Source organism: Catharus ustulatus, chromosome 25 (genome assembly GCF_009819885.2).
Source record: "Catharus ustulatus isolate bCatUst1 chromosome 25, bCatUst1.pri.v2, whole genome shotgun sequence".
Lineage (NCBI taxonomy): Eukaryota > Metazoa > Chordata > Aves > Passeriformes > Turdidae > Catharus > Catharus ustulatus.
Window position 1 is genome coordinate 759,697 of NC_046245.1, and position 133,342 is coordinate 893,038.

At 56.7% G+C, this 133,342-nt stretch overlaps 11 protein-coding genes across 14 annotated transcripts in view; 4 read left to right on the plus strand and 7 right to left on the minus strand.

The window, feature by feature from the left end:
* Positions 1-1,386: 1,386 nt before the first annotated feature.
* Positions 1,387-12,284, minus strand: C25H6orf132 (chromosome 25 C6orf132 homolog). Its single transcript, XM_033080385.1, has 5 exons — positions 12,134-12,284; positions 8,752-8,867; positions 4,999-5,074; positions 1,792-4,684; positions 1,387-1,489 (listed from the first exon to the last, which is right to left on the minus strand). The coding sequence occupies exons 1-5, from the start codon at positions 12,282-12,284 to the stop codon at positions 1,387-1,389; spliced, it is 3,339 nt and encodes a 1,112-aa protein (XP_032936276.1).
* A 12,308-nt stretch (positions 12,285-24,592) lies between these two features.
* LOC117007172 (guanylyl cyclase-activating protein 1) lies at positions 24,593-29,364 on the plus strand. Its single transcript, XM_033080122.1, has 4 exons — positions 24,593-24,790; positions 27,343-27,492; positions 27,960-28,050; positions 29,201-29,364. The coding sequence occupies exons 1-4, from the start codon at positions 24,593-24,595 to the stop codon at positions 29,359-29,361; spliced, it is 600 nt and encodes a 199-aa protein (XP_032936013.1). The 3' UTR covers positions 29,362-29,364.
* A 4,667-nt stretch (positions 29,365-34,031) lies between these two features.
* Positions 34,032-40,523, minus strand: GUCA1B (guanylate cyclase activator 1B). Its single transcript, XM_033080124.1, has 4 exons — positions 40,144-40,523; positions 38,866-39,015; positions 36,131-36,245; positions 34,032-34,706 (listed from the first exon to the last, which is right to left on the minus strand). Exons 1-4 carry the CDS (start codon positions 40,345-40,347, stop codon positions 34,579-34,581), a joined length of 597 nt encoding a protein of 198 aa, XP_032936015.1. The 5' UTR covers positions 40,348-40,523; the 3' UTR covers positions 34,032-34,578.
* A 3,821-nt stretch (positions 40,524-44,344) lies between these two features.
* Positions 44,345-54,068, plus strand: IRF6 (interferon regulatory factor 6). 2 transcript variants are annotated; one of them, XM_033080117.2, is made up of 8 exons: positions 44,345-44,366; positions 50,390-50,566; positions 51,393-51,597; positions 52,013-52,135; positions 52,238-52,384; positions 52,607-52,999; positions 53,334-53,452; positions 53,739-54,068. In XM_033080117.2, exons 2-8 carry the CDS (start codon positions 50,393-50,395, stop codon positions 53,958-53,960), a joined length of 1,383 nt encoding a protein of 460 aa, XP_032936008.1. In that variant the 5' UTR covers positions 44,345-44,366; positions 50,390-50,392; the 3' UTR covers positions 53,961-54,068. The 2 variants fall into 2 exon arrangements, with proteins under 2 accessions (XP_032936008.1, XP_032936007.1); XM_033080116.1 differs by lacking the exon at positions 44,345-44,366 and adding an exon at positions 45,579-45,609.
* An 898-nt stretch (positions 54,069-54,966) lies between these two features.
* C25H1orf74 (chromosome 25 C1orf74 homolog) lies at positions 54,967-56,079 on the plus strand. The gene has a single exon (XM_033080121.1). The coding sequence runs from the start codon at positions 54,967-54,969 to the stop codon at positions 55,783-55,785; it is 819 nt and encodes a 272-aa protein (XP_032936012.1). The 3' UTR covers positions 55,786-56,079.
* Positions 56,080-56,524: 445 nt separating this feature from the next.
* On the minus strand, positions 56,525-69,654 carry TRAF3IP3 (TRAF3 interacting protein 3). Its single transcript, XM_033080114.1, has 16 exons — positions 69,236-69,654; positions 67,558-67,900; positions 66,428-66,563; positions 65,579-65,636; positions 65,399-65,423; positions 65,135-65,164; positions 64,916-65,011; positions 61,823-61,894; positions 61,432-61,572; positions 60,649-60,786; positions 59,765-59,900; positions 59,097-59,159; positions 58,961-59,020; positions 58,282-58,436; positions 57,011-57,271; positions 56,525-56,872 (listed from the first exon to the last, which is right to left on the minus strand). The coding sequence occupies exons 1-16, from the start codon at positions 69,310-69,312 to the stop codon at positions 56,789-56,791; spliced, it is 1,875 nt and encodes a 624-aa protein (XP_032936005.1). The 5' UTR covers positions 69,313-69,654; the 3' UTR covers positions 56,525-56,788.
* A 454-nt stretch (positions 69,655-70,108) lies between these two features.
* Positions 70,109-72,645, minus strand: LOC117007170 (corticosteroid 11-beta-dehydrogenase isozyme 1-like). The gene is made up of 6 exons (XM_033080120.2): positions 72,558-72,645; positions 71,994-72,124; positions 71,713-71,824; positions 71,429-71,614; positions 70,834-70,977; positions 70,109-70,518 (listed from the first exon to the last, which is right to left on the minus strand). Exons 1-6 carry the CDS (start codon positions 72,643-72,645, stop codon positions 70,298-70,300), a joined length of 882 nt encoding a protein of 293 aa, XP_032936011.1. The 3' UTR covers positions 70,109-70,297.
* LOC117007169 (corticosteroid 11-beta-dehydrogenase isozyme 1-like) lies at positions 72,516-79,005 on the minus strand. Of its 2 annotated transcripts, none has more exons than XM_033080119.2 (6): positions 78,660-79,004; positions 77,941-78,071; positions 76,476-76,587; positions 75,715-75,900; positions 75,051-75,194; positions 72,516-72,788 (listed from the first exon to the last, which is right to left on the minus strand). In XM_033080119.2, the coding sequence occupies exons 1-6, from the start codon at positions 78,745-78,747 to the stop codon at positions 72,649-72,651; spliced, it is 801 nt and encodes a 266-aa protein (XP_032936010.1). In that variant the 5' UTR covers positions 78,748-79,004; the 3' UTR covers positions 72,516-72,648. The 2 variants fall into 2 exon arrangements, with proteins under 2 accessions (XP_032936010.1, XP_032936009.1); XM_033080118.2 differs by lacking the exon at positions 72,516-72,788 and adding an exon at positions 73,580-74,063 and having other exon boundaries at positions 78,660-79,005.
* Positions 79,006-86,156: 7,151 nt separating this feature from the next.
* On the minus strand, positions 86,157-87,718 carry G0S2 (G0/G1 switch 2). Its single transcript, XM_033080125.1, has 2 exons — positions 87,618-87,718; positions 86,157-86,696 (listed from the first exon to the last, which is right to left on the minus strand). The coding sequence occupies exon 2, from the start codon at positions 86,660-86,662 to the stop codon at positions 86,360-86,362; it is 303 nt and encodes a 100-aa protein (XP_032936016.1). The 5' UTR covers positions 86,663-86,696; positions 87,618-87,718; the 3' UTR covers positions 86,157-86,359.
* Positions 87,719-96,597: 8,879 nt separating this feature from the next.
* LAMB3 (laminin subunit beta 3) lies at positions 96,598-124,377 on the plus strand. Its single transcript, XM_033080126.1, has 22 exons — positions 96,598-96,663; positions 97,965-98,119; positions 108,112-108,226; positions 108,388-108,461; positions 108,581-108,760; positions 109,190-109,253; positions 109,498-109,673; positions 110,249-110,369; positions 110,603-110,791; positions 110,869-111,024; positions 111,424-111,623; positions 112,932-113,043; positions 113,492-113,864; positions 115,108-115,268; positions 115,793-116,001; positions 117,492-117,695; positions 119,252-119,396; positions 120,153-120,360; positions 121,323-121,464; positions 121,599-121,775; positions 123,364-123,517; positions 123,884-124,377. Exons 1-22 carry the CDS (start codon positions 96,624-96,626, stop codon positions 124,018-124,020), a joined length of 3,492 nt encoding a protein of 1,163 aa, XP_032936017.1. The 5' UTR covers positions 96,598-96,623; the 3' UTR covers positions 124,021-124,377.
* A 333-nt stretch (positions 124,378-124,710) lies between these two features.
* CAMK1G (calcium/calmodulin dependent protein kinase IG) overlaps positions 124,711-133,342 on the minus strand; it is a 16,515-nt gene continuing 7,883 nt past the window's right edge. Inside the window, exons 8-13 of one of the 2 annotated variants that reach the window (XM_033080417.2) lie at positions 132,887-132,999; positions 130,816-130,894; positions 128,373-128,460; positions 126,581-127,410; positions 126,087-126,206; positions 124,711-125,199 (exon numbers count right to left, since the gene is read on the minus strand). In XM_033080417.2, coding sequence (XP_032936308.1) covers positions 126,110-126,206; positions 126,581-127,410; positions 128,373-128,460; positions 130,816-130,894; positions 132,887-132,999 — 1,207 coding nt within the window. In that variant the 3' untranslated portion in view covers positions 124,711-125,199; positions 126,087-126,109. The remainder of the gene's footprint in view (positions 125,200-126,086; positions 126,207-126,580; positions 127,411-128,372; positions 128,461-130,815; positions 130,895-132,886; positions 133,000-133,342) is intronic. The other variant, XM_033080419.2, reaches the window with a different exon arrangement.

Genomic DNA, 133,342 nt, shown 5'->3' on the forward strand with positions numbered 1-133,342 from the left:
AGCACTGGGGGAACAGCAGGGGCAGCTCTGCACATCCCACAGCTGGAAAAGCACTGAGGGGAACAGCAGGGGCAGCTCTGCACATCCAGCACCTGGAAAAGCTGTGGGGGGAACAGCAGGGGCAGCTCTGCACATCCAGCACCTGGAAAAACTCTGAGTGGAACAGCAGGGGCAGCTCTGCACATCCAGCACCTGGAAAAACTCTGAGGGGAACAGCAGGGGCAGCTCTGCACATCCAGCAGCTGGAAAAACTCTGAGGGGAACAGCAGGGACAGGTACCAGCACCTGGAAAAGCTCTGGGGGGAACAGCAGGGGCAGCTCTGCACATCCAGCACCTGGAAAAGCTCTGGGGGGAACAGCAGGGACAGCTCTGCACATCCAGCACCTGGAAAAGCTCTGGGGGGAACAGCAGGAGCAGCTCCCTTCGGGGTGTCCCTGCAGACAGCCCACACCCAGCAGGGTCAGTACAGTCCCACTGAAATTCAGCTCCTCGGTCCCCAAATCGGACAGGTGGAAGCTGAGTGTCAGCAGCACAGCTAACCAGGACACTTTGGGGGTGACAGGGATGTGAAGGGGCAAGAGAGCCCTTGGGGAGCACCAGCAGCACAGCACCTGGGCCAGTGCTGGCCAAGGAAAAGGAAAAGGATTGCCCCATGTCCTCCAAAGTGCTTCACAGCCATCCAGGCAGGGCTCACAGCCTCCTCCCACGAGGAATAGCCACCAACAGAAACATTTACAGAGACCAAAGGCACAGCAAAGCAAGGCCCCTGCTCCCAAAGCTGCTCCTGGAGAAGGGTCAGAGCCCGGCTCAGCAGGACAGGCACTGACTGCCCAGAGCTGGGCTTAAGGCAGAATTCATTTGCTCCAAACTCTTGAAGGACAGAAAGGGCCAGGATCTAGGCATCCTAAACTCTCCTCCTATCCCACTGGCCTCACACTCTTGTTTTAACCCCTGACATTTAGTTATACACTGCTTTGCTTCCATTGTGCACATCTCTCAGTTGATTTCTCCCTGCTACCAAATGTGCTGGAGTTAAACCAAACTGAAATCAATCTTTCCAGTGGAGATGCTCTTTAAAGAGAGCTGAGGATGCTTTTTGGCTTTCCTAGACAGCCTATCAGGCTGCAATTCTGAAAACAATCCAGGAGGGAAATGGGAAGAAGGGTTTGCTCAGGTAACAAGGCAGCAGCCTGCCCTCCACAGTAACTACTCTCCATGACAGTCCTGTGAGAAAAGTCCAAGTCTGGGCTCATTCCCCACCTTCTCCGTCAGCAGTTTCAAGCAAGTGCGTTTTCAGGCTGGGTCGGGCCCATCCTGGAGAAGGGAAGGACCAAGCTGGCACCGTGTGGCCGTGCCCAGCCGGACACAGGCGGGGCAGCCCAGCCCTACCGGTGGCTCTGGTAGGTGTAGGAGATGGGCTGGCGCGTCCCGGGCCGCACCGTGAAGGTGTTGGAGGGGGCTCCGTAGTGCGAGGTGCCGTGGGCAGGCCTGCAGAGAGAACACAGGGCAGGTCACCGAGAGCACAGGCACACCTTGGCACACCAGGCACACTCAGTCAGTGCAGGGATGTGTTTTACTGCTCCTGGCCCTGCTCAGACAGGTGGGGAGGGGAGGGAGGGGGACACTGGGTCACAGCTGGCACCAGGGAGCAGCCACAGAGTCACTGCCCTTGGACTGGGGCAGCAGCAGAGCCAGGAGCCAGCAGGAGCCAACTGCCCCAGAGTCCCAGTGCTGCTCTGGGCCAGTTCTGAGGGACACAGAGGGCAGGGAGGGCTCAGGAGGACACATACCTGCTGGCTGCCAGCACGCTGGCGGGCGAGAAGTCCCCGTTCTGCCCCTTGTACTTGGTGTCAGCCCCGGTGCCGCCGTAGGCCGCGGCTTTCCCAGCGGCGTCCGAGGTCGCCCACCTGCCCTGGGCGCTCGAGGGGCCGTTCCTGTGGGCAGAGCCCAGGCGGCGAGCCCCGTCCCCGGCCGTGGAGCCGAACCCCCCGGCGCCGTACGAGGAGAGGGTGCCCGAGGCCCGGGGGGCTGCGGCTGCCCGGGGGTACGAGCTGTCGGGCTCGGACATGTACAGGCGCTTCTTGATCAGCGGCCGTGGGGTGGGGCCGTGGCTGGGGAAACTCGTGGAGCTGCTGTAATCCGGGTACTGGGGGGTGAAGTCGCCGTTCCTCCAGCTCTTCTCCGAGGACAGTGGAGCTGCTGGCTCCTGCTTGCCCCCGTAGCTGCGGCTGTAGCCAGACCACCTGAAATAGCGCGGCTCGCCCGAGGCCCGGCCGCTGTCAGGGACGCTGGGGCACTTGCGGCTCTCCTCCCGGCTCGGGACGGGACCCTCGTCCGCCTCGTTGCTGAACTCGGGGGGTGGGGGGATGATCCCGAAGTCCAGCGCCGTGTCCCCGTTCTCCTCCTCCCTGGACGCTCCGTGCCGGGCCGTGCCGGGCTGGGCTGGCTGCCCCGAGTCCAGCAGGCCCCGCAGCAGGCTGGAGGCCGCGGCTCGCCGGGGCCCGGGGGGCTGCGCCTCACCCACCGCCCGCACATCCCGGCCCTGCTCCGAGGAGCTGGAGAAGGACGGGGGTTTGCTCCAGCTGGACCCCGCTGCACCGAAGGCCGATGGCCGAGGCACCACCGTGAAGGAGAAGGGCTTGGACTCGTGGCGGAAGAAGCTGCTGGAGGTGGTGTCGGACGAGGCACTGCTGAGTCCCAGGGGTGGCCTGGCCCTCGGGCCGTCCCCGGCCTGGCGGCCGCGCTGGGCACGCTGCCGGGCCGCCAGCAGCAGGGCCATGGGTGAGCCCCGCTCCACGCGCTCCCCCGTCACCGGGTGGATCAGCACCTCCTCCTCCTCCTGCCCCACTCCCGAGCTGGCCGGGGGGCTCCTGGCCGAGCTGCCGGGGCAGGGGGGCTCAGCTGAGCCCAGGGCACAGGGTGGCTCAGCAGGGCTGGCCCCGGCCCGGTGCACTTTGTACTGGAACACGGCCGAGCTGGGCTGTGCTGCCGGGCTCGGTGCAGGGGACACCGGGGCTGAGGAGGGGCTGGGAGCAGGGGGCTCCTCTGCCGGTCCCTGGGGTGGCACTGGGGCACTCACGGTGCTGTTGAGGGATCTGGGAGCAGGGTTCAGGTCCTCTGTGACCTTGCCAGCAGCAGGAGCAGGGTGGCCCTCGGGATCTGTCTCATCCTTCTCCACAGCAGGGGCTGGGAGTGGTTTTGGCACCACTGAGCCACTCGTGTCAGGGGGGCTCTTCCTCAGGACAGGGGGGCTCTTCCTCACCTGTGGGGTGCCGATGCCATTCTCCACACCCTGCTTCTGGTTGCTGAGCCCTGGGGCAGGTTTCCCCTCTTTCTTCAGGGACAGCACAGCCTCCAGCTCGTTCCTGATCGTCCTCACACTGCGGGGCTGTGTGTCAGGGTTGCTCTCCAGGGCGGTGACTGCAGTGCTGGGAGAGCCCCCATTGCTGCTGGGGGTGCTGCTGGGCACCTCTTTCTTCTCACTCTCCCCTCCCTTGGATAACCCCGTGTCCTTCCTGGCAAGCTGGGGCTCACTGAGCTCTGGTTCACGGCTGCCAGCACGGCTGGGAGCGCTGTCCACGGGCTGGGGAGCCCCCGGCCTGTCCAGCGGCCTCTCCTCCCGGCGCGGGGAGCGCAGCAGCGCCGACAGCTCGTCCCGCAGCTTGTTCAGGTTGCTGGCATCCTTCCAGTCATCCTCACAGGTCGGGTAGTCCGGAGGAGGGAGATCCAGGTCGTTGGCAGTGAGAGGTTCGGATTTTGGAGGGGAGTCTGTCCCGGCTGTTTTCGGCTGGGCAATCTTCTCCCCCTGGGAGCCCGGCAGCGGGGAGCGGCGGCCGGAGGGATTCGCCCCTTGGCTGAGCCCTGGGCCTGGCTTGGGGCTCAGTGGAGGGGGCACAGCCGACTTCCCAACGCCCTGTCTGAGCCCAGAATTCCTCTGCTCGGCTTCTCCCAGGCGCGCCTTGGCCGCGGGTCTGATGGTGAAGCAGGGTGGGAGCGGTGGCCGGGCGTGAGGCTGCCGGGGGAGCGGCTCCTGCCGGCCGGGCTGGCCATCCTGCACCGGGATGGACGAGGAGCGTGCCGGGGCTGGTGGGGGCACCTTGAAGGACCTGGGGAAGGTGAGGTGGGGCTCGGGTTTGGGCTGCAGGCTCTCCTTGGGGCTGGGGGCTGCGGGCAGCCCGGCCTCGGCAGGGCAGAGCGGTCCCTCGGCGTCCGCCTGCCTCGTGTTCAGCACCGTCTCTGATTTCCACTTGGAGATGCCGGCGGGGAAGGCCGCGGGGTCCCGGGCGCCCGGCGGGGCCGGCGGGATGAAGTCAGGAGGAGCCGGAGTGCTGGGGGAGGGCAGGGCAGAGGCGGGGGGCAGCGGGGCTGCCATGGCAGGGGGAGGTGGCACCGGCTCGGGTGGCGCTGGTGGCACCAGCTCGGGTGGCGGCGGCGGTGGTGGCAGCATTTCGGGGGGCGGTGGCGGGGGTGGCAGCGTTTCGGGGGGTGGAGGGACCGGTGAGGCCGGAGCGGGTGGCACAGGAGCAGGTGGCACAGGCGCCGGTGCTGCCGGAGGGGGTGGAGGGGGCACCGATGGCGGTGGGGGGATGTCCTCATCCAGGTCACCCCCGTCGAGGGGCTGCGGGCGCAGGTCCCCCGCCGAGCTGTACATGCGGAAATTGCCATTGAGCTGCGAGCCAGAGCCTGCAGGAGGGAGAGCACAGCCCTGTGAGCACCTCCCCATAGTGCTGAGCCTGTGCCAGGGGGCTGCCCAGGGAGCCAGCCCCTCGCCAGGCTGGTCTAAAACATCTCAAGTGTAACAGCCACTCTGCCCCACCCCTTAGGAATTAATTAATTTTCAATTACTCCCAAAAATAATTAATAGCAGACACTATTTTAGCATGAAAATGTACGAGCAGACTGTCTGCTCCAGAGCTGGGTACACACACACACTTCCTGCCCTGAGGCCTTGGTGAGCACTTTGTGCTGGCCAGGACTCCACAGAGAACATCCCTTACCAAGAGCTGCCTTTTCCTCAAAGTCTTCTGGCACCGACGGCGTTGGCACAGCCACCCCATGGGATTCCTGGGCATTCTGCACGAGTTGAGAAAACAGAGCTGTCAGTCTTACACCCAGGGATCAGAGCAAAGGGCTGACAAGCAGCTGGTAATGTGTCCACACAAGCCCTGATGGGATCCAGGGCAGTTTCTGTGATGTGAAGGTCTCTGTGGACGAGGGGATGAGTGATCAAGGCTGCCCAGGCCATGGACACAATTCCCCGTGGTCAGGGCAGGAATTCAGCTATTTCACATCCCCTGGGGCTCCCCAGCCTGCCAGCAGCAGCACTGGCTCCTCACCATTCGTGTCCCAGCAAACTGAGCAGCTCCCCCAAGTTTGGGGGGTGTTTTTCTGCAGCCAGCACTGCCACAGACACATACACACCGCACTGAGGTCACAGACAGACCTCCAGCTTTTTGGGGAGCTGGCACCAGCATATCTGAGCACTCCTTGTGTGGTTTGTGTTTGCTCTCAATTACTCCCTCCACGCTCATGCTGGGAGCTCAGCAGTGCCTTCAGCTGGTGCAGGAGCAGCAATCCAGCAGCCCACACATCTGGGAGGACGCCTGAAGCCAGGGCACTGCAGGTAATTCCAGCCACCCAAAGTGAGACAGGCAGGCTGAGTCACCGGGAGCTGACGGGGCTCTGCCAGCAGCACAAAGCCTCTCCTGCGCCCTGACTCACGGCTGGGCTGGCTCCGAGGGGCTGGGCTGGCTCCGAGGGGCTGGGCTGGCTCCGAGGGGCTGGGCTGGCTCAGGTCACACCTGGAAACCCAGGTACCCATGTGCAGGGCACACCTGCTCTGTGGCCAGGCTGGGGACATCTTGGGGACCACAATGTCAGGAAGACACAAAGCTCTGCAGGAGCATCCAAGGAGGGATGGGCAGTGCTCAGGGACAGTGTCCTGCCCCATTCCCAAGCTCCACATCCACCCCGCTGCTTTCCTGCTCACCCCAGGCAGCGGCCAGAGCTGTTAACAGCCCTTGACAAAGGAAATGTTATCCTGCCATCAGCCTGCGCCTCTCCCCGAGCCATTTCCTGCACACAAAAGCCTGGATAATGATTGAGCCCCTGCCCTTTGCCTTTCACTGCTGTTATCACCGTTTTCACATCAGATTGTTACGGGATTCCAAAGTCTCCTGGATCAAAGGTGAGCTGGATTTGTTGATGCGGCCCCATCCAGGCACTTCACAGTTACACACTGCCCTGGAGCTGCTGGGGCAGAGCTGATCCAACAGCAGCACCTGGGCTCCTGGGGAAGAGCTGTTAAAAGAGCCCTGGAATGCCCCAGCTTTGGCCAAAATAAAAGGAAAACACACATATTTCACTGGCTACATGCATCACCCTGCAGATGAGCAAAGATCCTCCCTAACCACAAGGGAATGAGCTGGTTACTGTGACCCAGGAGTGAGGGAATTCACATCCCTGGGATTGTACCAGGACAAAACCGTGCTGATGGAGAAGCCAAGGGCTGCAAAGGCATCAGGGCAGATCCTGAACTTCAGCTGAGAGCTGGAGGGAAGACAAAGGCCAAGAGAGACACTCCAAGAGCTGATAGCTAAATTGTCCAGAGCAATGAGACACCAAAATCACAAAGAAAAAAACCCTGGCAGCTCCCATTTGCTATGGAAATCCATTGCTGCTGGCCCCCAGAGCACCCCAGGGTACCTGCTGCTACAAACAAACACAGATGTCTGAGCTCTGCATTAGCAGCAGCATATGCATCACCTGCTTGGAGAGGATGGACTGGCAGTCAGGAGAAGCTATGCAAAGCTGGAGGACACCGTCTGCAGTTCATAAATTTTGGCCGTGTCATTTCAAACTGGGCAAGCCTGTTCATCACCAAAACCCTCTGTGGCAGTTGCTCATGCTCAGCATCTCTCAAAAACCACCCATCCCCACGTCATGAGCTGGCTTCTGAAATGGAAAGCATCCCCAGCACGCTGCCAGTCTGCAGAGATGGTCGGGAAGATTGTTCCTGGTGTTTGCTCGGGGTGGGGCCAGCCCAGAAAACCTCCAGCTGATTCAGAGCAGGCTCTGGGTGCTGTGCCAGGAACCTGCATTTCCAGTTTGTGGTACCTGAATCAGATTTGTGCCTGCTGAGGATCCCGTGGGGGGAAGCTTTCACTGTAACCACCAGGAATCACTTTTCATCCCTGGAACAGTCAGAAGTCCCCAGTGAAGGGAGCCTGCCTGTCCTGATGGTGCCCAGCTCCCTGGGCTCTCAGGAGCCCACCCTGCCCACCCATTAAATGAGCAAGGTTTGAGGCTGCCCGTTACAAAATCGACCCCAAAATACAACTGCTGAGCACCCTGGGGTCTCAGAGAGGCCATGAATTTCTCTGAATATAAAGAGCTGCCCCCAGACTCCTTGATTTTGAGCTAGGGGTTTGCTGAAGGAATTTATTGTCCCGGGATGCCGAAGCTGTCCCTGCAGTGCTGGGAGCCCAGGTGGGCAGGGGGCTGTGGGGGACCCCTTCCTGCAGTCCCTGCTGGGATTCTGGGACAGCCCAGGGCAGGAAGCTGCTGCTGTGGGAAGGGCTGCCAGGTGCAGAGGCACAGGAGCTGCAGGGCAGGGCGTGTGCATCCTCCTGACTCACTGGGAGCTGCTCCCCGTGGGTGGGGAAAGGGTTAAGGCAGGAGCTGCAGAACAGCCCCGTGCAGGTGTGTACCTGGCCAGGTATGTACGTGGCAGCAGAAGAGCCTGTGCCAGATCCAGCCATGAGCACACCAAAAGAGTCAAACATCCAGCAGAGATCCTTCAAAACGCTGCCCTGTCCCACAGCTCCGCCAGTCCCAGCTGTCACCCAGCTCTGAGGGATCCTCAAGGGACACAGAGCCCAGGGCCAGCTGTGCCTCTGCGGGCAGCAGCAGCACCAGGGCTCGGTGACAGCCCTGGGGACCTGTCCCGGGGACATTCCTGCTCTTAATCCCTGCACCACACACACTTCCATTAGCAGAGATCATCTCCTTGTCAAGACCAAAGGATTTAAGCATTTTACTGTGCTCTGTGACCTCCTGACCTGCAGCTATCACTCCAGTTCAGGTACTGCCATCCCCAGAGCCTCTCTGAGCACCCTCTCCAGTCCCAGGGGCTCCAACAAGATGAGCTTTAAGGTCCCCTCCAGCCCAGCCCCTGGGATTCTGTGATTCCTGTGCCTCACTGTGTTCTTTAGGGAGCAGAACCTCTGGAAAGTGCTGCATGGGGTTCCTCAAAGCCAGCCAGGAGCTTTGGGAGTTCCAGCCACCTCCAGGCCCTCTGCTCTGGCTGCTCTGGCCCTTGCTGCTCCAGCCCCTGCTCCCAGCTCTGCAGGGAACGGTTTTTTCATACAGAGATTGAAAGGAATCATGCCCTGCACACCCACAGCATCACCTCCTTCCTCTGCTGCAGCAGGACTGGGCTCAGCACTGCTCCAGCAACACGCCTGATCCCGGGACAGATCCTGCAGCAGCAGGAGATAACTGCAGTGCAAGCCTGATCTACCATCTCTGTGCTCAGCAATTACTTTTGAACTGAAAATGCAAGTCTGACGCTGCTCACGCCTCTGCCCCCAGTGCCTGGTCCGTGCCCCACACAGCCTGAGCTCAGATCACCTCCTAATCCCTCAGCACAGAGCAGCTCTGCTTTCCTTGGTGCTCCCCCTCGGGCAGGGGCTGAGCCCAGCCCGGCTGACCTGGGCACCAGCCCCACCCAGCAGGGACTGGGCACTCACCAGGGGCAGGAAGGTCAGCAGGGGCCGGACCCTGGGCCGGGGTTTGAGCGTTGCTGTGCCAGGGTCTGTCACCGTCCCGAAGCGATTGTCCCCGTAGTACACCTCGATCACGTCACCTGCAGGGAGAGCACACTGTTACAGAGCACTGAGCTCGGGGCCTGGCACAAACAGCACTGGACATCAGGGGGTTCAGAGAGCTGTGGGGAATTTGCTGCACCCGCTCCCAGGAGTGGGCAAAGCCCAGCAGGTGCTGGGGAAAAGCTGGGTGTGGTGGAGGTGAGTGGACAGGGAGGGGAAGGTTCTGTGTGTGCAGGACAGGCACTCACAACCCTGTCACACTCCTGCAGAGCACCAGGAGCCTTCCCTGAGCTCTGGAGGATGGAACTGAACAGCTCAGAGGAGCAGGATTCCATCAACCCCGGCTGATCTGAGCAGCTGAGGGGGGAGGCAGCAGCAGAGCTGAGCAGGAGCAGGGACAGCTCCTGCCCTTCCTGCCCTGCCCAGAGCACTGGCAGCCAAGCCAGAGGGAATTCCAGGTGCTCCACAGCACTTCCCCACTCCAGCCTGCTCTGGGTGCCTTCCCACAAAACGCTGCATGGATGGAGGGAGACACCAGAGCAGGAAGTCACGGGGCCCTGGTGTGACAAGCAGGAGAAGTCATCAGGAATTCCTGGTTCCCAGCCTTGTGCTTTCACCTTGAACCACACCTCTTGGGCCGGTTTATTTCTGACAGTGAATAAAGCTCATAAAATTAATTTAATTACATTCTTTGTGTCTGATTAGCAGCATGAATTAACAAGCAGAAATACTGAAGCACGTAAACCCCACCTTGGCTGGAAGGAGATACACAAATAACTGGTAGCCAAGGAGACTGACATTAAAGAAAATCTGAGAGTTTGAGGAAGGAGAGGGAAATAAATGGCTGGGACTGAAGGGAAAGCTGCAGGAGTGCTCCCAACAACAGACTTTGATAGTGAGGAAGGGAGGAAAAGAAGAAGGGTGGGCAGAAATCAGCAGGAAGCTCCCAAGGAAACAGCTTTACACCAAGTCTAGTGAAAAAAAGAGGAGGGCAAATAACTCAGAAGGAGAGCACTTGGATGAACACCTGGAATGAAGAACCTGACCACACCAGGGGCTGGGCATGAGGCAGCACAGCCTCTGCAGATGAATTCCACACACCCTTCAAACACACCACAGAGTCCAGAAGCACGGTGTCAGCTTTTCCCTTCTCCCAGCCCGGGTTACCCCGGGTACCCCAGCAGTGCCTGCCCTGCCGGGCAATCGCAGCCTCCCCTCCCTCACCCCGAGCCTCTCCCACTGCGAGTGATGCTGAACACAAAGCACATCTCCAGCCTTCACATCACCCACCACCCTGGGCTTCAGCTCCGACCAACACTTCACCATTCCCTGCCTGGGAGGGGCCCGAGCACTCGGGAGGAGCTGATGAGTCCCAGGGAGGACAATTGCCAGCAAATTGCCTGCAAGTGTTCAAGGCCAGGCTGATGGGACTCGGAGCAGCCTGACCTAGTGGAAAGCGTCCCTGCCCACGGCAGGGAGTGGAATGAGATGAGTTTTAAGGTCTCTTTCCACCCAAACCACTCTGTGATTCTGCGATGATTAATTTTGTGGGTGACCCTGCATTCAGTGAGTAAAAGGAGCAGGAATTAAGGCCAAAGCAACAGGGGAGTTTGGACTCAGACAGCCTGAGCAGCGACAGAGTAGTTCTGAGACTTGAAACGATGAGCTTTATATTTAACAAGTCACTAGGTAAACCCAGTGAGAAACTGGATTGAAGATCACAAGGACTTTGATCCTAGATTACTAAGCATCACTACACTGAATGCTTTAATTAAAGTAAAATGAAGTGCTTGTAGTTGTGTTTTCTTTGCTAGATAAACAGGACTTGCCTGCTGGGAGCCCGTCAGCAGCAAGACCTGAGCTCTACCAGCCTTGTTTCCTGGAAGGAGGGATCAGGAAATGCATCCTTGGAAGCTGTGGGAAGCAGCTGGCTCCAAGCACTGGCCTTGCTTCGGCCACTTTCTGACATTCAGCCTGTCCTGCAGACATTTGTGTTTGCTCTGCCACGGGAAATTAAATAAACAATCTGCCAAGCATGTAATGGAACTTCTTCCTCCCCGGGGGTTGCATCACCTGGAGGAGGTGCAGCAGGTTGGAGCCGGGGTATCCACGGCTCCCAGGAGGAGGAGGAGGTGGCATCAGTCACTATATTCAGGAATCTCTGAGTCAGGGACATGCAAACCTACACCCATTCCACATTGCTTAACTTGTGTTTACTCTGCGTGAGAAACGCAGGTGGGGATCAGCAGGAGCAGGGGGCAGAGCTCTGCAGGAAACGGGGCTGGGGCTGTCCCGGGAGGGAAGGGCAGCAGAGCTGGCCCTGGGGCTGCAGACCCCTCCTCACAGGAGCCACAGAGCCGGTGTCACAGTGCCAGTGTCACCGTGCCACCCGGGCACGGCACCCCGGGTGCACAAACACCAGGAGGATGCCAAGGAGCGACTCCAGAGCTGCTCCTCAGGCTCAGCTTCAGCATTCCCGGCTTCTCCTTTGCACCCTGACCCACACCTGAGCAGAAAGCCACTGCAGAACTGCAGCCACGGAAATCAGGCTTGTAATAAGCAGACACAGCAACTTCTTTTCTCTTTTTTAATCCAAACCACATCAGAGAGAAGCTTGAGTCCTCCTCAGATTTACGACAGTTAGAAATCAGCAATTTTCCTTCTAGGTTGCAGAGTTGCATGAAACTCCCTGTCACATTTTCATTTTATCTTGGTTTCAGCAGCTTGGCCTTTGGGGTGTAACCACCTCGCAGTTGCTTCCACAGACAATACTTCACCCTGCACAGCTCAGCAGGCAGCACTTCCATCTTTTTTAATCTTGGAAGAGTTTGTTGGGCTCTTAGAGCCACCAAAACTTCATCCACAAATTGCTATCTTCTATCTACCTGGCTCCATTAGTATTAATTTGGCTCCCTCCTACATGAGCCTCCAGGGCACCGTATTGCAATTAAAACCACAAAGAAACACAAATAAATCCCGAGGGATCTGCAACCCTCAGCTCCCTCCTCGCTCGCAGCCCTGCGAGAAACAGGTTTATGAGTAAATAACTCCAACCTGGGAAGGCGCGGAGCTAACATGGCGTGGGAAAGCGCGACGGGAAGCAATAAAATACATTCACAGCCGCTCACCAAACTCTTCTAGCCAAGTTTAACATTCCCAGAGCGGCCCGGCCGAGGTCGGGGCACAGCTCCGGGACCGGCGCTGCCGCATCCCGGTGGCACCGAGCGCTCCGGGCAGCAGCGCACCCCGAGCCCAGCGCTCCCTCCACCCCGTCCCGACCCGCACGGCCCTCGGGGACACTGACCGGTGCCACCCGCGCTGTCCGAGGTCACCTCCTGCGTGAAGATCCAGGGCGGGTTGGTGGCGAACAGGGACGCGGCGCTGGGGCTGGAGTGGCGCTTGCCGAAGAGGCGGCTGAAGGTGCCCTGCACCGAGTGCGGCTGGTGCTTCTTCATGCTGGCCGAGCCGGGGCTGAGCCGCGCTCCCGGCCGGGCATCCCCGCCTGGGGACGGCACCGAGCGGCTCCGGGGCGGGACCGGCCCCTCCCCGGCCCGCCCCCGCCAGGTGCCCCTGCCCAACCCCGCCAGGTGCCCCTGCCCGTGCCCACGGCGGTGCCAGCGAGCCCCGGGCTCCGGGAGCCTCGGGAGAGACGAGCTGCAGAGACACGGTGCCGGTGCGGCTGCTGGCCCTGCACAGACAGCCCGAGATCCCACCTGGACACCCCGAAATCTCACCCAGGCACGCCGAGATCCCACCTAGACACCAGGAAATCTCACCCAGGCACCCCGAAATCTCACCCGGGCACCCCGAAATCACACCCCGAGATCCCACCCAGATACCCCGAAATCCCAGCCGGACACTCCGAAATTCCACCCAGGCACCCCAAAATTCCACTCGGACACCCCGAAATCTCACCCGGACACCACGAAATCCTACTCGGACACCCTGAAATTCCACCTGGACACCACGAAATCTCACCCGGATACCCCGAAATCCCACACGAGCACCCCAAAATCCCACTCAGGCACCCCGAAATCACACCCAGACACCACGAAATCCTACTCGGATACCCCGAAATCCCACCTAGACACCAGGAAATCTCACCCAGGCACTCCGAAATCCCACCCAGACACCCCGAAATCTCACCCGGACACCCCGAAATCGCACTCAGGCACCCTGAAATCCCACCCGGACACCCCGAAATCGCACTCAGGCACCCTGAAATCCCCCCCTGTGTCTGACACCTCTGTCCCAGCGCTCCTAACCCCTCCCTAACCCCGAAATCTCACATGGACACCCCGAGATCCCACCCGGACACCCTGAAATTCCACCCAGACACCCCGAAATCTCACCCAGGCACCCCGAAATTCCACCCGGACACCCCGAAATCCCACCCAGACACCCTGAAATTCCACCCGGACACTATGAAATCTCACCCGGACACCCCGAAATCCCACCCAGACACCCCGAAATCCCCCCGTGTCTGACACCTGTCTCCGAGCACTCTGAGCTCTGGAGAGCCTGGCTCAGTGCCCAGCCACCCCCTGGCTGAGGAACCTGTCCCTGATACCCAGCCCAAACCTCCCTGGCTCCGCTCTGGCCGTTCCCTGAGCCCCAACCCTTGAGGGATTTGCTCTTTCTGTCCCTCCCGTGTTTGTCCCTTCACCTTTCTGAGACCCCCGGGAGATCGGGGTGCTCACAGGGTCTGGCTGCTGTTGATGCAAAACTGTGAAGGGGATGGGACTTGACCCCAAACCATTTCTAGTTTCAGGTACAAAAGCAAATTTCTAGCATTGATTAGGATTTTTTGAGCCATGCAAGTAAAAATTGAGAGTTAATGAGTAACATTGGCTACTAATAAATGCAGGGGGTTCTGGAGAACTTTAAACTCCAAATAGTTGTCGAAACATTAACTCTGAAACACAGCTTCCAAATTCAGCTTAGGATCTTACACCTCCTTCTATCTCTGCCAAGTTCTGAGAGTCAAAACAATACAGATTTCTTTTTTTTTTCAGTGATAAATATCACTTATTTAATTACTTTGAAATGATGCTTTTCTTGTGAAAAGCAACATCTTTTTTATTTTTGCTTTTAAGAACAAATTAAAGCTACACATTAAATCCTGTGTGAAGAATGAAGAATGAGCACTATTACGATATTCCAAAAGGGAAGTCTAATCATGGCCCAGATTATGAGGCAGCACTTGAATAAAGTGAATTATGAATGAGAAATGGGGAAGGAAAATGAGAATTAAAATGTTAAAATTCAATCCCGTGGCTGTGGCAGAGGAGCTCTAATAATTTAAAGCATTTTCTGGGGGTTTAGCCGGGGCTGCAGCTCCGTGGCTGGAGCGGCTCTGTGCCCTGCACCAGCCCTGCAATTAGTGGGACTGTCCCGACAGTTATCTTAAGTGCTGCTTGGGAGACTGGAACGCTGCTGCAGACAGACAGACAGACAGACAGACAGACACACACCCGCCCTGGCACCCGGCAGGGACCGGCTGCAGCACTGTGGGGGTCTCTTCTGTGCAATCCATGGAAGATAAAACAGCAGAGGAACAGAATCCCCCACAAAATCAAGGGTGAACACGCTGTGTCCTCTTTATCCACAGGCAGCTGTTCACCAGTGTCTCATCACAGCTGGTTTAAATCTCTTAAATAAAAACAACTATGTATCTTACAAAGTAGAAAAGTCATATTTTACTGCCTTAGGTTGCAGTGCAAGATGAACCAGCAGTGTGTATTCTATCACCAGCTGTTAAATACAGGTGGGGCAGTGTTCCCCACCCCTCAAATCTCCAGGGATATCTCCTGTTAATGGAACAGTTGATAAATCCAGGTGGGGCAGTGTTCCTTATCTCCTCCATGACCCATCCCTCATATCTCTGGGGGATATCTCCTGCTAATGGTCCAGCAGTTAAATCCAGGTGGGGCAGTGTTCTTTATCTCTTTCAGGATCCATCCTCCTTTCTTGTGGAGAAGACAAACGAGTGAAATTCTGGGATCCTGAGTACAACAAGGTCATCAGACATTACGGCCAAATAGGGAAGGGAAAACTCTGTGGCACTGTCCTGCACCTCTGTTCCCCCTAAAACACTTGTGATTGAAAAAGAGGAGGGGGAAAGGCAATAAAAAACAAACCCTAAGCATTACACACTGTGAGGGGAAAAAATACCAAAAGACAAACGTAGAAAATGCTAGAAAGGCACAAAGGACCTGTGGCTCTCCCATTTCGGAGTCTGCTTCACATGGGAACTTTCAAACTGCTTGTTATCTGCACTGTGCAGAAATGACAGGCCAGCAGAGCCAGGCCTGATGTCATAAAGCCTTGCTTTTATAATTCTTCTACCTGTCTGCAACACAGGATCAGTTCGAAGAGCTTGGAAAAGACCTCTGAAATCACCAAGTCCAACCTGGGGCATTTAAAGAAAATTCCCAGGCACCTCTGGAAAGCAGAAATCAGGTGGAATGAAGAACCCATCCCCTGCTGGAAAGACAAAGGACTCAGTGTGTCCCTACAGGACAAAGGTGCTCGCTGATAGCCACAGTCCTTGTGTGAGCAAACAGGGCACACAGGGACACACTCCTGGAAAAGGGAAGGGGAACTATTTTAAGAAGTGAAGCCAATAAATGCTGTGGAATGAGAGCCTGGGCTGGTGCACAAAGGTGTCCCACAAAGCCTCATTACAGCAGGGAGGCTTCAAATGGGCTGTGGGGTGAGGGAGCAGGGGCTGATTCAGCTGCTGCCACTGCTGGGTGCTCCTGAGCCTGGGGCTGCCCCAGCCCAGCCCTGCCACCCCACCAGGGATGCTCCTGCCTCACCCTGGGTGGCCAGCGAGGAAAACATCACCCTCACAACATGAAGGCACGTTGAGGTGAATTTATTATCCCACTGAACACAAGTTCTGCCAGGGCTCCTGTGCGCATTCCCTTTGTTTGTGCCAGATGGAAGATGTTTGTTCTTTGCCTTCTACCTCCCAGCAGAGCACAGAGCACCCTCGGAGGGGCAGGGAAGGCTCAGGAGCAGCACAAGGAGCAGGCTGGGGCTGCAAACTCCCTGCAAACACAGGGAAGTTGCCAAGCTGGTGGCTGGGCTGTGTTTTCAAGGAAGGACAGCTGTCACTCCTGAGTGATTGAGGCCACACAGCAAAAGGGACTGGTGGGCTGGGCTGGGCACAAAGCTCAGGAAAGCGCTTGGAAGATCTCCAGCAGATTTTTATGGCATGGAAAGAGCCGTGTGAGCGCTGCTGTGATGTAACACACCGCAGTGTGAGGCTGCCTTTGATCCCAATGCGGGTAAACACCCCAGAACAATCTGCTTCTGCATCAGGGTGAGGAGCTGCGCCCTCAGATGTGGATGGTTCCTGCTGCACTCGCAGGTGTGAGAGGGGTTTGTGCAGTGGGGGCAGCTCGGGAGGAGGAGGGAGGGGAGGAGAAAGGCTCAGGTGTGCCTGCAAAGGGCTCCCAGGGACAGGGAGCCAGCTGTGCCAGTGGGGACAGAGAGCCAGCTGTGCTAGCTGTGCCAGTGGGGACAGAGAGCCAGCTGTGCCAGCTGTGCCAGCAGGGACAGAGAGTCAGCTGTGCCAGCTGTGCCAGTGGGGACAGAGAGCCAGCTGTGCCAGCTGTGCCAGTGGGGATAGAGAGTCAGCTGTGCCAGCTGTGCCAGCAGGGACAGAGAGTCAGCTGTGCCAGCTGTGCCAGTGGGGACAGAGAGCCAGCTGTGCCAGTTGTGCCAGTTGTGCCAGTGGGGACAGAGAGCCAGCTGTGCCAGTGGGGACAGAGAGACAGCTGTGCCAGCTGTGCCAGTGGGGATAGAGAGTCAGCTGTGCCAGCTGTGCCAGTGGGGACAGAGAGCCAGCTGTGCCAGCTGTGCCAGCTGTGCCAGTGGGGACAGAGAGCCAGCAGAGTGTCCTGCAGAACCTGGCTGTGCCCTGTGACCAGGCTGGACATCCTGGTCCCCCTGCACTCCTCTGCACCCCTGCCCAGCCCCACTGTGACACCCAGCACTCCGGGGACACCCCGTGGTCACAATGGCCCTGTGGTCACAATGGCCCCGTGGTCACCATGGCCCCAGAGCCCTGACAGCCAGCCCAGCCCTGCCCTGCCCTGCCCTTCCCTTCCCTGCCCTGCCCAGTGCTGTCTCCAGCCTCCACCCCAGGGCCTCCACTACCAAGAACACCTCACAGGTGGGTGTCCAGGTGAGGGACACTCCCTCCCCGTGTCCCTTCCCGTGGGCTGCAGGTCCTTGCCCCGAGGGTGGCCAGCCTGGCAGGTCCCAGTGATGTCGGTGAGATGCTCCAGCCCATCCCTGCTGTGCAAATCCTGCTGATGCTGCCAGGCAGCTCTGCCCCCGTGCTGCTGAGAGCTCCGAGCAGACTGCACCTGGTGCTCCTGGATGGCTCCTGGATGGCTCCTGGATGGCTCCTGGGATGGCTCTGAGGGACAGGACAGGACAGGATGGACAGTGCTGGTGTGGGGACAGTGCCTGAGCAGGGACAGGACACGTCCTGTGCTCCCAGCAGCACCACTCAAACCTTCCTGCTTCCCCAGTTACTGAGCCTTTCCAGCCTTTCCCTGGGAGCCACCTGGGGGACTTGCTGTGACGAACACCAGGCAGTTTGGGAGGGATTAGGGATCTCTCTACGTAGGAACGGCTGCAGCAGGATTACCTGGCAGGGCCATAAATAGCACCGGGACCTTAAGCTGGTGCTTCCCCTGCAAGGCAGGGATGATGCAGGCAGGTGCATTCACCCGGGCAGGAGGAGGTTCCTGCACAGCTCCAGGTGCCCCAGAGGCTGAGCAGGAGCCAGGGCTGAGCCCCAGGGCAGAGCAGAGCCCGAGCTCAGCACGCCCTGCTCGGGACCTGCCCCTGGCTGGGGCACTGCAGGGTCCAGCCCTGCTCATCTTGAAGGCATCTGCATGACTTAGCAATCTGCCAAGGCAGCTCCAGCCTCCCCTCCACGCCCCAAATGCAGAGATTAATGACCTTAGTGCTGCTGCTGGGTGGGTGCACAGCATCAGCACGGTCGTGTGTGTGCTTGTCCCTCCTGAAGTGAGAATGGCCAGGAGCCACCTGCACACACCTGTGTGAAACAGCTCCTGAACAACCAAAGTCCAGAGCAGGGGGGCACAAACCTCACTGAAATGGCTGTGCTGGTACAAAATCTGAATTTCAGGAGTCAAAATCCCATTATTTGATCGCCTGGGGAGAAATGGGCTGAGGTTTCCTTGTGGCAGCACCTGCTGAAATAACCCCTGAGTGCTCAGCTCCAGCCTTTCAGGCATTTGGCATCTGCCCTGGAGAAAGGAGCGACAAAAAGAGGTGGTGAACCCGTAGGGATGTGGTGATTCCCCTCAAAGGCTTTAAGGAGATTTCAAGCAATCTGCAGGCATTCCCCTTCTAATAGGTTTAGGAGCCAGGGAACAGAAATAGCGCCAAGTACGTCATGGAAAGTAGGAAACCTCTTTACATGGTTAAAAATAAGCAACCAGCTAAGGATTTATTTAGGACAGGCAGGAGTAGATGGCTAATTGCTGAGGGAAGAGGCAGCTTCCTCTGGCACAGAGGTGTCGTCAATGAAAACACGAGAACTGAGTCATGCTTAGGTAACAGCAGCAGGAATACCTGTGCAGCCAAGCACAGCCCTGGGCCACGGGTCACCCCCTGTGTCCTGGGGCTCATGTCCACCCCTCTCTAAAGGGTTCTTGCAAATGCTCAGGCCAAACCTTTCCCTGCTCCTTGTGCCCTGTGTGGAGCCTTTGTATTTTTGGGGGCAAATCTGTTTGGAGATTTGCTGAGAGCAATTCCCAGAGCAGGAGGGGGCTCAGGGGGTGTGGGGTCCCTGCAGAGGGACCCAGAGCTGCTCAAAGGACAGAGCCAGGTCCTGCCATCCCTGCTGTGTCCTCTTGGCTCAGATAGTCTCGCTTTTCAAGGCAGGTTTGCCATGGCTGTGGTTGGTGACAGCTTTACCAGGAGCGAGTCCTGCTGGATTTGTCTGCTGGGACTGGGAGTGAAGACAGAACCCAGTCCTTTGTGTCTCATTGTTTATAGTCTCTCAGCATTTGTTTGAAGTCGCTTCCATGTTTCCAGAGCACCATTTGGGTTTAAAGTCCTTTTCTCTTCAAGCAGCACCACCTCAGGTTTTTTGGCCAAGGATGTAAAGCCCTGGCTCCTCAGCACTCACACTGCCCTGGTGGGGATGGCGAGGGCTGGGGGTGATTTCCACACATTTCTCTGTCTCCTTTGCTCCACAGGTGGCTAAAACACCAGAAGCCCCTGGCAAGGACCACAGGAGAGCCAAGGAATGGAGAAGAACACAGCAATGACCAAACCACCTGCCAGGCCGAGGACGCGGCCGCCTCCAGCCGCTCCGTGGGGCTCTGACCTGGTGCCCGTGGTTGTCCACCCCGGGGGCCGCCCCCTCAGCTCCTTCCAGTTCGTCTTCTACCGCCCAGAGTGGCCCAACTCGCTGGCCCCGTTCTGCACCACGCACAAACCCTTCTGTGGTTTCCGATTCCAGGAGGGCACACGGCACGGGCGGCCCCGCAGCGACCTGCAGAGCTGCAGCCCCACGAGGTGGAGAACCTTCTACCGCCCCAAGCCCTAGCGGGGCCACCAGCGGGGCAATAAACCCTGGAGAGCACTGCAGTGTGCCCTCAGTGTCCCTCAGTGTCCCTCAGTGTGCCCTCAGTGTCCCCTCAGTGTGCCCTCAGTGTGCCCTCAGTGTGCCCTCAGAGTGCCCTCAGTGTCCCCTCAGTGTGCCCTCAGTGTGCCCTCAGTGTCCCTTAGTGTCCCTCAGTGTCCCTCAGTGTCCCCTCAGTGTCCCCTCAGTGTCCCTCAGTGTGCCCTCAGTGTCCCTCAGTGTCCCCTCAGTGTCCCCTCAGTGTGCCCTCAGTGTGCCCTCAGTGTCCCTTAGTGTCCCTCAGTGTCCCTCAGTGTCCCCTCAGTGTCCCCTCAGTGTCCCTCAGTGTGCCCTCAGTGTGCCCTCAGTGTCCCCTCAGTGTCCCTCAGTGTCCCCTCAGTGTCCCTCAGTGTCCCTTAGTGTCCCCTCAGTGTCCTTCAGTGTCCCCTCAGTGTGCCCTCAGTGTCCCCTCAGTGTCCCTCAGTGTCCCCTCAGTGTCCCCTCAGTGTGCCCTCAGTGTCCCTCAGTGTCCCCTCAGTGTCCCTCAGTGTCCCTTAGTGTCCCCTCAGTGTCCCCTCAGTGTCCCTCAGTGTCCCCTCAGTGTCCCTCAGTGTCCCCTCAGTGTGCCCTCAGTGTCCCTCAGTGTGCCCTCAGTGTCCTTCAGTGTCCCCTCAGTGTGCCCTCAGTGTCCCCTCCGTGTCCCCTCAGTGTGCCTTAGTGTCCCCTCAGTGTCCCTCAGTGTCCCTCAGTGTGCCCTCAGTGTCCCTCAGTGTGCCCTCAGTGTCCCCTCAGTGTCCCCTCAGTGTCCGCTCAGTGTCCCTCAGTGTGCCCTCAGTGTGCCCTCAGTGTGCCCTCAGTGTCCCTCAGTGTCCCCTCAGTGTCCGCTCAGTGTCCCTCAGTGTGCCCTCAGTGTCTCCTCAGTGTCTCCTCAGTGTCCCCTCGGTGTGCCCTCAGTGTGCCCTCAGTGTCCTTCAGTGTCCCCTCAGTGTGCCCTCAGTGTCCCTCAGTGTCCCCTCAGTGTCCGCTCAGTGTCCTTCAGTGTGCCCTCAGTGTCTCCTCAGTGTCCCCTCCGTGTCCCCTCAGTGTCCCCTCAGTGTCCCCTCAGTGTGCCCTCAGTGTGCCCTCCGTGTCCCCTCAGTGTCCCCTCAGTGTCCCCTCAGTGTCCCTTCAGTGTCCCCTCAGTGTCCCCTCAGTGTCCCTCAGTGTCCCCTCAGTGTCCCCTCGGTGTGCCCTCAGTGTGCCCTCAGTGTCCCCTCAGTGTCCCCTCAGTGTGCCCTCAGTGTCCTCTCAGTGTCTCCTCAGTGTCTCCTCAGTGTCCCCTCGGTGTGCCCTCAGTGTGCCCTCCGTGTCCCCTCAGTGTCCCCTCAGTGTGCCCTCAGTGTCCTCTCAGTGTCTCCTCAGTGTGCCCTCAGTGTCCCTCAGTGTGCCCTCAGTGTGCCCTCAATGTCCCCTCAGTGTGCCCTCAGTGTGCCTCAGTGTCTCCTCAGTGTCCCCTCGGTGTGCCCTCAGTGTGCCCTCCGTGTCCCCTCAGTGTCCCCTCAGTGTGCCCTCAGTGTCCCTCAGTGTGCCCTCAGTGTGCCCTCCGTGTCCCCTCAGTGTCTCCTCAGTGTCCCCTCAGTGTCCCCTCAGTGTGCCCTCAGTGTCCCTCAGTGTGCCCTCAGTGTGCCTCAGTGTGCCCTCAGTGTCCCCTCAGTGTCCCTCAGTGTCCCCTCAGTGTGCCTCAGTGTGCCCTCAGTGTGCCCTCAGTGTCCCCTCAGTGTCCCCTCAGTGTCCCTCAGTGTCCCCTCAGTGTCCCTCAGTGTCTCCTCAGTGTCCCCTCAGTGTCCCTCAGTGTCCCTCAGTGTCCCCTCAGTGTGCCCTCAGTGTGCCCTCGGTGTCCCCTCAGTGTCCCTCAGTGTGCCCTCGGTGTCCCCTCAGTGTGCCCTCGGTGTCCCCTCAGTGTCCCTCAGTATGCCCTCGGTGTCCCCTCAGTGTCCCCTCAGTGTCCCTCAGTGTCCCCTCAGTGTCCTCTCAGTGTGCCCTCAGTGTCCTCTCAGTGTCTCCTCAGTGTCTCCTCAGTGTCCCCTCAGTGTGCCCTCAGTGTCCCCTCAGTGTCCCCTCAGTGTCCCTCAGTGTCCCTCAGTGTCCCCTCAGTGTCCCTCAGTGTCCCTCAGTGTCCCCTCAGTGTCCCCTCAGTGTCCCTCAGTGTCCCCTCAGTGTCCCCTCAGTGCTGGGCAGGGCCAGGGATGGGTGAGGAGCCTGTGCTGCTGCTCCCCAGTAAAATGTGGATTTTGCTGCTGCTCCCCAGTAAAATGTGGATTTTGCTCTAAACCCCATCCAGCTCACCCTGCACAGCACCTGCTGCTCTGGGTGGGGAGCCTGTGCTGCTGCTCCCCAGTAAAATGTGGATTTTGCTGCTGCTCCCCAGTAAAATCTGCAGCGTGGATTTTGCTCTAAACCCCATCCAGCTCGCCCTGCACAGCACCCACTGCTCTGGGTGGGGAGCCCGTGCTGCTGCTCCCCAGTAAAATGTGGATTTTGCTCTAAACCCCGTCCAGCCCTGCACAGCCCCACTGCTCTGGGTGGAGAGCCTGTGCTGCTGCTCCCCAGTAAAATGTGGATTTTGCTGTGAACCCCGTCCAGCTCGCCCTGCACAGCCCCACTGCTCTGGATGGGGAGCCCGTGCTGCTGCTCCCAGTAAAATGTGGATTTTGCTGTGAACCCCATCCAGCTCACCCTGCACAGCACCCACTGCTCTGGGTGAGGAGCCCGTGCTGCTGCTCCCCAGTAAAATGTGGATTTTGCTCTAAACCCCGTCCAGCTCGCCCTGCACAGCACCCACTGCTCTGGGTGAGGAGCCCGTGCTGCTGCTCCCCAGTAAAATGTGGATTTTGCTCTAAACCCCGTCCAGCTCGCCCTGCACAGCACCCACTGCTCTGGGTGGGGAGCCTGTGCTGCTGCTCCCCAGTAAAATGTGGATTTTGCTGTGAACCCCATCCAGCTCACCCTGCACAGCACCCACTGCTCTGGGTGGAGAGCCCGTGCTGCTGCTCCCCAGTAAAATGTGGATTTTGCTCTAAACCCCATCCAGCTCACCCTGCACAGCCCCAGTGCTCTGGGTGGAGAGCCCATGCTGCTGCTCCCCAGTAAAATGTGGATTTTGCTCTAAACCCCATCCAGCTCGTCCTGCACAGCCCCAGTGCTCTGGGTGGAGAGCCCATGCTGCTGCTCCCCAGTAAAATGTGGATTTTGCTGCTGCTCCCCAGTAAAATCTGCAGCGTGGATTTTGCTCTAAACCCCATCCAGCTCACCCTGCACAGCACCTGGTGCTCTGGGTAAGGAGCCCGTGCTGCTGCTCCCCAGTAAAATGTGGATTTTGCCATAAACCCCATCCAGCTCATCCTGCACAGCCCCACTGCTCTGGGTGAGCAGCCCGTGCTGCTGCTCCCAGTAAAATGTGGATTTTGCTCTAAACCCTGTCCAGCTCACCCTGCACAGCCCCACTGCTCTGGGTGTGGAGCCCGTGCTGCTGCTCCCCAGTAAAATGTGGATTTTGCTCTAAACCCTGTCCAGCTCACCCTGCACAGCCCCAGTGCTCTGGGTGGAGAGCCCATGCTGCTGCTCCCCAGTAAAATGTGGATTTTGCTGCTGCTCCCCAGTAAAATGTGGATTTTGCTCTAAACCCCATCCAGCTCGCCCTGCACAGCCCCAGTGCTCTGGGTGGAGAGCCTGTGCTGCTACTCCCCAGTAAAATGTGGATTTTGCTGCTGCTCCCAGTAAAATGTGGATTTTGCTGTGAACCCCGTCCAGCTCGCCCTGCACAGCACCCACTGCTCTGGGTGTCTCAGAGCCAGCCCAGCTCACCTGGCTCAGCACAGGCTGGGCTGGGGCTCAGCATCTCTGCAGCCTCCCCTTGCACAACAGGGGCATGGTGTGAGGGCAGAATTAGCAGATCCAATTAGCGCTCCTCAGCTTAATTCCTTTTCCGTAAGTGTTTTAGGATTGTGTAATGCTGCTTTTTTTAGCAGAGTTATTCCTAAGTGAGGAGGAATATGGGGTTCTATCACCTGTTAGATAACTGCAATTCTGAGATACAAACTCAGTGTGTTATGTATAAAATCCCTGTGGGACAGACCCTGCAGTCACAGCCATTCACATTCACTCATTTATTCATGATGCTTTCTGAGCACAATTTGTTCCTGAGTACTTCTGTGTGTCAAAGTGAAAACAGCATTGGGTTTGGTTGTATTTACATGGAGAATTTTTAACAGTAATTCATCATTCAGTGAAAACTGAAGCTGAATTTACCTCCACTGGTGTGAGCTGAGTCTGTAACGCAGCACCCAGGACACACAGCTGGGATTTGAGCAGAGTGTGGGAGGATTTTGAGGAAAAATCACTCAATTAGCAGGACCAAGTCTGGACATGGAACCCTGGGGGGACAGAACCCTTCCCCTTCCTGCTGTCTGCAATTAAAGCACTTAAACCTTTACCTTCACAGCAATTATGTTTCTATATTTGTCTCCTCACTCCAAATTTACCCTCCTGGTCTCTTCAGGAGCTGAAGGGACACTCTCCTCTCCTCTCCCTGAATTCCAGGCTCTAGATTCCCTCTGGAATCCTCTGGCAGAGTGAGGTGAAGGCAAAGCAAAAAGCAACAACAAAGGATCCAAAGTGGTTTTCTCTCATTCTTCTTACTCTGGTTCTGATGCAAAAGTTGCTGCAGCCCCCCCAAAACGATAAATGAAGTGGATTAAGAGATTAGCTCATCACAGAGAAAATTCCACCCTCCTAATCTCCTGCTGGGCCTGTAATCTGCAAGACTTCCCCATTTTACCTCTTTTCTATTTTAACCCTGAACTCTTAATGCCTGGCAGGAGCCCACCACCCCCACGCCAGCCCCATTGGCTGGGCAGGGATTTGCTGGGTACTTAAATGTCACCTTCCCCTGCAAAGAGGGTTTTGTGCTCTTGGGTTTTCCCTGGAAGAGGAGTCTCCATCACCACTGGGATCTGTACAGCACCAGGAACTTTGGGTTTTCCTGATGACCCCTGCAGTGCCTGGACTTTGAAGGCAAGAAGCAGAATTGTGACTTTTTTTTAATTCCTAAATTTCCCAAAATCTCAGTTTTTGGCTGCAAAGGGACCAGCACTTGGAGTGGAGATGGGGAACATGGACGGGAAAACCGTGGAGGAGCTGAGCACCACCGAGTGCCACCAGTGGTACAAGAAGTTCATGACAGAGTGTCCTTCTGGCCAGCTCACCCTCTACGAGTTCAAACAGTTCTTTGGCTTGAAAAACCTGAGCCCAGCAGCGAACAAATACGTTGAGCAAATGTTTGAGACGTTTGACTTCAATAAGGTAAATATTGTCCTTCCCAGGGCCGTGCTCTGGGATCCCCTGGGCTGGGGCTGGGTGGGTGCGAGGGACAAACTGCTCTGGGTGTGCACAGCCTGATTTACTCATAGCTTGTAGAATCCGTTCTGGAAGGTGAAACAGGCCAGCAACAGCTCCTCACCCACTGCCTGCTCTGCAGGGACACACAGACTTCTCCCAGAACTGATATTTTCCTTTTACAACAGAGGGGTTTTATCTGGCAGTCTGTGATCCCTTCAAAATGAAGTGCCCTTTAATCCTCAAACTCTGGATGTTGTGACAGTCCCTGTGAGGACAAGGGCTGCATTCATGCAGGACACTGAGGGCTGCTGGCATTGTTTGGAACTGTAAATGGATTGCCCTGGGATTGATTTTATTCCACGGGATCAGGAGCTCCCTGTGGAGAGGCTCTGCAGCCCAGGCTGTGGCTGAGCCAGACCCCAGAGAGGGGCAGGACTGGAGCAGGGATTTGGGAATGCAGCCCCAGAGCAGGGATTTGGGAATGCAGCCCCAGAGCAGAGATTTGGGAATGCAGCCCAGGGATTTGGGAATGCAGCCCCAGAGCAGGGATTTGGGAACACAGCCCCAGAGCAGGGATTTGGGAACACAGCCCCAGAGCAGGGATTTGGGAACACAGCCCCAGAGCAGGGATTTGGGAATGCTGCAGCCCCAGAGCAGGGATTTGGGAATGCTGCTCCCCCAGAGCAGAAATTTGGGAACACAGCCCCAGAGCAGGGATTTGGGAATGCAGCCCCAGAGCAGGGATTTGGGAACACAGCCCCAGAGCAGAAATTTGGGAATGCTCCCCCAGCTCAGGAGCTCTGCCAGGACAGCAGATGGATGCTGTGTCCCCAACAGGAAGCTGCATCTCCTCTTCTTGCAGATGACCTGGGATTGCCCCTCCTGGGAGATGAGGAATCTATTTTATGGCGACCCAAAGGGCTTAGAGACATTAATCCCATTGACAAAAATGCAAATCAGGCCCTAAATCCCTCAGGTGTTTGGTTTGTGCCCTGGCCTTTCCCTTGCTCCCTGCCCCGTTTGAACTCATGCCTGGGGAGGGAATTGATGCACAGGAAATCCTGCTGGGGACGGGGCTTAGCAGCTCTGTGTCCCTAATCTGCTCCTGCAGCAGCGGGATAAAGCAGATGATCTCCTCTGGAACCTGCCTGTGCTCATTGACAAAACCCTGGCTTATGCTCTGGGAATCATGGAATCACTGAGGCTGGGAAGGGCTCTGAGATGACTGAGCTCACTCTGAGCCAGCCTGGCAGTGGGAATCACCGAGGCTGGGAAGGGCTCTAGGATGATTGAGCCCACTCTGAGCCAGCCTGGCAGTGGGAATCATGGAATCACTGAGGCTGGGAAGGGCCCTGAGATGATTGAGCCCACTCTGAGCCAGCCTGGCAGTGGGAATCATGGAATCACTGAGGCTGGGAAGGGCCCTGAGATGATTGAGCCCACTCTGAGCCAGCCTGGCAGTGGGAATCATGGAATCACTGAGGCTGGGAAGGGCTCTAGGATGATTGAACCCACTCTGAGCCAGCCTGGCAGTGGGAATCATGGAATCACTGAGGCTGGGAAGGGCCCTAGGATGATTGAACCCACTCTGAGCCAGCCTGGCAGTGGGAATCATGGAATCACTGAGGCTGGGAAGGGCTCTAAGATGATTGAGCCCACTCTGAGCCCACTCTGAGCCAGCCCTGCTGAGCCAGCCCTGCTGAGCCAGCCCTGCTGAGCCAGCCCTGCCTGTTCCCCACCAGCCGTCCCCAGTGCCACAAACCAGGATCCATTTCCCTTCTGAGCACCCCAGGAAGGCTCTGCTGGCCAGGAGGTGTCTCAGCCCCTTCTGTGGGCACCGTGGGCAGTGTCTGGTGCCCTGTGAGCTCCTGCAGTGCTGCCACCACCCTGGGTGCAGCTGGCACCTCAAACACCGTGGTGTGAGCTGGGGTGGGCAAACAGCCGCCAGCAAAGTCAGAGATAAAAGTGTTTGTGCTCCCAGAAATGGCACAGGGACAGAGGAACCTTCCCAGTCCGAGGTGTCAGCAGTGCTGGGTGACTCCTGAGCTGACTCCTCTCCTGGAAGTGAGACCCCCTGGCAGGAGAGAGGAGCTGGAGGTGTGGGCAGGCTGGATGAGGTTGGGTGATTTATCAGGGCTCACCTGCACAAACCTCTCTGGCCTCTGAATTGCCACTGCTTTGGGCTGGTAATTAATGCCTGGCATGTTAATTCCCTGAGCACAGGCCAGTTCTCAGTCCCCAGGCCAGACCCACTCACCCAACATGTCCCAGCCCAGGGCTGGACCTGATGATCCTGGAGGTCTTTCCCAGCCTCTATGATTTTGTCATTCTGTGATTCTACAGCATTTTTGCACAGCTCAAGGTGGAACCTTGGCTTCAACCACTGCACTCCACCAGCCCCTGGTCTCAGGGTGGGGACACCAGTTCCAGGGGGACTCCCAAAAATGACCAAGAAAATCCTTTACTGCCTGACTCTGCTTTTAATCTCACCTTAGCTTCTAACCTTCTGCTTTCAGGATGGCTACATAGATTTCATGGAGTATGTGGCAGCTCTGAGCCTGGTGCTGAAGGGGAAGGTGGACCAGAAGCTCAGGTGGTATTTCAAGCTCTACGATGTGGATGGGAACGGCTGCATCGACCGGGCTGAGCTGCTGAACATCATCAAGGTGAGTGGGCTCAGCTCTCCCACAGATGGGCAGGGAGCAGGGGCTGGCACAGGAGCTGCCAGCCCAGGGTTTGATCAGCAGACAGTGCCCAAACCTGCTGCCTGTCCTCTGCCTGTCCTCCCTCTGCTTCCCATACCCCAACAGCCCCTCCTGGCAGGTTCTTTAACCCTCTTCTCTGAAACTGGGGCCCAGATAAACACTTGAATTTAATCTAAGGGTTTTCAGAGGTGAATGGCTTCTGGCTTATCCCAGCATGCCCACTAAATCTCATAAAGCACCGCTCGCCTTTTTGGGTTATTTTAATCTCCAGTTTTCCAGACAGGACTTACTCCTTTCGAAGCTTAACTGCCTGAAAACCAGTTTTAGCCCTGAAAAAGGGTTTGGCCTCTCATATTTGGCCCCTTGTTGTGGTGCACACACAAGCCTGCAGAGCCCTCAGTGATTGCTGTGCCCCTCGCTCCCCCCAGGCCATCCGATCCATCAACCGCTGCAACGAGAAGATGACGGCAGAGGAGTTCACGGACATGGTGTTCGACAAAATCGACATCAACGGGGATGGTGAGCGCTCCCTCGGGCAGTGCCACTGCTCCTGCTCCCCCTCCCTGCCCCCCAGCTGCCAGGGCAGCTCCCAAAGCACCAGGACAGGGAGAGCTGCAGGGCTGACCCAGGCAAGGCTGAGCTCCCATCCCAGAGGGGACACTGCCCCCAGCCCCCGGGTGGGGTCTGTGCTGGGCTTTGGGCACAATTCCAGTGCTGAGAGCCCCAGTGTCAGTGCTGGGAGCCCAGTTCCAGGGCTGAGAGCCCAGTTTCAGTGCTGGGAGCCCAGTTTCAGTGCTGAGAGCCCAGTTCCAGTGCTGGGAGCCCAGTTTCAGTGCTGAGAGCCCAGTTCCAGCCCAGTGTCAGTGCTGACAGCCCAGTTTCCATGCTGAGAGCCCAGTTTCAGCCCAGTTCCAGTGCTGTGAGCCCTGTTTCAGCCCAGTTTCAGCCCAGTTCCAGTGCTGACAGCCCAGTTCCAGCCCATTTCCAATGCTGAGAGCCCAGTTTCAGCCCAGTTCCAGCCCAGTTCCAATGCTGACAGCCCAGTTCCAGCCCAGTTTCAGCCCAGTTCCAATGCTGACAGCCCAGTTTCAGCCCAGTTTCCATGCTGAGAGTCCAGTTTCAGCCCAGTTCCAGTGCTGACAGCCCAGTTCCAGCCCAGTTTCCATGCTGACAGCCCAGTTCCAGCCCAGTTCCAGCCCAGCTCCAGTGCTGAGTGCCCAGTTTCAGCCCAGTTTCCATGCTGAGAGCCCAGTTCCAGCCCAGTTTCAGCCCAGTTCCAGCCCAGTTTCAGCCCAGTTCCAATGCTGACAGCCCAGTTCCAGCCCAGTTTCCATGCTGACAGCCCAGTTCCAGCCCAGTTTCCATGCTGACAGCCCAGTTCCAGCCCAGTTCCAGCCCAGTTTCCATGCTGACAGCCCAGTTCCAGCCCAGTTCCAGCCCAGTTCCAATGCTGACAGCCCAGTCTCAGCCCAGTTTCAGCCCAGTTCCAGCCCAGTTCCAATGCTGAGAGCCCAGTTCCAGCCCAGTTCCAGCCCAGTTCCAGTGCTGACAGCCCAGTTTCAGCCCAGTTCCAGCCCAGTTTCAGCCCAGTTCCAGCCCAGTCCAGGCTCTGTGCAGCCCCAGACCAGCACGGCTGGGCTCTGACACACGCTGTGGATGTGCCCTGCAGGGGAGCTGTCCCTGGAGGAGTTCATGGAGGGCGTGCAGAAGGACGAGATGCTGCTGGAGATCCTGACCCGCAGCCTGGACCTGACCCACATCGTGCGGCTGATCCAGAACGACGGCAAGAACCCGCACGAGGCGGGCCAGGACAGCCAGGACCCCCAGTAACCCCCGGGACGCTTCCTGTGGCCTCCCCCTGGCACTGTCACCGGGCTGGCGGACAGACTGACAGACTGACAGACTGACAGACTGACAGACACCCTCTGTCTGTCACACAAGGGCCGGGCTGTGCCAGGAGAGGCCCCAGCGAGGAGGGGGTGCAGAGCTGGGCTCATCTCTCACAGAGCTGGTGTGGCCTCGCTGCTGAGCTCACACAGGGGACACCGGTGCTGCCTGGGCAGGCAGAGCCTGGGCAGGGCCAGGACACACCGAGAAACCCCCAAAATTCCCACCAAGGCCATGGCAAACCTCAGCGGGGTCCAACCCTGGGTCCTGGAAAAGCAGATCCAAATCTTCTCCTTCCACTTGTGTTTCCAGAGCCAAGGGTCAGTTCTGGTCACTCCTTCCTTCATTTGTTATAATTTGCTCAGCAGTGATTAGTGATAATTGAGTTAGAGCATCCATGAGCTAGAAAAAGGGGAGGGGTGAATGCAGTGGCTTTTCTCTGTTTAAAAGCGTTAAAAACATCGAATGGTGCCTTTTTTAACAACCCCCTGGACTGGAAGGAAATGTTCCTCCCTGGAGCATCGGGAAGGAAGGGAGTGCTTCCAGAGGAGCAGAATCAGCAGTGCAATAACCTGGGAGGGAGAAGCGCTGTGGGACTGTTCCTGCACGTTTTCCACCTGGAGAAGGAGCAGCAGGAGGTTCTGTGTGTGGGTTTGGAGGGGTGAGACTGAGCTCAGAGCACCCAGGGTACCTGAGGATGCTGAGCCCATCCCTGCAGGTGGGAGCAGGGCAGTGCCCCTGGAGCTCAGGGCTCCTCTGCAGCCCCTGGGCATGGGGGCAGCGCTGCCAGGACCCCAAAGAGCGCTCGGGGGGCTGCCAGAGCCTCACCCCAAACACTCCTGCAGGGAAGTTCCTCACCCACGGGAGCAGTCCCGGGCACGGTGAAGCAACACAGGACACCAGGAAGGATTCCTTGCCCAGCTGAGAGTTTTGTTATTTAGCACTGGGTGTTTGCAATCCACAAGCAGCTTCCTGGCTGTTTTTCCTGGGTGTCTTTTTCATTTGACAGAGTTTTATCTGGAAGATTTTGCACTTCCATTCCTAAGGTGAACTAATAAAGATGTTTTACAATATGACTTCAGGTCGTGCTTTTCTCTCTTCCAATCAATCTGTTTGCAGCAGGACAGATTGAGTGGCTCACACAGGGACAGAAACTGCTGCTCTGGGGTTTTTCTCGGGCTCACAAACCACAGCACCCTGCACAGGAGCCCTCGATGTGCACCCACAGCCCTCAGGAGGGAGCAGCTGCAACCCCTGGGCTGAGCTGTTACTCAGAGTGTAACTCTCCTTCTGGCAGCAACGCCAACTCCCCCGCAGATGACCAGCACAGAGCTCAGCCTTTGGCTCTGCCCCAGCACGAGGAGGGAGCTGAGCTCAGCGTGGCCTTTCTGAGCACCCTCCCTGGGCACAGACACGGCCAGGGCCACCCGAGCGTCCCTCGGCCTCTCTCTGCACCCGAGGAGACGCCAGAAGCAGCTTAGACCAGCCAGGTTTCTGTTTAGAAAGACAAAGTTATTCTAAAATAAAATAAATCCCAAAATCCCAAAATCCCAAAATCCCAAACTCCCAAAATCCCAAAATCCCAAAATCCCAAAATCCCATCCCATCCCATGCCATCCCATCCCATGCCATCCCATCCCATCCCATCCCATGCCATCCCATCCCATGCCATCCCATCCCATCCCATCCCATCCCATCCCATCCCATCCCATCCCATCCCATCCCATCCCATCCCATCCCATCCCGTCCGTTCCCATCCGATTCCGTTCCGGTTTTTGGGACCCCCCCGGTTCCCACCGTGTCCGCCCGTCCCGCAGCGCCCCCTGCCGGCCGCGCGGGGAGCAGCGGGAGCGCCCCGGGACCCCAAAACAGCCCCGGGACCCCAAATCTGAGCGGGACCCCAAAACAGCCCCGGGACCCCAGAACAGCCCCGGGACCCCAAAACAGCCCCGGAACCCCAAAACAGCCCCGGGACCCCAAAACAGCCCCGGGACCCCAAACCCAAACAGGACCACAAAACAGCCCCGAGACCCTAAAACAGCCCCGGGACCCCAAACCCGAAAAGGACCCCAAAACAGCCCCGGGACCCCAAACCCGAACAGGTCCCCAAAACAGCCCTGGAACCCCAAACCTGAGCAGGTCCCCAAAACAGCCCCGGGACCCCAAAACAGCGCCAGGACCCCAGACCCGAACAGGTCCCCAAAACAGGAAAGAAAGAAAGGAAAATAAAGGAGGAAAGGGAGGAAAAGAAGGAAAGGGAGCGAAGAAAGGGAAGGAATTTTGCCAGGGCAGAGGAGCTGTGAGAGAAGCCCTGGAGTACGGGCAGTGCCTGCAGTGGCTCAGGACACTCTGCCGGACCAGGGGACGGGCTCAGGACACTCTGATGGACCAGGGGACGGGCTCAGGACACTCTGCCGGACCAGGGGAAGGGCTCAGGACACTCTGCCGGACCAGGGGACGGGCTCAGGACACTCTGCCGGACCAGGGGACGGGCTCAGGTCACTCTGCCGGACCAGGGGATGGGCTCAGGTCACTCTGCCGGACCAGGGGACGGGCTCAGGACACTCTGCCGGACCAGGGGACGGGCTCAGGACACTCTGCCGGACCAGGGGACGCTCCCAATGGAACCTGCCCACAGGGAATGCCCTGGACACAAACCCTGCCCTGGGCAGCCCAGAGCTGAGCTGCACACAGAGCTCTGCAGGGATCCTCTCTCCTCCAGCCTCCCACTCCTGCTGCCCTTTCCCAGGGATGCCTCTCCCAGAGCAGTTTAGGATGTGGTGCCTCCTCCTGTTCCCTCTTCCCTCAAACAACATCCTCAGCTCTGGATTTCCAGCCCCACCATCCCACCCTGCCCGCTGCAGGGCCACCAAACCCGGAGCAGATGGTAGCCCAGAAAAGTCACAGGGCATTTGCCTCTCCCAACCACCCTGTTTCCCAGTTTAGAGCAGGCAGAAATCGGATCAGGCAAATCCAATTGGAGCTGGGCCCTAAGTCTGGAAAATGGATTATGCAGAGAGCCTGACATCAACAGCCTGCTGAGAGTGTTGGGGTTTGGGAGGAGATCAGGGTGTTTATACCCAGGGCCTTAAAATAGCGCTCAGGCCAAAGCAGCTCGCCATTTCTTGGCCAAAGATTACACAATTGATAAGAGGAACGATTTTCCACGGGTGCTGCCAGCTCTGACACAAACTCATCCCCTGCACCTCCATCCTCACCTGCCCAGGCCATGGAACCCCCTGAGCCAGCCCTGGCAGGGTCACAGTGGGGACATCTGACTGCAGCACCCAGCTCCATTTTCAGCTCCTGTTTCCAGCTCCTTTGAGAAACATTGGGTTTTTTAATGATAATTTCATTTTATCATGCTTTTTGCTGCCATCACACGGAAGTTGAACAGAAGAGGCTCCTTCCCTGCCCTGCCTCTGCCACAGCATCGTCATCCTGCCTTATCTGTGTCTTACCCAGCTGTGCCACCAGCTCCTCCCCTAAATCCAACAGATCACACTCACAGGCTGCAGCTCCAGTCAGGTCTTACACAGGTCTTCACCTAATTAGCAAACAAATACTATGAAACAATTTTTTAAAATAAATATTTCTTTATTCAATTCGTGTTTTACAAAACTTCTGCCAACATCTGTACAAGTGTTCACCAGGGGAGGGCTGCTGGCCTGGGGGTCCCCAGACAGCCCCTGCAGAGCCTGGGGGAGCAGAATTGGAGAATTTGAAGCATTTCAGTGAACCAGCAAAGTGTAATTCTATTAACTAAACAACCTCTGAATCCCTGCAAGCAGCAGGATGTGTTACTGTGGTTGAGATGCTGAAATGCAAGGAATTCTCAGAGATTTGTATCCTGCAATGAAAACATTTTCCCACAAGCTGGAAGATCGATAGAAGTGAATGTTTTCATCCAGGCTCTCGAGTCAGAAGTCAAATTTTTCTTTCAGATCTTGTGCTGATAAACTATCGACTAGAGAGAGCTTTGAGCAGCTGCCTGAGAGCAGCAGAAAGCACAGGTCTAATCAGCTCTGATAAGTCAGCACACCACAAACTGCTCAGTATTTACAGAGAACTCATAGAAAAGCTATTTCAGAGTGGAAATGTAGCACTGATTGTGTCTAATCCTGAACACTTCCCCATGGAATTTAAACACTGGGTAAACTGACAACACCACAAACCAGCAAACTAATCAGCTAATGACACTTACTACAGTCCTAATTAAAGGCCACAAAAAAGGGGTTGTAAATCTTTCCATTGGTATGACCTGGCCCACTGATCCCATGGGAAAATTGAAATGGAACAGACAAACTCATGTTATTTTCCTAGGGAGTTTTTTCTTGTAAATGAACCAGTAAATCCAATAGAGGTGAACCAAAATATTGATTCAACTCAGATTTTTTTCCCACATACATCTATGTAGAAACATGGGTTAGAACAGCAGAGCTCAGCCTGCAGCTTGTGTAAGTTTTGTGTATGTAGTCTGGGGCTAAATTAAGTCCAGTGTAAAACTGGAATTTTTGTCACCTTTTCCACTTTTCAAGGCCAGTTTGGACAGGGCTTGGAGCAGCCTGATGTGGCATCTCTGCCCAGGGCAGGGGGTTGGAAATTGAGGAGTTTTAAATTGAAATTTTAAGATCCCTCCCAACCCCAACCATCCATGATTTACCATTCTGTGGCCCTGCCCATGGAGCAGCACGAATCTCTCATTGCAGAGACACTTCCAAGCAGAACTCTGCTCTTCCCCATCTCTGCTCCCACACCAAGCTTTTCCCAGTGCAGTGGAAATCCTGGAGCTCCCAGAGCAGGAGAAGCTGTTCCAGAGTGATGTTTCTGTACGAACCAGGGGCTCAGAGGGGGCAGAGTGCCAGCCCCAGCCCCTGCTCAGGATCTGCTGCAGGAAGCCACAGAAGTTGTTCCTTGGGGTGTAACCAAAAAGCAGAGCTGGCAAACACAGCGTTGTGTACACAGCAAGGTTATTCATGGGCCAGAAATAGTCCCTGGGTACCAGCAGTGCTCAGCACGTGGGTTTTACATCCAGACCCGGCTCCTGAGAGCTCTCCAGGGCTCATCTGGATGCTGAGATCGAATTAAAAAGGAAAGTCACTACCAGGCTACACTTGGGAGTCAGCATCGGGATTTCAGCTGTGTCAAAGCCGGGTTTTCTCAGAACAAAGCACTCTTTCTCCTCTGCTCCGAGATCCATCCCCCGGGGTTCACATCCATCTGCAACATCTTCATCACCCACTTGTCCTTCCTGGCTCCATCAATGAACTCGTCAAGGGACAGCTGCCCTGTGGGGAGACAGGGACACGGTGGGCAGCAGAGCAGAGAGCAGGGGGCAGGAGGAGGCTGGGGGGATTCCATTTGTGTGTCAGATAAAACCTGAATGTGGCACAACCCCACAATTCCATTTGTGTGTCAGATAAAACCTGAATGTGGCACAACCCCACAATTCCATTTGTGTGTCAGATACAACCTGAATCTGACACAACTCCACAATTCCATCTATGTGTGACTCTAAAACAACCCCACAATTCCTTCTGTGTGTCAGATTAAACCTGAATGTGGCACAACCTCACAGTTCCATCTGTGTGTGACTCTAAAACAACCCCACCATTCCATTTGTGTGTCAGATAAAACCTGAATGCGGCACAGCCCCACAACTCCATCCCTGTGTCAGATACAACCTGAATCTGTCACAATCTCACAATTCCATCCATGTGTGGATCAGACACAACCTCACAATTCCATCCCTGTGTCAGGTAAAATGTGAATCTGACACAACCCCACAACTCCATCTCTGTGTCAGATAAAACCTGAATCTGACACAACCTCACAATTCTATCTGTGTGTGAATATGACACAACCACACAGTTCCATCCTGTGTCAGATAAAACCTGAATGTGGCACAACCCCACAATTCCTTCTGTGTGTCAGATAAAACCTGAATCTGACATAACCTCACAATTCCATCCCTGTGTGAATCTGACACAACCTCACAATTCCATCCCTGTGTCAGGTAAAATGTGAATCTGACACAACCCCACAGTTCCATCCCTGTGTCAGATACAACCTGAATCTGGCACGGCCCCACAGTTCTATCCGTGTGTGAATCTGATGGAACCTCACAATTCCATCCCTGTATCAGGTAAAACCCAAATCTGGCACGATCTCTGCCGGGCTGTCCCCACCCGGGCTGTCCCCTGGGCTGTCCCCTCCTGGGCTGTCCCCACCTGGGCTGTCCCCTCCTGGGCTGTCCCCACCTGGGCTGTCCCCACCTGGGCTGTCCCCTGGGCTGTCCCCACCTGCCCCGTCCCAGCCAGAGCTCTGGGTGCTGCAGGGGCTCTCCAGGCTCCTCCTCAGGTCCTGCAAGCCCCAGTCTGACTGGAACCAGCGTCTTTACTCAGCCCTTTGTGCTGGGACTGGCACCTGCCCTGGGGCTGTCACAGGATGGGATTGAGTGACACCAAAATCCAGCCCAGCACTGACTCCTGTATTTTACATTAAAACAACAACGAGAAAGGTTTCACCCTGCACCCAGGACACTCTTGGACAGAGCAGCACCAAACCCAGCTGTCCCTTGTGCGTGACACAGCAGAGCTCTCTGCACAGGCAGGATCAAAGCTCAGCTCAGGTGAGCTCAGCAGGCAGGATCAAAGCTCAGCTCAGGTGAGCTCAGCAGGCAGCAGCTCAGCCTGTGCCCCCCAGCACTCACCATCCCCGTTCTCATCCACCAGCTGGAAAATCCTCTCCACCACCTCCTCTGGGGTCAGCAGCGGGGGCCTCTCCTCCACCTCGGACCAGCACACCTTCTTCAGCCTGTAGATAGACTGAAAGGGGCTCACACATTAGGAGAGGGGCTGCACAATGAAAAGCAGTGAACTCTGCCATCCCAGCACTGTGAAGGTCTTTTTCAAAGGCTGGGGTTTAACTTTTCTGGAAGGATCTGCCCCTCAAGAGCCTCAGATCTGCAGTGGAACCTCTGACCTCATCCCTGCACTGGCTGCACATTAATTACCTCATTTGCTCTGGGAAGCTGCTGCCCTCCTGCTCCCCTTGCACACATTGGTCAGACCTCAGGGCTCCTTTGCAAAGAACAAAGCCAGAGTTTCACAGATGGGAAAAATCAAAGGCCTTGAGTGATTTTTTGCTCACATCCAAGGCCAGGCCCATCTGGACTAGCCCAGCCCTCTCTCTGGGCAAGTTGTGTGCAGGCTGCAGATCAAGCCTGGCTTAGCAATAATTCTGACCCACAGCTTCTGCTCCCCTCTGCCTCAGGAAAGGGTCAGGCTTTATCTGCTCCTCCCCTGGCAGCACCTTTGTTACCTTTAGTGCTTAGGCTGAAGGGTTTTGTCTGAACTCTTCCCAGAGAGAGGATTAGCAGTGGCCTCAACAGTTCTGGGCAATTCTTGGCTGACCTCAAACCGTGAGGAGCATGGCCCAGACAGGCTGCCCTGCTTCCCCACCTGCTGCTGCAGGTGTCCAGCTGCTCACCTGCCCAGCCACACCTCCCTGCTGCCCATGGGGACAATTCCTGCCCTTCCCTGGGCTGCTCAGGGGGGGATGAGCCGTGGTTCTCAGCCCCCTGAGCTCTGCTGGGCAGGGAACTTGCAGCCACCAGGATACTTCAGATCAGAGCACGGGTACTTGTGCCTGGCTGTCTGCTCAGCCCCACAGCCCTCCAGGCTGGAAAAGCCCTTCAGGATGAGCCCAGCCATTCCCCAGCACTGCCAAGGCCACCCCAAGCCCCTGGCCCCAAATGCCACATCCACACAGCTTTTATAAAGCTTTTATAAAGCTTTTATACATCCCCTGCAGGGATGGAGGTGCTGGTGTCAGGGCTGGACAGCCCTTCCAGAGAGGAATTTGTCCTAATCATCATCTAAACCTCCCCTGGTGCAACCCAAGGTGATTTCCCCTTTTCTGTCTCTCAGGAGAGCAGAGCAGCTCCCACCCTGCCAATCCAACCCCAGAACTGTAACTGGTCAGTTCACCTTTAGAACTTCTCACTTAGATTGGACGCTGTTCTTTGTATAAACTTTTACTGGTTGTAGTTTGAATCCTCCCTGAATCTATAAATGTGACTGTCTGCCCTTTGTTCTGAGAGAATCCCTGCTTGACCACCCTTGGCATGAAATAAAGACTGGGCTCTTCTCCACCTCCCCACAGCCTTGGTTAAACGCAAGTGAGGACACAGCAGAGACACAGATAGCACCAGGACCAGCGAGGGCATGGGGTGAAAGTCTGCTGCCCAGCCAGCAGAGCCCCCAGACCCCAGAGGGCACAGCAGAGCCCCCAGAGCTGTGAGCACAGCAGAGCCCCCAGAGCTGTGGGCACAGCAGAGCCCAGAGAGCACAGCAGAGCCCCCAGAGCTGTGAGCACAGCAGAGCCCCCAGACCCTTGAGAGCACAGCAGAGCCCCCAGTGAGCACAGCAGAGCCCCCAGAGCTGTGAGCACAGCAGAGCCCCCAGAGCTGTGGGCACAGCAGAGCCCCCAGACCCCAGAGGGCACAGCAGAGCCCCCAGTGAGCACAGCAGAGCCCCCAGAGCTGTGAGCACAGCAGAGCCCCCAGACCCCAGAGGGCACAGCAGAGCCCAGAGGGCACAGCAGAGCCCCCAGACCCTTGTGAGCACAGCAGAGCCCAGAGGGCACAGCAGAGCCCCCAGACCCCAGAGGGCACAGCAGAGCCCCCAGACCCTTGTGAGCACAGCAGAGCCCCCAGACCCCAGAGAGCACAGCAGAGCCCAGAGGGCACAGCAGAGCCCCCAGACCCTTGTGAGCACAGCAGAGCCCCCAGTGAGCACAGCAGAGCCCCCAGAGCTGTGAGCACAGCAGAGCCCCCAGAGCTGTGAGCACAGCAGAGCCCCCAGACCCCAGAGGGCACAGCAGAGCCCCCAGAGCTGTGAGCACATCAGAGCCCCCAGACCCCAGAGGGCACAGCAGAGCCCCCAGACCCTTGTGAGCACAGCAGAGCCCCCAGACCCCAGAGGGCACAGCAGAGCCCCCAGACCCCACAGAGCACAGCAGAGCCCCCAGAGAGCACAGCAGAGCCCCCAGACCCTTGTGAGCACAGCAGAGCCCCCAGACCCCAGAGGGCACAGCAGAGCCCCCAGACCCTTGTGAGCACAACAGAGCCCAGAGAGCACAGCAGAGCCCCCAGAGCTGTGGGCACAGCAGAGCCCCCAGACCCAGAGGGCACAGCAGAGCCCCCAGACCCCAGTGAGCACAGCAGAGCCCCCAGACCCTTGTGAGCACAGCAGAGCCCCCAGACCCTTGTGAGCACAGCAGAGCCCCCAGCAGCTCCACACCCTCCCACCAAGGCCAGGCGTTCTCACTTCATCACCATCCACAGCAGCTTTGAAACCTGATTATCACAACGCCCAAACACCTCCTAACAGTTGCCAAAGAGCAGGGATTGCTTCAAAAAGGGATTGGGCAATGCCCACTTACCTCAACGATTTCCAGCAGCTCAGGTTTATCTATGCAGCCATTCCCATCCTTGTCATACACCTTGAACGTCCACCTCAGCTTGTGTTCCAGTTTGCCTCGTAAAACAAGATTCAAGGCAGCTACATATTCCAGAAAATCGATGGTGTTATCCTGTGGCAACAGAGAAGCAGCAGCTGGATGACACTTGGCTGGGTGGGAAGTTGGTAGGAAAGTGCTTTAGAGCTTCCAGAAAACTGGGTGACACTGCCAGGAGGAGAATGCAGGGGACAGGTGCTTGTTTGGCACTTTAGGGAAGGTTTGCAGCAGCTCAGGACAGCAGCAGGCACAGCCACACCCTGGGCTGGGCTCCTCCTTCCCCATCCTGCCATGCCCCAGCATCCTGAACCACGGTCTGTCCTCTTGGGAAAATCCTATCAATAAAAACGGGACTTCATCTTCTGTGCACACTTCCCTCTGCTATCTCTTCTCCACAGCTTTTGGGACCTGAACCTTTCATTTTTCGCAGGAATTTGTGTTTTTACAATCCTGAGACAAGCCTGGCCTGCCCACATCTTCCAGGGCCTTTGTAAATCCTCTCCCACAAACTGGCTTTTGCTGCCTCTTCAATGAGATTTTGACCCTGTTTTCAAAGGCAGCTTAAGGGAGATGAGTTGATCAGAGATGAACAACCTGAGTCCCCTTTTCCTGTACTGACACAAGGAACAAACATCCCCACAGCTGGAATGTGATCAAGAGCTTCAGGAAAAGAACTGAGCTTAGCCAGGGCTGTGCAGGAGCTGGCACAAAGCACAAACCCCACTTTCCCCAGGTGTCTCATGGCAAATACAGCAGAGGGAACCAAAACCAGAATGTCTGAATTGTTCAGCATTCCTTTGCTTTGGGAAAGCAAAGCTAAAATCGATGTTTTATTACAAACCACCTGCTCGTATTTGACACAGATGCTTCCTCCAGCACAGAACAAACCTGGGCAGGATTTCCCTGCACTGTAATTTCCCCTCTATCTCAACACAGAAATTTTTTTGCCATATGGGAGCCTTGGCTACCTGAGGGTCTCAAAGTGTGACTGCCTAAATTTCAACTTTTTAATGCACCCTTAAGGGGCACACTCTGACTTTGATTTAGGCAGAGATTGGAGGAGATAAATCCAGGCCAGCCTGGGTCCTGCTGCCCTCACGGGTCCCTCAGTCCCACCAAGGGTGGGCACAGCCCCAGCACCTCCCCACCGCACAAATTCAGAAATTAGGGCACAAATAACTGTGAAACCTTCTGAGCACTCACCCCATTCTTGTCAAAAGCCCTGAACATGTTCTCCACGTACTCTTCTGCCTCCTGGTTGTCCTGGACCCCGAAGAACCGCTTGAACTCGTGTTTGAAGAGGGTCCCACTGGGACATTCCACCACAAACTTCTTGTACCACTCCTGCAGCTCTGCAACATCCATCTCCACTTGCTCCCCTTCAGCATTGGTGAACTGCTGTCCCATTTTCCTCTGGAAAGCAGGATGAAAAACAGAAGGAAAAGAAGAAAACCCTGCCCAAGTCCTTTGCTCTTTTTCTTCTCGCTGTCCCGTGCCTTTCTCTGATGCTGGTGCTGTGTCTTGCTGTGTCACCTTCCCCTCTCTGTGCTTTATTCTCTTTTCCTCCTGCCCTGCCCAGCTCCTGGCAGCTCCGTGCTCTCCCCAGGAGATCTGAGAGTGGCTCCTGTGCCCCAGAGCACTGAGCACTGGGCACGGATAAAAATAACTAAAGATCATTAGGAGATTCCCACCCATGAGCCCCAGAGACCTTCAGATGTTCTGAGCTGTGCCCTATTTAGAGTGAACTCCAGCTGCTCAGGGTCTTTCTACACATTAATACCTCTCTGTCAAAGAATTTGGGAGCAGAGGCTGCCTGTGCACACCACACACAGCCCCATTCTCTGCCCTGTGGAGTTTTCTAGGGGAGAAAAGGGATTCTAGAGGAAGGAACATTAATTAATCTTTGCTTGTTTTACCTGCCTGTGGGGTTTGCTCAGGGCTTCAGTGAGATGGGGCATAGGAAAAGCAACAACTATAGAGAGGGAACCCTGAGAAAACCAATATTTCCATTTGCTGCTGATGGATTGAATGAATTGAATGCCTGCTGTAGGCTGAGACAGAATTAGTGAAGGCACCTAGATCCACTCACATTCCTCTTATTGTCACACCTCCATCTTAAAGCTTTACTCTAAAAGAGCAGGAATTGTTTATTGTTTTTTTCCATCTTTTCTCCTTATTCCCTTCCCCCCTCAGTGTCCAGGAAAATTCTCCTCTTTACCCCTTCCCCTGATTTATTGCTTTGATTGCAGACACAAAGTGCAGCTCTTGCCTGGGCTCTTTGTGTTCAGCTCGACCTGCTCTCAGCCCTTTCCTCCTCCTGAGGAGCCACCAGCTTTTCTGGACACCAAACCTGTTGTTCTGAACCCAACCAGTATCTGTGCCAGTGGAAAGAATGACCTGAGCTATAAATGTGCCCAAGCCAGCCCAATATCTTCATTAAGAGGATTGGAGCAGCATTAATAGGAAACCACAGATTCTCTTATCCTAATGCCAAGGCCCAGGTGATTTAAGCTGCACATTTTTTGGAACTTTATTTTGGTGTTGACCATTCCTTTTTCCTGCAGCACAGCTGGGGAGTTTGGGACGTGCTGGGGTGAAGCCTCTCCACCATTTTGTGCTGCTCTCCTGCACGGAGCTGTGCTGGAATGCGAGTGCTCAGAGCTCACAGCAAGACTCCACATGCCCAGGACATTGTCTTGACTCATTGCATAATTTTGTTTTGCCTTATGGGAACTTGGTGATCTGTTCCCAGGAGAGAAAATGGTTCCTTTTTGTTTTGATGACTGCAATCTTCTCCAGCTGGGAACAAAGGGCTGCAAGAGACCTGGAGTACAAAGCCCAGCTGCTGCTGCTGCAGGTATCAGGACATACAATCGTGTTGATAAAATAGCGATATTAATTTGGCACTGAAATAAAGTAAATCCCATAGCTGCTGGCATGAGAATTCCTCTGCACGTCCTCTGTGTGCTCTGCAGACTGCTCTGAAGGAGCTGCAGGATGTCACTTCACAAGGCCCAGTTTATCAGCCAGATCTCTTAATTTCATTTTAAAAAACGATGCAGAGAGAGGTAACTATAGGCAGAGAGAAGTAAAAATAAAAAGAACAATTTCTGGAGAACACTGCAGGGCCGGGGTTGGTGCTGTTTGTCTCCTGAAGGAGCAGGATCCACGCTCTGTGTGTTGTGTCAGAGCCAACACTTTGGATGATCAGTTCCAGGTAACATCTGATTGCAGTCCTGCCTAATGAGTTATCCCTGCATTATCACCTCCCCAGCTCCAGAGCTGCAGAGTTTCCCAGCCAAGAGCATGGAAAAAGACAGCTTATTTCCGTCAGCTGCTCCCCCAACGTGCTGCCACACGCTCCAGCATAGCCTGGTAGAAACTCAAGAGGTGAAAAAAAAAAAAACACCAAACCCTGCAGAGGGCTGGGAAGACTCATTTGTTTGGCATCTGTGTCGGTGCTGGGAAGGAGCAGAGGCTGTGGCAGAGGCAGCAGGGAGCTGGCAGGCACAGCTGCCAGAGGGGAGCAGCTGCAGGGAGGCTGCAGCCAGGGCTGGACCCTTCTCCAGGCTGGACCCTTCTCCAGGGCTGGACCCTCCTCCCAGGGCTGGACCCTTCTCCCAGGGCTGGACCCTCACCCAGGGCTGGATCCTTCTCCCAGGCCTGGACCCTTCTCCCAGGGCTGGTCCCTTCTCCAGGGCTGGTCCCTTCTCCAGGCTGGACCCTTCTCCAGGGCTGGACCCTTCTCCCAGGGCTGGACCCTTCTCCAGGGCTGGTCCCTTCTCCAGGCTGGACCCTTCTCCCAGGGCTGGACCCTTCTCCAGGGCTGGTCCCTTCTCCAGGGCTGGTCCCTTCTCCAGGCTGGACCCTTCTCCCAGGGCTGGACCCTTCTCCAGGCTGGACCCTTCTCCCAGGGCTGGACCCTTCTCCCAGGGCTGGTCCCTTCTCCCAGGGCTGGACCCTTCTCCAGGGCTGGACCCTTCTCCCAGGGCTGGTCCCTTCTCCAGGGCTGGTCCCTTCTCCAGGCTGGACCCTTCTCCCAGGGCTGGACCCTTCTCCCAGGGCTGGTCCCTTCTCCAGGCTGGACCCTTCTCCAGGGCTGGACCCTTCTCCCAGGGCTGGACCCTTCTCCAGGGCTGGTCCCTTCTCCAGGCTGGACCCTTCTCCAGGCTGGACCCTTCTCCAGGCTGGTCCCTTCTCCAGGGCTGGACCCTTCTCCCAGGGCTGGTCCCTTCTCCCAGGGCTGGTCCCTTCTCCCAGGGCTGGTCCCTTCTCCCAGGGCTGGTCCCTTCTCCCAGGGCTGGACCCTTCTCCCAGGGCTGGACCCTTCTCCCAGGGCTGGACTCTTCTCCCAGGGCTGGACCCTTCTCCCAGGGCTGGACCCTTCTCCAGGCTGGACCCTTCTCCAGGCTGGTCCCTTCTCCAGGCTGGACCCTCACCCAGCTGCTTTGCCACATTGCTCCATTTGTTAAAATCCCCCAGCCCTGGCTGCCCCAGGACCCCTCCAGCATCTCGAGCATCCTTCCAGTGGGCCTGGGAAGGGCAAAGCCCAGCCTGGGCAGCTCCAGCACTGCACAGAGCCAGGGCAGCAGGAGAGGAGCAGCTCCTCCACAGCTCCCAGCATCCAGCACAAACAGCCAGCACAAACACAGCCAGCCCAAAGCATCCTCAAATTTCGCCAGGCAGGAGGGAGGTGTGGACAGCAGGAATGCAGGGAGGATGAACAGCGGCTTTTGTGCTGACCCATCAGAGGAGAGATCAAAGATCCTTCGGAGCTTGGCCTGGAGTTCAGCCCAATATCTCCCTGTGTCTCTTCCCAGTTGCTCCCAAAATTGTGCCACCACTGCATGCTTTGACAGGGCAGGAATAACGAGGGTGTTTTACTCCAGGAGCAGCTGTCCCCTGATTTACACATCAGGAATGGTCGGGTACCACTAACAAAACCCATCTCACCCAACACAGAGCACTGACACATCTTGTCTTCTGCTTATTGCCAGAAAGATTTTCTTACGTGCTGACAAACTCCTGCATGCTTCCTCTGAATGCTGAATGAAGCTTGACATATTTACCGTGCACTTGGCATCCAGCAAGGCAAACCTCCCCAGAAAAACGGTGAATTGTTTTGTCTCTGTGTGGAGATCTCCAAGATTTTGTCTAATCCAAACTCTTGGCTCGGGACTGAGCTGTAAGTCAGCCTTCCCAAAGCCAGGGTTCAGCATTTCCCAGTGCTCACGGTGAGAAAGGAAATTCCCGGGTTTTTTTCTAGTTCATTGAAACTGAATAGTGAAGTATTGTATGATCCTTGAAACCAAGATTCACCACTGAGTCACGGTTCTCCACCTACGAGGAAAATAAATAAGACGCGAGGCTGGAGGGCAGGAGACTGCAGAGGGAGCGGGGAGAAGCTGCTGAGCCCCTGCCCAGGGGTAGGTGTGAGCCCAGAGCAGGCATGGAGGCAGGGAAGAGGGACATTCTCTGCTTTTCTGAGAAAAAACTGTGTGCCTGACACATCAGAGCTGACCTCAGGGCTGGGCTTCATCCTGTGCTATCACTGACTGGACATGGATTTATATGGATGGATGGATGGATGGAGGACAAGAGCAAATGTACTTAGGTTGTGCTAGGGGAGGTTGAGATTGGATATTTGGGAGGATTTCTTCACTAAAGGATGGACAAGCATTGGAACAGGCTGCCTGAGGAAGTGGCAGAGCCACATCCCTGGAAGTTTAAAATGCTGCAGAGTGGTGCCAAGGGGCACAGGTTAGTGGTGGGCACGGCAGTGCTGGGTTAATGTTTGGACTCCATGGGCTCAGAGGTATTTTCCAGCCTTAATAATGCTGTGATTCTGTGACTCAGCTGAATATGCCTTGAACTGTGAAAAAGCCCAGGAACTTAATCTTTTCTTCCCAAAATACTCCATTTAAAAGGCAAATATATCCCGCTTAAAAGCAAACTTCCTTTCCAAAATACTCCATTTACCAAGGGGGGGAAAGAATATCCCGTTGGGAAGTTTCCTGGATATTGCATTTGACAGGAAAAGGGCCGCGGCAGAAGGGCGGAGCTGATCCCCTGTGCGGGGTTCAGGGGATGTGATTGTGATGTGATGTGATGTGATGTGATGTGATGTGATGTGATGTGCGAGGTTTGGGGGGGATGTACGGGGTTCGGGGGGATGTTCGGGGTGGATGTGATGTGATGTTCAGGATTCGGGGTGGATGTTCAGGGTTCGGAGGGATGTTCGGGGGGGATGTGATGTGCGTGTTCGGGGGGATGTGCGGGTTCGGGAGGGATGTGCGGGGTTCGGGGGGGATGTGATGTTCAGGGTTCGGGGTGGATGTTCAGAGTTCGGAGGGATGTTCGGGGGGGATGTGCGGAGCTCGGGGCGGGGCGGGGCGGGCGGCGCGGCTGCGCCGAGCGCACCTGGGCAGGTGAGGGGCCGGGACGGGCCAGGTGAGGCGGGGCAGGTGAGGAGGGACGGGCCAGGTGAGGCGGGGCAGGTGAGGCGGGACGGGCCAGGTGAGGCGGGGCGGGCGCTGGCTGAGCGCGGCCGCCGCTGCCCGAGCGCCGCTGCCCCACGCGCGGGCCCCGCGGGGCGGCCCCGAGCCCCCGCGGGACGGACCCGCCCCGGCCCCACGGACGGACGGACGGACAGACAGACAGACAGCTGGGGTGAGCTGTGCGCGGATCGGACAGCACCGGGCCCGGAGCCGCCCGGGCCGGGATCCGCCGGGCGCGGCCCCGTCCCGCCTGGGGCTCGGTGCGGGGCTCGGTGCGGGGCTCGGTGCGGGTGCGGAGCGGGGCTCGGTGCGGGGCTCGGTGCGGGGCTCGGTGCGGGGCTCGGTGCGGGTGCGGAGCGGGGCTCGGTGCGGGGCTCGGTGCGGGGCTCGGTGCGGGGCTCGGTGCGGGGCTCGGTGCGGGTGCGGAGCGGGGCTCGGTGCGGGGCTCGGTGCGGGGCTCGGTGCGGGGCTCGGTGCGGGCTCGGTGCGGGGCTCGGTGCGGGGCTCGGTGCGGGGCTCGGTGCGGGGCTCGGTGGGAGCGGGGCTCGGTGGGAGCGGGGCTCGGTGGGAGCGGGGCTCGGGGAGCTCCGTGCGGGCTCTGGGGGCTGCAGAACCCCAGCCCCGGAGCGAGGGCAGCGCTGCGGGGGCTCCGGGAGGGCAGAGCCCGCTGGAAATGCCCATTTACCGCTCCTTGCCTTGGGCTGCGCTGGGCTGGCCCCGGGCTACGCCTTTCAGGTCGGTGTAAAGCCCGGCCTAAAGTTAGGGCAAGGCTGGTGTTTTGCCCCCCACCCCCTTCAGCCGCTGCAGTTTTCGGATCGCGGCTGTTGCGCCCCAAAACGCCGCACTTTGTGGAACGAGTCGTGCCCGTTCCAGTTTCGGGCTGCCTGGCTGTGGCAGGGCCGAGGTGACCAGACTGGGGTGGGTAAACTGGAATTCAAGAAGTTAATGGTGTTCGCTGTGCCGGGGGCAGCACGGGTGGTGCCACTGATGTACCTGGAGAGCTCTGAAATGTGGGAGCCCCAGGTTCCCGGTGCAGGGAGGTGATTCAGCGTCAGGTGGAAATTCAGCCTGTTTCCTGGGGGAAGGTTTGCCTTTGAGAAAATAAATACAGGACCATGAAATGCAGGATAACGAAGTCAAACAAAGGTAACAAGGAAGGAGCAGGGTCTGTGGGTTCGCAGCAGCCAACCCCGAGAAGATCCTTCCATGTTCCGAGGCTTTAATGGATGAGGTGGAGCAGGAACACTGAATTTATTTGGGCGTGCAGGCAGGGAGTGAAAGCATCTGTGCAGCAGCGCTGAGCTGGGTTTCAGGATGGTTTTCCCGTGCTCCGTGGGCTGTCGGACCTCGGCAGGGCCCCGAGTGTCAGCACAGCTGGCCGGGCTGTCCCTGACCTTGGTCACTCCTCTGCAGCCCTCCGGGCAGTGCTGCAGGCTGGCTGCTCCTTCCCGAGTTTGTTCTCGTTGGGCTGAATGTCTCCAAGGAGAAATACTAATAATTAGGGTACTGGGAGTAATTACATCACTGACCAGGGATGCATTAGCAGCACAGGGATGTGCTAATTATCCCTTACAGAGTGCCCAAACTGAGTGGGAATGAAGGGAATGGGAGAGTCCCTGGCTTTGTGCACCCAGAGGGGCCGAGGCTGCCTTGGCAGAGCCCTGAAGTGCACAGACATTCCCCGGGTGTCTGGCATCGGTGGAACCCACCGGATCGAAGTTGAAGGTTGTAAGAGGCTGACTCACCGTCTGAGCCCAGCAATGGGATTCAAGTTGATTTGCTCTCAGTTATTGTGTCAACAAGTCATTGGTGATAAAAGGTCATAAAGCATTGTAGTGTGGAGCACTGACAGACGCTGTCTGGGGCCCAGGGACAATCCCAGGCAGCTCCCACCTTGTGACCCGACTGCTCTGCTGTCAGAGGGGCACAGATCTGTGCTGGGCACTGGAATTTACTCTGCTGTGCTCTCAGAGGGGCACAGATCTGTGCTGGGCTCTGGAATTTACTCTGCTGTCAGAGGGGCACAGATCTGTGCTGGGCTCTGGAATTTACTCTGCTCTGCTGTCAGAGGGGCACAGATCTGTGCTGGGCACTGGGATTTACTCTGCTGTCAGAGGGGCACAGATCTGTGCTGGGTGTTGGAATTTACTCTGCTCTGCTGTCAGAGGGGCACAGATCTGTGCTGGGCACTGGAATTTACTCTGCTCTGCTGTCAGAGGGGCACAGATCTGTGCTGGGCACTGGGATTTGCTCTGCTCTGCTGTCAGAGGGGCACAGATCTGTGCTGGGCACTGGAATTTGCTGTCAGAGGGGCACAGATCTGTGCTGGGTGCTGGAATTTACTCTGCTCTGCTGTCAGAGGGGCACAGATCTGTGCTGGGCTCTGGAATTTACTCTGCTGTCAGAGGGGCACAGATCTGTGCTGGGCTCTGGAATTTACTCTGCTCTGCTGTCAGAGGGGCACAGATCTGTGCTGGGTGTTGGAATTTACTCTGACTGCTGTCAGAGGGGCACAGATCTGTTCTGGGCTCTGGAATTTGCTCTGCTGTCAGAGGGGCACAGATCTGTGCTGGGCACTGGAATTTACTCTGCTCTGCTGTCAGAGGGGCACAGATCTGTGCTGGGCACTGGAATTTACTCTGCTCTGCTGTCAGAGGGCACAGATCTGTTCTGGGCTCTGGAATTTGCTGTCAGAGTGGCACAGATCTGTGCTGGGCTCTGGAATTTACTCTGCTGTCAGAGGGGCACAGATCTGTGCTGGGCACTGGAATTTACTCTGCTCTGCTGTCAGAGTGGCACAGATCTGTGCTGGGCACTGGAATTTACTCTGCTGTGCTGTCAGAGGGGCACAGATCTGTGCTGGGCACTGGAATTTGCTCTGCTGTCAGAGGGGCACAGATCTGTGCTGGGCACTGGGATTTACTCTGCTCTGCTGTCAGAGGGGCACAGATCTGTTCTGAGCTCTGGAATTTACTCTGCTGTCAGAGGGACACAGATCTGTGCTGGGCACTGGAATTTGCTCTGCTGTCAGAGGGGCACAGATCTGTGCTGGGCGCTGGAATTTGCTCCATGTCCTGTAAAGGTGTGTGCACAGCACGCGTTATTAGCAGAGACTGCATGTAAAGTGAAGTGTAAAAGAGATGGTGGAAATCAGCTGCACTAAGGATTCTTCAAAATGGCACTTTTTGTGTTTTCAAGATGAATCAGTGTCTGATTTTAGTCTCAGTTCTAAGTCCAGGACTAGCCTGGACTTTTGTCTTTGCAAGCACTCTTCTGAAGATTTAATTCTGACAGTATTTTCAGCATGGAGAACCAACACAGCAGAGTTCGAGGAGCATTAAAATAATTTTGATGATTGCTTCCTGATCCTTTGCAGCTCCTGGGAAACAGTCTGGTAATGTGCCCACACATTTTCAAACTATTATTTAAAAATGGTTTGCAGTTGAAGCTGAACATTTTCTTTGCAGAAAAGATAAACAGATAAACTGAGTTGTGTTTGGATTAATGTTGTGTGAATGCTTGCATCTGAATGGGATCTGCAGGTATTTGAACAAATAAAACCTGTTCCTAGACTAGTTCTTGGATAGGATTTTTTTAATCTTCTCCATCTCTGCTACCAGACGCATTTTGCAACTCCTCCAGCAATATTCAGGGCTTATGGCAAAGGTTTTACTTGTCCTGTAACTGCTTTATTACTGGGAATATTTGTAATTTCTCACCTCTGTTTCAGGATTTACAAATGAACATGGGAGATGCACTTTCTGAGCACACGTGCAGTACAGAAATCCCCTCCCAAAATCTAAAGATACTGACTGTTGCCTCTTCTTAGAGAGGGACACACATTAGTTTTGTTTGTTTGGCTTTGTTCTACACAAGGAGAATATTGTTGGCTGGCTGCAGTTGTGTGAGCAACACGGGGCTACTTAACAAAAACATTAAGTAAACAGCACTCAATTTTTAGCAGCAGTGCAGGCAGACCTGCAGTTCATGTCCTTCTGGATAAACATCCTGGTTATTACAGGTCACTGCTGTTTGCCAATGATTATGCTGCATTCAGGGCATTCATGGAAAAGTCATAAAATGACTTTCAGAGTCTGTGTCTGTGGTAAAGCAGCCCCTGTGCCTCAGCCCCAGTCAGGATGAGCCTTTCTCCTCCTGGCTGTGTGTGACAGGGCTGGGGGAGCAGGGATCAGAGAGCTGGGCTGGGGGAGCAGAGATCAGAGAGCTGGGCTGGGGGAGCAGGGATCACATCAGCTGGGCTGGGGGAGCAGGGATCACATCAGCTGGGCTGGGGGAGCAGAGATCAGAGAGCTGGGCTGGAGGAGCAGAGATCACATCTGCTGGGCTGGAGGAGCAGGGATCACATCAGCTGGGCTGGGGGAGCAGGGATCACATCAGCTGGGCTGGGGGAGCAGAGATCACATCAGCTGGGCTGGGGGAGCAGAGATCAGAGAGCTGGGCTGGGGAGCAGGGATCACATCAGCTGGGCTGGGGGAGCAGAGATCAGAGAGCTGGGCTGGAGGAGCAGAGATCACATCTGCTGGGCTAGGGGAGCAGGGATCACATCAACCCCCTCCCCAAGGTGTGTGTGGAGGCTTTGGGAGCTCTCTGCCTGTTCTTGCTGTGGCTTGTTCGTGGCTTTGCTTCCTGCCCAGGGTTTGTAGCCCAGCTCTGCTCAGAGCTCACTCTGTGTGCTGGCTGAGCACAGGTAACGTGCTGTGGAACACCAAATGTGAGCTCTTGTCCTGGTCACAGTTCTGGGCCCCGCTCAGGGCCGTGTGTGGGACAGAGGAGTCACCCAGCTCAATCTGAACTGGCACTTTCAGGGTGCAGTGCCATTAAATAACAGCAGGGACATGGCACAGGGCCCTTTCTCATGAAATGAATTCAGTTTCTTTGAAGCAAACGAGGCTCCAGTAACCTGCAGCCGGGCTCTGCTGTCGCCCTTGCAGAGCATGGCCCTGCACCCGCGGAGGGTGCGCCTGAAGCCGTGGCTGGTGGCCCAGGTGGACAGCGGGATGTACCCCGGGCTGATCTGGCTGAACCGCGAGGCCAAGCGCTTCCAGATCCCCTGGAAGCACGCGACTCGGCACAGCCCCCAGCACGAGGAGGAGAACACCATCTTCAAGGTGAGCCAGGGGAGAGCTGGGCATCCCACGGCTCTGGAGCGGACACAAAGGGCTGGATTGTTGGCCCAGGAGCTGGACAGGCATCCTGGGAGCTGCTTGCAGGCACGTTTCGTTTATCTGACCTCAGAAAAGCCGCTCTGTGCACCTGGATGGCAAGCTTGGCACTGCCTGGGATGGTGCTGAGTTCTTTAACCCTTTGCCACCACCAGAGGCTGGGTGTTGTGTGATCCATGGTCTCTGGAAGGTGTCTGCTGTTGGTTTAATCTGCTCGGGCTGGGATGTGGTCAGTGCCTTGCTCTTGGCAGCAAATCACGGCACGCTGTTACACAAGTGTTAAAAGGTCCACCACAAGCACTCATCGCTGCTGTCCCTAATATTCTTATCCCAAGGGATTCCCTGTAACTCCCTGCACTGCTCTGAGGAGTTTCTGACCTCTGTCTGGAGGGATCTTGGACCAATTATCAGATTTTGGGGTGAGAGAGGGAGAGGCCAGGCGGATGTCTGTGGCTGTCCTTCCACTCCACTTTAACCGAGTCCATTCCTCCTGCACAGGCTCCCTGTCAAAATTGACTTCTGGTGTTGAATCTGAGACCCACAAAATCTCTAACACAGAATTGTGAACATTTTTTTTTAAATTTGGATTTGTTTTTTTTCTCCACTTTGTTTTTATGGGAAAAACTATTAAAGAGGGAATTTCTATTTTTTTGTTATCACGAGAACTTTAATTAAGATTTCTGCAAGAGAAGGATTTGTTTGGAAGTTTGATTTCTGATAAAAGCTGCTCTGTGGGGAGGGCTGGACTGAGCTGGCTGTACTTTGTCCCCAGGCATGGGCCGTGGAAACAGGAAAGTACCAGGAAGGAGTGGATGAGCCCGACCCTGCAAAGTGGAAAGCCCAGCTCCGATGTGCGCTTAACAAGAGCCGGGAGTTTAATTTGATGTACGATGGCACCAAGGAGGTGCCCATGAACCCCATTAAAATTTATGAGGTGTGCGACATCCCGCAGTCGCAGGGATCAATCATTAATCCAGGTGAGAGCCTCGCTGCTGGGCTGGCTCCTGGGCAGGCGCTGGGCCAAGGCAGCTCCTTCCCTCTGCATTAACTCTGCAGCTGCCCCTGTGCAGCAGGAGCACTGCCAGGTGAAGCCTGGACTGGAACTGAAAGGACTTTGAACCGTGCTGTAGTACTGAAATTAATAAAGCTGCACACAGCTGTATGTTTTCCTGCTAAACAGTTTAATATCGGTAAAGCTGTGTCTTACTTAATCAATACTTCAACCTTCACTTTCTAGAATTATATATTAAACTGAAATTAGCATGTTGTGTGGATCAGATTTATCCTTTTCTACCGAAATTTGAAAAATACGCAAATTAACATCAATATGAAGATGATATTTTTCAGTGTTTCATGCTGATCATCCACCCACAAGAATGTGCTTGTTTGCAGGTTCCACTGGCTCAGCTCCGTGGGATGAAAAGGATAATGATCTTGATGATGAAGAGGAGGAAGAATTGAATCAATCTCAGCATGTCCCAATTCAAGAGACATTTCCATTTCTTAATATCAATGGTTGGTGGCACAGACTAATGTATTGGTGAAGGTATTTGTTTGTAAATTGCCGCATGCTTGAAATGAAATCTTGATTTATTGGGAGTTGTTGCCTTGTTGTAGAGTCTTCAATGGCTCCAGCCAGTGCAGAAAACTGCAGCACTGAAACCGTGTGGCCAAAGAACGAACCTCTGGATATGGAAATGCCCCCAACGGCGCTGCAGCACGACTTCTTCAGCAGCCCCGAGCTCTGGATCAGCTCCCTGCCAAGTACGTGCGTGGGCTTGTAGCACTGCTGCTGCTTTTGTGCTTTAAACCCCCCAGAGAATGGTGTTTGGCTTTTTTTTCCTGTGGCTGTTTGTGGGTGAGTGAGGAGAACTTGTGTAGTTCAAACAGAACTGTGTGTGGTTTGAACATCCCTGTGAGGGCAGTGGGGCTTGCGGGGTGTCCCTGCTGCTCCAGGAAAAGCCACACTGACGGTTTCTCTCTCAGTGACAGACCTAGAAATCAAGTTTGAGTATCGAGGGAAGGAAACCGGGCCCACGACGACCGTGAGCAACCCGCAGGGCTGCAGACTTTTCTACGGAGAGCTGGGTCCCATGCCAGACCAGGAGGAGCTCTTTGGGCCCATCAGTTTGGAGCAAGTCAAGTTCCCAGGGACGGAGCAGATCACCAATGAACGGCAGAAGATCTTCACGAGTCGGCTGCTGGATGTAATGGACAGGGGACTGATCCTGGAGGTCAGCGGCCACGCCATCTACGCCGTGCGGCTGTGCCAGTGCAAGGTGTACTGGTCTGGGCCCTGTGCCCCCTCCTCCACCACCCCCAACCTGATCGAGAGGCAAAAGAAGGTCAAGCTCTTCTGCCTGGAAACGTTCCTGAGCGGTAGGTACCTTCTGCTCTGGCACACAGCTCTGGACACTGATCGTGGCATTGTTTGGCTCTCATGTGGGTCAGGGCCACGCTGCCCAGATGTGGGAGCTTGGAGCGGGTGTGTGGCAGGAGAAAGGCACTGTACACTCATTTAATGCTCTGAGAAACATCAGAGGGCCCTGCTTTTAAAGAAAGCACTCCAAGTGCAAGGGGTGAGCTGTAATTGTGGGAGAGGTGGCGGAGGACAGTGTGCAGGTAAGACCTGGGGTGACACAGTGAGGGGGGATGTCATGGGTGTTTCCAGCCTAAAGAGGACAGCCCTGCAGCACTCTGCTTTTCCTCCTAGAGCTGATTGCCCATCAGAAGGGACAAATTGAGAAGCAGCCACCATACGAGATCTACTTCTGTTTTGGAGAAGAGTGGCCGGATGGAAAACCCAGGGAGAGGAAGCTGATCGTGGTGCAGGTGGGGCTCTGGGGTGATGTGTGCCAGCCTTGTTGGGTTTGGGACCAATTCCCCTGGATACTGAGACCTGTTCTGCTGTGGCTTCTGACTCCTGGAAAACTCCAGTGAGACTGGGGGTTTGGGAGAGCAAATACAAATGTGACATGTGCTGAAAAGAATTGGTTTGTGAGTGTGTTTTCGGGTATTGTGGAAACCATCTCTGCATTCAGGACAGGGGTTCCTGCAGAGTAACAGGGATATTTATTGTATGTTTCTTTGGGCTAAAAAAGGATTTCTTCTTTAACAGGTCATCCCCGTTGTGGCCCGGATGATCTACGAGATGTTCTCGGGGGACTTCACGCGCTCCTTCGACAGCGGCAGCGTGCGGCTGCAGATCTCCACGCCCGACATCAAGGACAACATCGTGGCACACCTGAAGCAGCTGTACCGGCTGCTGCAGAACCACCAGGAGGGCTGGCCCATGCAGGCCCCTGCCATGCACATGGCACAGCCACTGCCAGCACAGTGACCACCCTCCGCTTCCAAAGGGGCTCCTTATTGTACATATACACAAGTGTTTCTAACCAGCGCCTTGCCTTAATCTGAATAAATCTGTAAATCTCGTCATCTGATTCCACAATTTCAGCAGTCTGTGGTGCTTTTGTTTTGGAGGTGGCTCAAAACAGAGGGGGTTACAAGAATGCTTCTCACTCCTTTACACTTTTCATTTGTTTGCTTAAGCAACCCCTCTGTATAAATCAGATTTTCAATTCTGTACAATTTTTAATCTGCTATTAATAAATGTATATAAACACTTGATCATTAGAGGAGAAAGAAAATAACCTGTGCTCTATTAAACCTGCCTGGACAATATCACCTTGTCTAATTTTGTTCTCTTTAATGGGGCTGTAGCAGCAACATCGAAGGCTGATACTCCTTACAGTGTGGGTTTTTAAATATGGATGTGTATATACAGCATTGTAAATGTGTATAGAACAGAACAGGGTTGGAAGGGAGCTCTGGAGCTCCTCGATCCCATCTGTACAAGCTTGAGCACTCAGGGATGGTACAGAGCTGTCAGCGGCTGCAGCACGGCTGGCTCCTGTCCCTGTCCCTGTGCCTATGCCCTGCTTTGTGCCCAGGCTGCGGGCGCTGCCTCGGCCGGGCTCCCTTCTCCCTTTTCCAGCCCTTCTCTCGTCCATGCAGCTGCTCAGGCCCAGCTCCCAGCCCTTCTCCTGCCCCTCTCCCTTTTCCAGCCCTTCTCCCGGCCCTGCAGGTCCCCAGGACCGGCTCCCAGCCCTTCTCCTGTCCTTCTCCAGGCCCATTTCCCGGCCCTTCTCCGGGCCATGCCGCTACTCAGGCCCTTCTCCTGCCCTTCTCCCGGCCCTGCAGCTACCCACGCCCAGCTCCCAGCCCTTCTCCTTTCTCCCTCCTCCCTCCTCCCGTCCGTGTCGCGGCGCTCCCGCCCACGGGCGGTGTCTCCGCGGGGGCCGGGCCGAGCTCGGGCCCGCCCCGGATCCGCGCCGGTTCCGCCGATGGCCGCGGGCCCCGGGGCGCTGCCGGTGCCGCTGCTGGTGGCGGCGGCCCGGGAGGCGCTGGGGGCCGGGCCCGGAGCCGGGCGGAGGCGGCGGCTGCCCGCGGCCCGAGCGCTGCACGCAGCCGGGGAGGTGCTGGCGGTGGCGGCCGGGCTGAAGCCGGCGCTGCTGTGGGACTGCGGGGCCGCGGGCCCGGCCGAGCTGCGGCGCTACCTGGGCAGGCTGCGGGAGGCCGGGCTGGCCCCGGGCCGCCTGCACGTGCTGGGCATGGGCGGCTCGGCGCTGGTGCTGCGGCCGGGGCTGGCCCGGGGCCGGCTGCGGGCCGTGCTGCGCTCCCGGCCCGCGCCGCTCGTGGAGGTGTCGGCGGCGCGGCCCAGCCCTGCGCTCTGCGGCCCGGCCGAGGCCCGGCCCGTGCTCCGCCACCTCTCCTCCCTCCTGGGCCACCTGCGGGACGCCGAGGCCGCCAGCACCGAGCCCGTGACCAGCAGCGAGGTGGCCGCCGGCGATTGGAACCTGTGCACCGTGGCCGGGGTGCTGCTGGGCTACCCCGCCGTGTACACGTTCGCGCAGGGCGCTGAGAACTGCCTGGCGCTGACCCCGCTGCGGGTGTTCACGGCCCAGGCCTGCTGCCCCCGCATCAAGGACGGGCTCAGGGTCCGCATCTCCTCCTTCAGCGTCCCGGAGAGCCTCTGCACCGAGCTCCGGGGCGTGCTGGATGCCTGGTGCCAGGAGCTCAGGGACGCTTTCAGTGCTCAGACTGATTTTGTAGATCTCTGCATTTCGAGCGAGGTCGTGTCTCTTCCAGCGGTTGCCTTGTAAAACACGAACATTCTCGGACTTCTTAGCCTTCCTCGCTGCGTCAGGGACCAAGGCAGAAGATCCAGTTCCCTGTGTGTTGTGTCCTGCATCCTCGTGCTCCTGGGGCACTGACAGCTGAATTGTGACAGTCACTGCAGGCCGGTGGCAAAACCAAATACATCTTTTTTAAAAAACAGGAGTGCTCCCAGCTGCTGTGCAGCCCCAGCCCTGCCTGCCTGCACATTGCACCCTGCAAAGTCAGCGTGGGTTTATTTGCAGTGGGCAGCTGAAGATTAATAAATGATTTGAACACCACGGTGCTTTGAATTAGTGAAGTTTATTGTAGGCTCCATGTGTGTTTACTACGTGTCTATTCTGTGTGCATTTACTGCCCGTGCGGTGCTGTCATTGTGTCTGAGCCACATGAATGAGGGGCAAGTGCTGCTGTAAAACCTGCACGGTGCAGCTGCCAAAGGGACTTTAAACCCCTGTCTGGTGAATTCATGTGGGGCTGGCAGTGAAGGGGAAGCAGTGTGGCTGTGGATGCTCGGCCACAAGAGAGGCTGGAGGAGTGGGATAGAGCAGGGCCTGGGGGGTGTGAGGATTGCTCAGCACGTGGGACTGTGCTAAAGAGCCCCCCTGAGCTGGGTTTCTTTGTCAGGTAAGAGCAGGGATGGCCCAGGATTGAGTAGATCCCATTTAGGGAGGCAATAAATACAGGAGGAGAGTTTGAGGGACAGGGGACCCAGGCAGGCTGGATGCCAAGGGCACGGGATGCCCTGTCCCTCTCGCCCCGTGCCAGCCACAGCAGTAGTGGCCAGAGGGGCTTTGTCCCCCTGTACCTTGGGGCAGGAACAGAGGAACCACAGCACTGAGGGCAGGGGCGATGTCCCCGTGGTCACTGGGACTCGTCTGGAGTGAGGCCAGCTCAGGATACAAACCCACAGAAGGGCAGAAGGTGAGGTGAGGTTTTGGTGAAGCACAGGTCAGTTCCTGCAGTGAAGTCAGTCATCAAGGAGCTCCTTCACAGGCTGTAACTCGCCAGCAAGGTGGCGATGGCCACTGCTGCCACTGCCACCAGGAGAGGGATCCAGGGACCGCGCTGCCTCTGCCAGGAGAAGCTTGTGTTACTGGGAGTGAGCTGGGACAGGCACTTCTCACCCCAGCCCTGGCACACACGCCATTCCTCCCTGTGCACAGCCCAGGGGTGTCTGTGCCAGGCTGGGCTGGGGACAGGAGCTCCCACCTGTGCCTGGCTGCCCTGGGAGCGGCTGAGCTCGGCTCGGCACTGCCGCAGCCGCGTCAGGCAGGACTGGTACTCCTCGCTCAGCGCCTCCAGCTCCGAGCGCAGCTCCGAGCACTGCGGGCACAGCGAGGAGGGGTCCCCAGCAGCAGGGGTGCCCTGGGCTCCCTGCACACCCGGGGCGCCCGGGCTGCTGCAGTGGCTGCAGCGCTGCACCTGCAGCGGGGCACGGCCCAGCTCTGCTGCCCGAGTGTCCTGGGGTACCTGCAGGGACAGAGCACAGCTCAGCGTTACTGCGGCGGCTGCGGGGGCAGTGCCACCGTCCCACAGCTGCCTGCTCTGCTGCCACACTCACAGCACCGGGAAAAGGAGAAACTCTGATGTTTACAGCCAGGTCAGAAGATGTGGAATGCAGACTCAATCTGAAATTCCTTCTGCATTTCACTGATCCTGACAGCAACTCCTGACAGTCCTTTTGACCTTCTGAGAGATGGGGCACATGGGACAGGTGCCTTGGTTGTGCTGCACAACCCCAAAACTCGGGGCTGGCCCCTTTTCCTGACCCCCCAAACAGAGTGAGTTCTCCCTGGCATTCTGATGGGCAGAGCATTGGCAGTGGCTGTGAAGGAGCTGCCTGTGCCCAGAGGCTCCAGTAGCCCAAGGGGTGTCCTGAACCCCAAATGTTCCCTCTTGCTGTGGTTGTGCTTTATAAACCCCTCTTGGCAGCTGCTGGGTGATCCCTGACTGTGCTGGTGCCCTCAGCTCTGTGGGGTAGTGTGACAAGCTCTTGTCCTCTGTGGCTCTCAGTTCTGCTACAGTAAGTTATAAATTATTTTTTTGCAAGTCCTTTTTAATAAATCCTTGCTGGCTATAAGAATTGAGGGGCTGTTGGATGGCAGGGCCTGTGTAAAAGGCTGGAAGCTTTGGTTGGTTGGGTTTTTTTGCAGCCCAGCTGTACTGGCATTTTTCCTGTTAGCAGACCCTACCTGTTCTTTTTGTTGTTGTTATTATTGCAAGCATTTTCTTTTCCTCCTTCCTTTATGCTCAGGGCTCAGTTCTAAAAGTGTGGTTTTGGCTTTTCCCTGTGGGGCTGTACAGGGAGAGCTCTGCTCCTGCAGCCCTGTGCTTGTGTGCAGCTGCTTCATCAGGGCTTTGGGCAAGAGTGGGATCAGGATAAAAACCAGGGCAGGTAATCCTCACAGGAGACACCAAGCCTGGGTTACCTGCAGGAGCTTTGGTGTGGGAGCAGAACCAGCACTGAGTGACTTCCTCACCTCGTTCTCCTCTGCTGTGAGCGGGGATGTTCTTCTCTGCATCTCATCCTGCAGACTTTCTGTTCCCTCCTCCTCCTCCTCGGGGTGCTCTAACAGAGCGATTTGTTTCTCCTTGGCAGGAGTGAGAGGTGGGGTCTGTGTGGTGGAAACCTGGTCTAGAAAACAGTCAGGCTTCTGATGAGAAACAGCTCCAGGCTCTGGGCTGGCCTTAGCTCTTGTTTACTCAGCACAGTTTAAGGAAAATATTTGTGTGCTATGCACAAAGAAGACACAGGAGCTGGGTTTGTTATCGCAGGCCTGTCTGCTGTAGTTACAAGTTCATCATCTTAAGAGCAATATTTCTAAGCAATTGCCAGAAATGGAGGGGAGGGAGAGTTAAAATGGCTTTTTTATTACTTTGTCAAATACAGCTGTAATTGCAATTATAAACTGGAATGTGTTTTGTTTGGAAAAAATATGGCATAGCCACTGAAGTAGAATTTGCAGTGAAATCCGTTTATTTTTTTAAGTGTTTGCCATCATAAATACATTTATATTTTAATGTTAGCTAGCAAAACAACTCATTCTGTGTAGCTCTAAAAGAACCCTTTCTTCTAAACCACTGCAGACTTTTCCTAGAGTCAGGGCTAGTGTTCCTGTGTCCAGGGAGTGCTACGTGGGGGTTACAAAGTTTGCTGACCTTTCCTTTGCACCGTCACCTCCTGGCTCTTCCGCTGGTTGTTCTGGTTGTGGATCAAGTCTGGGAACACAAAAAGCAGCAGCATTGTCTCCAGCACTAAGGGAGATCTCTAACTTGGTGCTTTGGTGTTACTTACTCTGCAGATGGCTGATTGTTTCCTCCAGCGTTACCTTCTGCTCTTGTTCTTTTTGCAATTTATCTGAAATAAAGACAGAAGGGAATCAAGGCTGGTGTAAATCTGTGTGTCTTTATGCAAGGGTTCTCCACATGTGTGGAGCAGAGCAGATGTTGGCTGCCCTGGACTTTCTTCTCTGAAGGGATGGGAATTTTAGCTGTTTATTGCCCTTTCCTTTTTGGCAGCTTGTGCCTCGTGTTCAAGTCATTTATGCTTTATTTTAAAGCTGTTCATGCAAGACCTGCTATGAGATTAGAACTGCCACCCACTTTCTCTTCCTTAATTATGTTTTAAAATAGCCATGTGTGCATTTAAAATAACGTGTGAGCGTTTCCTTCCCTCTGAACTGGAGCTTCAGGGCAAGATGAGCTCCTGTGACCCCATCCCCACACAGCTGGCTCCAGTTCCACGGCCTGGCAAGGCTGATCCAAGTGAGGACACATCTTGGATTTTTATTTCTTTCCAGCTCTCCCATTACATCCTTTCCTCTAGCAGAGCCAGCTCTGGAACAACTTTTGGAGGACTTTAGAGTCAGAGTGGCGAGTTGTGCTGTGAGCCCTGCGTGCGTGCTGCTCTAGGAGCTTTAGGAGCACTTTCCATGTCCCTGGCTGGTTTTGTGGCCCGGGTACCTTGGATGTGGCGGATGTGGCCGGCCTGGCGGTCGTTGTCGCTGCGCAGGGCGCTGGCTCTGTGCAGCAGCTCCGAGCGCTCCTCCCGCAGCGCCTGCAGCTCCCGGCTCAGCCGCTCGTTCTGCGAGTCCGCCCGCTGCGGGGACACGGACAGGGACGGGGACAGGGGGGGTATGAGGGACACGGGGGACAAGGGGGCAGGGGGAACAGAAGGGACATGGGGGACAGAGGGGACACAGGGGACAGAGAGGACACAGGGGACATGAGACATGGGGGACAGAGGGGACAGAGGAGGCAGAGGAGACACAGAGGATACAGGGAACAGAAGGGACACAGGGGACAGAGGGGACACAGGGGACACAGAGGATACAGGGGACGGAAAGGACAAAGGGGACACAGGGGACAGAGGGGACACGGGGGACAGAGGAAAGAGAGGGGACACAGAGGATACAGGGGACAGAAGGACACAGGGTACAGAAGGGATACAGGGGATGGAAGGGACACAGGGGACACAGGGGACAGATGGGACAGAAGGGACACAGGGGATGGAAGGGACACAGGGGACACAGGGGACGGGGGGACACAGGGGACAGGAGGGACACAGGGGACACATGGAACACAGAGGACAGAAGGGACGCAGAGGACAGATGGGACAGGGGACAGAAGGGACACAGGGGACAGAAGGGACACAGGGGACAGAAGGGACAGAAGGGACAGAGGCACGGGCTGGTTTGGCTGGGCAGGCCACCAGAGCTCATCTCGTCCTGCCCCCACAGCACCTTGCACCAGCCCAGGCTGATCCCAGCCCCGTCCCAGCCTGGCCTTGGACACTTTGGGGATGGGGCACAGTGCAGAGGCAGCTGCTCCTGCAGGCCCTGCCGTACCTGCAGCTCGCTCTGCAGAGCCTGGAAGTTGTTTTTGAGCTCGCTGTGTGCTGTGGTCACCCTGCTCAGCTCGGCTTTCAGCGTGGCGTCGTGCTCTTTCCAGAAGGCCAGGTCCTCTCGTGTCTCTGCCAGGCTTCTCTGGAGAGGAGAGCAGGGAGCCAGGGGTGGTTGTGACCCAGGGGTGGGTGCCCCAGGTGCCAGCCTGCCCTGGGTGACACCAGCTGGGCAGTGCAGGCTCCCCCAGCACACAAATCCCGTGTGGGGCTGATGCCACCTGATGGACAGAGCCCTGTTCCCTCTGGAGCACATTCCTGTGCTGCCAGCAGGGTTGGAGCCTGCTGCTGCTGGGGATAAAACTCGCTGGTTTTTCTGTAAATACCAGCTATCCTGTGGGTCAAAGCAATTTGCTCCCTCGTGGGGAAAACCTTGTTTTTGTATAAATGAGCAACTCCAGAAAAAACAGCTCAGGGGACCTCGTGCCCTGGTGTCTGTTGTGTGCAGAGATGGCCTGGCCCAGAGGGATGGTGGTGGGGACGGGATTGCAATTCCCTGACAAACCCGAGTACATTCCCCCAGCTGGGAGCTGCCTGTAACTTGATGTGCAGTGAGTGAGAACAGGTTGCATTTAAGCTGCTTTGGGCTTTGCTGAGTAGCTCACACTTCATACATTTTTATCTTTGCTGCTGATGGTAAGCCTGTCATCACCTCTCCCTGACATGTGGGTTTTCTTTGTCACGCTTGGACTAAATTAAAGCCAAGCCAGGTGTAAGACACGTTGCTCACCTGAGAGTTTTGCAGCTGCTGCTCTGTCTGGAGTTTGTCCTCCAGCATCTTCTGAAGAGCCTCTTTTGCCTTCTGCTCATAGGTCTGCTTCTGGTCCTCCATCTCGATCAGGATCTTCTTCACACACTCCTTTGAGTAACTCTTTAAAGAAAGAGAGCTTGAAGTGCTTGTCTGTCAAACTCCTGACCTTGCTAAACCAGAGTATTAGGAAACCCAGAGGGTGTAAGTGCTGCTGCTAATGTGCTGTGAAGCATTGCTTCAGCAGAGCTGAAGTCCTTTTTGGATAGATATCTGATCAGATGGATGTAGAAACTGAGACCGACCCACTTACAAGGCTTGGTTTTTGTTTTCCTGCCTTTCCTCCCGTGTTTGTCAGTGAATCAGACTTTACCTGGGTGCAGGCCTGCAGCTGATTTTCCAGCACCCGTAGTTTGCACCTCAGTTTGTCTTCGTTCAGCTGACCCTGGGGAAGAAGCGATGGAAGTGAGGTGTGAAATGATCTGCACAATGTGCTCCCGATGTTTTGTTGGCTTGGGGTTTGGTTCATTTTCTCCATCTGTAATCACATCAGTGCTGGAACTCAAGTCAGCCTTCCCAACCTCAGAATAAATGGGATATGGGGGAAGCGCAACTTTGATGGATTGAAACCCTGTCCTGAGGCGGTTTCTGTGGGTACTGAGTGCAGGCGCTGGCACTGACATGACACGTTAGGAGCGAGGGGATTTGGGGCTGTTCTGGCTGCCTTTGGCAGAATGCAGCTGCTGTGTCCCCACAGACATCCCTGTTCTCTGCCTGTGCTCCTCCCTGCCTCCAGCTCCAGCTGGAACGGTCTTGTCTCTCTGCTTTCCTCAGAAAATAGGTTGGGTCTGTATTGCAACACCTGCAGTTGGGCAGGGGGATGGAGGGCACGGGTGATGATTCATTTTCCTCATTCTCATCACCTCCTCTGGGTGTTAGTCAGGCTGCTCGGGTCTGTGGAAGCAGCCTGCATGCAAATTCAGATAACATTTCTAGCAAAGAGTTCACGTAGGCTGTTTTTCCACCACCAATAGTGAGAGCACCAATATCCTCTCTGCCCACTGCTGCTTCAAGTCACGACTCTGAGAAGAAACTCCTTGATGTTACAGGAATAGCTGACAGACCCGAGCAAAACCAGACTCCCTGGTGTCTCAGCACTGCTTAAATTTGCACAGAAGCTTGTTTACAGTCCCAGAGACTCAATCTTCCCAGTTCAGTTGTTGAACTAAAAGAACTAAAAGCTCTTAGCAAGTAGGCGGAATTTTGAAAAGCAATTTTAGACGCGCAATAATTGTGCCTGGTTTTCCTCCTGCGCAGGTTCTGTGCTGTGCACAGATGTGGCTGTGCCATGTGTGAGGCAATCAGGCCCTTCCTGTGCCTTGGAGCAGAAATCAGGGAAGGGTTTGGGTTGCAAGGGGCCTTGATCACAACAGAGACTCTGAGCATCATCCTCCCTTGGCAGCATTTCTGAATCAGCTAAGCAAGTTTTACAGCTGGTGGGAGATTCAGGGCACAGCCTGGGGCAGGAAGGTCTCTCTGACCTCCAGGTGAAATTGTGGGAGGGGGAAGGAGCCAAATGCTTTGTCCCTGCAGAGCTTCACTTGCCAAGTGAGCAGCACCTCAAAAATTACTCTGGCCATTCCCAGAGTCCCTGCCACATCATTCACAGGTACTTACAGCTCATCTTGAAACGGATTAAAAAGCTGCTACAACAAACATCTGGCATTTCACCTGAGGCTGGAAAGGGGCAGGCAGCCCTCCCTTCCATGCACAGCGATATGGGGAAGCTCCATCCATCCATCCATCCCTCCCTCTGCCAGCACCCCCGGGAGAAGCCCCCAGCCCCACCTGCCTCGTGGGATCCCCTGCAAGCAGCAGCATCTGCCCTGGGCTCCAGCACCGAGGGGGCTTTGGGCTGCTGAAGAGCTGGATTTTAGTCTGCTGAAGAGCTGGATTTTAGGCTGGTGAAGAGCTGGTTTTTAGTCTGATGCAAAGCTGGATTTTAGGCTGATGCAAAGCTGGATTTTAGGCTGGTGAAGAGCTGGTTTTTAGGCTGATGCAAAGCTGGATTTTAGGCTGATGCAAAGCTGGATTTTAGGCTGATGAAGAGCTGGATTTTAGGCTGAGGAAGAGCTGGATTTTAGGCTGATGCAAAACTGGATTTTAGGCTGATGCAAAGCTGGATTTTAGGCTGGTTAAGAGCTGGATTTTAGGTTGATGCAAAGCTGGATTTTAGGCTGGTGAAGAGCTGGATTTTAGGCTGATGCAAAGCTGGGTTTTAGGCTGGTGAAGAGCTGGATTTTAGACTGGTGAAGAGCTGGTTTTTAGGCTGATGCAAAGCTTGATTTTAGGCTGGTGAAGAGCTGGATTTTAGGCTGGTGAAAAGCTGGATTTTAGACTGGTGAAAAGCTGGATTTTAGACTGGTGAAAAGCTGGATTTTAGACTGGTGAAGAGCTGGATTTTAGGCTGATGCAAAGCTAGTTTTTAGGCTGATGCAAAGCTGGATTTTAGGCTAATGCAAAGCTGGATTTTAGGCTGGTGAAGAGCTGGATTTTAGGCTGATGCAAAGCTGGATTTTAGGCTGATGCAGAGCTGGATTTTAGGCTGATGCAAAGCTTCATTTTAGGCAATGAAGAGCTGGATTTTAGGCTGATGCAAAGCTTGATTTTAGGCTGGTCAAAAGCTGGATTTTAGGCTGGTGAACAGCAGCGTGCAGGAGGCAGCAGCAAAGTCTCTCCTGCAGCAGGAGCAGCGAGGAGCACCCACCTGTTTGCCATCTGAGGTTTGGTGGCCACTTCCTGTGAGTGTGGCTGGGTGTTTTTTCCTGCTCACGTTATATGGAAGGAGCGAGCACAGGCGGAAGTTTCTGACCACAGGATGTCTAACACAAGTTTTTTGTACCCCCTCACCCAATCCCTCGCTTCTCTGCCCCAACAGAACTTTCAAACCACTTTTTAATGCCACAATGGCATGAATTATTTGGTTTAAAGATCCTGTAAGAAAACCTCATGTATTACATAAAATAGATCATCTTAATTTGTCATTCTCACTCCAGAAAAAGAAGGGCCCTGTCTCAGGGTGTCCAGAGGATTATTTTTGAGCTGTGGGGAGACAGTTTGATGCCAGGCCATGATTCAGCACCAACAGCCTTGGTGTTGGGGCCCAGAATAATCCCTGAAAGAACAGGGAGGATAACTCTGGTGTTTCTTCCCCACTCACTGCTGTTGTCTTTTATTTAACAACCAGTGGGAAAGGCAAGCTGTACAAAAAACCCTCACACCTTACAGAATAATGCAGATATTTAGACTTGCTGTTGATCTGAAAGCAAAGTGCATTTTGCAAGAATCTCTTTGGGCACAAAAGGGAAAAATCCAGGCCAAGTTCCCCCTTTTCTGCTGAGTTTGCCCCACCCTCCCCAAGCAGAGGAGCCAGGGGAGGTGATGAGGGGATCTGCAGCTCTGGTACCTGCCAGGATTTCTCTGATGCCTGGAGCAGAGTGGACAAAAGCTCCTGTAAAATCACCATCTTCTGCTTGAGCAGCAGCTCACGGTGCAAGGCTTCCTGTGGGCAAGGGGACAGTCAGAGTTTGGGGGGACAGCCCAGAGCCCAGCACCCCTTCATTCAGCAATATTAATATTAATTTAAAAGTGTTATTCTTGGTGAAAAGCACAGGTTGGTACCCACCTTCAGGTAGTTGGAGAGCTGCACCATTTCCTGAAAGGAAAAGGACGAATGTTTAAAAATAGGATTGTTCCCATTTATAAACATGCCATGAACTACAAAAATCCAAATATTTTTAAATAAAAGTGAATTAACAGCCTGTATTTGGGTGGAGAAGGAGAGCCTGCTGGGGTCCCTTGGATTAGTTTTCCCAGGGAAGTGAGAATATTTCCACAGCAGTTTAACTTTCAGGAGTTTCAGGCTGGTCATCACCTGTACTTAGCTTACCTTATTCAAAACTGCAATTCCCCAGCTGGAACGAAAAACAAAATGTGTTACTGAGGGGTCGGTCTGCAGGCTGGACACCCTCCCGGCTGGGCTGTGAGTGCTGTGAGCAAACCCTTTTTGGGGAGCGCTTTGGGAGCTCTGGGAATCCCCAGCGAGGGGCAGGAGCTGCTTTGCTCTTACTCTGTCTGCTGGCTCGAGTCCTTCAGCGCTGAGCTGGGCTTTGGGAGGGTCTGAGTTCCTGTGGGAGCAAAGTGCCAGGTGTGAATGATTCCCGAGGGGATGTTCTTCCTTGAGGGTGCTCATCTCCCAAACCATCCCACTGTTCCCAGTTTAGTGACCGGTGACAGCTCAGAGAAATGCCAGATGGACAGAGAGGCAGCATGAAGTGATCCTGAGTGAAATCACTCCCCTGGCTGTCCTGGGACAGCAGCACTGCTGGTTTCTCCTTCCCCAGGAAAAATATTCCTAATTCCTGCAGTCTGCAGGGAAAACTCAGCCTGGGCTGGCAAAACACAGGAGTGGGAGCTGGCAGCTGATCCCAAACTGCTCCGTGGAGATGGGAACTGGGAAGGGAACACTGAGCATCCCTCACGTATGGGTTTCTCTCTCTTTCGGTCCCTGATGGTATTTGCCAGGACTGGAGAGAGCTAATATGTAGCTCTCTCTCAGAAACCCATATATTTCATCAGCTGAGAAAGATCGGAGGCCACGCTTGACGATTTCCACACGAGTTTATTTCATGCGAAAGGGGATCAGGTGGGATTCTCTCAGAACAAAGGGCAGACACCTGTATTTATAGGTTCAGGAAGGATCCAACTACAACCAATAGAAGTTTATACAAAGAACAGAAACTGACCAATTGAACATCCTAATTTCTAACCAATTATCTTCCGAAGTGTTAGGAGAGTGACCAAATTCCTAAGGCATCTGGCTCAGCCTTGGTATCTAGGATACCTTATCTATTACAGCAAATTCCAAGGGCCAGAGGAAGATGGCTTTGGAGAAATTGTATCATCCACACTCACGTACCTTGGGTGGTGACAGGGTCCCCTCGTCCCTGGGGGCTGCTGGGGCTCAGCTCAGGGGGGAAGGTCCTGGGGTGCTGGAACGAGAGCTCAGCTGTGGTCAGCGTCTCCCCAGGACAGGCTGAGGGCAGGGGCTGCTCCTGCGGGAGGGACTGTGTGAGAGCAGCAAGGACATGCCAAGGAGATGCCAAGGAGATGCCAAGGAGCCCTGGCAAACCCCCAGAGCCTTGAGCAGAGCTCCAGGCTGGCTCTGTGTCATCACCTCGTGCTCAGCTCTCTCTGCTCACTCAGCTTTGCCACCCCCCTCAAGATGCACCAGGGAATTTTACACAGAAATGCATTTACAAGGAGATCTGTTTGGCTCTGCCTGGGCTGTTTTGCACCTTTCCAAAGCTGCTGTTGAAGGCAGGGAGGCTCTGGGCTCCTGTGTGGCACAGGGTGGGTGATGAGTGCCAGGGAATCTCCAGCCTCCTCCACCCTCCCTGCTCACACACAGGGATGGAGGGAAGCCAGGTGGATGGAGCTCACTTGTCAAGGGTAAAAATTATTTGTGCAAGTGCAAAACTGCAGCCTGGCAGCAAAAAGGCGCAGTTGTACTTGGAGAAATGGCAGAAAAATCCCCGTGTGGCCAAGGGCTTGGCAAACAGGGGAGGAGCAGGGAGCTGAGCGTGTCCCCACGCCTGGCTCTGCACTCTGTGGGAAATGCCCATTCTGTGTGCACAGTCTGCATTTGGGCTGTGCTCTGAGCAGGATGCTGATGCTGCAGGGGTGCTGGGGCAGGCTGAGCTCTGAGCTGTGCTGCAGGGGTGCTGGGGCAGGCTGAGCTCTGGGCTGTGCTGCAGGGGTGCTGGGGCAGGCTGAGCTCTGAGCTGTGCTGCAGGGGTGCTGGGGCAGGCTGAGCTCTGAGCTGTGCTGCAGGGCAGGTGTTACCTGGGGCAGGCTGAGCTCTGGGCTGTGCTGCAGGGGTGCTGGGGCAGGCTGAGCTCTGGGCTGTGCTGCAGGGGTGCTGGGGCAGGCTGAGCTCTGGGCTGTGCTGCAGGGCAGCCCTTACCTGGGGCAGGCTGAGCTCTGAGCTGTGCTGCAGGGGTGCTGGGGCAGGCTGAGCTCTGAGCTGTGCTGCAGGGCAGGCCTTACCTGGGGCAGGATGCTGGGTTGGGGGTCCAGAGGGGTCCGAGCCTCGGGCTCTTGTCCCAGCAGGGTCCCCAGAGCCTCTCCGGGCAGGTTCCTCCTCCTGAGGAACTCCCTTTGGCGGGGGCTGTGCGGTGACCGCGGGGCTGGCCGGGCTGGCTGGCGGCAGCAGGTGACATTGTTCCTGTGGCACATGCCCTCCCTGGCCTCCTGCCTCCGCTCGCTCCTCTCCTCGTAGCTCTCGCCCGGGCGCCGCCGTGGCCGTGTCCTGCTGGGCATGGTGGCCTCGTCCCCAGGGGGCCTGTGCCCTGCAAGCGGGGCAGACACGGGGCTGAGGGACAGCCTGGGGCTGGGGGACAAACACAGGGGTGAGGGACAGCCAGGAGCTGAGGGACAACTTGGGGCTGGGGGACAATGAGGGGCTGAGGGATAACCAGGGGCTGGGGGACAATGAGGGGCTGGGGGACAATGAGGGGCTGGGGGACAGTCAGGGGCTGGGAGACAAATACAGGGGTGAGGGACAGCCTGGGGCTGGGGGACAGTGAGGGGCTGAGGGACAATGAGGGACTGAGGGACAACCTGGGGCTGAGGGACAAACACAGGGGCCGAGGGACAACCTGGGGCTGGGGGACAAACAGGGGCTGGGGGACAATGAGGGACTGAGGGACAATCAAGAGCTGAGGGACAATCAAGGGCTGAGGGACAATCAGGGGCTGAGGGACAGCCAGGGGCTGAGGGACAGCCTGGGACTGAGGGACAATCAGGGGCTGAGGGACAATGAAGTACTGAGGGACAATCAGGGGCTGAGGGACAATGAAGGACTGAGGGACAATGAAGGACTGAGGGACAATCAAGGACTGAGGGACAGCCAGGGGCTGAGGGACAATCAAACATTTCTGCTGTTTGATGGCTGTGGGGAATCGGCAGTGCTGCTGGAGTGCCGTGCACGTGTTGAGCGCTGCCATGCTTCTCAGTTTGTGTTAAAATCTGCTCAGTAATGCCTTTTAATCTCCTTGTGGTAGCTGTGGGGTGCTCAAAGCTCATTCCTGATGCTGTGTTTTACTGTAGGGGCTCCTTTGAAGGTGAGCAGCGTTTTTGGGTGGGGAAGGTGCCCACAAGCCCAGCCAGGACAGCGCTCCAAATGCTGAGCGTTTTCCAACTCATTTTGATCCATTTTCGAAAAGGCCCCGTTGTGTGTCCTGCTCAGTCTCCGCTCATCCATCTCCTCCCAGCAGGAAAAGCTCAGCCCTCTCCCACCTGTGCTGCCTCTGGCTTGCCCCACCTGTCCCAGGGCTGTAAAAGCCTCAGTTCACCAAAAATGCACTGAAAAGCAGAATAAAGCTTAAAGAAACACAGACCATTACTCACCCCGGGCTGAGCAAACCCTTGAGGCTTTCTTGACAAGCTAATGCTCTATTTCCTCCTTCTGTTACCCCAAATTACCCTCTCTAATTAAACACGTCCTCTATCTTTGCTTTCCAAGCTGTTGCACTTCTTGCTTCAAGGGAAACCAGAAAAAAAAAAATTAAAAAAAGTAAAAATTGTGCTTCTTGCTGGTTCACATTACAAGCTGTATGGGCTGAAAGTGGGGTGAAAAAAGAGGAAAAAGGTTCCTGGTGCTGCTTCCAGCCTGTGCTCCCCTCCCGTCCCCCCAGCCTGGGGCCGTGGGCGCTGCAGCCCTTACCTGGTGCCAGGGTCCCGTCGTGCCCCTCGAGTGCCGCTCTGAGCCGGGCAGGAACACGCCCCAGCCGCCCTCCTCATGCCAGCCACCTCATCTTGTGCTGTCTTTTCTCTCTGTCAAACAGGAAACGTTGCAGCTGCGGCCGAGCCCCGGTTCCTGTGCGTGCTCCCAGCCTGGCCGGGCTTATCTTGGGAGCCCTGGGTGTCCAGCCTGGCTCCAAGCAGAGCCAGCACTGATCTTCTGGGGCATCTCCCCGTGCTGGCCGGTGGCACACAGGTTGGGTGGCTCTTGGAGCTGCTTGTGGCACTCGGGGACGGAGTTTCCCCGAGCGGCTTTGGGAAATCCAGACTTAGGGAAGTACAGTAATGCTATTATTTTAAGGCTTCTTGCAGATTTGAAAGAGGAAAAAAAAAAGTGTGTTTTTGGCGTCTGAGGAGAGGTCAGGAATGGCAGAAATTCATTAAGGTCTTTAGAGAAGTGAAAGCTTGGTTAATGCAAATCGGGAGGAGGTCGGTGCAGCCAGCTGGGCGCTGATAAGGGTGCTGGGCACTGATAAGGGTGCTGGGCACTGATAAGGGCTCCCTGCTTGTGAACGTGGGGAAGGAACACCCGGAAAAGCACAGATCTCAAAGTAACACTGGATTTATTTTTACAAAGACCAGCATGGAAGGCATGTGTGGCAGAAAAGCTCCAGATCCAGAGACTCTGGTGGCTTTGGGTGGTTTGTGCTGCTTGGCCCAAGCCCTGGTTCTGGGCCAGGGCTCAGCTCAGCTGCCTCAGTGACTTTCCAGAGGGAGCAGTTTCTGCAGGGTGAGCAGCAATCCTGCTGGTGAGCAGGGCACTGGCAGCAGATGCTGCTGCAGGACTTCTCTGGTGTGCCTCCTGGCTGGAAAAATCCCTTTCCAAGAGTCCAATACTAAAAAGGACATTTCTGTGCTGCGCCACAGACTCCTGGAGTGCCCTGTGCCAGCACAGGGATGCCCCGGGGTGCAGAGGGGCACCCGAGCAGCTGGGTGAGCCCCCAGACCCATCCTGCCAGCCCCAGCTGTCCCACCCAGGCGGGCACTACGTTCTCCTGACGTTCTCCAGGCGGTAGCTGCTGCGGACCAGCGAGTCCAGGAGCTCGGGGGCGATGCTGCGGACGAGGAGCGCGGTGCCCACGGCGCGGGCAGGGTAGTGCAGCTCCCTGCGGCGCAGGGCTCCGGCACGGATGATCTCCAGGGCACACTCCTCCTTGGGGGCTGGCGTGTCGGGGATGACGTGGGACACGGCGCGCACGGCGTTCTCTGCCAGGGGACAGGGACGTGTCGGGGGGCACAGCTCACTCAGTGTGTGTGGGCACCCTCCCACCCACACACTGGGGATCACACCTGTTTAACAGGGCTTACAGCAGTGACAAGAACAATTATAAATGTCCTTTTCCTTTTCCTTTTCCTTTCCCACTGGCCACACGACCTCCCCTGAATTCACTTCAAGGCTGGAAGAACCAAAGCCCCCAGGCCACGCTTTTTTAAGAGCTGGATTCCTGTTTCCAGGTGGGACCAGGCAGTGGGTGGTGGGCTCAGCTTGGCTGTGCCTGCAATGGGCTGGGCTGGGCTTACCTGTGTTGATGTAGCCCAGGATGCAGAGGGTGATGGAAACGTTCACCTTGTCTATGATGAGTTCCTGCCTCAAGGAGCTGAAAAATCCATCCAAGGCGAACTTGGTTGCAGAATAGGGAGCAGTAAAAGGGCCAGCAATCCTGCCTGGAGCACAGACACAACGCTGGGGTTCAGGTGCTGGGCAGGCACCAGCTCCCCCTTCCTCCTGCCCTGCCAGGAGCTACAGCGCTGGGATTTAGGGTGTTGGAATAAACTGTCATGAATGCTTGAGAGAAACAAACACAACAGGAATGTTTAAAATGGAACATATGGCACAAAGTGCCTTCCAGTGCAGCTGCTACTGCTCTTGCATCCTGCAGAGATGCCCACGTATTGCAAATGTGTGAAATCACCTGCACTGCCACGTGTGAGGGTGAGCAGAGGCTGCCAAGAGACTGACAGGGCTACATGGAAACTTCCCAGAGGATTTGAATTGTGCACTGAAGATCTAAATCCCGTGCTGACCCTCAGTCCCAGCTCTCCTGCAGTCCTGGCTCTGCCTTTGCAGGGTCTGAGCAGGGACCCCTGTCAGGCTGACAGGGCCCTGCCAGCTCACCTGCAATGGATGAAACCACCACGATGCTGCCCTCGCTCTCCTTCAGCAGGGGCAGGGCAGCCGTGGCCAAGGCCACGTAGCTCACAAAGTTGGTCTCCATGAGCTTCCGGACGTGCCCCACGTCCCCGCTGAAGTAGGAGAAGCTGCTCTGGCCGATGTGGTTCAGGATCAGCATGTCCAGGCCACCTGGGGGCAGAGCATGTTTGCCACCTTCCTCCCCGAGCCAGGCCGCCTCCGGGAGGCTGGCATGTGCTGTGGGGTGGGGAGGGAGCCTCAGCACCTACCCCAGGTGTTCTCAGCCTCCCTGAGCACCTGCTCGGGCAGGCTGGGGCTGTCCATGGAGCCGCTGATGTAGCGGGCGGAGGCAGCGCCGAGCTCCAGGCACCGCTCCACAACCTGGGGACAGAAGGGGCTCGGATGGGCTCCCCTGCATGGAGCCCCCAGCCAGGCTGGGCTGGATGGGGCTGGCGCTGGGGAAGCCCTGGGGTGCATCTGGAGGGTACCAGGCGTGCCTGGGCTGGGCAGGACATCCACACCAGCCCAGTGAGCCCTGCTCGCCATTTACTTTCTGCAGCTTGGCCTCAGTCCGTGCCGTGAGCAGCAGGTGGGCCTCCATCCGTGCCAGGTGATAAGCCATCTGCTCCCCGATGCCGCTGCTGGCTCCCGTCACGATCACCCGCTTGCCCCGGAGCATCTCTGCGAGGAGGGGCGGAGATGAGAGCGGGCACGGCCCTCGCTGTCCCTCTGAGCTGGGCACCGCTGCTCCTCTGTGCCCCTGCGGCTCCTCTGTGTCCCTGTGTCCCTCCCCTGTCCCTGTGTCCCTTCCCTGTCCCTGCCAGCCTCGCCAGACCCCGCTGATCCCTGATCCCAGTTTGGTGGGGAGGCTTGAGCTCTGTGCCCAGCCTGGCCAGGGAGCAGCGAGAGCTGACCAATAAAAGGATTAAAGTGGGAAAAGCGCTTGTTTCCCGAATAAGTCATTTACAGAGGTCAGACACTGTGTCCCAGTGTAATTCCATGAGTTTTCCCTGTGCTCTGACCCCTTGCCTGGGGCCTGTCTGCCCTTCCAGCTCCCGTGCAGAGTACACACTGCCCCTCTGTGCTTGTAAAGCCTGTTGGCCCCAGGACTTACCCTCATCGAAGTTCTCAGGGGCTGAATAAAAATAAAAGGCCAGTGCTGCTCCCAGCAAAGGGATGAAAATCTTCAGGAGCAATCCCATCCCTTAGCAGGGGTCCAGGCAGGAACCAGACGAGCCCCTCGGGGAGCTGAAGGTGGCTGGAGCTTGCAAATGGGGCTGGGAAGATCGGAGCTGGTTCTTATCGCCCACAAGTTTGCTGGTATCTGCTGGCACTTTTCTTTGCCCTGCCGGTGATTTAGCAAACATTAACCTAATGAAGCGTGTGGCTTTGGACTTTAGGCTGTCCCTTTGCACCCTTGGCCTGCCAGGAGTGTCAGCTGTGCTTTTTGAGAGTGCTGAAGGGAAGGCACCGAGCAGCTTCCAGCTCCGCAGAGCGGTGTGTGCGTGGTTTGGGGGCTGGGACAGCAGTGTCCATCTGGACATCGTGGGAGGAGTGCACATCCCTCTCTCCCCACTCCACATCTAAACCAGGAGCAGCCCTTCCTTCCTCACTGGCTGCACAAGGATTTGGTGCTCAGCACTCTGTGCTGCACGGGTTCATAGCAACACCTGGAGAGAGCAGGGCAGGCAAACCTTCTATTTTCCAGCCATTACTGATGATTCTGGTTTATCCTCTGGGATATCACCATGGCTGTAATGCTGGCACTTTGCTGGGGGGCTCTCACCCCTAAAAAATATCACCATTGAATCCATGGGTTGCACAAGGCAGTAAAAGAGCAAGAGGAGGAATAGGAAAGATCTTCAGCTTTCCCAGAGCTGTGATAGTGCTCAGTGTCTGCTGGGCAGGTGTGAACGGGTTTGAGAGATTTTCTGAACTTTTAAAGGGCAGAACCCACTCTGTGCGTGCCGGTTTGTGTAGCTGATCTCGGAGTGAGAAGAGAAATTAGGAAGGAATTGTTCCCTGGCAGGGTGGGCAGCTGTGGCTGCCCCTGGATCCCTGGCAGTGCCCAGCAGAGCAGCGCCCATGAACAGCCGAGAAACAGCTGAGAAACAGCTGAGAAAACACGCAGAGCTGTCCGCTCACTACACTTTATTTAACAATGAACAATAATTAGCGTTCCGCGGCCGGGCGGTGGCGAGCAGAGCACGGATCCGCCGCTGCTGGCCCCGCTCTGTCCCTGCGGGTGCCGCCAGCGCATCACGAACCGGGCACGGCCGGGGATCCCGGGGACCCTCCCGGCTCAGTACGGGGGCGGACCGGGGATCCCGGGGACCCTCCCGGTCAGTGCGGGGGCGGACCGGGGATCCCGGGGACCCTCCCGGTCAGTGCGGCGGGCGGGGGGCGCCGGGGGGCGCGGGCAGGCGGTAGCGGCTCCGCACCAGGTAATCCAGGAGCTCGGCGGCGCAGTCCCGCAGCAGCAGCGGCAGCCGTGTGGAGCTGTAGCGGTAGTAGAGCTCCCTCCGGCGCAGCGCTGCGCCCTTGAGGATCTCCAGAGCGCACTCGTCCCGCGGCGCCGGCCGCTCCTGCAGCACCTCCGCGGCAGCGCGCACTGCGCGCTCTGGGCGCCGGGTCAGCCCCGGGGGGACAGGGGACAGTGGGGACAGCGGGGAGAGTGGGGATAGTGGGGAGAGTGGGGATAGTGGGGATAGTGGGGACAGTGGGACAGTGGGGACAGTGGGGACAGTGGGGACAGCGGGGGCAATGGGGACAGTGGGGACAGCGGGGACAGGGGGGACAGTGGGGACAGTGGGGACAGTGGGGACTCCCGAGGTATGCGGGGACAGTGGGGACAGTGGGGACAGTGGGGACAGTGGGGATAGTGGGGACTCCCGAGGTGTGCGGGGACAGTGGGGACAGTGGGGACAGTGGGACTGCGGGGACAACGGGGACAGCGGGGACAGTGGGGACAGTGGGGGCTCCCGGGGTGTGCGGGGAGAGCGGGGACCCCCGGGAATACGGGGAGAGAGGGGATCCCCAGGAGATGCGGAGAGAGAGGGGATCCCCAGGGGGATGCGGAGAGAGAGGGGATCCCCAGGGGGATGCGGAGAGAGAGGGGATCCCCAGGAGATGCAGAGAGACCGGACACCCCCGGAGGATGCGGGGACAGTGGGGACCCTCGAGGTGTGCGGAGAGAGCGGACAACCCCGGGGAATGAGAGCAGATTGGGAGCCCCTGGGGTGTGTGGAGCCAGCGGGGACCTCCGGAGGATGCGGGGAGAGTGCGGACCTCCAGGGGGTGTGGAGAGAGAGGGGACCCCCGGGGGATGCGGGAAGACCGGACACCCCCGGGGGATGCGGGGCCAGGAGCATCCCCGGAGGATGCGGGCACAGCGGGCACCCGTGCGGTGTTGTGCCGTGCCAGCCTGTCGGCGTGCCCGGTTTCCCGTGGCGTGGGGATGTGAATGGCTTTAGGAGATGTTTTTTTGGTGGCAGGGATGCAGGATCCCCCAGGGATGCTGCAGCAGAGGTGGAAGGCGAGGGGAGCAGGGCAGGAGGAGGAGCCGGGGTGGGGATGCTCGGCAGGGGTGGAACAACGCGGCTCTTACCGGTGTCGATGAAGCCGAGGATGCAGAGCGTGATGGAAACATTAATGCTCTGAATGGCGAATTCCTGCCTCAGGGAGCTGAAAAATCCATCCAGGGCAAACTTAGTCGCAGAGTAGGGGACGGTAAAGGGAAACCCGACTTTACCTGGACACAGAGTGAGGTTCTGTGTTAGCACACGAGGCTGCTCTGCCTGAGCCTCTCCTTTGCCCTTCACCAGAGAAGTGTTTTACCCAAAGGTAAAAATACCCAGAGTATTTTACCCAAAGGGAGTTTACAGTCACTGAAGAGTCATCCTGGCACCTGAACAGCAGCCTTACAAATATTCTTGTTGGCTTCCAGCCCTTAAGGCCAAAGCCATGGTTCACATCTCTGCTCTGGGCATGGGCAGCGCACAGGAGCCACAAAACCCTCAGAGGGGAGAGAGGGAGCAAGGTTCAAACTCTTGTCCCTGGGCACTGACCAACACAGCAGCTATGGGGTTCAATGGGACTGAGCAGAAAACAGATTCCATCAAGAGAATCCCAAACCCCTCTGGATTTGGGGCTGGGGCTGGTTTTGGTGGGGTTAGAGTGTTTATGGCTCTGGAGGACCCCTGGTGTCTCTGTGTCAGCCCAGGTGCCTTTGAGTGAGCTCTGTGCCACCAGCCTGGTGCCACTGCCCTCACCTGCCATGGATGAAACCACCACAATGCTGCCCTCGCTCTCCTTCAGCATGGGCAGGGCTGACGTGGTCATGGCCACGTAGCTCAGGAAGTTGATTTCCAGGAGCTTTCGGACGTGCTCCACATCCCCATCAAAAAAGCCAAAGTAGGATGCACCAACGTGGTTAAGAATCAGCATGTCAAGGCCTCCTGCACCAAAAAAAAGGGCATTAGTGCTGGGGGGGAGAGGGATCAACCAGCAAAACAACATTTCCTGGGAGCAGAATAAGTGCAATGCAAGGAAATCAGGTTTTTGGGTCAGAGCTGTGGCCTGTTCTCTCCGGAGCAGAGATACAGCCTGGAGGGTGCTGCCAGTAAATATTTTGCTGTGATATATTTTTTTAGTTCAAAATGCAAATACCACGGCCCAAGGGAGATCAGCCCTGAATTGTCTGTGGGCCAGGGAGGGGAGGCAGTGCTGCACACGGGGCTGGGCTGTGCATTGCTGAGCCCTGACCCATGGCCGCAGTGCTGCCGGACCCTTCGGGGCTGGGCTGGTGAAACCAGGGCTGTGACACTGCAGGAGGATGTCAGGAGCCCAGAGCTGAAATGGAGAGTGCAGCTCAGTCTGAGAGGCAGCAATGCAGGCAGGGAGCAGGGCTGCAAAGGGCAGGATTAGCGGAGAATTTTTCCCGTCTGGCCCCATGTGTCCCACTTGTTTTAGCAGAGGTGAAAGGCAGGGCCAGGCTGCGATGCTGGCGCTGTGCAGGGCTGCTCAGACGTACCCAGCGAGGTGTGAGCCTCCCTCACCACGTGCTGGGCGAAGGCCGTGTCCTCCATGGTGCCGCTGACGAAGCGCGCCGAGGCCGCTCCCAGCTGCAGGCAGCGCCGCACCACCTGCACGACAGCGGGGTCAGCCCCCTCCCTGGTGAGCTCCCCGAGATGTGTCCCCACCTTAAAATAGCGCTTTGGGGCTTGGGGGAGTGTTTGTGAGTTCAGAGGGAGCCTGGGAATGGTTGTTGGGTGAGTGTTCCCCAGTCTGGCTGTGTGTGCAGCCCGAGCTGCAGCTGCTGCAGGGGAGCAGCAGCGTGAGAGAGCTGCAGGGGAGCAGCAGCGTGAGAGAGCTGCAGGGGAGCAGCAGCGTGAGAGAGCTGCAGGGGAGCAGCAGCGTGAGAGAGCTGCAGGGAGTGAGGGTGTGGGGTACGGGGAGGGCAGGGTGCTGTGTGTGCACGGGGGATTCTGTGTCTGCACGGGGGATCCTGTGTGCAGGAGCTGCCAGGGCACACAGGGGGCTGTCACCGTGTCCTGCTGGGACAGTGACTGTCACTGTGACCAGACAGGACCTGTGCCTGTCACTGTGACTGTCACTGTGCCCAGACAGGACCTGTGCCTGTCACTGTGGCCAGACAGGACCTGTGACTGTCACTGTGGCCAGACAGGACCTGTGGCTGTTCTGTGCCCAGGCAGGACCTGTGCCCAGACAGGACCTGTCACTGTCACTGTACCTAGGCAGGACCTGTGCCTGTCACTGTGCCCAGGCAGGACCTGTGGTTGTCACTGTGACCAGACAGGACCTGTGGCTGTCACTGTGCCCAGGCAGGACCTGTGACTGTCACTGTGGCCAGACAGGACCTGTGACTGTCACCATGTCCTCCTGGGACAGTGACTGTCACCGTGCCCAGGTAGGACCTGTGGCTGTCACTGTGCCCACACAGGACCTGTGACTGTCACTGTGCCCAGGCAGGACCTGTGCCTGTCACTGTGGCCAGACAGGACCTGTGCCTGTCACTGTTCCCAGGCAGGACCTGTGGCTGTCACTGTGCCCAGACAGGACCTGTGACTGTCACTGTGCCCAGACAGGACCTGTGCCTGTCACTGTGGCTGTCACTGTGCCCAGACAGGACCTGTGCCTGTCACTGTGCCCAGGCAGGACCTGTGGCTGTTGCTGTGCCCAGACAGGACCTGTGACTGTCACTGTGCCCAGACAGGACCTGTGCCTGTCACTGTGGCTGTCACTGTGCTCAGACAGGACCTGTGCCTGTCACTGTGCCCAGGCAGGACCTGTGGCTGTTGCTGTGCCCAGACAGGACCTGTGGCTGTCACTGTGACTGTCACTGTGCCCACACAAGACCTGTGCCTGTCACTGTGCTGTGGATGCTCCTTGTCTCTGCTGGGAGGTTCCCTCCCCGTGTCCGTGTGAGCCCTGCCATGGCCAGGTGAGGTGCCCAGGTTGCCCAGGTTGCCATTTACGTTCTGCAGCTTGGCCTCTGTCCGTGCTGTGACCAGGATGTGCGCGCCCATCCGTGCCAGGTGATAAGCCATCTGCTCCCCGATGCCCGTGCTGGCTCCCGTCACGATCACCCGCTTCCCCCGCAGCATCTCTGCGGCACAGGCACTGCAGTCACCCAAATGCTCTTAGAACAAATCTCAAAACTAAAAATAAACCCACTGTGTGCCCTTCAGGATCAGCAGTTAATCGGCAGGTAAACGAGCCTGCGAGTGCAAAGCATCCAGCAGCAGCAGGGCTCTCCCATCCCATGGAAAAGCTGTGGAGCTCCCTGAGGAATGCAGGGACACAGGGACAGCGCTGGGCTCCCCCAGCAGCTTTTTCCACAAGCCAGGGCACAATTTAACAACTACTCTGTAATAAAAACAACCCACTGAGGGCGTGCTCCAAACTTAAACCCAGCACTTCCAAGCCCCGTTTTTAAACCCTTCCTGCACACAGGAAAATGGAGCTCAGCCCCTCTCCCCCTCGCCCCTGCCTCACCTGCTCCCTCAGGAGGTTTCTCTGCACAGTCCTCGTTCACTTTGGGTTTAAATCTTTGTTAAAGCAACTTCCCAGCATCTGCCACCACACAAAGGCTCGGACGTGCCTTGGTCCGAGCTCTGGCTGATTTTTATGCAGAAACCCAAATGTGGCTCTTTGTAGCTTTTTCCTTAAAGTCAGATTCACGTTGGATACTCACCCGGTGTGAAAGCGTCCCTCGCAGAATAGAACCAGAAGGCCAAAACCAGTCCCAGAAAGGGAATCAGAATCTTTTGCCACCGACTCATCCCACTGTGGAGTCAGGAAATACAGCATGAGAGAGAGGAAGGAACAAAAACCCCTCTGCAGAGCTGAGGGAAGCAGCAGTGTGACCCTTTAAAAACCTGCGGCTCCTGAGCCCTGGGAAATCACGGCTGGGTGGATGGATCAGCCAAGCAAAGCCTTTGGTTTGCTCCCTGCTGCTCGGCCTGGCCAGCGGGGCTGTTTGGGTTCTGCCCGGCTCTTTTCATATTTCCTGTCCTACATTAAAATGCAGAATTTTGCACAACACCCTGGAAGAGGTGTGTCTTTGCTGAGCAGCATCAAGTTTCACTTGGAGAACATCAGAGGGAGCCCAGTGCAGGTGGTTAAACATTGTTCTTTATTCCTGCAGGCCCTGGGCATGGATGTGACCCAGCTCTGGCATGGGGGGCACCCACAGCTGCTGCTGAGCTCCCCAGGCTGCCCCAAAGCAGCTCCTGCCACTGGGGTGCAGGGACTCAGCATTGCACCCAGACAGCCCCAGGAGTGCTCTGCTGGTGCAGGGCTGAGATTTTAATCTCTTTTTTTTGTGTCTGTGAGCAGATGAGGGAGCTGCACCCATCTGTGGGGTGCAGGCACCTCACCCCAAGGGGCGCAGGGAGGTTTGCAGGGAAACACTGGGTGTGTTTTCTGCAGAGAAATCAGTGGCCTTGCTGCCAGGCTTCCTCCTTTGGGTTTTGCAAGGGCTTTGTTCTGACTTTTAAATGAATTTATTGAGGAAAACTCACAGAACACCCTGTAGCTCCCCGAGCCTCAGCAGCAGCACATTCAGTGCTGTGGATCCTGTGCCAGAGGGATAAAGCATCTCCCAGCTTTGGCCTGGGGCTGGGAGCTCCATCCTGCAGTACCAGTGATGGGGAAATGCTGTGTGATCTCCATCCTGCAGCACCAGTGATGGGGAAATGCTGGGATCTGCATCCTGGGATCTCCATCCTGCAGTACCAGTGATGGGGAAACACTGGGAGCTCCATCCTGCAGTGTCAGTGACGGGGAAATGCTGGGATCTGCATCCTTCAGCACCAGTGATGGGGAAATGCTGGAATCTGCATCCTGGGAGCTCCATCTTGCAGCACCAGTGATGGGGAAATGTTGAGAGCTCCATCCTGCAGCACCAGTGATGGGGAAATGCTGGGATCTCCATCCTGGGAGCTCCATCCTGCAGCACCAGTGATGGGGAAATGCTGGGATCTCCATTCTGCAGTACCAGTGATGGGGAAATGCTGGGAGCTCCATCCTGCAGCCCTGGCAGAGCCTCAGCCCTCTCTGCTGGGATAACAGCTGTGTTTGCAGGACAGGAGCCTCCTGCTCTGATTTCTGGGGACCCAGCGCTCTGCCTGGCTCTCTCTGACAGAACCAGACTTGTTTAATGGGTTTTTACTCTCATATTAGATCTTTGAAACCCAAGTGCTTTAATTGAGTGGTGTGCCTGGTTGGGCAGCTGCTCTCTGGCCTTGCTGCTGCTTTATGGGTGATATTTTTTTTTTCTGCCTTTCTACTCCAGTCTCAACTTGCCCTCTGATGAGAAGCACTCAGCCCACACTGGGTCAGATAACACCAGTGCAGTCACTCTGCTTTTCCTGCCTTGCTTGGAACTTGGGCTGTGATCGTGGGAAACCATTTCATTGCTTGGCTGTGGAAAGGGAAGGAAAATGAAGCAATCAACCATATCTGAGCTGGGATCTTGTCTGCAGCAGGGAGAGAGGCTCTTTTCAAGATATTTCAGTTTATTACTGCAGGGAGGCAATAATCACCAACCTTTGTGCACCCTCTGCATGTGGGGCAGGGAGGAATGGTGTTCTTTGTTCTGGGGGGCACCAGGGGATGTGGGGCTGGAGGCACTGGGGGATTCCAGAGCCAGCACTGCCCTGCCTTGCTGCTGGTGGCGACAATTGTGGGCTTGGGTTGGAGTTTTGCAGAAGCTGATAATAAAGGACTGAAAGATGGAATATTTTGGACAGAGCTGAGCCCAGTTTTCCTGCACAAGCAGTTTCAGAGCAGGGTTTGCTCCCAGCCTCCCATCCCTGCCAGGGTGCTGCTGCTCCTCACTCCCACTCGCGGCTTTTTCTGGCCTTGTTTTCCTGCTGCAGCTCCAGAACTTGTTTTTAACTTTTCCTGGGGGCGGGGAGTGCGGGCAGGGCCCGGGATGGGGGGGGCAGGAAGGGCTGAGAGGAAGGGTTTTGTGATCCCAAGGCTCGGTGGGGCAGAGCCCAGAGCTGTGCCCAGCCCTGGCAGTGCCAGGGAGCTCCAGCTGGATGGATCCCCCTGCTCCAACATCCTCCTGTGTGTCTGAGCAGCTCCCCAAGGGCTGCTCCAGCTCCCTCCTGTGTGTCTGAGCCTCCCAAGGGCTGCTCCAGCTCCCTCCTGTGTGTCTGAGCCTCCCAAGGGCTGCTCCAGCATCCTCCTGTGTGTCTGAGCTCCCCAAGAGCTGCTCCAGCATCCTCCTGTGTGTCTGAGCCTCCCAAGGGCTGCTCCAGCTCCCTCCTGTGTGTCTGAGCCTCCCAAGGGCTGCTCCAGCTCCCTCCTGTGTGTCTGAGCTCCCCAAGGGCTGCTCCAGCATCCTCCTGTGTGTCTGAGCTCCCCAAGGGCTGCTCCAGCTCCCTTCTGTGTGTCTGAGCCTCCCAAGGGCTGCTCCAGCATCCTCCTGTGTCTGAGCTTCCCAAGGGTTGCTCCATCCCCCTGCTCCATCCCCCTGCTCCATCCACCTGCTCCATCCCCCTGCTCCATCCCCTGCTCCATCCCCTGCTCCATCCCCTGCTCCAGCTCCCTCCTGTGTGTCTGAGCAGCTCCCCAAGGGCTGCTCCATCCCCCTGCTCCATCCCCCTGCTCCAGCTCCCTCCTGTGTGTTTGTGCCTCCCAAGGGCTGCTCCATCCCCTGCTCCATTCCCTGTTCCATCCCCTGCTCCATTCCCTGTTCCATCCCCTGCTCCATCCCCTGCTCCATCCCCTGCTCCATCCCCCTGCTCCATCCCCTCCTGTGTGTCTGAGCCTCCCAAGGGCTGCTCCAGCTCCCTCCTGTGTGTCTGAGCTCCCCAAGGGCTGCTCCAGCATCCTCCTGTGTGTCTGAGCTCCCCAAGGGCTGCTCCAGCATCCTCCTGTGTGTCTGAGCTCCCCAAGGGCTGCTCCAGCTCCCTCCTGTGTGTCTGAGCTCCCCAAGGGCTGCTCCAGCTCTGTCCTGTGTGTCTGAGCTCCCCAAGGGCTGCTCCAGCATCCTCCTGTGTGTCTGAGCTCCCCAAGGGCTGCTCCAGCTCCCTCCTGTGTGTCTGAGCTCCCCAAGGGCTGCTCCAGCTCCCTCCTGTGTGTCTGAGCTCCCCAAGGGCTGCTCCAGCATCCTCCTGTGTGTCTGAGCTTCCCAAGGGTTGCTCCATCCCCTGCTCTATTCCCTGCTCCATCCTCCTGCTCCATCCTCCTGCTCCATCCCCTGCTCCATCCCCTGCTCCATCCCCTGCTCCAGCTCCCTCCTGTGTGTCTGAGCCTCCCAAGGGCTGCTCCATCCCCTGCTCCATCCCCCTGCTCCATCCCCCTGCTCCATCCCCTGCTCCATCCCCCTGCTCCATCCCCTGCTCCATTCCCTCCTGTGTGTCTGAGCTCCCCAAGGGCTGCTCCATCCCCTGCTCCATCCCCTGCTCCAGCATCCTCCTGTGTGTCTGAGCTTCCCAAGGGCTGCTCCATCCCCTGCTCCATCCCCTGCTCCATCCCCTGCTCCATCCCCTGCTCCATCCCCTGCTCCATTCCCTGCTCCATCCCCTGCTCCATCCCCTGCTCCATCCCCTCCTGTGTGTCTGAGCTCCCCAAGGGCTGCTCCAGCTCCTGCTGTTCTCCAAACCCGGGAAGGAAACTTGTCCTGACAGCAAACTGGGAGAGGGGAGCTGCAGAGCCCCTGCAGGGGTTCCAGGGCACGGCTGAGGCTCGGGCAGGTTTCTGCAGGCAGCTCCAACACTCAAAAATACTTGGCAGCAATTTGAATACCACTTCTTTTTTTTCTCTCTCCTTTTTTGGAGTGATATTTGGATTTTGGAGTGATATTTTTTCAAATCATTATCAAATCTTGGTCGAATGCTGAGGATTTTCTTTTCTCTCTCTTTATTTTTTCCCCCCTCTTTTTTCTTTCCCCTCTTGCTTTCCTTTATCTCATAGACATTAAAATATTATTTTCCCTGCCCAGCTGTCCCAGTGCCCTTTGCCATGAACACAGCTCTAATTCCTTTCTTTACAAACAGGGCATCACAATATGAAGGGCTGCCCTCAGTTCTGTTTTTCTGCTCGTCCAGCAGAACCCCATCACTGTCACAGCTACACCCCTGGAAATGCCCTCCCAGTCCCGTGGGGGATGAGAGGATTGCAGGGTGGGTTTGGTTTGGTTTGACATCACATTTCTACACACTGCTGCTTTACAGAAAATACTGTGATGGCTAAGTCACTTCCAAGCCCTAAATTTGTGTTTTTTTCCCTGTGTGACCAAATTGGGAATTGCTGCCTTGAAATGTCATTGTTGGAGCTGTGGCTGCTGAGCCTTGGCTGCTGTCCATGTCCCCGTGCCCTTGGAGCTGGGTGGCTGTGACATTCTTATCTGCACCCCTAAATTTAGCCTGGCAGCCCCTGGAATATCCAGTGTCCATAGGGAGGGCTCTGAAGATGTTCAGCTCGTGCCTTTGGAGGGGCTGAGCTGGGAGGGGAGAGCTGATCTGAGCCTTCAGCTCCATGGATGAGGGGCTGCAGGACACCCCTGAAATCAGGGCTTTGAAAAGATGGTACAGACAAAGACTCACCAGGGTTTGTGCCAGCTGCGCTTTCCCTGAGGGTTTAATTTACCAGGTCACGTTTACAGGATGGAACCAACCAGACTCAGACAAGTCTGAGAAGAGCAGAGATGAGCCTCGTGCAGAGCCAGCAGTGTGACTCCCCTGGGGCAATGGGTGGCTCTCCCCAGGAGTTTGTCCCCCAGGATCTGGGTTTAACTCAGCCTTAAATGCTCAGACTGCTCTGCCCAGGTCTGTTTGCCTCATCCCAGCTGGTTTCTCTCTGCTCTATCCCAGTGTTTGTGATTAAACTTTGCAATTCACCCGGGGCTGTTTGCTGTGCCCGTGGCTCTGCTGGGGTTTAAAGATGAGAAGGTTTTGCTGAAGCCTTTCACTCTGTCACTGGTCACTGTGGCAGTGCTGTCAAAGGGGTCACCAAGCCTGAATTTACTGTGTGGTTTAACCACGACTTTATGGGGTCGTTGTGGTAAAATCCGTGATTAAAACTCGTCTAATCCCCCTCTCTGCAGAGCCAGCGCTGCCCCCAGTCCCTGCAGTGCCCTGGGGAAGGGCAGCACGCAGGGCTGACCTCCAGCCTGGCCTGGCAGGGTGACTGACCCCAGGGCTGGTGCCCAGCAGCGCCTGCAGGGCAGGAGCTCGTCCTCTGCAGGTTCCCAGGGCGGCTGCTGGGCTGGGCTTTAGCTGTCTAATCCCCTGAGCTGTCTTAGCAGCAGCTATTTTGACTGCTCACAACCCTCTTTGCTCTAAGCTCATCACCCCAGGGCTGGCACATGGGAGGAGGAGGTGTGGGCAGCAGGGCAGGGAGACCTGGGGTCTGCACCCAGGGCTGGTGGGGGCTCACCTGGAGCTCCCTCTCCTCCCTGCCCAAGCCCCTTTCAGGGCAGGATGAGACACCTGGGACTTGCAAGGAGCTCTGATCTGGGGTTTGAGGGGTGATGGACAGTTCCCCACTGCCCTGCATGGGGCTGTGGCTCTCACCTGGACAGGGCTCTGATTCTCACCTGGACAGGGCTGTGACTCTCACCTGGACAGGGCTGTGACTCTCACCTGGATGGGGCTGTGACTCTCACCTGGACAGGCTGTGACTCTCACCTGGCCAGGCTGTGGCTCTCACCTGGACAGAGCTGTGACTCTCACTTGGACAGGCTCTGGCTCTCACCTGGACAGGCTGTGGCTCTCACCTGGCCAGGCTGTGATTCTCACCTGGACAGGGCTGTGACTCTCACCTGGACAGGCTCTGACTCTCACCTGGCCAGGCTGTGACTCTCACCTGGACAGGGCTCTGATTCTCACCTGGCAGGACAATGGACATTCCTCAGCTGATGGCTCCCTCCAGGCACGAATTCCCTTTTCCCATGAAACTTCCATTGGCATCCCTGAGGGGTGGGATTGTCCAGAGGCCAAAGGGTTTGTTACAGAGTAAATGAAGCATGTCTCAAAGGCTATTTTAAATTAAACTATAATTTCAATTGAGGAAAAGATACTTTAAATTTGATTGAAAGCTTGAGCAGAGTTTCTGTGCACACACTGGGTAGGATTCTTTCTCCACTCTGTGCTGCTGGGCTTGTTTTGGTAACAGAAATAACTGCCAACAAAATGAGTTGTAGGTTATGTATTATGAAAATGAAAAGTGAACTTCAGCCGTATTCTGGTATTTTCAGGCCCTGATCTTTCCTTGTGCAGCTCGGGGAGGAGCTGTGCATTGGGCACTGAGGTCTGGCAGGGGTTTTTCATTTTCCATGATGCAACGTTTGGCTCAGCTGTTCTGCTTTTAGCTGGAGAGTGGCACACTGCTGGTGCATCTCCCAGTTTGTGTGTGCTGTACTCCCCCTGCCCTGCAGGAGTGGGGCATAAACAAACAGGATTTTGTGCCCTGCTCAGCACTGTTTGCTGCCCTCCCCTCTGAAGCGTGGTCAAGATCACTCAGCTGTGCTGCCTGGAGGCTTCACTTGGCTGACATGACACATCCCAAATGCAACAGCTCTTGCTAAGCCCCAGAACATTTTTAAAATGGGTGAAAGTCCTTTAATGATCCTGGCAGGGCTCTGAGTAGAGCCTGAAGCCTGGAACAGTTTCCACACCCTCCAGCCTGACTGTGCCATCTCTGGGTTTTTCCACGTGTGACAGCCTGTGACACTGGCAGCCAAAATTACCCTGCACAATCAGGTGTCTGTGGTGCCTTTGGGAAAGAGCCCAGGAAAGGTTAGAAGGGTTTTGGCTTTTTTTTAAAAAGATATTTAGCTGTGCAGCAGCTGGAGCCTGCGGGAGGATTGCCAGGGCAAGAATGGGGGTTTGATTTATTTTAAACCAGCTCTGTGCACACATGGCCATGGCAGAGACAGATCTGTGCCACTGAACCCAGGTAACCCCTGAAGCACAGCCCCAGCTCCAGCTCGGGGCATGTGGCACCCGTGTGACACAAGTGCCACCTCCTCCCTGCCAGAGGGACAAACAGATGGACAGACAGACGGACAGACAGACCCAGAGCAGCCTCACTGGGGTCTGTGGGGAGGGCACAGCCCCTCCTCCACCGTCCCCTGGGTCCCCCTGCCCTCAAAACCAGCCAGAGGTGTGAGCAAAACCTCTCTGCAAACCAGCACGAGGAGCCTTTCAAAATGAACGCAGCGAGAGAGCAGCGGTACCATAGAAAACATTTATTGATCTTGCAAAACGGTGTAAAATGCGTCCGTAAGAAAAATAAGAAACCACGCTGTGCGTCGTGCACAGGTCCATACCAACAAAAGGTATTTCTTCCCACTGCTGCACAGCAGCAAATAAACCCTTCCCTCGTGGCCAGTGTCACACGTGTCCCCTTCAGCGGTGTTGGGAGCGCCAGGCCGGGCTAGGACGCGTGGTGCCGGGTCACCAGAGCCCTGTGCAGCGGAGCCTTGCCCTTGTCCAGCAGCAAACCCTCCTGTTTCTGCGGCACCCGCTGCTCCGGGGCTGCCGAGGGCTTCTCCTTGTCCTCATCCTCCTGCAGCCTGCCCTCGGAGCTGAAGGGGCTGCACACCGTCTCCACCAGCCCGATGACCACCCCGAAGAAGGCCAGCACGCTGCCCAGCATGTACAGCTTGACCATCTTCCTGTTGGGCTTCTGGCTGAGCATTTCTTTGGCGAAGGGGATCAGCTCGTGCATGGTTTCCATTGCTGTTTTGCAGCAGCGGGTTTAGATGTCAGTTCTGGAAGAGAAGAGAGAGGAACACAAGTTAAATCCAGCTGCTGAGGGGGCAGAGCTCTCCCGGTTCCCCGAGAACCCCCGGGCTGTGCTTTAAATGCGGATCGGGGCTTTTTGCTGAAGGTTTGCTTCAGGAAAACACAGGCACCGTGTCCCTGTGGTGCCACGGGACAGAGCAGAGTCCCCTCGGGACAGGGCAGAGACCCCATCGGGACAGAGCAGAGTCCCCTCGGGACAGAGCAGAGCTCCATCGGGACAGGGCAGAGTCCCCCAGGACAGAGCAGAGTCCCCATCGGGACAGGGCAGAGTCCCCATCGGGACAGGGCAGAGTCCCCATCGGGACAGAGCAGAGTCCCTATCGGGACAGAGCAGAGTCCCTATCGGGACAGAGCAGAGCTCCATCGGGACAGAGCAGAGTCCCCATCGGGACAGAGCAGAGTCCCCATCGGGACAGAGCAGAGTCCCCATCGGGACAGGGCAGAGTCCCCTCGGGACAGGGCAGAGTCCCCATCGGGACAGAGCAGAGCTCCATCGGGACAGAGCAGAGTCCCATCGGGACAGGGCAGAGCTCCATCGGGACAGGGCAGAGCTCCATCGGGACAGAGCAGAGACACCCAGGACAGGGCAGAGCTCCATCGGGACAGAGCAGAGCTCCATCGGGACAGGGCAGAGTCCCCATCGGGACAGGGCAGAGTCCCCATCGGGACAGGGCAGAGTCCCCTCGGGACAGAGCAGAGTCCCATCGGGACAGAGCCACCGTCCCCAGGCTGCGCTGAGAGGGGCAGGTTCTGGTACCACGCGTTCTGTGCAGCGTCCCATCGCACCGCATCCCTCACCGCATCCCTCATCCCATCCCTCATCCCCATCCCCTCCATCCCATCCCCTCCATCCCATCCCCATGCCCTCCATCCCCTCCATCCCTCACCGGCTGTGCAGTGAGCGCTGCGGTGTTGTTGCGGTGTTGTTGCGGAGCTGAGCCGTGCCGTGCTGAGCCGTGCCGAGCTCTGCTGTCGCTGTCGCGGCCGCTCCGCTGCAGCTGCTGCCCGGGGCCGCCGCCGCCTCCTTTTATCGCCGGCGGGGCGGGCGGGGCGGGGGCCGGGCCGGGAGCGGGGCCCGGAGCTGGGGCCAGCCTGGCCCCCCCGGTGCTTGGCAGCTCCTGCCGCTAATCCTGCCAGACGGAAAAAAAAACCGCTTTTTTTTTTTCCCCTTTCCTTTTCAACCCTTTCCTCCCCTCCTCTGTAAAAAAAAAAAATAAAAATTATCCTTTTATTTTCTTGCTTTTTATGTCCTTCCATTCGTCATTCAATTTCTTTCCCCTTCCATTTCTCCTTGTGTTTTCCCATCCCTCCTTCCATTTCTCCATTTTCTCTTAAAAACTTGTGTTTTTACCCCTCCAACAAAACTCCCAAAACTCTCTCATAGTCTAATTCCCGAACCACAGATCTGATGCCTGACTTGCTGTGCTGCTCTGTACCTTTTCTGCAGTCGATATTTAACATGTTGATAGAAGCTTTGCTGTTTGCCTGGGTTGGGAGGGAGAGGATGTTTATCCACAGCCCCCCAAACAGCGTTTGGATCAGGGCTTGGGGCCACTCGAGGCCAGCTCAGCAAAGTGTCCCTGCCCGTTCTGGTGGGGAAGGGGAGGCACCAGACCAGTGTCACCAGTGTCACCAGTGTCACCAGTGTCACCAGTGTCACCAGTGTCACCCAGGCCAGGGTGTCTGTGGAAGGCTCTGCAGGTGCTCATGGCAAAGGGAACATCACAGGGGGTTCTGCAGCGTGTGCCAGCCCTGATCTCCTGGGAAACTTCTGGAAACCCCAAAGCTGGAGGAAGTCACGACAGCTTAAAACCCACTCCTCACTTTTCTGCACTTGATGGTGAATGTCTGACACGCCTTGGTGTCACCTCTTGATGTCAGCCCTTGGTGTCACCCCTTGTGTCACCCCCTGGTGTCCCTCCTGGTGTCCCTCCCAGTGCCACCTGCAGCGCGGTGCTGTTCCCATGCTGGCCCCAGCAGGCCGTGCTGCTCTGCTGCCTGGGCTGCAGCCAGGGAGTGTTGCACCAATAACCCCCGGCACTGCTGATGATGCAAGAACGATTGCATCATCATCATCATCATCATCATCATCATCATCATCATCATCATCATCATCATCATCTGCTCCGGCTGCAGGGTCCATCAGAGCACAGACACTGCTCTGGCTGCAGGATCCTGTGCATTCCATGCACATCTCTCAGCTGTGCATTCCATGCACACCTCAGCAGCTGCTGAGCCCAGAGAGCTGCTGAAGCCACAAGGAGCTGTTGGGATTTCCAGCAGATGCTGGACTCTGGGACAGATTTCCTGGCTGGTCCATGAGGCTGAGAGGATGGGAATTACTCTGCTAGGCAGTGCATAGAAATTAAAATACCAGCTGATGTTGTAGCAGCAATTTTAGGGAGAGGTTGGTGCGTGTGGAAGGAGGTAAAGCCCAGAAGGCACAGCCCAAGGGGTGGGCAGGCAGCCCCCAGAGCAGCTGGAGAGGGAGGGAGCTTGTCCCCAAACCAGGGAGGGACAAGTGGGGGATCCCTTGCTCCCTGTCCCCAGCACATGGAGCACAGGGGATGTGGCACAGGGGATGTGGCACAGGGGATGGGGTACATGGGATGTGGCACAGGGGATGTGGCTGTGATGCCCCTGAGCTGGGCTTTGCCTCAGCCCACACAGGGGAAACCTCTCTGTGATGTAAATTAATAACTGCTGATGGAATGGCTGGGGCTGTGTTCTCCTTCCCTTCCCTTCCCTTCCCTTCCCTTCCCTTCCCTTCCCTTCCCTTCCCTTCCCTTCCCTTCCCTTCCCTTCCCTTCCCTTCCCTTCCCTTCCCTTCCCTTCCCTTCCCTTCCCTTCCCTTCCCTTCCCTTCCCTTCCCTTCCCTTCCCTTCCCTTCCCTTCCCTTCCCTTCCCTTCCCTTCCCTTCCCTTCCCTTCCCTTCCCTTCCCTTCCCTTCCCTTCCCTTCCCTTCCCTTCCCTTCCCTTCCCTTCCCTTCCCTTCCCCTGCATCCTGCAGCTGAGGAACGTTCTCCCTTCCTTTCCTCCAGGTGAGGAATGTCCTTCCTCCCTCCCTTCCTTCCTCCCTCCCTCCTCCGCAGTCTCTGATGCTCTCACACTGCTCCATTCCCTGCCCACGAGATTGTGGGCGCTGCTGACCCGCCCCAGGAAAGGACACGGTCCCTGAATTGGTGGGGTTTGCCCTGGTGCTGAGCTGTGCTGGGCTGTGTGGGGCTGTGAATCATCCCTGCTCTCACATCCCGCACATCCCGCACGTCCCGGGCTGCCAGGGGCTGCCCCCGCACCAAGGAAATGCTTCAGCTGAAAACTCGGGGTTTTTTTTGCAAGTTTTGAGTCTACTTAGGAAATTGTATTGCAAGACTGGCTGTAAAAGTTGCTAAAGACTTGTCTATCCCTCCCCAGCGTCTGGGGTTTTTGACTTGAAATAAAGAGTCCTTATCTTCTCTGCCAACTTGGCAGCCGAGGTCGCAGCTGATTCCGAGTCCGGGCTGTGTTTTTTCTCTTCTGTAACACAAAGAAATTGGAGAGAAGATGGCTGGAGGAGACAGCGAGCAGACAGGGCGAGTTCAAGGGCACAGCTCCTGCCTGGGGTCACGGTGCTGACCCTGCCCAGCTCCCGGGGCAGCAGCACCCAGCCCCTGGCACAGAGGTCAGTCTGACGTGTTGGAGTTGTGACTTTTCACCTAAAAAAAGTGATTTTTGGTTGGTTTTGGTTTTGTAGTTTTTTGGTTGGTTTTTTATTTTTTTTCCAGGCAGTGTTTTTGTTGTCTGCTGAGCCTTATGTTTGCAAGTCTTTTCCTGAGGGCTGGGAAGGGCATTTTTGTTCATGAAATACTGATGGAGATGTCCATGCATTCCCAGAGCACCGAGAGCTGGAGCTTCTGGGCTGACACAGCTCAGGATCATTTTGAGCATTAACCAATCAGCTGATAATCATCTCTGGCAAACACTTCTCATAGCAGCACTCAGATTGTGTTGATCTGATTTGACAACATTTAATTCAATTTTGGTTTAGAGTTCAGCAACAAAGCCTGTGCAAGCCCGTTGTGTGGACATTTAAATTGAATTAAGTGTGGATAAAACGATTAATGATTAACACTAAATTACACTAATTTTAGCCGTTCTAAATCTTACTTAGGAGAGTCTGCACAAGGATGTTGTCAGGTTTAATCACAACTTTGATTAAACCAGGCTTTGTGGCTGGGGGCACTGCGCGGGTTTAACGTCATCGAGGGGGGGGAAGAGCTCTGAACTTCCAAAGCCACGTCAGCAGCCAGGCTTAACCTAAATCCTGCAGGGAGGGGAGCTGGGCTGGGCGGCAGGCAGGGGATGAGGATGAGGATGATGATGAGGATGATGAGGATGATGAGGATGATGATGATGATTATGATGAGGATGATGATGATGATGAGGATGATGATGAGGATGATGGGGATGATGATGATGAAGATGATGATGAGGATGATGATGAGGATGGTGTTCCTCAGCCCTGGAGCTGCTCTGGGCGAGGCTGAGGTGCTGCAGGGATAACCTTGGCCATGCTCTGGCTGATCCAGCCCTGCTGCCAGCCCTGCAGGGCTCCAGGTGCCCCAGCTCTGGTTCCAGTGGCCACACTCGGAGCTGGGCTGGCCAGGGGCACGGCAGGCGCTGGCCACGCCGCGGGTGCGTGCTGCAGGCTCGGGGAGAGAAGGGCCCTGCCAGGGGCTGGGAGGGACAGGGAGCTGCCCCTGCTGCCAGAACACCTCCATAGGAAGCTCCAGGACATTTCCAGGACATCTGATCCACTCAGCACAAGCTGCTGGGGGTGGTGTCACTCTGAAACACTCCAGGGAACAAGGTCAGAAAAGGGAAAGGAAAGCCTAAAGCCCAGCAAGGCACATTAAAGGTCTGTCCTGCTGAAAATGGATGAAATAATGCAGGTTTGGATCCTCTAGCCCAGCTGGGCCCAGAGGAGCCTCCCCAGGCTGTGATGGACACAGGGTGAAGAGCTCTGGCCACGTGGCCGTGGTGACCTGGTCACTGTGCTGACCTGGTCACTGTGCTGACCTGCAGGGCTGTGAGGAGTGATTGCTGCCCTGGCCAGCACAGAGGCACAGCCACACTCCCCAGCATTGTCCTGCTTTGAGGAAGGGATCCTGGGACAAAACACCGGTCCAGCCTCAGCCCTGGGCTCAGCAGGAGCACCAGAGCTGCTCAGGGCTGCTGCTGCCTCCTCCCCACCTGGCCGGGCACTGCTGGGCTCTGAGTGTGACCAGTGTGAGCCCCAGCCCAGCCTGGGAGGGCAGCAAAGGTGGGAGCAGCCTCTGTTTTACCTGGGCAGCTCAAACCCCGTGCACAGCCCCAGCCTTGCCCCAGGGGCAGCACCTGGGGGGAGCTGGCAGCCAGGAGCAAACAGCGTGTCCTTGGTGTCCTTGGTGTCACACACAGGGACAATCTGTGCCTTAAAGGGGGCTCTGAAGTGCCCCATCAATTTAAACTTCTGCTCTGGATGCTGCAGGGGAGGCTGTGGGGGTTTGCTGCAGAGACCCCTCCATTCCACCACCCTTCAGAGGGGAGCTGGACGCTTTCCTAATGGAATATTCTCCACAGAGAATGGGGACGTGACAAAAATAACGCTGTTCCCCTGCAGGGATCATTTTATCAAGGTCCTGGTGGGAAGCAGGCACGGTGCCAGCCTGTGCCCTGCCAGCTCTGCCCCGTGTCCCTGCCAGCCTGGGGGTACTGGGGATACTGGGGATACTGGGGGTACTGGGGTATTGGGGATACTGGGGATACTGGGGATACTGGGGATACTGGGGATACTGGGGTATTGGGGATACTGGGGTACTGGGGATACTGGGGATACTGGAGGTACTGGGGATACTGGGGATACTGGGGCTGCTGGGAATACTGGGGGTACTGGGGGTACTGGGGTACTGGAGATACTGAGGTACTAAGGTACTGGGGATACTGGGGATACTGGGGTTGCTGGGGATACTGGGGCTGCTGGGAATACTGGGGATACTGGGGGTACTGGGGGTACTGGGGATACTGGGGGTACTGGAGATACTGAGGTACTGGGGTACTGGGGATACTGGGGGTACTGGGGGTACTGGTGGTACTGGGGGTACTGGAGATACTGGGGGTACTGGGGGTACTGGGGATACTGGGGATACTGAGGATACTGGAGGTACTGGGGGTACTGGGGATAGTGGGGGTACTGGGGGTACTGGGGTACTGGGGGTACTGGGGACACTGGGCATACTGGGGGTACTGGAGGTACTGGGGATACTGGGGGTACTGGGGGTACTGGGGTACTGGGGGTACTGGGGACACTGGGCATACTGGGGGTACTGGAGGTACTGGAGGTACTGGGAGTACTGGGGATACTGGAGATACTGAGGTACTGGTGGTACTGGTGGTACTGGGGATACTGGGAGTACTGGGGGACTCTGTGCTGACCCATCATGGATCAGGGCAAGGGGAATTTCATGGGGTGGGGAAAGGAGCTGGGGGATAAAGAAAAACCCAATTTAAAGGCCAATGCTGAACTTTGCTTTGCTGTACAAGTGATGTGAAGGGATTTGGGCCAAGTGCTGGGTGTGGGGCAGCTCCTGAGCTCCGTGCTGGGCACAGCTGTCCCTCCATGCAGCACAGCCCCAGCTGTGCCCACAGCTGTGCCCACTGCAGAGGGAGCCCGGGCTCACAGGGCTGCTGCACTTTGGAGCCAGCTCCCAGAGTTATTGGAATTCAAAGCTAAAGTAGGTCAGTGGCGTTTCAGTTCAAAGTTTTATTTGCTTTCAGAGCAGGTTTTCAGAACAGGAATTGGAATTTCGTCAGGAATTCCTGAAATGCTTGAAAGGAGATCATAGTAATTAGCAAAGCCAGTGGTTTAAATCATCTCTGCTGGAATAAGGAGGCAGTTTGCTGGTCAGGTTTGAATTAAAATGGGAAATCAAAAGATTAGGTGGAGTAAAACCTCTTTTATTGCTGGTATCATTAATCCTGCAACAGAGAGAGTTGTCAAAAAGTTACAACATGAGACATAATTTCTTACCCCTGACAAAACCCTCCCAAGATTTCCTGCCTGGCACAGCACAGTCCTGCTCATGTGGGCATGGGGAGCAGCAGCGGTGCTGATCTGCTCCTGGAGAGGAGATTTCTGTGCAGTGATGTCCTGGAGAGGAGATTTCTGTGCAGTGATGTCCTGGACAAGAGATTTCTGTGCAATGATGTCCTGGACAAGAGATTTCTGTGCAGTGATGTCCTGGACAAGAGATTTCTGTGCAGTGATGTCCTGGAGAGGAGATTTCTGCCCAGTGGTGTCCTGGAGAGGAGATTTCTGCCCAGTGGTGTCCTGGAGAGGAGATTTCTGCCCAGAGATGTCCTGGAGTGGTGTCCCCTACCTCAGGGCAGGGGATGTCCCGTGACTCAGAGCACATTTCCTGCAGCAGTTATTGGTGTTTGTTTTCCAGGGAATGTCTGGCCCAGCCCTGTGAGGGCTGTGGGCACAGCCTGGCACACTCAGCTCAGGCTGAGCTGGAGAGGAAGCCGAGCCCTGTGAGCATCCCCCTGCCTGTCCCCTGACCCCAGTGGGTATTTGATTTGCTGTGCTGCAATTCTACCATCAGTTACAATCTCCATCTAACACATTCCCTCCCTGCTACCAGGACAGCTCTGGGCAGGGCAGCCTGGAGCTGTTCCATCCTCCCAGAGCTGTTCAACCCTCCCAGAGCTGTTCCATCCTCCCAGAGCTGCTCCATCCTCCCGGAGCTGCTCCATCCTCCTAGAGCTATTCCATCCTCCCAGAGCTGTTCCATCCTCCCAGAGCTGTTCCATCCTCCCAGAGCTGTTCCATCCTCCCAGAGCTGCTCCATCCTCCCAGAGCTGATCCATCCTCCCAGAGCTGTTCAACCCTCCCAGAGCTGTTCCATCCTCCCAGAGCTATTCCATCCTCCCAGAGCTATTCCATCCTCCTGGAGCTATTCCATCCTCCTGGAGCTATTCCATCCTCCCAGAGCTGTTCAATCCTCCCGGAGCTGTTCCATCCTCCCAGAGCTGTTCCATCCTCCCAGAGCTGATCCATCCTCCCAGAGCTGATCCATCCTCCAGAGCTGCTCCATCCTCCCGGAGCTGTTCAATCCTCCTGGAGCTATTCCATTCTCCCAGAGCTGTTCCACCCTCCCAGAGCAGCTCCATCCTCCCAGAGCTGTTCCATCCCCCTGTCTCCCACCAGGACCCACATCAGGGATGCCCAGGCACTGCCCCGAGCACCCACCCGCTCACATTTTTATTCTTTTCCCATTTCCATTGGTTTGGATGTTCTGTAAAGGAGCCTTTTCCTCGGTTCTGTTCCTGTCAGGACTTGTGCACCTGGGCTCGCAGGTGTTGTTTTACCTGCCACAGTGGGATCAGTTCACCCTCCCGAGGGGTTCTCTGGCCCCCGGCGTGCCCAGGCCGGGCGGGCAGCTCGGGGCAGGTCCCATCGCTCCCTTTTTCCCTCTCCAGACATTCCAGGGTTTGTGGTGGCTCCCGAGCCGGGCCGGGCGGGGTGCGGAGGAATGCGGCGTTACCGCATTGCAGAGCGGAGCGGGGCAGCGCCCAGCGGTGCCACACCTCAGCCCGGCTTCCACACACCGTAGCCTCAGGGACGATTTTTTTTTTTCCCCTTTTTTCCAGCTCTGTGCGTCCCCCCGGTCCTCAGCGGTGTCACTCGGGGTGGGGATGGCAGGGGGTGACACCAACACCAACGCGACAGGAGACATCTGGTGTCACCAGCCCCAACCAGGGTGGGAGGGGAGGCGACTTTGGCGTTATTTCACTGAAGTAAATAAAGTTTTTTCTGAGGATGAAAAGCTGTTTTAGCTGAAATTCAGTGCTGAGGCGGTGGTGGCTGCGCTCTCAGCTGCCTTCGCTCAGCACTCCTCACTTCAAACAGGTTTTTAAAAGTTCCTTACTTTGCTCTGCAGTAAAATAATAATAAAGCTCTGCTGCAGTTTCCATTAACCCTTTGCACTGCCCTGCCGGCTGGTGCCGAGCTCAAGGTGCAAACCCTGCCCGAGGGTGGGCGAGCAGAGCCGGCTCCGGCTTTGCAAAGCCCGGGCGGGTTAAGCCGAGCCCAGCTGGGCTCTCCCCGCCGTGCCCGGTGCCCGTCTGGAGCTGGCAGGAGCTCACAGGGTGGGGATGTCTGGGGATCCCTGAATCACTCCTTTATCATCGCTGCGCCCACGGGCACCTTCTGTGCAGGTGAGGCAGCCGCGTTTAAAGCCGGCCAGGCTGGGCCGGGCTCAGAGCTCCCGGGGCTGCCGGGGGGATCGGGACATCGGCTGGGACCCGCAGGTGGGATCGGGACCCGCAGGGGGGATCGGGACCCGCAGGGGGATCGGGACCCGCAGGGCTCAGGACAGGTGAGCTTTGGGTGCAGGTGTGTGTTGTGTGGCACCATTTCCCCCCCTGGGCTGTCCCCTCGGGGCTCCTTTCCCTGCAGGAGACACCCACGGGAGGTTTTTAGGGATTGTGGTTTATGGATTTCTCGTTTTGCTGGCATGAGAGGAGTTCGGGTGAGGGATTGAGTCCGAACGAGCAGGGCAGGGTGGGGCTGGAGCACAGGGAAGGGGTCCTGGGGGCTGGACGGGCTGTGTGTGCTCCCCATCCCTTCCCTTCCAGCCCATTCCCTCCTGGCACCAGCGGTCACAGGGCTGGGGCTGGTTGTATTACAGGCAAATTCAGTTTGGGCACCTGATTTTCCTATTTATTATTCTTGATTGTCCCCCCATGTCATTCTGTGTAGATTGATTAAAAGTATCTCCCTGTAAAGTGAGAAGGAAGGAGGAGAGAAGGAGCTTTTGAACCGACATTTTCTGCTCTTTTCAGTCTCTGCAAAGTTCCCCGGGAGTGTCCGAATGGAGCCTCTGTGGCCGTGGGCAGTGCTGGCCCTGCTGGGTAAGGATCACACAGAAACTCGGGGCACAGCTGGGCAAACAGCAGCACTGCTGCTGGCAGAGCTGATCCTGGGGCTGGGGCTGGGGCTGGGGCTGCCAGGAGGCTGCTGCTGTGTCCTGGGCAGCAGGGCTGGGTCTGGGGACAGGGGACACCTCCAGGGCTGGGTTTGGGGACAGGGGGCACAAACCTGGGCTGGATTTGGGGACAGGGGACACACCAGGGCTGGATTTGGGGACAGGGACACAAACCTGAGCTGGATTTGGGGACAGGGGACACCTCCAGGGCTGGGTTTGGGAACAGGGGATACAAACCTGGGCTGGATTTGGGGACAGGGGACACAAACCTGGGCTGGATCTGGGGACAGGGGACACCTCCAGAGCTGGATTTGGGGACAGGGGACACCAACGTGGGCTGGATTTGGGGACAGGGGACACACCAGGGCTGGATTTGAGGACAGGGGGCACAAACCTGGGCTGGATTTGGGGACAGGGGGCACCTCCAGGGCTGGATTTGGGGACAGGGGACACAAACCTGGGCTGGATTTGGGGACAGGGGACACCAACCTGGGCTGGATTTGGGAACAGGGGACACACCAGGGCTGGATTTGGGGACAGGGGACACCAAACCAACCAGGGCTGGATTTGGGGTCAGGGGACACCTCCAGGGCTGGATCTGGGGACAGGGGACACCTCCAGGGCTGGATTTGGGGACAGGGGACACCAAACCAACCTGGCCTGGATTTGGGAACAAGGACACCACCAGGGCTGGATTTGGGGACAGGGGACACCTCCAGGGCTGGATTTGGGGACAGGGGACACCTCCAGGGCTGGATCTGGGGACAGGGGACACCACACCAACCTGGAGTGGATTTGGGATCAGGGGACACCAACCTGGGCTGGATTTGGGAACAGGGGACACCAAACCAACCTGGACTAGATTTGGGGACAGGGATCACCACCAGGGCTGGCTCTGGGGACAGGGGACACCAACCAGGGCTGGATTTGGGGACAGGGGACACACCAGGGCTGGTCAGTTTGATGGGCAAGGCACAGAGCATCCTTGCAGCCCAAAACCTGGGCCAGGGCAAGGAAGTGCTTTGGAAATAATTAGTACAAAGCAGTATTATTAAAACCAAGGTACCTCAGGGGTGAAACACCCCTCTCCTTGCTGGCACAGGCCTTGGGGAGGTTGCCCCAAGCGTGGCCTCGTGGCTGGTGTGGTGCAGCACACCCCTGTTCTGGGGCTGGTTGGTGTCTGTGCCTGCCTGGCACCAGCCCTGATCCCTTTTCCTGCTGTTGCAGCTGCCCCACAGGTGCTGGGAGCACAGAGAACCTGCTCCCAGGGCGCCTGCTACCCTGCCCCCGGGGACCTGCTGCTGGGACGAGCCCCTGGCCTGACAGCCTCGTCCACCTGCGGCCTCAGCCGGCCTGAGACGTACTGCACACCCCATGGAGAGGTACAGCCCTGCACCTGCACCCCAAACCTCCCCAGGGACGGGAGTCCCTTCATCCACCCCGTCCTGCCCCTCTCCAGGGATGTGCCCAGGCTGGGGGGCTCTGAGCTGCCTGTGGGGGCTGTTCTGGGATGAGTTTTAAGGGAATTTCCAACCCAAATCATTCTGTGGTGCTGGGATGTGTCCCCCTCGCAGCCTGCAGTGTCCCCTGGACATTTCTGTGTCCTGGAGGGAGAGGAGCTGAGCAGGGACAGGACGGGCAGTAAAGCTCTGGAATGAGATCTGGGGGTAAAACATCCTGGACACTTTAATTATAAACTAAACTCGTACTTTACTTGTCACAAATGGGAACACTTCAAACCTCCCCAGGGACGGGAGTCCCTTCATCCACCCCGTCCTGCCCCTCTCCAGGGATGTGCCCAGGCTGGGGGGGCTCTGAGCTCAGCCTGTGGGGGCTGTTCTGGGATGAGCTTTAAGGGGATTTCCACCCCAAATCATCCTGTGGTGCTGGGATGGGGGCTCTGAGCTGCCTGTGGGGGCTGTTCTGGGATGAGCTTTAAGGGCATTTCCACCCCAAATCATTCTGTGGTGCTGGGATGGGGGCTCTGAGCTGCCTGTGGGGGCTGTTCTGGGATGAGCTTTAAGGGGATTTCCACCCCAAATCATCCTGTGGTGCTGGGATGTGTCCCCCTCGCAGCCTGCAGTGTCCCCTGGACATTTCTGTGTCCTGGAGGGAGAGGAGCTGAGGCTGAAGGCAGGGACAGGATGGGCAGCAAAGCTCTGGAATGAGATCTGGGGCTGAAACATCCTGGACGCTTTAATTATAAACTAAACTCGTATTTTATTTGTCATAAATGGGAACACCTCAGGCCTTTCACAAAGGCTTGGAAAAGCTGCTGGAGTGAGGAACTGTTTGCAATCACTGCTGTGTGGGGGCAGCAGATCCTGCTGGGGGACAGTGCTGCAGATGGCCAGAGCTGCCAGCGAGGCAGAGCCACAGCTGGAGGGTGAATCTGCCTGGGCACAGAGCTCAGAGCTGCAGGGGTGATGGTGGGAACATCCCCACAGCCTTTCTGGGGCTGCTGTTAACCCAAAGTGCCCAGGATGAGCCCCAGGGTTCAGTGCAGGACAGGCAGGAAGGGTCCTGGCAGGGATGCTCCAGAGGAAAGGAGCTGGCAGCTCTCCAGTGGGGCAGCGTTTTCTGAGGCTGTGACTCAGCCTCCTCCTGCTTTTAATTGCCCTGCAAGCTGAAGGCCAAGCTGTGGCTGTGAGTGGATTTGTTGTGGAGCCAGCGGTGTTGTGGCTGGGCTGGAGAGATTTCCACTGAGCTCAGGGAGGGGGCAGCTCCTGGCCCAGAGGGGTGTGAGCACAGAATCCTCCTGGCCCAGAGGGGTGTGAGCACAGAATCCTCCTGGATGCTGGGCTGGCTGCAGCTCTCCTCCCTCAGCTCCTTTTCTAGGCTGACACTCACAGCCAGGCATTTCCTCCACTCCCTTTTTCTGGAGCTCCTCTGCTGATCTCAGGGATCAGGATTTGTGCTCACCACACAGATGAACTGTTTCCTGTGGCTTAATTGGTTTTTCTTTCCAAATTTCTGCTTATAGATGAGGGAAGCTCATAAACGTGCCTCTGAAATCTTCATTTAACAATGGCTTTTGGCAGTGGCTTTTATTTGAAAAGGGGGCATGGGGGCCTCGTGCTTGGGAAGTGAGTGTGGACAAAACCCTGCTCAAGCTGCTCACCCCAGCAGCAGCTGGAAAGGGCTGTGACCCCTTTGCTGACCCTGGGAGCTCTCTCAGAGGGATCTCTGATCCTCTGCAGCATTTGGAATCTTTGAAGTGGGGCCTGGCCATGTCTGTGCTGTGCTGCCCCTGCAGCAGGAGTGACCCTGGGTGCAGGGTTAGGGAGTGAGGAGGAGGAGGAGGAGGAGGGCAGGGAGCAGGGCTGCAGGGCTCCCTTCCAGGCTGCAAATCCCCAAACTGCTCGGTTTTCATGTCCCTCATCCCTTACAAGCACCAGGGTTAAAGGGGAATAGATCATTAACAAAATTAACATTGCACTGAGTTGGATTCTCCAGTTCTAGCTCTGGGAATGGGCTCTTTGCTCCCTTACATTTTGTTCCTTTTCTTTATTGAAATGAGAGATTCAGAGCTGCTGATAGCAAATCCCCCGATTTCTGTTCTGCAGCTGTAATTGCTGATGGAGGTTTGATTATAGCAACTCTCAGCTTGGGAGAAATCCCCACGGCTTCAGCATTTCCTAATTTTTCCCTCCCTTTCCCTACTTCCCCAATTTCAGCAGAACTGAACTCGATTTCCCTATCCCCATCCTATAAAAAGCAAGCACGTTTAATTTATAGACTCCTAGGGCTCTTTTTTGGTCTCAAGCCTTGCTCTTGTTCATTTGCCAAATAGGTACAGATCTGGAGGTGGTTTTGCAACCTCAGCAGAGGGCACGAGATGAGGGGTTGCTGTCACTGCTGCAGTGCCCTGCTGGCCCCAGGGCCCTCTTTTGCAACTCTGGTGGTCACTCATCAACTTCAGCCTCTGCTCCATTGTCTGGCCCAGCTGCAGATCCCTCTAACCTTTATACTTTGCTCTCCTGATTGCTCCATCCCTGCCCGGGGGCTCAGCCCGGTGAAATGCAGAAAGGACAATGCCATTTATAGCACAGTGAGCTGGGGGTGAGGGCAGGGTGGGAGTGGGACCAGGCAGCCAATGGTCCGGACTGGAAACCACTCAGGGCTCGGGAGGTGCTGCTGGAGCCGGCAGGAAACTGAAAATAAACCGGGAAAATAAACCAGGAAAATAATCCAGGAAAATAAGTCAGGAGAATAAACCAGGAAAATAATCCAGGAAAATAAACCAGGAAAATAAGCCAGGAAAATAAACCAGGAAAATAAACCAGGAAAATAAGCCAGGAAAATAAACCAGGAGAATAAACCAGGAAAATAATCTGGTAAAATAAGCCAGGAAAATAAACCAGGAAAATAAGCCAGGAAAATAAACCAGGAAAATAAGCCAGGAAAATAAACCAGGAGAATAAACCAGGAAAATAATCTGGGAAAATAAACCAGGAAAATAAACCAGGAAAATAAGCCAGGAAAATAAGTCAGGAGAATAAACCAGGAAAATAAACCAGGAAAATAAACCAGGAGAATAAACCAGGAAAATAATCTGGGAAAATAATCTGGGAAAATAAACCAGGAAAATAAACCAGGAAAATAAGCCAGGAAAATAAGCCAGGCTGGGTTTGGAGCCTGGGAGGTGCTGGGGAAGGCTTGGTGTGAAAGGCTGGGATGGGCTGAGGTGTGATTCGAGCCAGTCAACACTTCTCTCTTTAACTACAGAACATAAAACATGGAAATATGTGTTACACATGTAAATATGGATATTGCATGTGTAAATGTGCATGTTACATGTATAAGCATGCATGTTACATGGATAAATATGCATGCTACATATAAATAGGTATGTTACATTTATAAACATGTATGTTATATGTCTAAATATGCACGTTACATATGTAGATATGCATGTTACATGTATAAATATGCATATTAAATATATAACTATATATTACATATATAAATATGCATGTTACAGATAAATATGCATATTACATATATAAATATATATGCTACCTATATAAATATTCATGTTACATATGTAGATATGCATGTTACATGTATAAATATGCATATTAGATATATAACTATATATATTACATATATAAATACGTTACAGATAAATATGCATATTACATATATAAATATATATGCTACATATATAAATATGCATGTTACATATGCAAATATGCACGTTACATATATAAATATGTGTTACATATAAAAATCTATATTACATATATAAATATGCATGTTACATATGTAAATATGCATGTTACATATATAAATATGTATGTTACATATAAAATATGCATGTTACATATATAAATATGCATGTTACACATGTAAACATGCACGTTACACATGTAAATGTAAATGTGTGCACACACTGAGGACCAGGACCAGCTCCCACTGGTACCCCCAGCCAAGGGGAGGTACCAGAGGCTCTCACAGCCACCCAGAGCATCCCTGTGAGAGCAGCAGAGGAGGCAGGGCAGCAGCAGGGCTGTGTCCCTGAGCTGGGGGTGTCACTGGGACACTTTGGGTATTTCAGATGTTGTTTGCAGAGGATTTTCTGTCTTTGTGGGTGGATGTGGAGGGCGGGCGGTCGCTTCATCAGCTCTGGGGTCAGGGTGACAGGAGATCCACAGGGGACTGAGAGGAGATTTCCAGGGTCCCTGTGGGAGCTGGGGAGGGAGATGTGATCCCGCTGGAGCTGCTGGCACAGCGCAGGGTCCCTGCTGCTGATGGATGGTGGCAGCTGCCTGGCAGGGCAGCTCTGCAGCATCTCTGGAGCCTCAGCTCCTCCTTGGCTGCTTCCGAAAATACCGGCCAGTGTCTGCCAGCAGGGACGTGCCAGACAGCTCCGGAGCCTGGCTAGTGCTTACATCTGCGGGGCCACCTGGCTGAGTCACTCAGGGAGTCAGAGCCCACCCCTCAGGCTGTGCTGCCCTCGTTCCACACCCCAGATTTACAGGGACAGAGCAGCCACAGAACATGGAACAGCTGCGGTTGCATGGGACCAAAGCATGGCTTCTAGTTTGGGGTTTTCTTCCTCAAGTCAGGGGTTTGCACTGAATAATTTATGTTCCTGCTGAAGGTAAAGCAGCCAGCACAGGCTGCTGCTCAGTGCTTATCTCATCAGGCACGCCCTGCTCTTTGCTGCACGGATGTGCCCCTACCTGCCAAAGAAAAAACCTATTCCCATTATTATTTCCCATTATTTTTTCCCATTATTTTTTCCCACTATTTTTTCCCATTATTTCCTCCCATTACTTTTTTCCCATTATTTTTTCCCATTATTTTTTCCCACTATTTTTCCCCATTATTTTCTCCCATTATTTTCTCCCATTACTTTTTCCCATTATTTTTTCCCTCCTCCCCTCCCTGTATCTCATTTTTCTGGCCCCACGGCTGCAGGCTGGAGGCTTCTCCTCACAGCCGAGCTGCAGAGGCAGCAGGACCCGTGTGGGGTGTGGGACAGGCTGGTGCAGTTTGGGGTTTGCAGCCTGTCAGATCATCCTGGCACATTTGAGATGGAGTTCTGCTGATGTGAGAACAGATGGGGTGAGGAAAGCAGCACCCACGTGCCTGCTTTTAATCAAGGGAAAGGAACTTCATTTCCTTGAGCCTCATCCCTGGGATGTTTGCCCAACTCGTGTCTTTACCCCATCTCTGCTCCCCTCTGAATTTGGGTAAAGCCGAGGGGCAGAGCCCTCTCAGTGTGTTTTGAGCATCGTTTTGAGCATCATTTTCAGTGTCATTTCCAAGCAGCCAGGCAAGGAGGTGACATTGGTGCCATGGCAAAGAGAACCTCAGGCCAGGCTGGGATTTTGGGGTGTCCTTGTGGGAGCTGGACTCAGTGATCCCATGGCTCCCTTTCAGCCCCACGATTCTGTGACAGACCCAAAACTGAATCCCAGTCCAGCTTAGTGAATACCAGCTGCTCACTGGGCAGTTTAACCATGACAAATGTATGGATTTCTTCCCAGGCATGACAATCCCTGCTCCCCGAGCCTGGCACAGCCAGAAATCAGTGCAGGAACAGAGACTGTCCTGCAGAAAATGGGTTGGAATTGGGAATTACATAACTTGGCTTTGCCTTTGTCCCCCAGCTAACTCAGAGCTGCTGCTCACCCCCTTGTCCAATAACCCAGAATCTCAGTGGGTGTATAAATCCCAGATAAAATTGGAATTGCAGGGCTGTCCCTATGGAATATTGGTTGTGCAAGAGCTGCCTGGGGCAGGCTGAGTGCCAGGAGAGCTGTGTCCCTGCCACCAGCTGGGCCAGGCTGGACCCCCGAGCTCTCTGCTCCATGGCTCAGCCTCCCTCCCTGCTGATGAATTAGTGCAGTTTATTTTGGGCCTGGCTCCTGTGCCAGGAGGTTTTTATTTCAAGGGCTCTGTGCTCCTGTTAAAATGGCAGCAGGAGCTCCTGAAATAGCTTTGGTCAGGGCCATCAGGTTAAAATCGCTGGGATGTGCTGCCCTGCACGAGCAGGGAGGCTGCTCAGGAGCTGGGTCACAAGGCCAGGGAGGGGGGAGGACAGAACTGTCACTCTGGGACATTTCCAAGCTGTTCTTTGTTGACTTTTCCTCCTTCCATTTATTTCTGAGACATGGCTCTATTTATTCTCAGCACAGTAATTTTCCCTCTCACACAACTGTGTTGTGAATTATCTTTCAAAAGCCTGGAGTGAATTTTCTTTAATCCCAGAAGCTCCAAATTCCATATTTTGGGTGACTGGAGTAGCTTGGAGGCACAGAGGGTGAGAAGTGATTTCCTGGCAGACCCACAAGCTCTTTTACCTTCCTAAAAAGGCCCTGGGAGCCCTCAGCATTTCCCCAGCCCAGTTCTGTGCTGGCAGGAGGGGAGGACGTGCAGGGAGTCAGCGCTGACCCCGGGGTGGCTGACCCAGAGTGGACCCCAAATCTATCACGTCACTGCCATTCATCACATAATTGTCATTTATCACATAATTGTCATTTATCACATAGTTCTGCAGCCCTCTGTGTTCCTGGCCCAGCTCCCAGGGATCCACTGAGCCTGCTTAAAAATTAAAAAAAAAAATAAATGGGAAAGAGCTGGACAAAGGTACGTGCTGGTAAATCTCTCCTCACTTTGGGCTGTCATTTTTGGTAATTCCCTCTGTCCCAAGGAACTTTGAGACACATAGTCACAGCTGGTAAGAGCAAATCCTGCTCTTGTGCAATGCAGGGGTTTCACAATTTACTCCGAGGACGTGAAATGAATTTGGCTTCCAGTGTTAATTTTAGCCTTAATTTAAGAACTGAGAAAAAGGGGAGGAAAAAAAGGCGATTTTTGCACCCAGCCAGCCCTGGGCTGCCTGGGCAGGGTTTGTCTCACACAGTTGAAGCCACATCTTGGTTTAATCCACATTGGAAGAGGGGCTGCAGCTGCACCGTGGTGCTGAGCGCTGCTCTCCTGGCTTGTGAATGATCTCATAAGCATCCACGAGTCACTGCTAATGAATAATTTAGCCGAGATTAACCTTTCCCCTCGCAGAGAACCTTCCTTTCTCCTTTGCTAAGCACAGTCAGACTGGTGGGAAGTTTAATCACCGCTGGCAATTGTTCAGTAGATTATTTCTGTGGATAATTCCTGCAGCTCCCTGACAATTTGCTGCTCGTGGCCATTATCTGAAATGAGTTCTGCCTAGACCTGATTAAATTATTTGTGATTCTCACTGGTAGAGCCAGGGAAATTGCATGATTATATATTTTCAGTGCTATGTTTGCTTACTTTGTGATATTGTTATAAATATTGCAGTTTGCCAACTCCTGTGCTGGGGTATTTATAGACAGAGAACATAAAGATTGTGGAAAATATGGGAACAGATGGGTTCCAAGGGAGGATCTCGCTGTGCACCCAGCTGGGGAAGGTTCCCAGGCCTGGGACAGAGCAGACCCAGTCTGGGCTGTGTTAGGAATCAAAGCACAGACTAATTTTTGTAAACCACAAATTAATTTTTAAAGGGGAAACCAGAAATGGTGGTGTCACCGTAGTGCAGTGGCTGCCACCTCCTGCTGTCCCCCTGGGCACAGACCTGTCCCTTCCCTGCTCAGGGCTGGATTTGGCTGGATTTGGTGTCTGTGAAGTGCTGCTTGTCACTTGTCACCCCCATGTCCCTCTGTCACTGAAAGCTGATGCCCCACGGGTGTCACTGCAGCCCTGCCAGCCCTGCCAGGGGATCTCATTGCCCTCCCTGTGCCAGCTGTGCCCCTGCCAGGCCCTGTCCCCTCCTGTCCCCTCCTGTCCCCCAGACCTGTTCTGCACCCAGGGTGACCTTTCTGAGCCTCCTGGCACCTCTGCAAACTCTGCTGGATCCTCCCTAATCCCCCAGGCTCTGGGATGTGTCAGTGTGTGACAGACATGTCCCACTGCTCCATCTGCTGCTCAGGCCACTGACAGCTCAGGATCCCGAAGGTTTGGGCTGGAGGACAGGGTGCAGTTCCAGTGCCCTGTCATGGGACACCCTTCAGCACCCCAGGGTGCTCCAAGCCCCATCCAGCCTGGCCTTGGACACTTCCAGGGATGGGGCAGACACATTTTCTCAGGATGCTGTTTCCCAGCAGGCTGGAGGTGCTGAGCCCTTCATTTCACACCCTGAGCAGAATCTTTCCCCTCCCAGGGACCTCTGCAGTCCCTGGTGTTTGCTCCACTCCAAGTGCTCTACTCAGGGCCTCCCTGTGTCCCCTGGGATGCTGCTGTGGGCTCTGGCACCGTCTCCCATTCCCCATCATCTCCTAATTCCCCATCTCCTAATTCCCCATCTCCTAATTCATCATTTCCTAATTCCCCATCATCTCCTAATTCCCCACCATGTCCTAATTCCCCTTCTCCTAATTCCCCATCTCTTAATTCATCATCTCCCAATTCCCCATCTCTAAATTCCCCATCATCTCCCAATTCCCCTTCTCCTAGTTCCCCATCCTCACCCCCAGCCCTGCCCTTCCCCACCTTGGCCTCACCTGGGTCTCTCCATCCCGGTTTCCTGGTGGTCCTTCCCAAAACCTCCCCTGACCCCACAGGGTTGGGGCTGGGACTTGGGTCAGGATGTAGGTCGGGATTGGGGTTGGCATTTGGGGTCAGGATGGGAATGGTGGGGAGGGGAATGGGGAGATTGGGGTTGGGATTGGGGTCAGAATTGGGGTCAAGATTGGGGTTGGGGTCGGGATTTGGGTTGCGATTGGGGTTGGGGTCAGGCTTGTGGTTGAGATTGGGATTGGGGTTAGGATTGGGGTTGGCATTTGGGGTCAGGATGGGAATGGTGGGGAGGGGAATGGGAGACTGGGGCTGGGATTTGAGTCAGGCTTGTGGTCGGGACTGGGGTTGGGGTTGAGATTGGGGTCAGGATTGGGGTTGGGGTCAGGATTGGGGTTGGGGTTGAGATTGGGGTCAGGATTGGAGTTGGGGTCAGGATTTGGGTCAGGATTGGGGTTGGGATTGGGGTTGGGGTCGGGATTGGGGTCAGGATTTGGGTTGGGATTGGGGTTGGGGTTGAGATTGGGGTCAGGATTGGGGTCGGGGTCAGGATTTGGGGTTGGGATCCCCCAGCCTGCTGGCCCCCCGTGCCCGTCCCCTTGGCTGCTGCCCAGCCCTCCTGCCCTGCCACTCTTGCTCAATCCCTTCCCTGTCCCTGCCCGTCCTGCCCCAGCTCAGGAGCCCCGGCCGTGGCTGCTGCTGCCTGCAGGGAGCGTTGCCTGGTAGGGACGTTTTGGGCATTTGTTTGCTCCCTGGGGACCGTTTTCTCCCGTCCCCACACTCCCCGTGCTAACTCTCTGTTTACTCCTTGGATTACTTGCACAAGGGAAGGGCTGAACTTTGAGCCACTCGACTTCCACCCCCTGGCTTCTCACCCACTGCTCGCTCTGCAGGGAGAGCCCTGGGGGCCGAGCATCGCCCGCAGCCCTGGAGAGGAGAGAAAGGAGCTTCTGTCCCCCAGACAGCCTCGGCTGGGTGGAAAGGGCAAACCAGTCCTGAAAAGCTGCAAAGGGCTTTGTATGGAGTGTTGGCGTTGTGGAAACCAGGGGGCTTGCTTAAAAAACCGCAATTTTGGTGGTTCGCCAAAAATCTGTGTTAGTCAAAAGCATTTTGGGTTTAGTTTTCAGTCCATAAAACTTTGAGTTGTGGTTTTTACCAAGGTGTGGAGGGGAGCACTTGAGGGCTGTGTTGGCAGTCTCATGATCGTGGTCCTTCATCCCTAAATGAGCTGTGCTGATGCTCCTCGTCCTTACTGCATCCACCCTCCCCTTCCTGCTCATCCCTGAGCCCCTTCCCGCTCATCCCTGAGCCCCTTCTCTCTGGGATGCTGGCATGGCCACTCCTGCCATCCTTTCTTTTGCAGTGGAGCATGAAATGCTGCAGGTGTGACTCGAGGCTGCCCCACAGCTACAACGGGCACCGCGTGGAGAACGTGCTGTCCTCGGCCGGCCGCGCGCGCTGGTGGCAGTCCCAGAACGGTGAGGGACACAAACCGCAGCCAGTAATGTTCCCAAGGGGAAGAGGGAATGGTGTTGAGTTCTGTGGATGGGGAGGAAAGAGGAAATGGCTGGTCTGGCTGGTTATTATTGTCCCCACGTCCCCAGAGTGTCCCTGTGACCGTGCCCGTCTGTGCCCGCAGGTGTGGAGCGTGTGTCCCTGCAGCTGGACCTGGAGCAGCTGTTCCAGCTGGACAGCGTCGTGCTGCACTTCAGGGTTGGTGTCTGTGGGCAGCTCCTGTGGCCCTGAGGGGTCACCCCGTGGTGCCAGCCCGCGGTGCCAGCCCGTGTGTCTGTCTGTGTGTCTGTCTGTCCGTGTGTCTGTCCGTGCCGCAGTCTCCGCCCGCAGCGATGCTGATCGAGCGCTCCGTGGACGCCGGCAGGACGTGGCAGGTGCTGCAGTACCTGGCCTCTGACTGTGCCACCGCCTTCCCCCGCGTGCCCCGCGGGCCCCCCGAGGGCTGGCAGGACCCCCGGTGCCAGGAGCTGCGGGGACACCCCGTGCACGGGGGCACGGTACGGACTGGGCGTGGGGGACCCCCGTTATGGCCCTGGGGTTGGGCTGGGTGCTGCTGCAGGAACATGGGGTGGGGGGATGGAAGCCTTGTACACCTGGTGAGGGATGTGGGGATGGAAGCCTTGAACACCTGGTGAGGGATGGGGGGATGGAAGCCTCGTATACCTGGTGTGGGATGTGGCCCGTGGCACCCAGCACTACTGAGGGCAGTCCTTGGGAAGGTTCCTTGAGAAAATTCCTGCTCCTCTAGCAGGAAAGTATTTACTTCTCTGTGATGGCTGAGCTGTTGTGCTGTCCTGTAAAATCCTCTGCAGCTCTAAAGGCTGTCCCTGTGTTCAGTGACAGAGACAAGTCCAGAGCACACAGTGCCCAGAGCAGAGAGCAGCTCGAGTTTCCTGCTTTGTAACCTCTGTGTTTTCCCCTCTAAGGTGAAATTCAGTGTCCAAGACCTGGGGTCTACAATCAGCTCCTCTTACAGCCAAGCCGTGGAGAGTAAGCAATGGGCCTTGTCAGAGCTGAGAGGGGAATGAGGCTCCTGGTGGTTCTCCCTGCAGGGATGGGAAATGCTGAGCTGGGGTAACCCCTGGGGCACCCTCAGCTGCACCTCTGGGCTGTCAAGGAGCAGCATTTTGTCTTTGTGCCAATTCCTCCTTCCCTTGCTCCAAGCCCTCCCCACCAACTGCAAGAGCTCCTGCTGTCCCCTGCTGCCCCTCACCCCCGTCCCTGTCCCCAACAGAGCTGGGGCCCTTCACCAACCTGCGCATCAACTTCACGGAGCTGCCCCACATCCCACGCCAGGGCTACCACTCGCCCAGCACCTTCTACGCCGTGACGGAGATGCAGGTGCTGGGGAGCTGCTTCTGCCACGGCCACGCCGAGCGCTGCAGCCCTGCAGGGAACCAGCACAGCACGGTGAGCTGGGGCTCCGGGGGTCTGGGCACTGCTGGGATGGTTCCATTGCCTGCCAGGGGTCTGGGCACCACTGGGATGGCTGTGCCATGGGCTGCCAAGGGTCTGGGCACTGCTGGGATGGTTCCATTGTCTGCCAGGGGTCTGGGCACCACTGGGATGGCTGTGCCATGGGCTGCCAGGGGTCTGGGCACCATGGGGATGGCTCTGCCATGGGCTGCCAAGGGTCTGGGCACTGCTGGGATGGTTCCATTGCCTGCCAGAGCTCTGGGCACCACGGAGATGGCTCTGCCATGGGCTGCCAAGGGTCTGGACAAAGCTGGGATGGCTCCACTGCCTGCCAGGGGTCTGGGCACCACGGGGATGGCTCTGCCATGGGCTGTCAGGGGTCTGGGTACCACTGGGATGACTCCACTGCCTGCCTGGGGTGCTCCTGGGGACACCTTGGCCACAGTGACCAGGAAGGGGCTGTGGGAAGCTCTTTGATGGGCACGAGCTGGACAGGCAGCGTGAGGGTGAGGCTCTGCCCTGCTCACTGTCCCCAGGGAGGGTGACACGGTGTCTGTGTCACACAGCAGGTCCCTGGGCACTGCGTGTGCCAGCACAACACGGCCGGGCCGCACTGCGAGCGCTGCGCTGCCCTGTTCAACGCCCGGCCCTGGGCGCCCGCCGAGGACAGCGACCCCCACGAGTGCCAGCGTACGGCCAGCGCTGCCCCCGCCCCAGCCCTGCCAGCCCGCGGCTCCAGCCCCTTCCCTGGCACTCTGCGGGGCTGGCTCAGCACCTTTGCCTCTCCTGGGCTGCAGCAGTGGTGGCACTGTGGGGCTGTGCCATGTCACTGTGTCACACAGGAGCCTGGGGCACCCTCTGCTGCTGCTGGAGGGGTGTGCACGGTGCCAGCTCCCACTGAGCCCTTTTCTGGCATTTTTTAGGATGTGACTGCAATGGCCACTCGTCCTCGTGCCACTTTGACCCCGAGCTGTACCGGGCCAGCGGCGGGGCCAGCGGGGGGGTGTGTGACCACTGCCAGCACAACACCGAGGGCAACAACTGCGAGCGCTGCAGAGCCAGCTATTTCCGTAACCCACGGAGGGAGCTGAGCCACCCCGAGGCCTGCCTGCGTGAGTGGCACCCCAAACCCCCATCCCCTTCCTCAGGACCTGCCCCCTCAGCTGGGACAATTCCTGCCCGTTTGCAGCCTGTGAGTGTGACCCGGATGGCACCGTGCCCGGCTCTGCCTGTGACCCGGGGACAGGGCGCTGTGTGTGCAAGGACAACGTGCAGGGGGACCGCTGCCACCTCTGCAAGCCGGGCTTTGCCCAGCTGGCCGCTGCCAACCCCGCTGGGTGCCGCAGTGAGTACCCCCGGGACACCCCCTCCAAAAGGGACCCGGGTCCTGCCCAGCTTTGCTCTGGGGTTTTCAAGCCAAGGGCCTGGTTTGTAAAGGTTCAGTCTGGGGGTGGTTTCAGGTGTAAGCTCAGCAAAAAGCACAGGGCAGGTGGGTTTGGGGGTGCCCCCAGGGCTCAGGAGGTGATGCCATGCAGAGGATGGGTTGGGGCACTGCTGTGACCCCAGAGCTGGGGATGCTGAGGCCCCTCCAGCACCAATTCCTGCTGTAGCACTTGGGGGGCTGTCAGAGTGAGGTGCAGCTCTCCTGAGCTCGGCTGGGAGGGGACAGGGGCAGAGCCCCTCTTTGGGGGGCTGTGGCTCCTCCAGAGGCTGCTCCTGCCACACTCACCCCTCCCTGTTGCAGGATGCACCTGCAATGCCCTGGGGACGCGGCGGGACGCGGTGCCCTGTGACGGTGACACCGGGAGCTGCTTCTGCCTGCCCAACGTGGTGGGCAGCGACTGCGGGCAGTGCGCGGCCGGGCACTGGGGGCTGGCCAGCGGGCAGGGCTGCCAGCCCTGTGCCTGCCACCCCCGGGGCTCCCACAGCCCCCACTGCAACCAGGTACCACCCCCTGCTCCTTCTCCTTCTCCTTCTCCTTCTCCTTCTCTTCTCCTTCTCCTTCTCCTTCTCCTTCTCCTTCTCCTTCTCCTTCTCCTTCTCCTTCTCCTTCTCCTTCTCCTTCTCCTTCTCCTTCTCCTTCTCCTTCTCCTTCTCTTCTCCTCCTCCTTCTCCTTCTCCTTCTCCTTCTCCTTCTCCTTCTCCTCCTTCTCCTTCTCCTTCTCCTTCTCCTTCTCCTTCTCCTTCTCCTTCTCCTTCTCCTTCTCTTTCTCCTTTTCTCCTTCTCTTTCTCCTTTTCTCCTTCTCCTTCTCCTTCTCCTTCTCTTCTCTTCTCTTCTCTTCTCTTCTCTTCTCTTCTCTTCTCTTCTCTTCTCTTCTCTTCTCTTCTCTTCTCTTCTCTTCTCTTCTCTTCTCTTCTCTTCTCTTCTCTTCTCTTCTCTTCTCTTCTCTTCTCTTCTCCTTCTCCTTCTCCTTCTCCTTCTCCTCCTCCTCCTCCTCCTCCTTCTCCTTCCCCTTCCCTTTCCCCTTTCCCTTGCTCTGTTCTCTCCCCTCCCAACTCCACATTGCTGCTGTAAGTGGCTCTCAGGGGTTGTGCCAGGGTGTCACAGTCATGGCTCCGTGTGCCCTCACTGGGGACCTGTCAGAGCCCCCATCCCACCTGCTGGGTGGTGGCTTTGTCCCGTCCCATCCTTGGGAACCTTCACAAAACCAGCCGTGTGCTCCCCAGCACATCCCACTGCTATTTTCCTTCTCCTAATACATAGAAAACAGCACGACAGATTATTCAGGAAAATGAAAGAAGGTGGTAATTATTGAGGCAAGATTAAGGCACTTTAACAAGCTTGATATTTATCAAGGAAATCCTAATAAGACATCTTCATAGAGGCGAGGGAAGTTAATTATGCTCATTTGTCAATGAAAAGCGTGTGTGCCACTTCAGGCTTAAGAGCCAACTGGGAAAATTAAAGTTAAATGCAAAAAACCTCCAAACATGACAAATTCTGAGAGCCTAAGATAGGTTCCAAACAAGCTCAGCGTGGGGAGGAGACCTGAGATGGCAAAGCAGCTGCTCGTGGGCGATGGCTTTGTTTTTGAAACAAGGCTGAACACGCTCCTGGGGCTGCTGGGGCTCTTTGGAGCCTGTCTGCATCCTGTGCTGAGCTCAGCCTGGCACGGGCACCTCGGGCACGCCTTGGGCACAGACTGAGAGGAGGAAACGTCCGTGGGCTGGCTGTGGTGGTCACGAGCAGCTGGGGGCAGCTCTGCCAGGGCAGTGTCCTGCAGGGATGTCCCTGACGTGTCCCCTCTCAGTTCACAGGCCAGTGCCCCTGCAGGGATGGCTTCACAGGACAGACGTGCTCGGCCATGGGGCAGCAGCAGTGCCCAGCCAGGCACTACTGGGATGCACGGGAAGGGTGCACAGGTACGGCTTTGGTGTCTGCTGGGGACTGTGCATCACCTGGGAACAGGAGCAGCTGGCCCATGTCCTGACATCCCTGTCCCCGTGCTGCTTGGCAAGAGTTTCCTCTGTGGAACAGCCTCCCAGTTCATCTCCAGTATCCATCAGTGCCCTCCCAGCAACCCTGGGCAAGTCCTGGCCCCCTGTAGGGTCAGGGGCTGTGCCAGCTCCTGGGGCTGGGGGCTCTTCCCATCCCTCTGCCTGTGCCACCTCTGTCCCAGCTCCTGGGGCTGGGGGCTCTTCCCGTCCCTCCACCTGTGCCACCTCTGTCCCAGCTCCTGCAGGAGCTGCCAGGAGGGAAGGGATGTCAGCCTGGGTTGGGCCTCATTAACGCTAATTAAAGGGCTGGTTTTATACAGATCCACAGTTAATCACTGCCACCTCCTCTCTCCCTGCCCCTCTCCTGCCCCAGAGTGCGACTGCGACTTCCAGGGCACGGAGGAGCCGGGCTGTGACCGGGCCACGGGCCGGTGTCTGTGCCGGGCCGGGGTCGGTGGGCCCCGCTGTGACCAGTGCCAGCAGGGCCACTGCGGCTCCTACCCCGGCTGCCAGCTGTGCCACCCCTGCTTCCACACCTACCACGGGGACACGGAGCGCCTGCGCCAGCGCCAGGCCGGGCTGGCCAACGCCACAGCACTGCTGCCCCCGGGCACCGGCGGCTCCCAGCTCGGGGCCCGGCTCTCGCAGGCGCTGCAGAACCTGCAGCAGGCGCAGGGCATCCTCGGGCACCCCCCTGGCACCCAGCAGGGCCTGGCCCAGGCGGGCAGCGCGCTCGCTGCCATCAGGTGAGGGATGGCTGCTGCCCTGGGTGTCCCTGCTGCTGCAGGAGCTGTGGGGCTTTGTCTGTCAGCCCCTTGGTTCTGCTTCGGTTCTGCTTCGGTTCTGCTTCAGTTCTGCTTTGGTTCTGCTTTGGTTCTACTTTGGTTCTGCTTTGGTTCTGCTTCGGTTCTGTTTTGGTTCTGCTTCGGTTCTGCTTTGGTTCTGCTTCAGTTCTGCTTTGGTTCTGCTTTGGTTCTACTTCGGTTCTGTTTTGTTTCTCCTTCGGTTCTGCTTTGGTTCTGCTTCGGTTCTGCTTTGGTTCTGCTTCGGTTCTGCTTTGGTTCTGCTTTAGTTCTGCTTCGGTTCTGCTTTGGTTCTGCTTTAGTTCTGCTTCGGTTCTGTTTTGGTTCTCTTTGGTTCTGTTTCAGTTCTGCTTCGGTTCTGCTTCGGTTCTGCTTTGGTTCTGCTTCAGTTCTGTTTCGGTTCTGCTTTGGTTCTGCCCCTGCCAAGCCTGGCTCTGCTCACCAGGGCAGCAGGGAGCAGCAGAGCAGCGATTCCCCGTGTGCCTGTCCTGTGCGCAATGTCCCCGAGGCAGGGGGAGCGTGGTGGCACTCAGTGATGTGTGGTGGCACTCAGGGCTGTGTGGTGACACTCTCAGGGCTGTGTGGTGGCTCTCAGGGCTGCGTGGTGACACTCAGGGCTGCGTGGTGACACTCAGGGCTGTGTGGTGGCACTCGGGGCTGTGTGGTGGCACTCAGGGCTGTGTGGTGACACTCTCAGGGCTGTGTGGTGACACTCAGGGCTGTGTGGTGACACTCAGGGCAGTGTGGTGGCACTCAGAGCTGGGTGGTGACACTCAGGGCTGTGTGGTGACACTCAGGGCTGCGTGGTGACACTCAGGGATGTGTGGTGGCTCTCAGGGCTGCGTGGTGACACTCAGGGCTGCGTGGTGGCACTCAGGGCTGTGTGGTGGCACTCAGGGATGTGTGGTGGCACTCAGGGCAGTGTGGTGACACTCAAGGCTGTGTGTTTGCTCTCTCAGGGCACATCCAGCATTCCTGGTCCCTGTGTGGGCACAGAGGGGCTGCAGCCCAGCTCCTCCCTCTGCAAACCCACGAGGCCCTGGCGTGTCCTGGGTGTCCCTGGGCTCAGAAGTGTCCTTTGCCAGGTGCTGGCAGTGCCCCAGCACAGGTGGCCCTCTCAGCCCTGCTCTGTCTGCAGGTACTCTGCTCTCTATCTAATTCACATTTTGTTCTTTCTCTCTCCCAGGGAGCAGGTCCGAGGCATAAACCCCGACCTTCATTTCCTGGATGACACCGCCTCGTTATCCAGGGAGCTCAAAGCCCTCAACAGCAGCTTGATTGTCACCAACTCCCAGTACCAGAGCAAGAAGACCCAGTTTGAAAGCAGCCGCAGCACGGACCTGGCAGGTACAGCTCTGCAGCTGCGACATCTCTCGATTTGCAGTCATTAATTTATCTCAGCCTGGCTGCCTGGGGCTTCCCCCTGCTGGATGAGGAGGGCTTTTTACCCTGAGCACCTCAGAGCAGCAAACACATCTCCTGTCCCAGGGAGGGGGATGCTCCCTGCTCCACGCCCTGGGGTGTTTGCTCTGGTGTTTTGGGGCTGGCAGCTCATTTTGTGTTCCTGCTCCCCACCAGCCCAGTCTCTGCTGCCGGGGGGTGGGAAGGGGTGAGCTCTGCTGGGAGAGTCACTGCATCCATGGGGCACCAAGAGCATGGAGGTTGTGCACAGGGAAAGGGACTTTTACCCCCTGAGTTCAGTCCTTCAGGAGACCTGAGCTCGCTGAGGGAATGGCTGGAAGGTGTTTGGAATCAGGAGTTTTGGTGACTAATCCCTGTCTGCACCCTCTGCTGTGCAGGGCAGGGCAGAGCCCCAGGGTCTGCCCTGCATTTCTGAGTCATTTGTGCCATTTATCCCGCTATTCCCACAGGAGCCTTCCAGACCATCCGCTCTGCCTACCAGAGCTCCAGCAGTGCCAGCAGCCGTGCCCAGGCTGCCCCGGGGCTGCTGGCCCAGGCCGGGGAGAGCCGCCGGAGCGCCGCGGGGCTGCAGCGGGACCTGGCTGGGGACACGGCCAAGCTGGTGGCCCTGCAGGGCCAGCTGGCCTCAGCCCCCGACCTCACCCCTGTCATCAACCAGGTGAAGATGCAGGAGGGGTTTTTCACTGCCCCACAGGGTGTGTTGTGCAGAGCTCAGCAGGCTGCAGTCCCATCCTGCAGCAGCTCCCCTGGGGCAGGGCAGGACAGATCTCTGTCCAGACAGATCTCTGTGGGAACTGGCCGAGCCTGCCCTGCCCGGGGATCCCAAATCGCTGTCCCCCACCCCTCCCTACCGCGCTCTGGGGACTCACCCGTGTCACTTGTTGCATCTCCAAGCCCCACTTTATTTCTGGATGAGGTTTCTCTTATTTCTCCGTCACTGCTTTATTGCCATGGAGATCCATCCTCTGCCTGTTGCTGTGGAGACCACCAGGCTCCCCTCTGCTGCTGGGGGCACCAGCCTGCTCTGAGCCAGCAGCCTGCCCTGGGCTGGCCGTGCCCGTGTCCTGCTGCCCTGGGCTGGCCATGCCCGTGTCCTGGGCTGGCTGTGCCCGTGTCCTGCTGCCCTGGGCTGGCCATGTCCATGTCCTGCTGCCCTGGGCTGCCTGTGCCCGTGTCCTGCTGCCCTGGGCTGGCTGTGCCCGTGTTCTGCTGCCCTGGGCTGGCTGTGCCCGTGTCCTGCTGCCCTGGGCTGGCTGTGCCCGTGTCCTGCTGTCCTGGGCTGGCCATGCCCGTGTCCTGCTGCCCTGGGCTGTCCATGTCCTGCTGCCCTGGGCTGGCCGTGCCCGTGTTCTGCTGCCCTGGGCTGGCCGTGCCCGTGTCCTGCTGCCCTGGGCTGGCTGTGCCCGTGTCCTGCTGTCCTGGGCTGGCTGTGTCCATGTCCTGCTGCCCTGGGCTGGCCATGCCCGTGTCCTGCTGCCCTGGGCTGGCCGTGCCCGTGTCCTGCTGCCCTGGGCTGGCTGTGCCCGTGCCCTGCTGTCCTGGGCTGGCCATGCCCACGTCCTGCTGTCCTGTGGCTTTGGGGGCAGCTCTGCCAGCAGCCAGGGTCAGAGCTGCTGCTGCTGCTCTCCAGGGGCTGCTGGTGCAGTTCTCCCCCAAAGCAAGCAGGGCAGATGGGTTGTTCTGCACAGATGTTTGCTGCACAATTGCTGTTACTCATCGTGAGCCACTGGGGCTTGCCTCCTGCTTTGCTCCTGCTTTGCTCCTGCTTCTGCTCCTGCTTTGCTCCTGCTTTGCTCCTGCTTTCCTCCTGCTTTCCTCCTGCTTTGCTCCTGCTTTCCTCCTGCTTTGCTACTGCTTCTGCTCCATTCTGGGCTGGTGAGGCTGTGCTGACCCGGTGTCACTGGCTCAGGTGAGGGCATCCAGCTCTGGCTGCCCTCCTCTGACGGTGGCACATCTGCAGCGTGGCTGTGCCACCTGTGTCACTGCCAGCGTGCTGGGCTCCCTCCCGTGCCCACACAGCCCCTGCAGTGTGATCCCAACAGTTCCCAGCTCCCAGGGCAGGCTCTGCCACCCCTCAGGGCCGTGTTTCCCTCCCTGCTGGCACCGAGGTGTGCCCAGTGCAATTCCAGCTGTTCTCTCCCTGCCCAGGTGTGCGGAGGGGCCCGGGCGGAGCCGTGCACCCCTGCCCGCTGCCAGGGGCTGCTGTGCCCTCAGGACAACAGCTCTGCCTGTGGGGCTGGCCAGCCCTGCCACGGCCTCTTCCCGCTGGCCAGCGGCGCCCTGGCTGCGGCCGGACAAGCGGCCAAGGAGTTCAGCAGCCTGAGCGCCCGGCTCCAGGACACGGCACAGCTGGTGAGTGTGGGCACAGCTAGTGAGTGTGGGCACTGCCCGGCCCTGCCCACGCAGCACACACCTGGGGACATCCCCCCACGCTCTGTGTGAGGCTCCATCCCTCGGGCAGATTCAGGAATGGGGATTTGGGAGAGGGAGGCTCCCTGCTGGGTGTTGATCCTGCCTCCCCAGCTGAAGGCACCTGAGGGGCACTGGACACACCACAGGGAAACCTCTCTCCCTGCTGGGGTGGGATCAGTATGGCAGAAGGGCTGGGAATGTGGAAAACTCTCAGACTCTGCAGGTTCAGAGCGTTTGATACAATCAGAGAGTTCAAGAAGCTCTTGCAGCTTCTTTCTGTGCCTTGCAAAGAGAAAGTGAGCTTTCAAAGTGATTCAAAATCCATTTCAAAGGCGTTTTTAAAAGATAAATGGTGCTGTCCCTCTTTGAGAGCTTCCTTTGCCGATCCAACCCCCAAGCCTTTAACATTCACATTCCTCTAAAGCTCTGGCACGGTGAGAGCAGGGAGCAGCACCGTGCCTGGCCCAAGCTGGGGCAGGGCTGGGGGCTCTGGATGGAGCTGGGGCAGGGCTGGGGGCTCTGGATGGAGCTGGGGCAGGGCTGGGGGCTCTGGATGGAGCTGGGGCAGGGCTGGGGGCTCTGGATGGAGCTGGGGCAGGGCTGGGGGCTCTGATGGAGCTGAGGCAGAGCTGGGGGCTCTGATGGAGCTGAGGCAGGGCTGGGGGCTCTGGATGGAGCTGGGGCAGGGCTGGGGGCTCTGATGGAGCTGAGGCAGAGCTGGGGGCTCTGGATGGAGCTGGGGCAGAGCTGGGGGCTCTGGATGGAGCTGGGGCAGGGCTGGGGGCTCTGATGGAGCTGGGGCAGGGCTGGGGCAGGGCTGGGGGCTCTGGATGGAGCTGGGACAGGGCTGGGGGCTCTGGATGGAGCTGGGGCAGGGCTGGGGGCTCTGGATGGAGCAGAGGCAGGGCTGGGGGCTCTGATGGAGCAGGGGCAGAGCTGGGGCAGGGCTGGGGGCTCTGGATGCAGCAGAGGCAGGGCTGGGGGCTCTGGATGGAGCTGGGGCAGGGCTGGGGGCTCTGGATGGATCTGGGACAGAGCTGGGGGCTCTGGATGGAGCTGAGGCAGGGCTGGGGGCTCTGGATGGAGCTGAGGCAGGGCTGGGGGCTCTGGATGGAGCTGGGACAGAGCTGGGGGCTCTGGATGGAGCTGGGGCAGAGCTGGGGCAGGGCTGGGGGCTCTGATGGAGCTGGGGCAGGGCTGGGGGCTCTGATGGAACTGAGGCAGGGCTGGGGGTTCTGGATGGAGCAGAGGCAGGGCTGGGGGCTCTGGATGGAGCTGAGGCAGGGCTGGGGGCTCTGGATGGAGCTGGGGCAGAGCTGGGGCAGGGCTGGGGGCTCTGATGGAGCAGAGGCAGGGCTGGGGGCTCTGGATGGAGCTGGGGCAGGGCAGGGGGCTCTGGATGGAGCTGGGGCAGGGCTGGGGGCTCTGATGGAGCAGAGGCAGAGCTGGGGGCTCTGGATGAAGCAGAGGCACCACCAGGCCATTGCTGTGTGCAGATCAGGAGCACGGAGCTGTCGGCGAGCCAGATCCAGAGCAGCACGCGGCGGCTGGCGGAGCAGCTGGCGGTGACCAGGACGCAGATCCAGGGGGACGTGCGGCGCCTGCGGCAGCTCCTGCAGCGCCTGCGAGCCTTCCTGGCAGGTACCTGTGGCTCTGCAGGGCTGGGGCAGCTCTGGGCGTGGTGTGAGCACTGACAGGGAGTCACTGAGCCTGGCAAACACCTCCAAGGTGCCCGACCCCTGCCCTGTCACCAGCACTGAGTGCCACGTCCAGGTGTTCCCTGGGCACGGCAGGGATGGGGTTGGCAGCCAGCAGGGACCTGATGCAGAGAGGTTTTCTGGCCACTGATGCAGACAGACAGACAGATGACCCTTCTGTGGAGCAGGCTGTAAATCAGATGAGAATTCCTTGTTGTCCTACAAACTGATGCGCTGACTTATTGTTCACAGCCAGATTGTAATAACATAATGAGCCTCCTGAGCATTAGCTGAATACGAAAATCAGGTCATTTGGTGCTGCCTGGTGTTAATGATGAGTGAAGATATTTCTGAGCTAATCGCTGGGCTAATGTCCCTTGGGCTCTGCCTGCCTCTGATTTATTAACTTGTATTTGTGAAATGAAAAAAGGCTTGACTTGAAACACGCCCTCATCTGCTCAGTGAGGGCTGCTGGCTGCTCTGGGCTCAGCCATGGTGCTGCCAAATCCAAGCTATCACTTCAGCTGCTCCCTGAAAGTTCTGCTGGTGTGAATGAGAAGTGGATGGAATTCAAGGAGGTTAATTCAGAAGGGATGCTGGCAGCTGGAATGAGGAGATGTGTGTGAGATGTGCACGGCTGGCTGCCTCCTCCTCCCCGGAGTTTGCACCTTCCTGATGCGTGTGTGTGCTGGCTCTGCAGACAAGGACACGGACCCTGCCTCTGTCCAGGAAATCAGCGAGTCAGTTCTGTCCCTGCGCCTCCCCACGGACGCTGCTGCGGTCCGGAGGAGAATGACCGAGATCCAGAGGCTGGCGGCGGCGCTGCAGTGCCCCGAGGACATCCTTGCCCAGACGGCCGAGGACACGGCCAGGGCCAAGAGGCTGCAGCAGGAGGCAGAGCAGGCCAGGTCGGTGGGGGTTCAAGGCCTTTGCCAGCTGAGGGTCCCTCGGCTGGGCTGGAACTGGTGGTTCTCAGCTGGGTTCAAACCTCACTCTGCCCGAGCTGTCCTGACTTGCACAATCTGGAGTTTTGGGCCAGGCTCTTCTGTGTCCATCCAGCGCCTAAAAGAATGAGTCTGCAATCTCCAGACACCTCCCTGGGGCTGCAGGGTGAATAAATCTCCCAAGAATAGATCCCAATATAGATACCAGGACAAGAAGGGCTTTATCAAAAGCAGTGGAGGCTTTTCTCTTATCTCGAGTGCTGGGAGGTGGCAGCGTTGCCCTGGTATTAGTTGGTAGGGGTGACCTACATCCTAATTGCACAAGAGAGCACGGGGACAGTCAATGGGCTATTTGTTTTCTGGGTGAAAGTTGGGAGAATTATTCCACGGTCCCTTAAAAAGTAATTACAGGGTGTCCTTGCCAATTTGGAGCATCTGCTTTGTCACAAGTTGACTTGCAGCAATACCCCAGCGAGAAGGCCAGCAGGATAAATCTGTAAACTCCTTGGCAGTGTCTGACACCTGCTTATCCTGCTGGAAGGGATGAGACAGGGGAGCCTGGCGTTCTCCAGAGCTCTGCCCCCCAGCTGGGCAGTCCCACTGTTCACTGGAATTGCTCCTGTGCTTTCCCTCTGATACCTTGTCATGCACCATGAAGTAAATCTTTCTGACTAGTTTGAAGGAGGGTGTTTCTCTCCCCTTCTCAGTTGGTCTCCTCTGCCTGAGGCTGTGAGCTGGAGCTGATGTTCCTCTCACAAGGAAAGCTGCTGGACTGCAGCTGTGTGGGATTTGGGTGTAGGACATTGCAACCTCCCCTGTAGCAATCCTCTCCTGCTTCCCAAGCTCCCTGATTTTACCTCTGTGACTCCATTTCCACTCTGTGCCCTTTTCCACGCTCACTCCCGGTGCTCCCCACCTTTCTGCAGGAACCGTGCGAACGCCGTGGAGGGCAGCGTGGAGGAGGTGCTGGGGACCCTGCAGAGAGCCAACAGCGTGCTGCTGGAGGCCCGGGGGGCTCTCAGGGGCTCGGGCTCCTCGCTGCGCTTCATCCAGGAGCGCCTGGAGGAGGTCAGGGATGCCCGGCAGCTCCCAAAAACCATCCCGAGCTCCTGGCCCCGTCCTGTGCTGCAGCCAGCAGGGCTGTCCCTGCACAGGGAGGGTCTGGATGTGACCAAACATCACAGGGACCTCTGTGCCCGCAGATCGAGGCTGTCCTGGGGCCAGCTGAGCAGAACGTGGTGGCCATGGGGGCCGGGCTGGCCGGGCTGGCCGAGCAGCTCTCGCAGCTGCAGCAGCGCACGGAGCAGAACCGCCTGCGGGCTGGGGACACGCGGGACACGGCGGGGACAGCGGCACAGCGGGCTAGTGCTGCCCAGGAGGTACAGCTGGGGTGTGCCCAATGGGACAGGGCAGGGACAGCACTGCCCAATGGGACACAGCAGGGTCAGCACTGCCCATTGGGACAGGACAGGGACAGCAGAACAACGGGCCAGTGCTGCCCAGGAGGTACAGCTGGGGTGTGCCAAATGGGACAGGGCAAGGCCAGCACTGCCCAGCAGGTACAGCTGGGGTGTGCCCAATGGGACATGGTGGGGACAGCACTGCCCAGGAGGTACAGCTGGGGTGTGCCCAATGGTACAGGGCAAGGCCAGTGCTGCCCAGCAGGTACAACCTGGGGTGTGCCCACTGGGACAGGACAGGGACAGCACTGCCCAGCAGGTACAGCTGGGGTGTGCCCACTGGGACAGGACAGGGACAGCACTGCCCAGGAGGTACAGCTGGGGTGTGCCCAATGGGACATGGCGGGGACAGCACTGCCCAGCAGGTACAGCTGGGGTGTGCCCAATGGGACATGGTGGGGACAGCACTGCCCATTGGGACATGGCAGGGACAGCGGCACAACGGGCCAGTGCTGGCCAGGAGGTACAGCTGGGGTCTGCCCATTGGGACAGGGCAGGGACAGTGGCACAGCGGGCCAGTGCTGCCCAGCAGGTACAGCTGGGGTGTGCCCAATGGGACAGGGCAAGGCCAGCACTGCCCAATGGGACAGGGCAGGGACAGCACTGCCCAGGAGGTACAGCCTGGGGTGTGTCCATTGGGACATGGCAGGGACAGCGGCACAGCGGGCCAGCGCTGCCCAGGAGGTACAGCTGGGGTGTGCCCATTGGGACAGGACAGGGACAGCACTGCCCATTGGGACAGGGCAGGGACAGCGGCACAGCGGGCCAGCACTGCCCAGGAGGTACAGCTGGGGTGTGCCCAATGGGACATGGTGGGGACAGCACTGCCCATTGGGACAGGACAAGGCCAGCACTGCCCAGGAGGTACAGCCTGGGGTGTGCCAAATGGGACATGGCAGGGCCAGCACTGCCCAGCAGGTACAGCCCGGGGTGTGGCCAATGGGACAGGGCAGGGACAGCACTGCCCACTGGGACACACGGGGACAGCACTGCCCAGCAGGTACAGCTGGGGTGTGCCCAATGGGACAGGGCAGGGACAGCACTGCCCAGCAGGTACAGCTGGGGTGTGCCCAATGGGACAGGGCAGGGACAGCACTGCCCAGCAGGTACAGCTGGGGTGTGCCCATTGGGACATGGCAGGGTCAGCACTACCCATTCGGACACAGCAGGGTCAGCACTGCCCAGCAGGTACCAGCCCAGGGTGTGGCACTGCCAGCTGTGCCCTGCTCTGAGCCAGGCCAGACCTCCCTGTGCAGGTCCTGGCACATCACAGCATCATCCCACTGCTGGATTTCCTCCAGAGTCGTTCTCAGCCCTACTGGCCTCTGCTGGGAACTCATCTCTGGGCTGTGCCAGCTCGTGGAGCTGTCTGTCAGTCCTTGAGTGCATCACATTGCTAACAGAGACTGGTGCAGTTCCATTTAATATCTCAACAGGACTCAGCACTGGAAATGCCCCTTGCCCACGGGCTGGATCTCACCTGCAGTGTTTGTTTGCTTTTGGCCAGGCTTTTGGCCGGGTGAAGGAGCTGTACTCGGAGCTGCAGAGCAGGATGGGGCAGGGCCCTGCGCTGGGCGAGCAGGGCAGGAGGGTGCAGAACATCAGCCAGGAGGCGCAGGCTCTGCTGCAGGACACCATGGGCATCATGCTCAGGATGCAAAGTAAGGCTCTCACAAACTCACTCACACCCTGGGGCAGAGCTTGTGAGGGAAAGGGGTGAGGAGGGAGACAATGCACTTGGGGCAGTGAGGGTGGGCTCTGGGCTCTAGCTGGTGGTGCTGGGCCAGGAAATGGAGAATTTTCAAGGGGGAAACTCTTCCACCATGAAGGGCAGCCCTGCCTGCAGTGCCACTGTGCTCCTGTTTTCCTCCACACACTCCCTTACATTTTTGGCACTCAAACCTAATGGGAGTGGTGTTTTAGGGGTGTTTAGAGGGGGGAGTGCAGGATGTTGGTTTTCTTGCAGGAGTGAGGTGGGGGCTCAGCCCAACCCCACCACTTAACCCTGCCCTGCCCTCTCTCCTCAGCTTTAGAGTCGGAAATTCAGGAGGGCAACGAGGCTCTGGTGTCCAGGATGTCGCGGCTGTCGGGGCTGGAGGAGCAGGTGGGGAGGATCCGCGACAGCATCAAGAGCAAAGTCGCCTACTACGAGAGCTGCTCCTGAGCAGCCCTGCCCCTCTGCACGCCCTGACTGCTGCAGGCCCCCCCACTGCCCACTGCAGCTCTCCTGTGACCAATATCCTGATTTTCAGCAAGCTAATTTTCCATACCTCTGGAAAAGAGCTGCACTGACCCACAGGAGCAGCCCCGTGGAGTTGGACTGGCCAAAGCTGCCCAGTGGTTGGAGGAAAAAGGGGGAGAGAATCAGGCTCCCATGGCAAATAAACACATCCACAGGTTATTTCCAGAGGGCTCTATAAACCAGGACATTATTTTTTTTTCTTCTTTTAGCCAATTCAAGCTCTTTAAGCTGAATTTCACTGTTCAAATTAAAGCCCTCCTGTGGGGTCTTCTCAAGCTTTTTATCTGTGCTGCAGTTAATTCTTCAAACATGCTGTGGCTTCAGTACTTCCCTCTGAGATCTTCCTTCAAATAAGCAGATCAGAGAAACGGAGAATTTTATCTCCCTCTGTACAACATACCTATATTTATGCAAATTAGAAAAACACAGGCTCACAGTCAAAGGTGAAGTCAGATGTCTTGTTTGATTTCCTGCCACAATCTGCTTATTTACCACAGAACATTTTGCCAGCAAAACACCAGCGGGAGCAGGTCTGGGATGCACAGGGAAGGCTTTAGGAGGGACTTAACAGACCATTTCCACATCAGATTTCTATGAATAACCAAGAGGCACTTTAGAAAACAAATCTCAGCTTTATTAAGCAAGTGTTCATTGTGCAATTACAGCCTTGGAAGGGGAGCTCAGACCTTGCTGTGTTACTGTCAGACACAGGGATGTTTCTAGCAGGTTCTCTCCTGTTGCAGCTGAACTCCAGCGTGCCAAAGCCTGGGGTGAGGGCTGTAAAAACAACTGAGCTGCCTCGGGAGTAAAGCTGTGCCTGCCTTTGGCTGGTGGGGCTGATGTTGTGCATTTGTGCATTGACAACTAAACAGGGTACAGCAAACAGAAGCTGGCAGCACTGGTGGTGCCCTATGACAATGTACACTGGTGTGGGAGCCTCCTCCCAGCTGGAAGGATCCAGAAACACCCCGAGCTCGCTGCAGGGATGGACGCTGGCCCTGCTGTGCCCAGAGCTCCAGTGTCACTGGGGCAGAGCTCCAGTCCTGCTCACACCGTGCTGTCTGCTCTCAAGTGCAGGAGAGTAAAAGAGCCCTTCTGGTTCTGCAAGAGAGAGAATTCAGGTGAGGGCTGGGCTGTGTTTCACTGCCCTGCTGCCTCAGAACTGCTGCTGAGCTGCAGTGGGGCTGGGGACACTCGGGTCCCTCTCACAAAGCACTGATTGCTGGAATGGCTCTTTGGGGTCTGCTCTGGCTGCGTTGGTCTCTGCTGTCAGTGCTTTGGAAATCCTGTCAAACAGCCCCAGCAGCAGAGACTGGCACAGCACCTGAGAGCAGGGAGCTCACTTGGTGTGGCCTTTGAGGAGAGCACTGCCAGCAGGAGCTCACCTTGGGGACACTGCTCAGAGCAGGATCTAACAGCAGAGCTCCTCACTGCTCACACACAAAGTGCTGCCAAGGCTGACAGCATCAAACCTGCATCATCTCACTCTGCTGTACAAAAGGAGCATCTCTGGGCTCTGCTCACAAAGGCATTCAAGCCTGCCTGGGCCAAACCTGGGGAAGGGATGTGCTGAGCCCAAACCTGGGGAAGGGATGTGCTGAGCCCTGGAGCTGCAGCTCTGCCAGCCCTTTGCTCAGAGCCTCAGCTGGGTCCTGGCTGAGCAGCTCAGTCCCACCTGAGGGACACATCTACATCAGTGTGTTCCCAGTGAATAGCCTGAAACCATTGGAGAGTTTGGTGTGACAAACCCATGCTTGGCTTCCTCTCTCACGTGCCTGGGCGAGCTCGTGGTGCTGTGGAAGTTGGATTCTGAGTCCTGATGGAAGCTGAGAGCTGGAGAGGTGGTTTGGGGAAAGGGTTTTTCTCTTGCAGAAAACCTGGGTTCATTTATTTCGTGTACAGTCACTGTGCTATTTGTGCCTTTCCCTTTTGCCTGCCCTAATTGGATTAATTAAGAGCAGTTGATGATCAAATTGAAGGGCACTCACCTCTGACCACCAGGCTGCCTCCATCACATGATCAAACAAACTCCAGTTTGCCCAGTGCCACAGTGAGACGAGTGTTTGCTGGTTTTCACTGGAACAAGAACCTCTGACTTGAAGTGACTGCTTGGGAATGGGCGAAAGGGAATGGAAAGAAGAGGAAAAAAATAGATAGCACTCATTTAGGATTGTTCTGTAGGGGCACTGTGGTGTCAGTGCACAGGAGATCAGCTGTGAGAGCAGAGCAGGGCTGGGTGCAGGGTCTGGGCACTCAGCACCAGCACTGCTCACTGTTCTGGAAAACCAGAGTGCTGCAGTCCCTGGGGAGCTGTGCCCCCATCCTGGGACACCCAGCAGAGCCTGGGCTGGGCACAAACAAAGCAGGGGCTCATCCCTGCCCTTCCCTCCCCCTGGCACAGCTCCCGTGCCAGTGCCAGTGCCAGGGACGGCCATTCCCACACAATTCACTGGAAATCACTGGGAATCACCTGGATACCTACTGGGATCTCGAAGACTTTTTGAGCAGCACTGTCTCGGAGCAGGAGGACGCCTTTGTCTTCTCATGGCCCACACAGGAGGGGCTGCAGCCACAGGAGCTCCTGCCCGGGGGGCTGTGGGGGTCTGGCAGTGCCAGGCTGCTGTCCTTGGGCAGGGGTCCCTCCCCTGGGGGGCTGTGGGGGTCTGGCAGTGCCAGGCTGCTGTCCTTGGGCAGGGGTCCCTCCTTTGGGGGGTTGTGGGTGTCCAGGCTGCTGTCCTTGGGCAGGGGTCCCTCCTTTGAGGGGCTGTGGGTGTCCAGGAGGGCCAGGCTGCTGTCCCTGGACAGGGGTCCCTCCTTTGGGGGGCTATGGGGGTCTGACAGGGCCAGGCTGCTCTCCCTGGGCAGGGGTCCCTCCTCTGGGGGGCTGTGGGGGTCCAGGCTGCTGTCCCTGGGCAGGGGTCCCTCCTTTGGGGGGCTGTGGGTGTCTGACAGTGCCAGGCTGCTGTCCCTGGGCAGGGGTCCCTCCTTTGGGGGGCTGTGGGTGTCCAGGCTGCTCTCCCTGGACAGGGGTCCCTCCTCTGGGGGGTTTGGTAGATTTTCCTCCCCTGTTCCCAGGTCCTGAGTGGGTCTGGGTGGGTTTGGGTGCCCCTGTGCTGTGTCCTTGTCATCGCCTGGCGCTGCTGGCAGGGGGGTCCCCGTGGGGCTGCTGGCCCTGGGGGGCTCTGAGGGCTCAGGGACAGGGACAGGGACAGGGACAGGGACAGGGACAGGGACAGAGCCCTCGGCTGCCCCGTGGCCGCTCATGTGCAGCTTCTTCATGTGGTGCACGACGGCCGCGGCGTTGAAGGCTTGCTGGGGAAGGAGACAAAGCCCTGGTGAGGTGCTGCTGCCAGGACACTGTCCCCTCCTGTCCCCTCCCCAGTGACACCAGGCACAGCTCTGCCACCACTGACTGGGATGGGCACTGTCCCCTCCTGTCCCCCCCAGGTGACACCAGGCACAGCTCTGCCACCTCTGTTTGGGATGGACACTGTCCCCTCCTGTCCCCTCCCCAGTGACAGCAGGCACAGCTCTGTCACCACTGACTGGGATGGGCATTGTCCCCTCCTGTCCCCTCCCAGGTGACACCAGCACAGCTCTGCCACCACTGACTGGGATGGGCACTGTCCCCTCCTGTCCCCTCCCCAGTGACACCAGGCACAGCTCTGCCACCATTGTCTGTTTGGGATGGGCACTGTCCCCTCCTGTCCCCTCCCAGGTGACACCAGGCACAGCTCTGCCACCATTGTCTGTTTGGGATGGGCACTGTCCCCTCCTGTCCCCTCCCAGGTGACACCAGGCACAGCTCTGCCACCATTGTCTGTTTGGGATGGGCACTGTCCCCTCCTGTCCCCTCCCCAGGTGAAACCAGGCACAGCTCTGCCAGCATTTGGGGATGGGCACTGTCCCCTCCTGTCCCCTCCCAGGTGACACCACTGACTGTGACACATTCCTGCCACAAATCACATTTTCCACAAGCTGCTGCTGCTGTTTCTGGAGCTCACAGCTCTTCCAGCCCAGGGCACATCTGGGAGTGCCCCCCTGCCCTCCTGGGGATGCCTGTGGGGAATGTCCCAGCTCACTCTGCAGCAGGAATATTGCTCCAAACAGCCCGTGACCATCAGTGCAGGCAATTCCAGCCTTGGAGGACCCAGCCTTGGAGGATCCCAGCTCTTGGGCGCTTCCCCACCCAGCTGGAGCCTGCTCAGCGCCGGCTGACAGCAACTGGTGCTCGCTGGTGAAATGGCTATGGGCTCCCAGCAGCAGCCACTTACCCTCCACTTGCTCTTTGCAAAGTTTTTCTGGATCTGAGCACTGACAGATGGGTAGATGTCACGGTGAAGGGCTGTATTTCCATTAATCCTGCAGATGGAAGGGAAGAAAATGGGCTCGTAGGCAGATGGCGTTTGTAAGGCATTCCACATTCTGCAAGCACCGAACTGCTTTGTACGTTCAATCAGCAATAATTAAACCCAAAGGAAAAACAGCAACAAAATGTAACACAAACACACACTTCAAAGCCTGGGAAAGCTCAGGGTGGGATTTCTCCTCTGCCTCTGTTTGTGGAGGCAAATATGCACAAATTGCATCTTTAATTATTCATGGTTTGCTTTCTTTGCACACAAGGAGGAGGCAGGCCAGGAGTGAGGGGGAGGCGATGACGTTAATGAGGGGATGGGGACACTCCTGTTCTGGGGACAATCCTTATCTGGGGACAATCCTGATTGTAGGGACAATCCTGATCTGGGGACACTCCTGTTCTGGGGACAATCCTGATTGTAGGGACACTCCTGATCTGGGGACAATCCTGATCTGGGGACGCTCCTGATTGTAGGGACAATCCTGATCTGGGGACAATCCTGACTGTAGGGACACTCCTGATCATGGGGACACTCCTGATCTGGGGACACTCCTCTTCTGGGGACAATCCTGATCTGGGGACACTCCTCTTCTGGGTACAGTCCTGTTCTGGGGACAATCCTGATCGTGGGGACACTGCTGATCATGGGGACAGTTCTGTTCTGGGGACACTCCTGTTCTGGGGACACTCCTGATTATAGGGACACTCCTGATCTAGGGACACTCCTGTTCTGGGGACAATCCTGATCTGGGAACACTCCTGATTGTGGGGACACTCCTGATCATGGGGACACTCCTTATTGTAGGGACACTCCTGTTCTGGGGACAATCCTGATCTGGGAACACTCCTGATCTGGGGACACTCCTGATCTGGGGACACTCCTTATTGTAGGGACACTCCTCTTCTGGGGACAATCCTGATCTGGGGACACTCCTGATTGTAGGGACAATCCTGATCTGGGGACACTCCTGACTGTAGGGACACTCCTGATCTGGGGACACTCCTGACTGTAGGGACACTCCTGATCATGGGGACACTCCTTATTGTAGGGACACTCCTGTTCTGGGGACAATCCTGATCTGGGAACACTCCTGATTGTGGGGATAATTGTGTTCTGGGGACAATCCTGATCTGGGGACACTCCTGATTGTAGGGACACTCTATTCTGGAGACACTCCTGTTCTGGGGACACTCCTCTTCTGGGGACAATCCTGATCGTGGTGACAGTCCTGTTCTGGGGACACTCCTGATCTGGGGACAATCCTGTTCTGGGGATAATCCTGATCTGGGAACACTCCTGATTGTGGGGATAATTGTGTTCTGGGGACAATCCTGATCTGGGGACACTCCTGATTGTAGGGACAATCCTGACTGTGGGGACACTCCTGATCTGGGGACACTCCTGTTCTGGGGATAATTGTGTTCTGGGGACAATCCTGATCATGGGGACACTCCTGACTGTGGGGACACTCCTCATTGTAGGGGCACTCCTGATCTGGGGACACTCCTGACTGTGGGGACAATCCTGTTCTGGGGACAATCCTGATCGTGGGGACAATCCTGATCTGGGGATAATCCTGTTCTGGGGATAATCCTGATCCTGGGGACAATCCTGTTCCTGGAGTCACTCCTGATCCTGGAGATGTTCTTGTTCCTGGAGACACTCCTGTTCTGGGTCACTCCTGATCGTGGGGATAATCCTGTCCTTGGGACACTCCTGTTCTGGGGTCACTCCTGTTCTGGGGTCACTCCTGTCCCTGGGTCACTCCTGTCCCTGGTCACTCCTGTCCCTGGTCACTCCTATTCTGGGGTCACTCCTGTCCCTGGACACTCCTGTCCCTGGTCACTCCTGTTCTGGGGTCATTCCTGTCCCTGGGTCATTCCTGTCCCTGGGGTCACTCCTGATCCTGGGGTCACTCCTGTCCCTGGACACTCCTGTCCCTGGGTCGTTCCTGTCCCTGGACACTCCTGTCCCTGGGGTCACTCCTGATCCTGGGGTCACTCCTGTCCCTGGACACTCCTGTCCCTGGGTCGTTCCTGTCCCTGGACACTCCTGTCCCTGGGGTCACTCCTGATCCTGGGGTCACTCCTGATCCTGGGTCACTCCTGTTTTGGGGTCACTCCTGTCCCTGGACCCTTCTGTCCCTGGACACTCCTGTCCCTGGACACTCCTGATCCTGGGGTCACTCCTGTCCCTGGATCACTCCTGTTTTGGGGTCCCTCCTGTCCCTGCTCCCTCCTGTCCCTGGTCATTCCTGTCCCTGGTCACTCCTGTCCCTGCTCCCTCCTGTCCCTGCTCCCCGGAGCACACAGAGCTGTCCTGGGGCTGCAGGGTCCCCGTGTCCCCCTGCCCTCACCAGGGGTGCCGCAGAGCCTCCTCACACGTGAACCTGGCGCTCGGGTTCTTCTCCAGCAGATGTCGGATGAAGTCCTTGGCTTTTGGGAAAGGGGGAAAAGCAGAGAGAAGGTTAGCTAAGCAGAGAGAAGGTTAGCTTGGCTTTCCTGCCAGAGCTGATCCCCACAACAGGGGAAAAGTGCAGAGCTCAGCCCTGAGCAGGAGGGGTTTGTTCTCTGCACCAGGGGAGGTTCAGGGGGGATATTGGGGGATTTTGGGAGAAATCCCTTCACTGAAGGAGTGGAAGGGGCTGGAAGGGGCTGCCAGGGCAGTGGGGGAGTCCCCATCCCTGAAGTGCTCAGAAATGAGTGGGTGGCATCTGGTGATGTGGTTTGGTGGGATTCAGTCAAAGGCTGGACTTGATCCTGGAGATCTTTCCCAACCTTAATAATTCTGTGATTACTCCAGTAAGGGAATATTCTTATAGTGACAGGCTCCAGGTGGAAAAAAATATCAACTCTAGATGTTACAACCTTCACTCTTAGCTTGTGTGAATTGGAGTTGAATTATTTGCCTAAAAAATAACTCTAAAAAGCATGAAGGGCAAACTGAGCAGATCTGGAAGTTGCCCTGCAGAGCTCTTACATCTCTCCCCTTTTCTCCCCTTGTTTTTCTTGCAGGAGGATGGTGATGTTTGTTATTAAACCCCAGCACACCCCCTGCTAGCTCTGTTTGTTTGTGTAAGAGATTGATGTTGAAATAAGCTGTGAGGATGCTGCCTGCAGTGAGCTGTGCACGGGGGAGCTCCACGAGCAGCTTGGGCTGCTGAAGTGCTGGCTGAAGGACAGAGGAAATAAAAAAGGAAAAAAAAAACCCCCGGAGTTTCCCTTCTTACAGAGTCACAGAGTGGTTTGGGTTGGAAGGAGTCGTAAAGCTGATCCAGTGCCATCCCTGTCATGGCAGGGACACCTCACACTGCCCCAGGCAGCTACAAACCCTGTCCAGCCTGGCCTTGGCCACTTCCAAGGGAAATCTGAGCTCCCTCAGAGCTCATTTGTGAAAATCAGGTTTACATTAACCATGGCCTCAGTGAGGATGCTGCTCCAAGCATCCCCTTCCCTGCCAGGGCAGCTTTGATTTGGCATCACCCCCCAGATGGAGCCTCGGAGCATTGCCACCCTTCCCAGCTCCCAGGGACTCACTCAGGACAGAGCTGCAGCCCTCCCCATCCCTGCTGGGGCAGCACAGGGTGTTCAGGGTTTAGGGATTTGGGGATTTGGGATCAGCACAGGGTGTTCAGGGGTTTGGGATCAGCACAGGGTGTTCAGGGGTTTGGGATCAGCACAGGGTGTTCAGGGCTTTGGGATCAGCACAGGGTGTTCAGGGTTTGGGATCAGCACAGGGAGTTCAGGGTTTGGGATCAGCACAGGGTGTTCAGGGCTTTGGGATCAGCACAGGGTGTTCAGGGTTTGGGATCAGCACAGGGTGTTCAGGGCTTTGGGATCAGCACAGGGTGTTCAGGGTTTGGGATCAGCACAGGGAGTTCAGGGTTTGGGATCAGCACAGGGTGTTCAGGGCTTTGGGATCAGCACAGGGTGTTCAGGGTTTGGGATCAGCACAGGGTGTTCAGGGTTTGGGATCAGCACAGGGTGTTCAGGGGGGTTTGGGATCAGCACAGGGTGTTCAGGGTTTGGGATCAGCACAGGGTGTTCAGGGATGGGTTTGGGGTTTGGGATTGGCACAGGGAGTTCAGGGTTTGGGGGTTTGGGATCAGTACAGGGAGTTCAGGGTTTGGGGGTTTGGGGGTTTGAGATCAGCACAGGGTGTTCAGGGCTTTGGGATCAGCACAGGGTGTTTCAGGGCTTTGGGATCAGCACAGGGTGTTCAGGGATGGGTTTGGGGGTAGCACAGGGAGTTCAGGGTTTGGGGATTTGGGGTTTGGGATCAGCACAGGGTGTTCAGGGTTTGGGGATTTGGGATCAGCACAGGGAGCTCAGGGTTTGGGGTTTGGGATCAGCACAGGCAGTTCAGGGTTTGGGGTTTGGGATCAGAGCCTGCAGGAGGGGTGGGAACCCCCAGCCCCAGAGCTTTACCCGACTCAGAGATGTCGTCCCAGAAGGGAGACTCGAACTCGTAGTATCCTTCCTTAATCTTTTCAAAGAGTTTGGATTCAGTCTCCTCATAGAAAGGGGGGTACCCACAGAGCCTGGAACAGAGCACAGAGCCAGGGGCCCTTCAGTGCCACCACAAAGTGGGGACAGGCTCCCCTGCAGCCCACGGAGGGGACACCAGTGAGGGGTGACAGGAGAGAGAGGAGCAGCCCTGCCCACCCTGCTGTCCCTCAAAAGAGTTAAAAACTTCTCTGCAGCAGCGAGAGGACAAAGCCACAGCTGGTACCGAGCTGAGCAGTGTGGGAGGAAAGGAAACAAAAAGTCCCCGGGAAGATGGGATGGTATTTGTAGGGAAGTGGTGAAAAACAAAGCATAGGATGAGGCACAGAACAGAGCAAATGAGATTCCTTTCATCTCCTGCACTTGATTCCTTCCCAC

What these genes read in the sequence shown, in the direction of transcription:
- C25H6orf132 (XM_033080385.1), bottom strand. Translation starts at nt 12,284, where the DNA reads ATGAAGAAGCACCAGCCGCACTCGGTGCAGGGCACCTTCAGCCGCCTC. An exon ending in TGAGGAAAAGGCAGCTCTTG is followed by an intron (nt 4,685 to 4,998) that starts GTAAGGGATGTT and finishes TCCCTCCTGCAG; the next exon opens with GCTCTGGCTCGCAGCTCAAT. An exon ending in AGCGTGCTGGCAGCCAGCAG is followed by an intron (nt 1,490 to 1,791) that starts GTATGTGTCCTC and finishes TTCTCTCTGCAG; the next exon opens with GCCTGCCCACGGCACCTCGC.
- LOC117007172 (XM_033080122.1), top strand. Translation starts at nt 24,593, where the DNA reads ATGGGGAACATGGACGGGAAAACCGTGGAGGAGCTGAGCACCACCGAG. An exon ending in AGCTGCTGAACATCATCAAG is followed by an intron (nt 27,493 to 27,959) that starts GTGAGTGGGCTC and finishes CGCTCCCCCCAG; the next exon opens with GCCATCCGATCCATCAACCG. An exon ending in AATCGACATCAACGGGGATG is followed by an intron (nt 28,051 to 29,200) that starts GTGAGCGCTCCC and finishes TGTGCCCTGCAG; the next exon opens with GGGAGCTGTCCCTGGAGGAG.
- GUCA1B (XM_033080124.1), bottom strand. Translation starts at nt 40,347, where the DNA reads ATGGGACAGCAGTTCACCAATGCTGAAGGGGAGCAAGTGGAGATGGAT. An exon ending in AGCTGCTGGAAATCGTTGAG is followed by an intron (nt 36,246 to 38,865) that starts GTAAGTGGGCAT and finishes AGCCCCTTTCAG; the next exon opens with TCTATCTACAGGCTGAAGAA. An exon ending in GGTGGATGAGAACGGGGATG is followed by an intron (nt 34,707 to 36,130) that starts GTGAGTGCTGGG and finishes GTCTCCCCACAG; the next exon opens with GGCAGCTGTCCCTTGACGAG.
- IRF6 (XM_033080117.2), top strand. Translation starts at nt 50,393, where the DNA reads ATGGCCCTGCACCCGCGGAGGGTGCGCCTGAAGCCGTGGCTGGTGGCC. An exon ending in TCCATTTCTTAATATCAATG is followed by an intron (nt 52,136 to 52,237) that starts GTTGGTGGCACA and finishes GCCTTGTTGTAG; the next exon opens with AGTCTTCAATGGCTCCAGCC. An exon ending in GGAAGCTGATCGTGGTGCAG is followed by an intron (nt 53,453 to 53,738) that starts GTGGGGCTCTGG and finishes CTTCTTTAACAG; the next exon opens with GTCATCCCCGTTGTGGCCCG.
- C25H1orf74 (XM_033080121.1), top strand. Translation starts at nt 54,967, where the DNA reads ATGGCCGCGGGCCCCGGGGCGCTGCCGGTGCCGCTGCTGGTGGCGGCG.
- TRAF3IP3 (XM_033080114.1), bottom strand. Translation starts at nt 69,312, where the DNA reads ATGAGGAGGGCGGCTGGGGCGTGTTCCTGCCCGGCTCAGAGCGGCACT. An exon ending in CGACGGGACCCTGGCACCAG is followed by an intron (nt 67,901 to 69,235) that starts GTAAGGGCTGCA and finishes TTTGTCCCCCAG; the next exon opens with CCCCAGGCTGTCCCTCAGCC. An exon ending in GACTCGAGCCAGCAGACAGA is followed by an intron (nt 65,424 to 65,578) that starts GTAAGAGCAAAG and finishes TTTTCGTTCCAG; the next exon opens with CTGGGGAATTGCAGTTTTGA.
- LOC117007170 (XM_033080120.2), bottom strand. Translation starts at nt 72,645, where the DNA reads ATGGGATTGCTCCTGAAGATTTTCATCCCTTTGCTGGGAGCAGCACTG. An exon ending in GGAGGCTGAGAACACCTGGG is followed by an intron (nt 71,615 to 71,712) that starts GTAGGTGCTGAG and finishes CTCTGCCCCCAG; the next exon opens with GTGGCCTGGACATGCTGATC. An exon ending in GGTGGTTTCATCCATTGCAG is followed by an intron (nt 70,978 to 71,428) that starts GTGAGCTGGCAG and finishes TCTGTGCTCCAG; the next exon opens with GCAGGATTGCTGGCCCTTTT.
- LOC117007169 (XM_033080118.2), bottom strand. Translation starts at nt 78,747, where the DNA reads ATGAGTCGGTGGCAAAAGATTCTGATTCCCTTTCTGGGACTGGTTTTG. An exon ending in GGAGGCTCACACCTCGCTGG is followed by an intron (nt 75,901 to 76,475) that starts GTACGTCTGAGC and finishes TTTTTGGTGCAG; the next exon opens with GAGGCCTTGACATGCTGATT. An exon ending in GGTGGTTTCATCCATGGCAG is followed by an intron (nt 75,195 to 75,714) that starts GTGAGGGCAGTG and finishes CTCTGTGTCCAG; the next exon opens with GTAAAGTCGGGTTTCCCTTT.
- G0S2 (XM_033080125.1), bottom strand. Translation starts at nt 86,662, where the DNA reads ATGGAAACCATGCACGAGCTGATCCCCTTCGCCAAAGAAATGCTCAGC.
- LAMB3 (XM_033080126.1), top strand. Translation starts at nt 96,624, where the DNA reads ATGGAGCCTCTGTGGCCGTGGGCAGTGCTGGCCCTGCTGG. An exon ending in ACTGCACACCCCATGGAGAG is followed by an intron (nt 98,120 to 108,111) that starts GTACAGCCCTGC and finishes TTTCTTTTGCAG; the next exon opens with TGGAGCATGAAATGCTGCAG. An exon ending in CTGGTGGCAGTCCCAGAACG is followed by an intron (nt 108,227 to 108,387) that starts GTGAGGGACACA and finishes CTGTGCCCGCAG; the next exon opens with GTGTGGAGCGTGTGTCCCTG.